Below are 132080 nucleotides of genomic sequence, written 5' to 3' on the forward strand. Positions count from 1 at the left end.
AAGATACATATGGGTGCTATATCCAAATCTGAACAGATTTTGAGAAAATTAAAAGCGACTACTTTTGGGCTTTATCTGATATATGGTACCAAATATCATTCCTGTGAAGAGTATATTACGAATGTAAGGGACTTAAAGAGCAAATTGGATGAAACATATTTATCAAGCTAGAGCTATATCTGAACCGATTTTTACTAAAATGTGTGTACTTGCTTATAGGCTGGTTTCGGTCGGATTTGCCAAAATTCATGCCATTTGGGCTGATATTGGCCATTTGATGCACAATTAACACGAAATCGGATGAAGATATATTTGGGAGGCATATCCAAATCGGAACAGATTTTAATAAAATTAAAATCAACTATTTTTGGGCTTTATCTGATAACTGGTACCAAATATCATTTCTGTGGAGTGCATATTACGAATGTGAGGGATTTAAAGACGAAATCGGATGAAACATATATATGGGAGCTATAGCTATATCTGAACCGATTTTTACTAAAATTGGTGTACTTGCTTCTAAGCTGGTTTCGGTCGGATTTGCCAAAATTGATGCTATTACGGCCATTTGGTGGTCAATAACCCGAAATCGGATGAAGATATATATGGGAGCTATTACCAAATCTGAACCGATTTCGATAAAATTTAAAACAGCTATTCCTGTGCTCCATCTAATACCTGGTACCAAATATCAGGGTTGTGGAGTGAACATTACGAATGTAAGGACTAAAACACTAAATCGGATGAAACATATATATGGTTGCTATATCTGTATCTGAACCGATTTTCACTAAATTTGATATACTTGCTTCTAGGCTGAATTTGGTCCGATGTACTAAAATTCAGTCCATTTGGACTTATATCGGCCATTTGGTGCACAATTAACCCGAAATCGGATGAAGATATATATGGGAGCTATATCCAAATCTGAACCGATTTCGATAAAATTACAAACAGCTATTCCTGTGCTCTATCTAATACCTGGTACCAAATATCACGGTTGTGGAATGAATATTACGAATGTATGGGACTAAAACTCTAAATCGGATGAAAGATATATATGGGAGCTATAGCTTTATCTGAACCGATTTTCTCCAAATTTGATATACTTGCTTCTAGGCCGAACTCGGTTGGGTGTGCCAAAATTCAGGTAATTTGGACTGATAGTGGACATTTGGTGCACATTTAACCCGAAATCGGATGAATATATATATGGGAGCTATAGCTGTTTCTGAACCGATTTTCTCCAAATTTGTTGTATTTGCTTTAAGGCTAATCTCGGTCACATGTGCCAAAATTCGGGCCATTTGGGCTGATATTGGCCATTTGGTGGTCAATTAACCCGAAATCGGATGAAGATATATATGGGAGCTATATCCAAATCTGAACCGATTTCGATAAAATTTAAAACAGCTATTTCTGTGCTCCATCTAATACCTGGTACCAAATATCACGGTTGTGGAGTGCATAGTAGGAATGTGAGGGACTTAAAGATCAAATCGGATGAAAGATATATGGGAGCTATAGCTATATCTGAACCGATTTTCTCCAAATTTGATATACTTGCTTCTAGGCCGAACCCGGTTGGGTGTGCCAAAATTCAGGTAATTTGGACCGATAGTGGACATTTGGTGCTCATTTAACCCGAAATCGGATGAAGATATATATTGGAGCTATATCTAAATTTCATCCGATTCTCACCAATTTCAATAGGGTTCGTCCTTGGGTCAAAAAAATATTGTTTGGAAAATTTCATCTCAATCGGATAATAAATGCGACCTGCATTTTGTTCACAAGAATACATGGACAGACGGACGGACGGACGGACAGACGGACTGACATGCATAAATCGACTCAGAAAGTGATTCAATGAAGGTTCTCAAAAGTAACTATGGGTCTATCTCGTTTCCTTCTCCATGTTACAAACAAATGCACAAAGACATAATACCCTTACCACTATGTGGTGTAGGGTATAAAAATAAATAAATAACAGTCAAAGAGTGTTATTTTCAACGGTGTTTAACTTTTATACTCCACCATGTGAAACTTAGATTATGGCCAAATCGGTTGTCTTAGCAATCATCTAAATTTTGGATAAGCGTTGCGCAGCCCTGACTGGCTGCCATCCCTACCTTTTCATATTTCAAAAATAGATGTGGCCATGATTTTTAAAAATATCAAAAATAGAACACAAATTAAAGCCCATTATGTTGACAATTGCTGTTGAAACCTTCGTTCAGAATATCTATGAAAGAGGAAAATGTTTATATGTTTGTGGACTCAAAAGCCGCTGTACAGAATTTCCTGAAAATTTCCAAGTAGACTACAAAATCGTCTGAAAGTAACATAGGCTATATATTTTTGCAATTCCACTTAGAACTGGAGATATAGCATTAGAATAGGAGGTACCTCCCAAAAATTTAGATTTTTAATGCACATATCTATTGGTCGATAATAATGCAGTCTCCAAATTTGGAATGCATTACGGAATTTGGAACAAAAATAAATTCGTCGAATTATATTGATATCGGTTCATAGTTGGATATATTTGATGCTTTAAACACGCTATATATCTCTAATTGTAACGAACATACATTTGCCAAATTATATCGAAACCGGTCCGGATTTGGATATAGCTCCCATATATATTTTTGATCGATTTCGTATACTTCATACACGAGACCAGATTTGGTACCAACAAAAATTTGAGGTTTGGGTATAGCTCCCACATATATATGTATGTTATGCACCAAACACGATATGTATATCCGATTCCAATGAAATTCAGACTGTGTGGCGAAATGTGGTTACAATAATAAATTTGACAAATTTACAAGAGATCGGTTAAGATTTAGATATATAGGTCCCATTTCACATATTTGAAGCACCAAACACGGTATGAGTCTCCAATTTCAATGAAATATGAAAGGTGTGACGGAATTTGGTGTACAATAAATTTTGTCAAATTATATTGAAATCGATTCAGATTGGGATATGATTTTATTTAGAAGCATTGACCCACGACGCCTTTGCGATGGTAATAGGCTAAAAGAAAAAAAAACACTAAAGAAAGTCCTAAAGTCGGGCGGGGCCGATTTTATGATACCCTACACCACTTTGCTAATTTAGTTGAGCTCCACTTAATAATTAAAAGTTTTTATGGGAGAATTCAATCATACACGCTATGATTATAATTATAATATAAAATTCAAAGGACTAAATATGCCAAAGCATTTGTATCTTTTAAATTCGGACTTGTATTGCCCATTTGGTGCAAAATTAATTTGAAATCAGATAAAGATATATATGGGAACTACATCCAAATCTGAAGCGATCTCGATAAAATTTGGCAAAGATATTTATACCCTACACCACAAGGTGGTCAGGGTATTATGTCTTTGTGCATTTGTTTGTAACAGGCAAAAGGAAACGATATAGACCCATAGTTCCTTTTGATGATCTGCATAGAATCACTTTCTGAGTTGATTTATGCATGTCAGTCCGTCTGTCCGTCCGTCCGTCCGTCCGTCCGTCTGTACATGTATTCTTGTGAACAAAATGCAGGTCGCATTTGTTATCCGATTGAGATGAAACTTTGCAAACAACATTTGTTTGGCCCAAAAACGAACCCTATTGAAATTGGAGATAATCGGTAAAAATTTAGATATAGCTCCCATATATATCTTCGTCCGATTTGCTTTTTATTGTGCACCAAACGTGTAATATCGAATAGTATGAAATTTTGCACATACAACCAAATTAGGCCTGAAGGTAAGTATGCCAAATTTGATCGAAAGCGGTTCAGATATAGCTATAGCTCCCATATATATTGTTCATCCGATTTGTTATTTTTGTCCTTCGCAGCCGTAATATGCACTCTGTAACAACAATATTTGGGGAAATATATCAAATGCAGCTCAGAAATACCTTTGCTAAATTTTATCGAGATCGGTTCAGATTTGGATATAGCTCCCATATATAACTTCGTCCGATTTACCCTTTATTGTGCACCAAAGGTCTAATATTTACCCAAATGGGATGGAATTTGGCACATACGACCGAATTTAGTCTAGAAGGTAGTATGCTAAATTTGGTGAAGATCGGTTCAGATATAGCTATAGCTCCCATATATATTATTTGTTCGATTTGTTGTATTTGTTACCCACAGCCGTATTATGCACTTCGTAACAACGATATTCAGGAAAATATATCAAATACAGCTCAGAAAAATATTTGCCAATTTTTATCGAGATCGGTTCAGATTTAGATATAGCTCCCATATATATTTTTATCCGATTTCAAATTAATTGTGTACCAAATGGGTAATACAAGTCCGAATTTAAGAGGTACAAATGCTTTGGCATATTCAGTCCTTTGAACTTTTAATTATAATTATAATTATAGCGTGTATGTTGAATTCTCCCATTTAAACATTTAATTGCTCATAAAGTCGGCCCCGCCAGACTTTAAGACTTTCTTTACTGGTTATTATTATTGAATGAAAGCAAAAACGTCGGAAATAGCATAAAATTTTAGAACAAGTTTAGATTTATTCGAATTGGTCATCTTTGGACCGCCCGGCCAATGAAACCGACACACGTTGCCCGAACGTTGCTCTGCGGTATTTTGACCCATTCCCGACGAAGCGCTTGCTTGAGGTGATCCACGCTTTGGTATTTTTTAGTGCCAACCTTGCTTTCCAAAATACTCCAGACACAATAGTTCAACTGATTGCTATCCTGAGATTTTGGTGGCCACTGTGCGCTGGAAATGAAGCAAGGAATCTCATTTTGTAACCATTCTTGGGTATCGCGTGCTGAGTTCGATGGGGCTTAGTCCTGTTTGAATGTCCAATGTCTGCTGCCAAAATGTTTGCGTGCCAAAGGCTTTAATATTCTCGCGATAATATTTGTTCTGATGCCACGGTCGATTAATACGAGCGGAGAGCGACCATCGGTTGTTCTGACGGCCCACATCATCACCATGGCCGCCACTTGAGTTCTGGTGGTCTTTGGCAAGTAAGCACGATCATTTTGCGTGTTTACAAACTGCTGGACAACGAATGCTTTCTCATCGGAGAAAACCAAATTCCGCAGTTCACCACTTTAGGCCAAGCGAAGCAACTCTTAAGCTCTTTTGAGTCTATTTTCTTTCTGTTGCGGTGTAATTCTTGCACTTTTTGGAATTTCAATGGGTTTACACAGAGCTCATTTTTCAACATTTGCCGAATAGAATATTGCGATATGTTAAGCTCATAAACCATTTTGTCGGCCACTGCAACGCGGGGTTCGATCAAGTCGCTTCTTTACTTTTCGAACCATTTCTGCAGTAGTTGCTGTTTTCTTGTGCCATCGAAGGAAGTAGATGGTCCTTCGATGGTACGAGACATAAAAGATTTATTCCAATTTAAATGCTGAAGTGCTCTAACGATAGCCACTTGTTGTTTTCCAGCCAAATATAAAGAAATCACACTATCACGCTTGAATTCCATCACGAATAACTTTTTTCCGTAAAATTCTCACGCTTGTAGACAATATAATAAGCTGTCACTAGAATAATTTTAACAGTTGTCGGAGGATTGGCTTAGAAATGACAGCACTGTGAAATTGATTGCAGTTTTTTCCTATCACCCTGTATATAGATTAATTACAAATTTCCATAATAACCTACATTCTAAATTCCAATAGAAATTTCCACATTTCAGGATTCCTTCCCTACCTTTTGTACCAGTATTTAACTTTTAGTAACATACATATAGTACACAAAAGTATAAGTTCAAAACTACCTAAATATCTCAGTCCTACAATGCATTACCAATTTCAGTATTCCTGCTCTATCGGTTCACCAAGTCGAAAGTGTACCAAATTTAGTACATTTCGTGCACATACATATTCCTGTACGTACAAATTTCGAAAATTACCTCCATACCTCAAAATTACACCCCAACAGCAATGTTAATTCCAAATCTCAGGATTCTGGCTTCGTTCCCCCAAATTCAAATTGTACCAATTTTAGTAACGTTTTGTACTGTCCGCTCACATGAGTACACACTTCCGAAACTACCTCCTTACATCGATCTTGTTCCTCAACCTAGATTCTCATTTCAAGTTTTAGCTTTGATGATACGAAATGGTACAAAATTTAGTATATTTTAGAACTTTAGTACACTAATAGTACGAACTTCACCTTGGTGTGGATGGATGATGGATCATACACTACAACAGTGGCGCTAATTCTAAATTTAGGGGTTCTAGCTCTACTGCTAAAATACAAAGGGTACCATATTTAGTTTCTGTTAATACTTTTTGTACCGTTTTAGTAGAATTTCTATAAACCCAGCCCTATTTGATCCCTTCGGACCAAGAACGAAAAATTTCAAGATTCTAGCTTCCGCCGTCTCATCTGTGAGTTGATGAATTTTTAAGACAATATACCTATTAAATCCATATTATCAGATTTAATGACGAGTAGATTGCAATTATTGTAAAAACTTCCAGTATTTTTCCAGGAAAGGATCAATTTCATTTCATAAGGTTTGGTGGGTCCTTATGGAAACCCTGGCAGTTTAACCAGCCGACGAGAAAACCACATTAATTTTTCAATATTTGTAATAATTTTAGATTTAATTTCCCCAAAAATATATATACTCTATATTAACCGTAACCATTAGGGTATAATATCGACATATACCCACTACTTGTAGTAGTTTCGGGTACAAAATTAATTGGTAACCACAGCTCACATTCAGGCAGTGAAAAACGTGGTGAGAGATCTTTAACAACAGAGTCCTTGCCTGCAACATAATCTCTGGATGAAATCTCTTGCATCCTGTTATCTGATATTGAATCAAATGATAGCCACGCTTCCAAGTACTTCTAATCCTAAGCTAACCTCAAGAAGTAAATCTCAAAATCCGTTGCTACTAATTTTCATAAAGACTTCACTACTAGTGTTTTTTTTTTTGTTTTCCTTCAGCAAAGAAAGAAACCACTTTTGCATGCAATTTTAATGTGAGTGTGTGTGTGTGCGCAGCTCGAGTTCCTTGTGGAGCGTGCATAAGTAAGTATGTGGCAGTGGCATGACACATACTTAAACAATTTATAATTTCTCTGGCACTCCGATTCGTTTGCAACGTAAAAACACACACACACTCAACTGCATAAAAAGACGGAGAGGAAAAAAACCCTCAGCTTGAAGTTCAAGTGTTCTTGATGACATCTTTTCTTCTTCGTCTTTTGCTGTTGTTGTAGCTTTTTTCTGAATAATAATAAAACTCTGACATAAACTTGCCAACAGTCATACAGGCATGCATGCACCACGCACGCCGTTGCACGCACACAGACAGCGGCTGCTGTAAACAACATGTGTCGTAGTGTGAGAGTTCATGTATGAGAGCGTAAATTCGTTTTGTGTGTGGCTGTGTGTATGACATGGCATGGAAATGCTGCCGTTGAGGATTTCCGTTTGCAGTTAGTTGTGGTGAGTGCAATGTTGTAGTTGCTGTCGTCGTCGTTGCCGTTTCAGGATGCAAAAACGTTCCTTAGGTTGATTTTGTTGTTAGAACATGCAAAACATGTAAATATCAACCGAAAAACTTTCGTTGTTACCAAACTGATGGTGTTGCTGTTGCTGCGACAGTTGCATTTGCAGCAAATTGCATGCAACGCGACCCGCTGCACTACGTTCCTGATCCTGATGTGTTGTACCAGCCATTATGCCAACTCGCCTTTTTGATGGCATGTTGATGCTGTCGTTGAATTGTTTAAAATGTGCTGACACAAGTGCCTCCCAGTTGTGTGTTTGCCAACGTTGCCCCGAGAAAGATGGCTTGCTGAGTTGCTCGCAATTGATGACAGTTTCTTTTAAATGGAAATTAAGAAGATATGATGGTTAAAACTATCAGTTTATGCTTGTAATTTTTCTTGGATAAATTTTGCAAAAATGGCAAATCCTTAGAATGAATATGAGTTGTCTAAGCAATTATGTCAATGTTATTTGCATGGGAAACAAGTATTAGTTGGTTTGTAGCTACAAACCAAATTGTGTGGTTTCAATTATGTATAAGTACAAAAAGCTGACCAGAATGTTATGGAATGAGTATAAACTTACATTTTTTCCAGACAGTCTTTAAAATTTTTGTGATCTAATTCACGAGTTGTAAGCATAAGTTTTTGCTTTTTTCTCTGGATTTTCTTAAAAAATCCATATTTTTCGGAAATAATTCATACATATTTATACCCTACACCACAAGGTGGTCAGGGTATTATGTCGTTGTGCATTTCTTTGTTACATGGAGAAGGAAGCGAGATAGACCCATAGTTACTTTTGAAGATCTCCATATAATCTCTTTCTTAGTTGATTTATAAATGTCTGTCCGTCTGTCCGCCGTCCGTCTGTCCATGTATTTTTGTGAACAAAATGCAGGTCGCATTTATTATCCGATTGCGATGAAATTTTCCAAACAACATTTGTTTGGCCCAAGGACGAAACCTATTGAAATTGGAGATAATTTGGCCCAAGGACGAACTCTATTGAAATTGGAGATAATCGGTAAAAAATTAGATATAGCTCCCATATATATTTTCGTCCGATTTGCCTTTTATTTTGCACCAAACGTGTAATATCAGCCCAAATTGTATGGGTTCAGATATAGCTATAGCTCCCATACATAATGGGTTCTAGATCTGGTGGTGAAACATTGCATGTATAGATCCACGATTTGTTATAGCCCCATATAGCCGTATTTCTCGATATTCGGTGTTTTGATGATTTTTGACATTTTTATACCCTACACCACATAGTGGTAAGGGTATTATGTCTTTGTGCATTTGTTTGTAACATGGAGAAGGAAACGAGATAGACCCATAGTTACTTTTGAGAACCTTCATAGAATCACTTTCTGAGTCGATTTATGCATGTCAGTCCGTCTGTCCGTCTGTCCGTCCGTCCGTCCGTCCGTCCGTCTGTCCATGTATTCTTGTGAACAAAATGCAGGTCGCATTTATTATCCGATTGAGATGAAATTTTCCAAACAATATTTTTTTGGCCCAAGGACGAACCATATTGAAATTGGTGAGAATCGGATCAAATTTAGATATAGCTCCCATATATATCTTCATCCGATTTCGGGTTAAATGTGCACCAAATATCCACTATCAGTCCAAATTACCTGAATTTTGGCACACCCAACCGAGTTCGGCCTAGAAGCAAGTATATCAAATTTGGAAAAAATCGGTTCAGATATAGCTATAGCTCCCATATATATCTTTCATCCGATTTGATCTTTAAGTCCCTCACATTCCTACTATGCACTCCACAACCGTGATATTTGGTACCAGGTATTAGATGGAGCACAGAAATAACTGTTTTAAATTTTATCGAAATCGGTTCTGATTTGGATATAGCTCCCATATATATCTTCATCCGATTTCGGGTTAATTGACCACCAAATGGCCAATATCAGCCCAAATGGCCCGAATTTTGGCACATGTGACCGAGATTAGCCTTAAAGCAAATACAACAAATTTGGAGAAAATCGGTTCAGAAACAGCTATAGCTCCCATATATATATTCATCCGATTTCGGGTTAAATGTGCACCAAATGTCCACTATTAGTCCAAATTACCTGAATTTTGGCACACCCAACCGAGTTCGGCCTAGAAGCAAGTATATCATATTTGGAGAAAATCGGTTCAGATATAGCTATAGTTCCCATTTATATCTTTCATCCGATTTGGTGTTTAAGCCTCTCACATTCGTAATATGCACTCCACAAGAATGATATTTGGTACCAGATATAAGATATAGCCCACAAAAAGCTGTTTGTAATTTTATCGAAATCGGTTCAGATTTGGATATAGCTCCCATATATATCTTCATCCGATTTCGGGTTAATTGTGCACCAAATGGCCGATATAAGTCCAAATGGACTGAATTTTAGTACATCGGACCAAATTCAGCCTAGAAGCAAGTATATCAAATTTAGTGAAAATCGGTTCAGATATAGATACAGCAACCATATATATGTTTCATCCGATTAAGAGTTTTAGTCCCATACATTCGTAATATTCACTCCACAACCGTGATATTTGGTACCAGGTATTAGATGGAGCACAAGAATAGCTGTTTTAAATTTTATCGAAATCGGTTCAGATTTGGATATAGCTCTCATATATATCTTCATCCGATTTCGGGTTAAATGTGCTCTAAATGGTCAATATCAGCCCAAATCACCAGTCTAGAAGATAATACGTAAAATTTGGAGAAACCTGGTTCAGAGTTAGCTATAGTTCGAAAAAGGCACGATAGAATTAGATAGATTTTGATTTTGTACCAAATATCTCATAGAGCTCTGAAATGCCCTGTATAAACCTTTTTACGAGAGCTCTACTAAATATGCATAGTGGTGTAGGGTATCATATAGTCGGCCCCGCCCGACTTTTGAGCTTTCCTTACTGGTTTCCCTTGAATGTGTCAAAAAGTTTCTATTTGTGGGTCATAATGGGTTCTAATGTTTCCTTTACCCTAAGGTGGAGAGTATTAAAAGTTTGAACCGGTTTGTAACATGAAGAAGGAAGCGAGATAGACCCATAGTTTCTTTTGAGGATCTTCAAAGAATCACTTTCTGAGTCGATGTATGCATGTCAGTCCGTCTGCCCGTCCGTCCATGTATTCTTGTGAACAAAAAGCCGATCGCATTTAAAAAACAATATTTGTTTGGCCCTAGAACGAACTCTACTGAAATTGATGATAATCGGATCAGATTTAGAACAAGTAAAATAGTATCAGTCGGTTTTGCCGACAGATGTGTACCCCCCGCCTTGAGTTATGAACGTGACAGATTTGCACAATATCGACTACTTCTTGTACTTTATATGAGGTATGTGTACCTTTTCGGAAAATGGAAATATTCGTCAGGTAACAGATATAGCGATCCGAAGTATTCCATTTCCACACTTCGTCTAATACAGATAAAATACATCATCCAAGTCTGAATAGAATCGGATGTTAATTTTGCGTTTTATGAGCTTCATGGATACTCAGAATTTTGAACTTTTGTGGGGGAGGTACTAGAAGGTGTGGACCAATATACCCCATCTTCACACCAGATCTTGAGTTAGTAGAAATAATGGGACGTGTGTAATATGAAGAGAACCGGATGTTTATTTCGGATTCCTTGCTCGTTTTGATTATTCAAAACTTAGGTAAATTGTGTGGGAGGTACCAGAACTGATCTCTACCATCTATATAAAAGATCTTGCGTTTATGAAAATATTGATAAGTGCCAATGGCCAATTAATGGAATCGTGTTTAGGTGTTTTAGAAGCTTGATGAATATTCAAAATTTCGACCTTTTGTGTGGGAGGTACTTGATGGAGTGGACCTATATTATCCATTTTTGCACCTGACCTAGAACTGACGTAAATATCAGGATTTGCAAAGTTGGAACAAAATCGGATTATAGATTCGCTTTCTGTGAAGAAAATATATATATATTTTTAGAAAATCTCGATCATTTGTGTGGGAGGTACCAGAAGGAGTGGGCCGATATTGTCCATTTTCACACTTGACCTAGCACTGACGCAAATATTAAGATTTGCAAAGTTGGAGCAAAATCGGATTATCGCTTCTCTTTTTGTGCAAATAATACATTTTTTGAAAATTTCGACCTTTTGTGGGGGAGGTACCAGAAGGAGTGGACCGATATTGCCCATCTCCGAACTTGATCTAAGTGTGACAAAAATATTGCGATGTACCAAGTTTGGACCAAATCGGATACTCCCTTCAAGAGTCATCGTGCGCACCAGCCAGACAGACAGACGGACGGACGGAGGGACGGACGGATATCGCTAGATCGACTCCAAATGTTCTGAAACGGATTTGGTCCAAAGAGACCTAGGGTCTAAAACCATTATTTCGACTAGGCACGTTTTGACCGTATCAAATGATATATACCCTCTGTGGCCATATGGCTGAGGGTATAAATAGGGTTAATTATGCCCCAAATGGCTAATATAAGTTCAAAGGACCAGTATTTTGATACATCCGACCGAATTCAATCTAGAAGAAAATACATCAAATTTGGATGAAATCGGTTCAGATATTGCTATAGCTTCCATATATATGTTTCATCCGATTTGAGGTTTAAAGTCCCTAAGATGCATAATATACATTCCATTACCATGATCTTTGGTATAAGGTATAAAATACACCTCTAATATAAGTGTGTCAAATTTTGTCAAGATCGGTTCAGATTTAGATATATCGCTCACATATATATCCTCAACCGATTTTGATTTAATTGTGCACCAAATACCCAATATCAGTCCAAATTACTTGAATTTTGGCACATCCGACCGAATTATTTCTAGAAGCTAGTACATCAAATTTGGTTAAAATCGGTTCAGATATGGCTATAGCTTCCATACATATGTTTTTATGATTTTTTTATATACCTTCGATATACATCTTCATCCGATTTTACTATTATTGTTCGCCACATATATGAAACATCAGCCTTATTTGGATAGATTTTTTTAATTCTACCGAATTTTTCTTTTAAGTGAAACTCTGTTCGGTATATATATTGCACCAGTAAATTTTTTTAATATAATCATTATCGAAGTCATATCATGCACTCTAGAGAAATGTTATTTTGTACTAAGGTAAAAAAGCCTTCGTCAAATTTGTTGAAAATCGATTCAGATTTGGATATAGTTCCCAAATTGTGACTACTCTAAAGTCATGATATGCATTCAAATAAGGTTCATAGTTGGAATGATCTACTTCACATAAATTCCCAATATAAACTTTTTTGTTACGGGAGCTGTACTAAATACGCATAGTGGTGTAGCATCATATAGTCGGCCCGACCAACTTTTGACCTCCCCTTACTGGTTCAAAAGTGTACTATTATGCCATATATATGGTACAATAAAAGTTAGTCTCATTTATTATAATAACATCTGTAACAAAACATATGCATTTCCGTAGTTTTCTTAATTTAGCACCAACAGCACTTTTTTGAAAATCTTGAGACTGAAAAAGCCTTCTACCTTAAAATGATAAATTTTAAATTCTCCCCACTCATGCTAAATCGCATTAAACATACTTTCTTCTACAATCTTTGATCTCCAATAATACCCCAACCCATAAACCAATTTCTTTTGTTTCCGTTTCCTATTTCGTCTTATTATTTCATTGCCTATGATGAAATTTCCAATCACATTAAATATTTATTTCTGTTATTGATATCTGTGACAAAAATCTTTAAAAAAACACTTTAACATATCGAAATGCTGTTTTTTTTTTCTTTTTTGGTTTGTTTATTTAAAATTTCCATTGTCTTGCGGAGAATGTCCTGCCTTTAAATTGAAAGCATATTTATTGTATGCTGTTGTTGTTTCGTTTATTTTTCTTCTTCTTTTCCATCTATCGTTTGAATGTCAGACCATAACAGGACAGCATAGATTCTATAATTTTGCTGTATGTTTTTTTCGCATTCCTTTTTTTGCTTTCGGTTTCTTGCTTTGAAAGCCCCCTACAGCATTTTCAATAACAGACACAATATTACCAATTTTCTTGTTTTCTCTGCGACAATACCTTCTTCTCCGGCTACAATGTATATCTGTTTTTCTTGTTGTTTTCTTTTTTTTTTTTTTTTCTTTTTTTATTGAAGACAGAAATTTTATTTATTTTTCAAATAAATGAAGATGTCTGTATGAAGCAGAAAAGCCAGTGAGATTTTGTTCATGGATAGAATGACTTGACGAAAGACACATTGAAGCCTATTGTTACAGTGTTGATGAAAATAATAGCAAAATTAATTACAAATTTGACGTAGAGTTCAAATACAGTCAAGGGCAAAACATGCGACGCTTCTCTTTCCCAACATAGGTTACAAGTCTCAACATCCATTAAGAATTCGAAATCGAATTTCGCCAAGAAAAATGATAATATCATTATACCCTACAACACTATGTGTTGGGGGCATTATAAGTTTGATTGGGCCAAAAATTATGTAACATCTCGAAATATTTGTTTCCCACATAGGAAAGTATATTTGGATCTTCCTATCTCGCCGAGTTGAGCCGATCTAGCTATGTATGTCCGTCCGTCCGTCTGTCCATGTTAATTTGTAATCACTCTACAGGTCGCAATTATGGCCCGATCTTCACGAAATTTAGAATGGAGGTGGGGCTAAAGCCAGAATAGAACACTATTGCTTTTGGAGATGATCGCATAATATCTAGGAGTTGAAATGGACCAAAAACTGAAAATTTCCTTATTTTGCAGTTGCTCTACAGATCGCAATCGCAGCGAAAGTTAACATGGGACTAGTGCTTAGCCCAATTTTGATGGTTATCGGGTAATATTTAGTGGGTGAAATATACTATAACATTTGTGTTAAATAAAATTCAAATTTTCCATAAACTGCGAATATTTTTAGTCCCGGCGAAATCAAACACAGACGGAAAGGTCAATTCTGAGCGTTACGTATCGGATATATGTAGCGAAATATATACAATGTGTATATACAAAGGGAGGGGATGTTAGCTAGAATGGTTATATCTCAAGAATGGCTGGACCGATTTTGACAAAGTTTGTCAATTTGGAATGCCATCTTGGCATAAAAGGATAAAATCTAAAAAACTCACATAAAAAGATGCCAATAATGATGTTAATATATATTTTATAATATTTTGTGAATTTTTTTATTTTTCCATATTTTTTTATCGCATGCGATTTTTTCAAGTTGACTTATATATATTATATATAATATTGAAGTATACATTATGTAATATTTTTTCAACTTGCAACACAGGTTGGGATTATTATATACAGATTGCAATCATCGTCTGATCCTCACGAAATTTTTCACAAGAGTAGGGTTAGGCTCAGTAGGGCTAGGCCTATTGTATTCAAAGATGGTGGAATGGACCAAGAACAGAAAAAAATTCCTGATTACACAATTGAAGCCAATCGACACCCCTGAGAAGAGAGTTAAGGACAGGGAAGAATTCTAGCATTTTGGATGACCATTGGATTATATTTAGCTGTAAAATGGACCATAACAACTAACAGCACGATAGAGTGCGTAAATATAGGGCAAATGTCCAAATGTAAATGGACTTCTAATATATTGTGGTGTTGTAGGGTATCACATGGTCGGCCCCGCACGAATATAGCCTTTGCTTACTTGTTTTCACTTAAGTTTATATGTACTTCAATTTCCTATATCAGCGAAAGATTGCACAAAATATTCTAAAATACACAAGCATACACCCTGTCTGAGCAGGGTTTCGGTTTTTGGTACCAGATACAGCCCAGAAATATCTCAGTCAAATTTTGTCGAGATCACACTTTGATATGGCTCAGGATTATTGTGCACCAAATGTATAATATCAGCGCAAATGGACCAAATTTTCGCAGTTCCGATTGAAATTAGCAATTCAAATTTGGTGAAAATCGGTTCAGGTATAGGTATAGATCACATAATTTCATCGAGATCAGTTCGGATTTTTATATAGCTTCGATATACATTTTCATCAGATTTTACGGTTATTGACAAAGAGGTCAGCTGAAAATGTGCACCTTCGGTTGGCCACCAAAACTCAAGCGCCGGCCATGGTGATGGTTTGGCCGCCAAAACCGATGGTCGCTCTCCGCTCGTGTCAATCGACCGTGGCATCAGAATAAATGCCGAATATTATCGAGAAAATGTTCTGGAGGGTGTATTAAAGCCTTGGTCACACAAACATTTTGGCCGCAGACCTTGGTCATTCCAACAGGACTCAGTACCATCGCACTCAGCACACGCCACCCAAGAATGGTTACAAAATGAGGTTCCTCGCTTCATTTCAAGCGCACAATTGCCATCAAAATCTCCGCATACCAATCCATTGGACTATTGTGTCCGGAGTATTTTGGAAAGTAAGGTTGGCACTAAAAAATACCATAGTGTCGATCACCTCAAACAAGCGCTTCGCCGGAAATGGGTTAAAGGACCACAGTTTGAAGGCCATAATTCGTGCCAAAGGTGACCAATTCGAACATATCTAAACTTATTCTATAATTTGATGCTATTTCCGACATTTTTTGCTTTCATTCGATAAAATTTAAAAAAAATTAAAAATTATGGCTTTTGGCTTTGTTGCAGTTTTTTTTATCTCACCCTGTATATCGTTAAAATACCGAATATTTGTAGGTAACTTTTATAGGGTGTAAGATCCTTTAGAATCCGTTTTTAGTGTATAATGAGCCATAAAATAATCTGTCCTGAAATCTCAAAACCCACTTGAGATTTTTGATACCATCCACTTAGAATTTCCTAACTCCTAAATTCGCTAAATTAATCGATATTGCTTATTGTCGCCCGCATAACGGTGAATGTATATCATAAAAATATTTTTCATTCTCATTTTTTGACGTATTTTTACGCGACTTCTTCGATTTTTCCTTTTTTGTGAAGAAACCATTCCGGAAGGGTGTGGATTGTCAAAATCTGGCAAGCCGTCCTTGAGGTATAACCGTATTAACCAACATAACTTTCTTTTATATGCACAGATTAAATTAACTAGAAATGAAAACAAGTAAGCAAAGGCTACAGCCGTGCGGGGCCGACCATGTGATACCCAACAACACTACAATATATTCGAAGCCCCCTTATATCCACATCCATTTTGGAAGATTTCGTTTTTGAAATAATGTCAAAGAGACCCGCCCAGAGGTTACCCTAAGTTTTTTTGACCCGGAGAATTTGGCCAATATTTACGCACTCAGTAGAGTTTTTAAGTAATCAAAAAAATTTCACACAAAAGTTGTGGTCCATTTTACAGTCATCCAAAATGCTAGACTACTTCCCTGTCGTTAACTCTCTTCTGATGCGAAATTCCGTGTCGATTAGTTTTCAATTGTGGCCTATAGAGAAAAAATAATTTTTTTTTTTAGTCCAAAATGTACATCTTAAGAACAATAGGCTTTAATTCTGACCCCAACCCTACCCACATGCAAAATTTCGTCCATTTGCACCTCAAAATGTACATCTTAAGAACAATAGGCTTTAATTCTGACCCCAACCCTACCCCATGCAAAATTTCGTGAGAATCGGACGATAATGGCGATATGCATATAATACCCTCAAAACGTAGTGTTGGGGGGTGTAAAAATTTAAAAAATTTACAATTGAAAATTGTAAGTCAATCTGAAAAAATCGCAAGCGATTAAAAATATAACAAAAATTGAAAAAAATCGTGGTATTTTTTTCCGCGATACTCATAGATATTATTGTTTTCTGGCAAGAGACCATTTATGGGAATTGTGAAAATCGGCCCAGCGAATCTTGATTTAAAGGCAGAATAAATAAGGTAAGATCAATTCTTTTAAATATATATTGTACCTATTTTACAATATATTCGATTTCTTGGCTATTAGCATCACTGTAATGTTCAGAAGTGAGCTTTTAATATATGTGGGATTTGGCTGGGATTGAAAGTATTCGCGGTTTAGTGGAAATTTTCCTATTTTCTTAAATAAAAGTTAGGGTCTATATTACACACTAATTATTGTCCGATGACCGCCCAAATAGGTAGGCTTCTGCCCACTCCTAAATTCTAACCCCGTGTAAATTTTCGCATCGGTTGGTTCATAATTGGGGCCTGTAGAACAACTGCAAAATCATAAAATTTTTCTGTTTTTGGTCCATTTTGAACCCTAAATATCGTGCGATCATCTCCAAAAACAATAGGGTTCTATTTTGACCATAACCCCACCTCCATTTTCAATTTCGTGAGGATCGGTTTATAATTGCGACCTTTAGCTTGATTACAAGCTAAATTCTAACCCCTAAATTCTAACCCCGTGTAAATTTTCGCATCGGTTGGTTCATAATTGGGGCCTGTAGAACAACTGCAAAATCATAAAATTTTTCTGTTTTTGGTCCATTTTGAACCCTAAATATCGTGCGATCATCTCCAAAAACAATAGGGTTCTATTTTGACCATAACCCCACCTCCATTTTCAATTTCGTGAGGATCGGTTTATAATTGCGACCTTTAGCTTGATTACAAATTAACAAGAACAGGCGGACGGACCGATATACATAGCTAAATCGAATCATCTCGGTGAGATAGGAAGATTCATATATACTTTCCTAAGTGGGAAACCAGTATTTCGAGGTATTTCATAATTTTTGGCCCAATCAAACTTATAATACCCCCAAGACATAGTTTTGTAGGGTATAATTCTATTTTACTTTTTATACCCTACACCACAAAGTGGTCAGGGTATTATGTCTTTGTGCATTTGTTTGTAACAGGCAAAAGGAAACGAGATAGACCCATAGTTCCTTTTTGATGATCAGCATAGAATCACATTGTGAGTCGATTTATGCATGTCCGTCCATCCGTCTGTCCATGTATTTTTGTAAACAAAGTACAGTTCGCATTTATTGCCCTATCCAGATAAAATTTTGCACAAATCATTTGCTTGGCCCAAGGACGAACCCTATTGAAATTGGAGATAATCGGTCAAAATTCAGATATAGCTCCCATATATATCTTCCTTCGATTTGCCTTTTATTGTGCACCAAACGTGTAATATCAGTCCGAATAGTATGTAATTTTGCATATACACCCAAATTTGGCCTGAAAATAAGTATGCCAAATTTGATCGAAATCGGTTCAGATATAGCAATAGCTCCCATATATATTGTTCATCCGATTTGTTATTTTTGTCCTCCGTAGCCGTAATATGCACTCTGTAACAACAATATTTTGGGGAAATATATCAAATACATCTCAGAAATACATTTGCTAAATTTTATCGAGATCGGTTCAGATTTGCATATAGCTCCCATACATAAATTCGTCCGATTTACCTTTTATTGTACACCAAACTTCTAATATTAGTCCAAATTGGATAAAATTTGACACTTGAGGCACAATTGAGTCTAGAAGCTGGTATGTCAAATTTGGTGAAGATCGGTTCAGATATAGCTATAGCTCCCATATATACTGTTCATCCGATTTGTCATATTTGTTACCCACAGCCTTAATATGCACTCCGTAACAACGATATTCAGAGAAATATGTCAGCTCAGAAATATCTTTGCCAAATTTTATCGAGATCGGTTCCGATTTCGATATAGCTCCCATATATATGTCTTTCTCCGATTTCAAATTAATTGTGCACCAAATGGGTAATACAAGTCCGAATTTAAAAGATACAAATGCTTCGGCATATTTAGCCCTTTGAACTTTGAATTATAATTATAATCATAGGGTGTATGATTGAATTCTCCCATAAAAACTTTTAATTGTTATGCGCAGCTCCACTAAATTAGCAAAGTGGTGTAGGGTATCATAAAGTCGGCCCCGACCGACTTTAAGACTTTCTTTACTGGTTTACTGATGATTTAACATGTTTCCAATCCAAAATCTTCTTTTATACCTTGCATATTGCAGTATGATATATATATAAATACATATATATATATATATATATATATATATATATATATATATATATATATATATATATATATATATATATATATATATATATATATAAAATTTTAAAATTTGGAATTAAGGTATTGGTCCCATAAAACTCTTATATCTAAGTTGTTTTGGAAAAAAAAAAAACTATACATATGTATTAACTATTTTCACTTGTCAAAAGTTAGTCAAAATAACCCACACAACAGAATAATCTCTCATCGATCAGATTGGCCAAAGTAGTAGTAGTAGTAGTAGTAGTGGTAACACACAACTTGAAGGCATAAGAACTTAATTTTACCAATCAAAGGAATTGAGATTTTCCAAACGATGTTTTCCTTTCAGCCACGACCGCCAACACCATTACACACTACGTGATGTTATTTTGTTCTCGATATTTTTCTCCTTTTTTTCTGGTTATTGCTCTGGGTGGGCAAAGCGTTTTGTCCACAGGGTTTAAGGCCGACAACAATTTTATTTTCTTCTCCTCTTGTCCCCTCTTATTTTTGTTGTTGTTATTTTTTTTTCAAGAGCATACAAACCATATTTTTCTTCATTTCTTTCTATGTCCTTTTTTTCACCACCAATAGATTCCGATGCCGAACAATGGCTGATGACAATGATGATGATAGAGGTTGCTCAAAGGCATTGGTAGTGTGTCCTGATGATGATGATGATGACGTTGTGTGATGAAGATCCTGATGACGTTGACGAATATAACGTACAAGAAAAATAGTAGGAAAAACAACAATGCCAACGACGACTATGTCTGCTACCAGAACAAACAAACGACTTTGGCTAAATTGCTACTGATTGTTAAATGAGAGGGCAAAACGATAATACCACCACCACCACGAACAACAACAACATCAACGGCGACGATGAAAACAAAAGCACCACAGTTTCAGACCTCATGTGAGATGTTAGCAGCAGGGGTGGGAAAATACATATATTTGCGGAACTAACTATCGAGAGGAAGGCGCAAAATACAAAACGGACGTAAGAATGCGACACTACGCCACACGCAGTCATCAACTACCAGTCAGTCACACACTCAGTCGCACCACATCGCCCAGGAGGCGCAAAACCTGGAATTCGTTATGCGGCATATTTGTTAGACGAATTTTACTGTTGTTGTTGTTGCTATTATTGTTTTCGTGTTTTTAGATGTTTTGATATTTTTTGTTTTGTGATATTGGCAAAGAAGTTAACGAATGGTCTGGGGGGTTAATTCCAGCAAATAGCAATAATAATAGCGTTAACCGAAACAAACGCAGATACACACCGACCAACACCAGCAAATCCAACACCAAATCAGAAAATATTGCCTGAAAAGTGGTTGAATCCTCGAAACTAGAAGTTGTGTCTGTCCTTCCTCAGGACTATTTGAAATATTACCATTAGAGGCAATTCCAACAAAACCATCACCAGCAACGACATCAAAATTGCCTCCTACAAGTCTACAGTTGTCACAGCACGACCGGGAATGAGTTATGAAAATGGCATAACAACAGGCAATGAAAGAAGTAGAAAAAAAAACGAATAGAAAAATAAAACATAAAAAAAACAAATCAATCCATATTTTATTCAAAAATTGCTGTCATAATGAATTTGATGGAAATTGTTTGTTGTAACAAAACACAAAACACACCAGCCATGCTGGGGTCAGGGAACTCCCACGGTTTGGTTGACATGTTTCTTGTCTTTGCTTTATTTTGGAAGGGGCGTATCGCTACAAACAAATCATAACAGACGGTAGGTTATAAATGTTTAGAAATTATTCAAGGCACCCGGGTTAATCCTATTTATCCACATCATTTATTATTCGAAATTGTGGGGCTGTGGAATGGGGGAGTTTTATATTTTTTTCGTTGATGTCATGGATTACAAATTAGGGAAAGGCGGAATTAGTTTAGATTTGTATCTATTTTTTTCAAATGTCCTTTGAAGAAAAAACACACCCTTCTATAAAAAATATTTTTATTATAATTAATCATTTTTGGATTTTTCTTGGCCCATTTTCACAGTGATTCGTTTTACTGGCCAAACCCTAACATTTGACATCTTCGATTTCAGAAATGTTCATTCGAAAACACTTTTCGAAAAAAATCAAAATTTTCAAAAATTATGGTAGAAAGTAGCACTACATATAGAAGTCACATGCATCGGCACTTTAAAGGTGAAAATCGTAAAGCAAAACCAGTAAGGAAAATTTACAAGTCGGCCGGAGTCGACTATATGATAACCTACTATGCGTATTTAGTAGAGTTCCTGTAACAAAAAAAGTTATATTGGATCATACCAACTATGAACCTTATTTGAATGCGTATCATGGCTTTAGAGTAGTCACGATTTGAGAACTATATCCAACTCTGAATCGATTTTCCATAATTTAGACGGAGGCTTTTGTACCTCCAGTACCAAATAACATTACTCTATTGTGCATGATATGACTTCGTTAAGGATTATATTAAAAAATATTTATTGGAGCAATGGAAATACCGGACCGAGTTTCACCAAATGAAAAAACTCGATTCAATATAAAAAATCTATCCAATTTGGGCCGATATTACATATATCGTGGACAATAACCGCAAAATCGGATGAAGATGTATATCGAGGGAATATAAGAATCTGAACCAATCTCGATAAAATTTGGCATAGGTATTTTCAAGCTGTTTATGATGTCCGGTATTAAATATCATTGTGGTAGAGAGAATATTACTTATTGAGGGACTTTAAATCCTAATTAGGATGAAGCATATATACGGGAGCTATAGCTATATCTGAACCGATTTTCACCAAATTTGATACACTTCCTTCTAGACTGCATTCGTTCGGATGTTCCAGAATTGAGGTCATTTTAACTGATATTGTCCATTTGCTGCAAAATTAACCCGAATCGGTTTGAACCGATTTTCATTAATTGCTATAGGTTTCGTCCTGGGCCAAACAAACATTGTTTTGAAATTTTCATCTCAATCGGATAATTAATGCGACCTGCATTTTTTTCACAAGAATACATTGACATGCGGACGGACAGACATGCAAAAATCGACTCAGATCCTAAAAAAAATAAATATGGTTCTATACTACTACTATACTGGTTCTAAGACATAATACCCTTACCAATATGTGGTAAAGGGTTAATGATAACAATAACTATGTTTCCTCCTTTTGAACATTTATTGAAATATTCGGATTAATATTACGTGGCATCCGTGCATGTCCCTAAACAAAACTCTATTTTCTTTATTTATGAATATAAAAAATGCATCAATATTGCCAAAAAAGCGAAAATATTTCTTAATTTTACCATACAACAATATGTGTTGGGGGTATTTGATTGGGGCAAAAATTATGTAACACCTCGAAATATCGGTCCCCTATAAAGGGAAGAATATATGGATCTTCCTCTCTCGTTAATATCCATGTTAATATTATCGCAAAATAATTAATTGAGTTGAAATCGACAAAAAGGAAAAATTTCCCAATTTTTCAGCTGCTGCTGCGGAATTATAGACCTAGAGGTTAGGGCTGGCTAGAAGTCAAACATTTTGTTTGGTCATCGGGAAATAGTTTGCGAGTAAAACAGGCATTAAAAATACGAAAATTTTCACTAACCCGCATTAAAATGTGACTTCTGACCGTTACAGTGGTACTGATAGATAAGATCTACCTGCCAAGATGTACCCGATAGCAATTCAGGTCGGGTTATGGTCACAATAGAAACCTATTGTTTTGAAGATATATATTTTAGGGTTCAAATGCACCAACAAATTAAAATTGTCCTGATTTTTGCAGTCGCTCTACGGGTCACAATTAAAAACCAATCGAGACAGAATTTTGTACGAGGAGTGAGTTAAGGATAGGACAGAAATTTAGCATTTTGGATGACTATTGGATTTATTTAGCAGGTAAAATGGACCACTATTCTTATGTGAATTTGATTTGAATTCCAATCAGCACGACAGAGAGGGGTAAATGTAGAGCAAATGCCCCGGCCAAAAACCAAAGGTAAAATTTGTGCAGGACTATATACCATCGTATTAAAAAACTTGAGTAAAATGGGTTTGGACTACGACTATAGCCTTTGCTTACATGTTCGTGAGTAATTTTAATCAAAATTACAACCTTTTGTGGGAGGTATCAGAAGGAGTAGGTAGATATTGAATCGCTACAAAATATTGAGATATACGAAGTGTAATAACAAAATCCCTGACCTGTTTCCTTTGTTATGAGAGTTATAATTACTCAATATTTTTACCCTTTGTGGTGAAGGTACCAGAATGTGTGAGCTGATTTCTTCCATTTCGGACACAAACGGATACTTATTTTGCTATTTTAAATGTAAATTATTATAATTATTATTTTTTTTTTTTTTTGCAAATTATGTGGAGATTATTGGTACCAGATATCAGATACAGCCCAGAAATGCGTCCGCTAAATTTTATCAAGATTGGTTTAGATTTGGATGTACCTCCCATAAATACCTTCCACCGATTTCGAGTTAATTCTGCATCAAATGGCCTCCATCAATGGAGTGTTTTTCGGACGAACGTTTCCATTTGGTGGAACTCGGTTCCGATATATATTTTTAATGTAATCCTTCTCGAAGTGATATCAAATATTGTTTAAATCTCTAAACTTCATATTGAAAGATTTAATTGAAACATTTTGAATTGATTTTAATTAAATAGAATATTTAATTGTGAGCAATTAGGAATTGACAATTGTCTGTAAACAAAGGGCACTTAATTGCCATGAAAACACACTTAAAACAATTGACAATGGTACGAATGGACGACCAATTAAGGCATTTTCGGCATTACATTGGAAAATATTTATTCGTTTCACCTGACTTGAATCAACTCATTTTATAAGTAGCATGTAAAAAATCCATGAACAAAAATTAATCAAAAATTATTTATAACAATGTGTCACTTAAGAATATATTATATATTTCTAAGCATATAAAATACTTAACACTCCATTTAGTTTTTTTTAGTTCACATTTTTATTAAATCAAAACTATTTCATTATGAATTTTCATCTAACTATCTGTCTGCCTATAACATATCATAAAAAATTGTACATTTTTATTTCGTTTATTTACGATGCCAATTTCAGACACTGATAATTTGGCGCCAACAACAAAACCCATAACAATATTCATTCATGTGTAATAAAATCTTTTTTAACATGAATTCATATTTCCCTTCTAACACCAAAGGCACAAGGTATATTGGGAGGATGTTATGTATAGATTTGTAAACAAGGAGATGAAACTATAGAGAGAGAAAGAGGGAGAGCAAGGCACAATACTGGGAAGAGTTTAACACAGTGTTGCCGTTATATTTTCAATTGTTTAGGTGAAAAAGTAAAAAGAAGGTATGACCAAGAGTATGATTATGACCGTACTTAAATCAGACAAGTACGCAAAGACTTCGGCCGTTCGGGACCGATCATTTGATACACTACAACGCTATAATATAAAGGATACAAAATTGGAATTCTTTCATTCCTCCGTCCAAATTTCTAATAACATGTAAAAATTCGGTATCGATTATTTTAATTGTTAATTGTTACCACTCGACTTGTTGGTCCATTTCAACCCCTAAATATTTTGCGATAATCTTCAAACCAATAGGCCTCTATTTGGAACCTAACCAAATCCACATGCAAAACATTGTGAGGATAAGACGATAATTGCAACCTGTATAAGATATCCCCTTCCTATCCCCATGGTGTTGTAGTGCATACAAATTATTACAAAATACATATTTCAATTTTGTAAGTGAAATTGAAAATATTTCATGCGATATAAAATATGATAAAAAATATAACAATTGTAACAAAAAATATTAAATGTTTTATTGGAATATTTATCGTTTTCTGTCGAGAGTCCATTCTGAATTGGAGAGAATTATCAAAATCGGTCTAGCCGTTCTAGCTGAAGGCGTTGTAACTTACATCCCACTTTTCTATTACATATAGATTGCACATATTTTGCTAGAAGTGACCTTAACGTGTACTTGTGATTTCGCTGGTATTCAAAATATTAGACATTTCATATGTTTGTACATAATGGTCATGGTCTCTTTTACCTTTCTTTTTTTTTGGTGCACAAAAGTCATGTTCTATTTTACACTACACATATTATTCGATGATCATCCATAGGCGTCTACCCAGCCTTAAACTGTAGCACCATGCAAAATTCCGAGTAGATTGGTTTTTAACTGTGACATCTACAGGGTTGCCCATATTCGACGGACCTTTGGGCCCATTCCAATCGATGAGGCTTGTCCGCAGGCAACATTCTTTGCGTCAATTGAATTTTGTACGGGAACAAATGCAAATCAATGCGAATAATCCGTTGTAAAGTGGACCGAGCCATGCCCAACTGCTGAGAACGGCGTATTTGGGATGTTCTTGGGGACCTCTCAACACTGGCTCGTACGGCAGCGATATTCTCGTCCGATCGCCTTGATCGACTTTTATATGGCCTCTTCGGATTAGAAAGAGCCTTACCAGTCGAAAATTTTTCGTATAAACGCTTAATGGTGTTCTTAGAAGGCGCACTTCTCACATTTTTTAATGTTTTAAAAGCACATTGAGTTTTCACAATTGACTTCTTCTTTTGAATGTAAATTTCAACTATTTCAGAGCGCTCGCGTGGCGTGTATTGGTTCATGGTAAAAATCTGCTTGGACTGACGCTTCAAACGCGGTATGTCATTAAGCGACGTGACATCTCTGTCAAAGGTTATGACGTTGCCAGATGGGTCCGTCGAATATGGGCAACCCTGTAGAGCAACTGTGTTCAGAGACCGTTAAAGGCAGTTTTAAACCATTGCTACAATTCCATTTAAAGGGAGCTTTAGAGTATGTTTTAAAACACGTAAAAAAACAGTAAATTTGATCGGGCCGAACACCCTGCGCCATTTGGAAAAACTTGGAAATAAAAAAAAAGAATTTTGAGATTTTGTGTTAAAATCTTAAAAATACCGCATATAAGGAGTTGCCGTTATATTGGGGACTATATACATACGTGGGATCTATACGAAATTTGAAACAATTCTGGTGAATAATATCGCTAAAATCATCCATATACAGAATATAGGGAGGTACCGTTAAATAGGGATATACGAACACTTGGACCTGTATAGACAATTTTATGCCACAGGCTGTAGTATCCGTTACGAACTGCAAATACGAGATTTCAAACAATTCCGGTGAATAATGTCACTGAAATCAGCTAAATAAAAAGTAAAGAGTGATGTATTAAGGTTACACAAAGACCTGGACCTGCATAGGAAATATTCTGTCGCAAGCTGTACCTATTAGGAACTTCAAATACGAAGCTTGAAACGATTCCCGTGAATAACAAATCCTCAAACTACCGCATGTATAGGGAGGTACCGATATATGGGAACTATACCTAAACGTGGATCTGTATTTTCAACACCAAAAGTCTTGCAGAACAAATACACAGCTTAGTAAAATATTATCAGTGAAATCAACAGACGGACAGACAGGCGGAAGGACATCGTTAAATCGACATCGAATTTGTGGGGTCTAAAATGTTTATTTCGAGGTGTTACAAGCGTAATGTCAAACTTAATATACTCTCCATACTATTTAGGAGGGTATAAAAAGGAACAGAAAAACTCCGTTGTTGTCTCGATCTTGGGTTAAAAATTTTCCAAAATATTCTTCGTATTTTTATTTTCAATATTGCCGATATTATTTCAATATTGTGGACCTATAACGCACAGATTTCTCCGTAATTGTTCTTTGTGTTCCACAGTGTTATCAATGTGGGTCTAATTTTTGGTACAGGTCTAAAACCTGATTCTAGATTTTGTATTTTTAAATTGATTTGAAAAATTTGAAAATTACCTAAAATCAACATTGTCCAAGAAATCTTAATCCCAAAATTTAAAAAAAAATGTGTAAGAAGGTGAATATGACTCCTATATTTTGGTTTTCTATTTTAACTCTGATTTTTGAAAAAAAAAAAAAAAAAAAAACTTTTACTACTGTCAAAGGATCCGTACTTTTCAGCCTATTTTTTTGGTAGAAAAAGAAAAAGCTGACATTTAACAAACCATTCGAACCAATTTCCAAGAGATAAATGTTTTCGACTACATTTGCATTTACGATGGCAAGCCAAAACATTTAGCCCTTATTTTGATTTATTCTCATTTCCTCTCCATAAAAAACACATACGGAGTGCCAGAGCTTTCACTCTTATACCATATAAATATTTCTGCTGAATATGTTTATACGCCATACCATGTGATTAGTGGTGAGTTAGTTGTTGTGTTGTAAGTTACAGCGGAAAGTTCAACGGCAGTATAACACCCAAATCAATAGGGTGTGTTAAAGGATAAACAAAAAACGGAAAACACATGCGACACACACGCACACAGAGAGTTGTACAGGACACAACAACCTTGAAAATATGTGAGAAAGAGAGAAAATGTTTAGAGAGATTGTGAAAATAATAGAGAACAGGAAATGTCCTGGAATTGCAAAACAATGTAGAGAGTAGTGTAAATTCACAGAGATGAGAGTAAGAGAGCCAGAGAGGAATTAATTTAATTTGGATTTCTGTGTGAATGAACGAACAGTCAACCATGTTGAGGAGAATGAATAATTGTGTGATGTCTTGATTTTATTTAAATATTTAGCTCTTAGATGTGTTGGAGTATAACAGTTTAGCTGGTAATGAGCTGAGGTTGTGTGCAATTTAATTAAACATTTGTCTCATATTAAAATGAGTATAACAGTTTTTCTGCTGCTATTGTGCTGAGGTTTGAGGTTAAACATTCCTAACGAAAGCCCGGAAAAATTTGTGTTAGTGTATAACAGTTTTCCCACATTTGTAACTCTCTCTCTCTCTCACTCTCTTGGATGATTTCTCATCTTCTCTTGCTCTCCATTTACGGAGTTTCTGAACCAAAACCCATACGTTTCGGAGTATCATGTGTTTCCTTAGCATGGCGATTTCTATGCCTTTGAGTTTTGTCATTTGTTTCTTATTGGAAGAGCACACGCACGAAAAAAGAGAGAGCAATGTGAGCACAATTTTTGTGAGCAATGTTTAGTAATTGTAGTAGCAAAAGGAATTTTTTCGGAGACACACCATCAGCAGCAGTAAAAAAATCACTGAATGTGCGGCATGATTTGAAATCTAGTCTATTAGCGCCTTTCATACACAACACACAACGATGTTGTGTCGTGTGCTGCAAAAGTGAAATAGCAAAAAAAAAAATTAAAATATCTACCAAAAAAAGCTAATAAAATTTATTTGTGAATTGAATCGAAATGATTTTTTGGAAGAAATAAAAATTTGGAAAAAGATGAAAAAAATTATGGAAAATAAGTGAAAATAAAGAATGATTCAAAAAGTATAAAAAACGAGAAAAGTGTGTGACAAACAAAAAGTGAACAAAGGATGTTCTATTTACCCAACCTAAATTTAATTAAGGGGTAATAATCAAAAATAAAATAATATATGTAGTTGTGGCTATTTTTCGAAAAAATTGGTTAAATAATTTTTGGAATAATAACAAAAAAAAAGGTCTACGCGTAATGTCTTAATGTTTGGCAAATACCAACCATCTGAGGTCAGGATTGTCACCCCGGCGCCGTATTGTTTTATGTTACAAACATCACCCTCCATAACCCTGCTCCTGCTCATCCTCAACAACATCAGCTTCCATAAACCAATGGTCAATCAACTTGAGGTTTAGTATGGGACTAGTTATGAGGTTCCCTTTTGACTTGTGCCACTTGAAATGGATTATAGTTTGTGTGAGTGTATGCGTGGTATTATTTTAAGGGTATGGCAGAATAGCAACAACAATGAAAACAAAAGAAAACACAATTTTAAGTGCTGTGTTTGTTTTTCTAATTGCAAAACCGGAAAACGTACAAATGCTATTATTTCACTTTCCCGGGGTGGGGTTAAGTGCAGCCATACTCCAACATCTCTAACACGCTGACTGAAACAAATTATGATGGATATTTGATTGACATCAACTCCGACATGTTGTCTGTCAATGATTGTTGCAACTCAATAAAGGAAGGATGATTTACCAAAAAATAAATGTTGGGGGTAAATTTAACAAGCTGTGAATGAAGTGGAAAAATGCATGCAAGCGAGTGGCTGTTTGCGAGATTTTAAATTGTGTGTGTTCGTGTGTTGCCCTCCTTTTAAGTGGTGAACGTTCTTTTTTTCTCCAGCATTTTGTGGATGTGGCACATCACTTCCAGACCATACCACGAACAACCACATAACACAATAATGGTGTTGGTGGTGATGTTTTTTTTTTTTCTGAACGAAATTCCTCTTTATCGCTGAGAAAAAAATGTGCGAAAAAATATTTTGCGTTTGACAGAATTGATGGAATGAAAAATAAAATCGAAAGGAGAAAACTTTCTCAAGGGCATTGAAAAAAAAAAAGAAAAATAAAAAAAGTGAAAAATATAAAGAGAATTTAAGAGTAATGGAAAACGTGCTATTTTATGGCAAAAAATTTATGACAACAAATATGAGATTGGTATGAGAATGTTACAAAAGGAATGAAATATAATAATAATCGAAATTTAAAGAAAACAATAGCGTTAATTTTAACAATAATTACTTAATTACAAAATGCATTGAATACAAATACTGAAAATTACAAAAAAGCAACTATTGAAACGGTCCCATCTGTGTTTCTAACAGTAAATGGATAAAAATGAATAAAGGCGGTTTCTATATAAATTAAAGGATATATTTTTCATCAAAAGACCATATTAACGAACTGCAAATTGGGTGACAATCCTGGCTTAGGTTTGTATTGCAATAATACTTGTATTTGTATTGAAATATTTGATTCATGATACATTGACAACAATACCATTCCATTATAATTGGATTTATTTCACTCCGTTAATTAAGTATTAAATCGGGGAGGTTCTTTGACTGACATTTTTGATCCACAAAGGAAAATATGGATTCGAAGAAACATTGTTTTAGTGACCAACATACTGCAATCTAAGGATTTTGCAAGGATCATCAGACTATGAAACATCTTTAATAAAAATATTTTTTCAAAGGGTTATTAGACGTGGATTCAAAAAAAAAAAAACTATCATATTTTTTCAAAATCATCTTTTTAAGAACCATCAGACCAAATTGAGTGAATGTTTTAAAAATATATTTTCAAGGATTCTAGAATATTAGTACGAAACAAAAACATAATGGAAATTTTTTAAGATGTAATTATACCCTACAACACTATGTGTTGGGGGCATTATAAGTTTGATTGGGCCAACAATTATGTAACACCTCGAAATATTGATTACCACATAGGAAAGTATATATGGATCTTCCTATCTCGCCGAGTTGAGTCGATCTAGCTATGTATGTCCGTCCGTCCGTCTGTACATGTTAATTTGTAATCACTCTACAGGTCGCAATTATGGCCCGATCTTCACGATCGGTGGGGCTAGGGTCAGAATAGAACCCTATTTCTTTTGGAGATGATCGCATAATATTTAGGGGTCGAAATGGACCAAAAACTGAAAAAATGTTGGATTTTCATTTTGAATTAAACATTTGGTAATATTTCTAAAGCTAACAAAACTAAGTAGTTAGGATATCAGGATATCATATACAGATCGCATTTATGGCCCGATCCTAACGAAATTTTGCATGGGGATCAGATGAGGGTCAGAATAGAACCCTACTCTTTTTGGAGATGAGTGCCATATATTTAGAGGTTGAAATGGACCAAAAAAACTTCAAAATTGTCAGCAGGTCGTAATTATTGCCCGATCCTCACGCACATTTGAATGGGGATTACGGGCATTGCAAAAAGCCTAGCAGTTTGGATGGCAATCCAAAAATATTCAATGTGTGAAATAACTCTTGTAGACAAAATACGAAAATGTCCATTCCAGTGACTCTTAGGAGAATTCACCAAAAATAGGAAAGACGCACTTCTGACTATTTCGTTAAGGCTGATTTCGTGGAAGAATATAGTCAAATGTCTGTATCTCATATAGATGCGTTTCAGTCAAAAACCATTAATAAATGTCAATCTTTTGCCACTTCTGAGAGATTATAGATCTTTGGGAAATATTGATTCCAGATCTAGGAAGACCATTTACGTGCAACATCTTCCAATAAATTGGAAATGTGCAAATTAGTTAAAGTTGCTATTATTCGAAAATTAGAGAACGAAACCTGGTGGTTTTCTTTTATTATTTGTTACAATATCTTGTGGAATTCTTTCGAGTAACTCGCCTATATAAACTGTATCGCGTTGTAGGGTATTCAACGGTCGGCCCCGCTCGACTGTAGCCTTTGCTTACTTGTTTTTTTTAATAATATTATTTTAAGAGTCATCAGACCAAGAAACAGGGAATCTCATCTTTAAGGAGCTTAAGACAAAAAAGAAAAAATATGAAAAAAGACAGAAAAACCGGTTAGGTATACCGCGTCGACCGTTTAATACACTTCACCATTTGGAAGGAACTTGAATAATTTCATTGAATTCCGAAAAATTGAGTACCTTTATACGGGGCCTATACGAAGACGAGAACCTGCATAAGTAATTCTTGTCATATTCTGTAGTACTCATTAAGATCTTCAAATAAGAAATTTCAAACAATTCCGGCGAATAAAGTCGCTAAAATCATTAAAATACCAAATAAAGGGAGGTACCGTTATATGGGGTCTAACTAAACATGTGGAAATGCTTAGGCATTCTGCATAGGCTTTTGTACCCATTACAAACTTCGAATGCGAAATTTGAAACAATTCGGCTTAATGATGTCGCTAAAATCATCAAAATACCAAATGTCGAGAGGTAACGTTGTATAGGGGCCATACGAAAACATGCACCGACCTGGACCATTTAGAAACTTAACCTGCCTAATACCTTTCTATCACAATTCGTTCGAAAGATAGCGTCATTACAAGAGTCAGACAGACGGATATTGTTATGTCGTCTTAGAATTTTACGCTGATCCAGAATATACATACTTTGTAGGGTCTATCATAAATATTTCGAGAAGTTTCAAAAGGAAATGGTGAAGGCATATCGGGGGTTTTCTAACCGAGAAATAAAGTTGCATTTGGTTGGTCTTCGATTTGGCTTACACTTCTGCTATGTAAATGATATACCCCATTTTCTCTCCTTTAAAGGTTTTCATGGTAATTATTAAAAGTGAATTTCCTCTTTGAAGTCGGATGGAACATGGAAGCTCTATAGAAATTTGAAAAGAGATGATAAAATCTAACGGGTAGCCTAGGCTACGCAGTTTGTATAATCTGTTTAATTCCAACTCTCATTTGAATGCATATAAAATCTGTACAAATAAATGGATTGATTTTAACCAAATTTAGCCCGGATTAGATCTCTCGTACAAAATAAAGTACTTTCTTGAATTTATCAAAATGGAAACCCATTCATATATGCCCATTCACATAAGTTATACAATACTTAACAAAAAAACTCTGATTATATTAATTACTAACGGCTAAAGATCAATGGATTTTGATAATGAAAAAAAAAAATCTGGAATCAACAAGGAAATTATTGGAATAATATTGGTCAAAGAGTACAAGAAATTTCTTAATAAAATCTTTAAAATTATGGTTTACTGGCCAGAAAGAAGGAAACATGTTTGCCAGGATGAAAAACATAAATTAAAAAATAATATATTTTTAATAATCTCCGACAAAAACATCTCAGTATTTGCTTAACATTTGGCAGTTACAATTAGATTCTGATCTTAAAACCGAATAATCATCATAAGGATGGAACCAATATTTTCCAACAACATACAATCTCTAAAGAAGCATCGGTATTTGACGAAAAAATATGTTCTTATTACCTCAAATACCAAATTCTCTTTTTCGAAAAAAAAAAACAGAAATTTCACATTCTAACAATTTTTCCATGCATATTGAACATTTAATTATCATTTCATTCTTGTAATATTGTCACATAATTCTGTAAAAGTTTTATCTCGGCTCTTGATCGAAACCATGAAGTTATGCAACTCATCGTAACATTTGCCCCATATTTACTTCCTCCCTATTACATTAATGTGCATTAAAAACAATATCCGAAACTTTAGATTCCTCTATACGATTTCCTGTATCACCGATATTTGGTAATTTGTCAACGAAATCGGCAATGAAGAGGTTACATTTGCACTTTTCATGTAATTGTGATTTCGTTAATTTGGTATTTTTTTACAAAAAATTGAGGTAAATTTCATCAGATAAATATTATTCGATGGCCATTCAAAATGCTAGGCTTCAGCGCTTCTTATAATATAACCCCATAAAAAATGCTATATCTATTGGTCCTTAGTTGAGAACTCTAGGGTGACTGTAAAATCTAGACAAATTTTAAGCTTTTGGTAGATTTTAATCCCTAAATATTTTGCGAACATCTTCCAGAACAATTGGCTTCTATTCTGACGCTGACCCCACACCTATGCACAATTCCGTGAAGATGGAAATTATGAACAAATATTGGTAGGCTTCTACCTAGCCCCAAACTCTATTTTGCGACTTGTAACATGGACATACAGACGAATGGACATACATAGGTAGATTGACTCAGCTCGCAGTGTTATGAAGATGTATATATACCTATGTGAAGGACTAATGTTGTTGTAGAGTATAAAATTCCATCTGGTCTGAGCATATATTACATGCAAATGAAACTAAACCCGGAGGAAGTTATGTATGAGAAATTTTTGGCTAATATCGATTCTACACATAAATTTTCAAAATTTTATAATACTGCCAATTCTGTTGTAAAATGGGTATTGGAACATAGAAACGCAGGTGTAACTATTAATGTAGAAACTTTAAAATTTGAACATTATTGAGAGAAGAAAATTCTCGCGCTAACGTTATATTGAGAAAATTGAAATCAAATCGTTATAATTTCAAAATATTAAATGAGATTAAATACGGCTGAAAATATGACAAAAATGCATAAAACTACCGGTGCCATTAATAAGATGAAAACTTTAAAAATGTGTAGAAAATCAGGCTGGGGCTAGAGCAAAGAGTAGACCTTTAAACATTTTTTTTTGCGATTCATAAATATTTTTGCTAATTCTGTTAGAAATTGAGGCAGAAAACTTCAAATACCGAAAATCATGACTAACTTTAATGCAGGATCCATATCAACAATATATAAGAGAGCTTTATTAAAGCCTGAACCGATGTCTACAAAATTTGGCAGAATTGTTCCTAGCTTGAATCAGGTATATTGTACTCAATATCATTGTTAGAGAGCGTGTGTTACGGCTTTAGGAAATAAAATATCAAATCGGATTGGAAATTGAGTCAGAAAACTTCAAAATACCAAAATTCTTAGTTACTTGAATGCTGGATCCATATTAGGAAATATGCCAGCTTCGAATTTTTTTTTTGCAGCAGAATACATACAAAGTTTCAATGAAATACCGTAAGTTAGGATGTAGTATTATATGGCATCTATACTATAAGAGGAAAGAGTCCATTTTCAAAACCAATCATTCTAGACAAACACAGTTCTAAATATAAGAGCTTTATATTTATAAAATACATTCGGACAGATAGTTAATATATTTTATGGTGGAGGTTATATAGAACCGGGTTAGAGTTTGGTAACAGTAACAGTGCTATGTTTTCTGGATTGGACAACATAACACATTTATATGGCAAATTTTCATTATATATATATATATATATATATATCTTCAAAAGTGCCAATGATTTTTTCACAAAATTGTAATCGATTTCGGTCTTCTTCTACCTACTGAAGTGTCTTTTTAAAGGGATATATGTTTTTATAGAGATTTTATTTGAAATGGTTCTAAAATGCAATTATTTTGTTATTAACATTTTTATTTTTTTTTTATTTATTGTTTTTTGTGGTGCTAGAATCTATCTACGAATGGTAAAAACGACGAAAGAGTTCAACGTTTAAAAAACTAATATAAAACAAAATATATGTAAAATTACCTTCCTTCCTCCTCGTTAACAGTTTTGCTATGGATTTCGTATAAAAATTAAAACTAACATTAACAAAATATAACAATATACAAATTCACTTAATGAACCACCCCTCATGTTAGCAGGGTATAATTAAATTATGTAAACATGGCAATTAAACTTCTAGAATAACAATTCTGTTAAAATAATGTGGGAAAAACGCCAAAGCAAATAAGTTAAAAAAATATATATAAAAATAACGTTTATTCCAAATGTTGGTAAACTAAATTGAATGTTTTTGTTGTTAATTAAAAAGTTTCTAAAGGTAAAGAAAAAACACATCATTTGCACACATTGACAAACTTTTTTTGGTTATGAAAAAAAGCATTGGAAAAAATACAAAAAGAGGATGAAAGTAATTTAAATTTTTGTGCAACAATGAAAAAGACCAATCAAGTAGAAATTCAATTAAAAGTGATTAAAACTCATGATTTAATAAATGATTTGCATGAGGTGACTGCATGTGACACTAATGATCATCGAGGTTATTTACTTACATTGAAGTCTAATTAATAAATAACAATTTGAAAATATCAAAAAAAAAATTATCGAAAAGAATGTTAAAATATTTCTTTTGTTATTTTAATATTTATGCCCTACACCACATAGTGGTAAGGATATTATGTTTTGTAGGATCTTTATAGAACCTCTTTTTGAGTCGATTTATGCATGTTATTCGGTCCGTCCATCTGTCCATGTATTTTTGGGAACAAAATGCAGGTCGCATTTATTATCCGATTGAGATGAAATTTTCCAAGCAATAATTGCGTGGACCAAGGACAAACCCTTTTGAAATTGATGAGAATCGCTTCAAATTTAGGTATAGTTCTCATGTATATCTTCAAATGTTTCCGGATCAATTGAACAGTCCATGTATGTACATCAAATTTGGAGAAAATCGGTTCAGATATAGCTCCCATGCATATATTTTACCCGATTGAAGGGTTCAAGACCCTCACATGAGTGATTAACAATCCACAACAATGATATTTTGTACCAGATATCAATCATAGCTCAGAAATAATTGCCTAAAATTTAATCAATATCGGTTCAGATATGGATATAGGTTCTAAATATATTTTTATCCGATATCAGGTTAATTGTGCACCAAATGACTAATATCGGCTCAAATGAACTGAATTTTGGCAATTCCAACTAAATTCAATCTTAGTGAAAATCGGTTCAGATATAGCTATAACTCCCATATATAAATCTGCAACAAAGTCAAACACCATAATTTTTACATTTTCTTAAATTTTATTGAATGAAAGCAAAAAATACCGGAAATAACATCAAATTTTAGAATAAGCTTAGATTTTATCGAATTGGTCACCTTTGGCACGAACTATGGCCTTCAAACGGCCAATGAAACCGTCATACGCTGCCCGAATGTTGCTATGAGGTATTTTGGCTCATTCCCGGCGAAGTGCTTGCTTGAGGTGATCGACAATTTGGCATTTTTTAGGGCGCTTTCCAAAATACTCCAGACACCATAGTCCAACGAATTGGTATCCGGAGATTTTGGTGGCCATTTCGCGCTGGAAATGAAGCGAGGAACCTCATTTTGTAACCATTCTTGGGTGGCGAGTGTTGGGTGCCCAAGGCTTTAATACACCCTCCAGAATATTTTCGCAATAATATTTGGCATTTATTCTGATGCTACGGTCGATTAATACGAGCGGAGAGCGTCCATCGGCTGTTGTGGCGTCCCACACCATCACCATGGCAGCGCTTGAGTACTGGTGGCCAACCGAATGTGCACCACATTTTCAGCTGACCTCTTTGGCAAGTAAACACGATCATTTTGTTTGTTTACAAACTGCTGGACAACGAATGTTTTCTCATCGGAGAAAACTAAATTCGGCACTTCACCACTTTCGGCCAAGCGAAGCAACTCTTTAGCTCTTTTGAGTCTATTTTTTTTTTTTTATACCCTCCACCATACTATGGAGGGTATATTAATTTTGTCATTCCGTTTGTAACTCCTCGAAATACTCACGTCAGACCCAACAAAGTATATATATTCTTTATCAGCGTAAAATTCTAAGACGATTTAGCCATGTCCGTCTGTCTGTCTGTGTGTCTGTCTGTCCGTCTGTCTGTCTGTCTGTCTGTCTGTCTGTCTGTTGTAATCACGCTATCTTTCGAACAAATTGAGATAGAAGGCTAAAATTTTGCACACATGTATATTTTGCCAGTAGGCAGGTTAAGTTCGTAAATGGGTAGGTCCAAGTTTTCATATAGCCCCCATATAACGGTAACTCTCGATATTCGGTATTTTGATGATTTTAGCGACATTATTCACCGGAATTGTTTCAAATTTGGCATTTGAAGTTCGTAATGGAAACTACAGCCTAAGACAGAAAATTATCTGTGCAGGTCCACGTCTTCGTATAGCCCCCATATAACGGTACCCCCCGATATTCGGTATTTTGATGATTTTAGCGACATTATTTAACGGAACCGTTCCAAATTTGGAATTTGAAGTTCGTAATGGATACTACATCCTAAGTCAAAAAATGAGCCATGTAGGTCCACGTCTTCCTATAGCCCCCATATACCGTACCTCCCCCGATATTCGGTATTTTGATGATTTTAGCGATATTATTTAACGGAACCGTTCCAAATTTGGTATTTGAAGTTCGTAATAGATACTGCAGCAGAAAACAGAAAATGTACCATGTAGGTCCACGTCTTCGTATAGGCCCCATATACCGTACCCCCCGATATTCAGTATTTTGATGATTTTAGCGACATTATTTACCGGGATTGTTTTAAATTTCGCATTTGAAGTTCGTAATGGATACTTCAGCCCATGCCAGAAAATTGTCTGTGCAGGTCCACGTCTTCGTATAGCCCCCATATAACGGTACCCCCTATATTCGGTATTTTGATGATTTTAGCTACATTATAAACAATTTTTTCTTCAAGTTTCGCATTTAAATGTTGTAATAACTTATGACAAAAGTTGCCTATGCAGGTATACGTCGTCGTATAGACATTCGGTATTTTTAAGATTTTAACAGAATTTTAAAGGATTTTTTATACCCTCCACCATACTATGGAGGGTATATTAATTTTGTCATTCCGTTTGTAACTCCTCGAAATACTCACGTCAGACCCAACAAAGTATATATATTCTTTATCAGCGTAAAATTCTAAGACGATTTAGCCATGTCCGTCTGTCTGTCTGTGTGTCTGTCTGTCCGTCTGTCTGTCTGTCTGTCTGTCTGTTGTAATCACGCTATCTTTCGAACAAATTGAGATAGAAGGCTAAAATTTTGCACACATGTATATTTTGCCAGTAGGCAGGTTAAGTTCGTAAATGGGTTATGTAGGTCCAAGTTTTCATATAGCCCCCATATAACGGTAACTCTCGATATTCGGTATTTTGATGATTTTAGCGACATTATTCACCGGAATTGTTTCAAATTTGGCATTTGAAGTTCGTAATGGAAACTACAGCCTAAGACAGAAAATTATCTGTGCAGGTCCACGTCTTCGTATAGCCCCCATATAACGGTACCCCCCGATATTCGGTATTTTGATGATTTTAGCGACATTATTTAACGGAACCGTTCCAAATTTGGTATTTGAAGTTCGTAATGGATACTACATCCTAAGTCAAAAAATGAGCCATGTAGGTCCACGTCTTCCTATAGCCCCCATATACCGTACCTCCCCCGATATTCGGTATTTTGATGATTTTAGCGATATTATTTAACGGAACCGTTCCAAATTTGGTATTTGAAGTTCGTAATAGATACTGCAGCAGAAAACAGAAAATGTACCATGTAGGTCCACGTCTTCGTATAGGCCCCATATACCGTACCCCCCGATATTCAGTATTTTGATGATTTTAGCGACATTATTTACCGGGATTGTTTTAAATTTCGCATTTGAAGTTCGTAATGGATACTTCAGCCCATGCCAGAAAATTGTCTGTGCAGGTCCACGTCTTCGTATAGCCCCCATATAACGGTACCCCCTATATTCGGTATTTTGATGATTTTAGCTACATTATAAACAATTTTTTCTTCAAGTTTCGCATTTAAATGTTGTAATAACTTATGACAAAAGTTGCCTATGCAGGTATATTTTAAAGGATTTTTTTTATTTTATTTATTTATTTATTTTATTTTTTTTTTTTGGAAATTGCCAAATTAGTACCAAATGGTGGAGGGTATTAAAAGTTCGGCCCGGCCGAACTTACAGCTTTTTTACTTGTTTTTTCTATTTTCTGTTTGGAATTTCAATGGCTTTACCCTGAGTTTATTTTTCAATATTTGCCAAATGGAATATTGCGATCTGTTCAGCTCACGAGCCATTTTTCGGCCAGTGCGACGCGGGTTTCGATCAAGTCGCTTCTTTACTTTTCCAACCATTTCTTCGGATGTTGCTGTTTTCTTCGGTTAACTTCCTTGACGTCGGGCTACGCTACCAGTATAACTGTAACGAGCGATGGTACGAAACACAAAAGATTTATTCACATTTAAAATCCGAAGTGCTCTAACGATAGCCACCTGTGGTTTTACAGTCAAATATAAAGAAATCACACTATCACGCTTGAATTCCATCAGGAATAACTTTTTTTGTGGAAAATTCTCACCAAAATGCTTTTGTACGCTTGTAAAAAATATAATGAGCTGTCACTTGAGAAATTTTAAAAGCTTTCGGTCGAGCGGATTAGAAATGACAGCAGTCTGAATTTGGTTGCAGTTTTTCATCCGATTTGGGATTTTAAATCCCTCACATGCGTAATATGCACCCCACAGCAATGATTTTTGATACCGGACATCAGATGCAGCTTGAAAATACCTCTGCAAAATTTTACGGATATCGGTTCAGATTTGTATTTACATTTTTTGTGGCCTTTCCTTACTTTCTTAAATATTGAAAAAATAGCTTTTTGATTGAATATAAGTTTATTTTATTTTTTAATTTTTCCACTTCTAAGATGTGAATGAACCCAGTATCTGATGAAATATTAAACTGGAGTGTTTAATACCACTCCAGTTTAATATTCTCCAATTCAAATGCAATCAATTTGTTAGACCTTCGAGTTACAAAAATGTATAATCAATTATCTTAATATTAAAACGAATGATATAATAATTATATTGCCTTTTTAACAAAGGGCAAACTTACTGCTTTTGGCAAATTATCGAAATTAATTGTAAAATTTTACCCAAAACAAAAAGAAAATAAATAAATGAAAAAGCCAACTTGCTATAAATAGATAATCTACCCTTTCACCGTTCAATGAAAAAAAAAAAAAAAATAATAACCCCGCTAACCAATTTGAAATAGAACTACCCACAATGCAGCTGTTTAAATAAAATAATGACGCCAAAAAAGAAAATTAATAAATAAAATAATAAATCGCCAACACACAAATTCAATTTAACAACCATATAAATTTCATTTAATATTCTTTTAGCCAAGGAAGAAATAAAAAAGGAAAAAAACAACACAACAAAACAACATCCATAAATTTCCATGGAAATTATAACGAAATTATTGCAACTCTGATATCAGTGACCAATAACACTAACAGTTCAAACAAAATTTAATTGAAACGACCTACAAAGAAACAAAAAATACAACTAGAAATCAACAAAAATAACAACAGCAACAAACAAACTTGTTCAATTAAAAGTATTTCCAGTCATAACAATAAATTAAAAAGTGAACACGACGACGTTAGCGCCTTACAACTTGGGGTATACAACTCAAACACCCACCCGCCCGCCTCAACTGGAACATCAAACTTTCGTTAACCCCAAAAAAGAAACGAAACAAAACAACACCAAATAATCGGCAATGCAGTAAAAATTCTTTTCAACAAAACAAACATCATCATAAATTTTAACAGCATTTGCATTTTATTTGACCACACAACCTCTCTCCCTCCCTCACACATCACATCGTTGCTTCAATTCCCACGGAAATACATTGCAACCGATACGACGGAGGACATTCATATTTTTTTTGTTTTGTCATAGAAATGGATTAAATTGTGTCAACTTGTTATTTTGTACCACTGCCAAAACAAATAAAGCAAACAGAGAAATAAAAGAACCATTCGAACGAAGCAAATGTTAAATTCTAAAACATCAAACACCAGCAAAGCCAAAACAACAGCAGCAACAACAATATCCAACACACCATTGATGGTGCAGTGAACTGAAGAGGAGTGCCTGCCAGAATTGCTTGCAATCAGTTAACACAATACAAGGTATGTTGCAGCCATTCATTCACTAATGACTTTAACTTTACTGTTGCAGGAAAAAAGTGGTCTCTTGAAAACTAACTAAATCATCATGTTTATTTTGATCTTAATTATACCCTACACCACATAGTGGTAAGGGTATTATGTCTTTGTGCATTTGTTTGTAACATGGAGAAGGAAACGAGATAGACCCATAGTTACTTTTGAGAACCTTCATAGAATCACTTTCTGAGTCGATTTATGCATGTCAGTCCGTCTGTCCGTCCGTCTGTCCATGTATTCTTGTGAACAAAATGCAGGTCGCATTTATTATCCGACAATATGTTTTTGGCCCAAGGACGAACCCTATTGAAATTGGTGAGAATCGGATCAAATTTAGATATAGCTCCCATATATATCTTCATCCGAATTCGGGTTAAATATGCACCAAATGTCCACTATCAGTCCAAATTACCTGAATTTTGGCACACCCAACCGAGTTCGGCCTAGAAGCAAGTATATCAAATTTGGAGAAAATCGGTTCAGATATAGCTATAGCTCCCATATCCCTTCATCCGATTTGATCTTTAAGTCCCTCACATTCCTACTATGCACTCCACAACCGTGATATTTGGTACCAGGTATTAGATGGAGCACAGAAATAGCTGTTTTAAATTTTATCGAAATCGGTTCAGATTTGGATATAGCTCCCATATATATCTTCATCCGATTTCGGGTTAATTGACCACCAAATGGCCAATATCAGCCCAAATGGCCCGAATTTTGGCACATGTGACCGAGATTAGCCTTAAAGCAAATACAACAAATTTGGAGAAAATCGTTTCAGAAACAGCTATAGCTCCCATATATATGTTTTATCCGATTTGGTGTTTAAGCCTCTCACATTCGTAATATGCACTCCACAAGAATGATATTTGGTACCAGATATAAGATACAGACCAGAAATAGCTGTTTGTAATTTTATCGAAATCGGTTTAGATTTGGATATAGCTCCCATATATATCTTCATCCGATTTCGGATTAATTGTGCACCAAATGGCCGATATAAGTCCAAATGGACTGAATTTTAGTACATCGGACCAAATTCAGCCTAGAAGCAAGTATATCAAATTTAGTGAAAATCGGTTCAGATATAGATATAGCAACCATATATATGTTTCATCCGATTTAGTGTTTTAGTCCCATACATTCGTAGTATTCACTCCACAACCGTGATATTTGGTACCAGGTATTAGATGGAGCACAGGAATAGCTGTTTTAAATTTTATCGAAATCGGTTCAGATTTGGATATAGCTCCCATATATATCTTCATCCGATTTCGGGTTAAATGTGCACTAAATAGTCAATATCAGCCCAAATCACCTGAATTTTCGTACATAAGACCGAATTCAGTCTAGAAGCTAATACGTAAAATTTGGAGAAACCCGGTTCAGAGATAGCTATAGTTCGTAAAATGCACGATAGAATTAGATAGATTTTGATTTTGTACCAAATATCTCATAGAGCTCTGAAATGCCCTGTATAAACCATTTTACGAGAGCTCTACTAAATATGCATAGTGGTGTAGGGTATCATGTAGTCGGCCCCGCCCGACTTTTGAGCTTTCCTTACTGGTTTTTTTTTTTAAATAGACAGGGAAAATGTAAAAAAAGAAGAAAATAGGATACCTTACAGCACTATCATTTAAGGTAAAATGTCTGTAGATATAAAAATCTTTGGCCTGGATATTGCAATATTGTATGTTTGTTTGTAATTTATGGACTCGAAAACCGCTAAACTGATTTTCCTGAAAATGTCCATGTATTCTACAACATTGCCTAAAAGTAACATAGGCTATATACATTTTTGAAATTCCACTTGGAACTGGGGATATAGCATCAGAATCGGAGGTACCTCCCAAAAATTTAGATTTTATATGCACATACCTACTGATCGATTACAGATACAATCTCCAAATTTGGAAGGCGTAACGGAATTTGGAACAAAAATAAATTTGCCAAATTATATTGAAATCGGTTCAGATTTGGATATAGCTCCCATATATATTTTCGACCGATTTCGCTTCTTTGGTGCCTTAAACACGATCTTAATGTTCGATTCCAATGAAATTTGGAAGGTGTGACGGAATTTGATCCGAAAATAATTTTGTCAAATTTTATTGAAATCGGTTCAGATTTGGATATAGCTCCCATATATATTTTCGGCCGATTTCAAGCAATTGATGCACCAAACACGATACGTATGCCCAATTTGAATGAAATTTGAAATAAGTAACGGAATTGGGAATAAAAATTAATTTGCCAAATTATATTGAAATCGGTTCAGATTTGGATATTGTTCCCATATATATTTTCGACCGATTTCATGTATTTGATGCATCAATGTATCAATGTGTATATCAAATATCAATGACATTCAGAATGTGTAATTGAATTTGGTCTAACGATTAATTTATCAAATTATATTTAAATCGGTACATATTTGGATATAGCTCTCATATATATTTTCGGCCGATTTCCCATATTTGATGCACCAAATGCGATACGTATGCCCGGTTCCAATGAAATTTGGCTTGAGTGATTATATTTGGTACATAAATAAATTTGCAAAACTGTAATGAAATCGGTAAAGATTTGGATATAACTCCCATATATATTTTCGACCGTTTTCGTCTATTTTATTCCTCAAACAATGTGTTTATATTCGATTTCAATAAAGTTTGGAATGCGTAACGGAATTTAAAACGAACATACATTAGCCAAATTATATTGAAATCGGTTCAGATTTTGGTATAGCTTCCATATATATTTTATGGATGGTTTGGCGGAATTTGGTGTAAAAGTAAATTCTTTTCAAATTATATTGAAATCGGTTCAGTAGGGATATGATTTTATTAAGAAGCATTGATCCACAAAGCCTTTGCAATTGTATAAGGCTAACTGTAAAAAACGACACAACAATTTTATTGAGGAACGGATTATTACGGGGAAGTATGTTGCTTCCTCGAATTCTCTAATTGCAACAGAAATGCCACTCAACTTCAAAAGATTGCAGTTTCCAGCATACTTGCCATTTGCTATAAAATTAAACAATCCCAAGGACAAACCCTTCGTATAAGCGGACTAAATTTGACATGTTCCTTCTTTTCTCATGGTCAGCTTTCCTGGCATATTCACGCATTGGTAGACTGATGTATTTATTTGTGTATGCATAAATGTATTACAACAATTACGTTTTTTGTAGTTTTGAATTTGTCTTTTTTAACCAACAAATGTTCGCATATAAAATTTTCAATTCATATAAAATCAAAAGCGGTCCACTCTTTCTTTTACCACCCCCACAAAAGATGAAAATTTCCACAGCAAATAATTTACCGTATTTAGCAAGAAAGGATCATGATATTTTGTACAAACTTTGTAAATCCCAATATTTTCATCACTGCTACGTCGGGTGCGAAAATTGAGAATATCGACCTGCTCCATCTAGTACCTCCCCCACAAATGGTCTTAATTTGAAATACGAAGTAATACGATTATTTTCGAATTTCACAAACACCAATATTTCTACTAAGACAAGACCTGTTGCGGGGATCGTAGATATCGGTATACTCCTTATGGAGTAGACCCAGAAAATGGTCAAAATATTGAAATAAAACAACAAAACTCTCATGCGCTTCGGCATGAGCTTCTTACTTTATCTACATTTCACACATTCCAATATTTCTTCTGACATACGAATTGGTGTAATGGTGAGAAATATCGGTCCATCTCTACTGGTACCTGCCCCACAAATGGTCACATTTTTCAGTATTTAAATCTCACATTATTTTGCGGAACAAGTTAGTGTTTCTTTTTAAACTTGGTATACGAAATCTATCGGCCCACTCCTTCCAAAACTTAAAATAGCAGATACGTTGCAAAATTTATATCAGGCCTAATCTAAGATTTGAAATGGAAAATATTGGCACACTCCTTCGGAATCACTCCCCATAAAAAGTCAGGACTTTGATCCGCCGACAAAACCGATTGGCAACACTGAATTAATGTGAATTTATTTCCATTAAATTTGAGGAAGGCATTTATCCAACGTATATGACCTCTTGTAGACAATATCATTGGTATAGGGTGCACCTTACGAAAATCAGGAGGCTTCTGAAAAGAACCGCCAGAATTATGACATTTTTACTACCTATATCTTTTCTTCTTTTTAAGTAAAATAATATAAAATCCTAATTCGATAAAAAAATCACGAACAAATGATTTGAAAATTAGTATTTATGAGAGAGACACATTCAGTTTGAGATACTTAAAAAACTTAGCTCATATCTCCCGTTGAACGAATATTGTTGTGTATAAGCTTGAACGACGCGGGGAAATACTGCGACATTATATTAAAATCATGGAAGAGAAGCACCATATGCTCCGTGAGTAGAATAGAAACATTTTCGCATTTGCTGGCTGAAAACCTACTCACACTATTGAAAAGCCGATGCATTTAAGAGAAGTCAATGTTTGGTGCGGATTTTGGGTTCAGATGCATAATTAGATCATTATTCTTTGGGAACGAGCAAGGAGTGTCCACTACGTTATCTGGCTTTTTGTTCAAAAAATTGAATAAGGGGATATTCGCAAAATTTTGTTTCAACGAGGCTTTACTACATTCCACGTAGCTTTAGATACGCTCGAATTAAAAGAAAAAAATTATTATTCTTTTGTTTTGCAATTTAATTACATATCCTTCAAGGTGGGAGAAATTCAGGTTTTTTGTTGAGTGATCTGCTACACTCAATCCACAATTGCTTCGTGTTCGAGTTATCGCTAACTTATTAGCTTAATGTGTCGTTGAAACAAAAAAATTTACATTTTTGTGTCAATATTTGAAAACATTTGTTAAAGACTAAAATATTTTTGCATTCTAACGAAGTCAAACAGAAAATGTTTAATGAGTCTTATTCACAGCTCACAGAATGCCAAGGGTCATGGTGTCCAAAGGTCTTTTGCGCTAGCCATATTTCTCTACAATGTGTGAAGAATCTCAGATTTTCCTAACAAATTTCGTTGTGATTGTGATTCTCAATATAAGACGAGCTACAACAAGAACTCTGATTTTTTCCATTGCTACTATATTACACCTACCTCACATTACACCTTCGTAAAAGAGATTTTCCTTTGGCACAACATATTTCATTCGGTTGCATTCAACCTTAGTTCGTTATGTTCTCATTTATTTTTATTGTCCTTTAGTGTTTTGTTTTTTAATTCAATTCCAGACTACGCCAGCGACAACAACAAAAACACCATTCAACATTCGTTTTCTTTTATTACAATTTTATATTGTGACATATATTTAATTAGATTTATGTTTATATTTGATTGTTGTTTTTGTTGTTGTAGTTGCCGTCTACCAGTTGTTATAGTTTTTGTTTTCGTTTTGCTGTTTTTTTATTTCTCTCTTTGGATTAGTTGTTTGTGATGATATTGTTAGAACCCACTTCAATTACTGTCAACTTTGTGTGTGACCATAATAAATAGACATGTATGTATATAAAATAAAATGGACAAGTGTGTATGTCCGAACGAGTATCCTTTAGCCTGCTCAGGTGATGAGGGTCATTCATTTCGCGCCAGCCTTTAAGAGAATGACGAATTCGTTGTGGAAAAAATGTGAGAGCTTTAACATTTCAGAGTTATGTGTCAAGTTAAATAAAATGCGAGATTAATGGAAAAACAAGGGTTAATATTTAGTAGTAGAACTTGTTTGAAATTACCTAAGATTGAAGGGAAATCTTTTGAATTTTACCATCCGGGTGCCACGATTTTACTACTGATCTGTTAAGTTTGCAGTCTCCCTTTATTCGTAGAAGATGCTTTTGCAATTTGTTCTTTTTGAGATATATGTATTCAGATCAAAATCAAGCCTAGGTACATACGTCAATGTCGAATGTGGGACTGGCGTTTGGTATGGCCACCATGTTAGAGCCAAGTGTTTATATCCTACACCACATAGTGGTATTGGTGTATGTATTTGTGCATTTGTTTGTAACATAGAGAAGAAAGCAGGATAGGTCCATAGTTAATTTTGAGGATCCTGAAAAAACTGCAACGATTCAGACTGCTGCCAATCTTAAGTCACTCGTCCGACTGTTGTTAAAATTATTCCAGTGACAACTCATTATATTGTTTACAAGCGCACAAACACATTTTGTTGAGAATTTTCCAGAAAAAAAGTTATTCGTGATGAAATTCAAGCGTGATAGTGTGATTCCTTAATATTTGGCTAGAAAACCACAAGTGACCATAGTTAGAGCACTCGAACATTGAACTGTGAATAAATCTTTTGTGTCTGGTATCATCGCTCGTTATCGTCGAGGAAGTGGACGGAAGAAAACAGCAATATTAGCCGAAATGGTTCGAAAAGTAAAGAAGCGATTTGCTCGAAACCCGTGACGCAGTAGCCGAAAAATGGCTCGTGAACTGAACATATCGCAGTATTCCATTCGGTAACTATTGGAAAATGAGTGCAAGAGCTTACACCGCAACCGAAGCTAAATAGACTCAAAAGAGCTAAAAAGTTAGTTCGCTTGGCCGAAAGTGGTAAACTGCGAATTTCGTTTTCGTTGTCCAGCAGTTTGTAAACAAACAAAATGATCGAGATTACTTCCCAAAGAGGTCAGCTGAAAATGTGCACCTTCGGTTGGCCACCAGAACTCAAGCGTCGGTCATGGTGATAGTGGGGCCGCTATAACATCCGATTGTCGCTCTCCGCTCGTATTAATCGATCATGCCATCAGAATAAATACCGAATATTATCGCGAAAATATTCTGGAAGGTCTGGCCGTAGACCTTGGACATGCCAACAAGACCTCGCACTCAGCACACGCTACCCAAGAATGGTTACAAAATGAGGTTCTTCGTTTTATTTCCAGCGCACAATGGCCATCAAAATCTTCGGATACCAATCCGTTCGACTATTGTGTCTGAAGTATTTTGGAAAGCAAGGTTGGCACTAAAAATACCAAAGTGTCGATCACCTCAAGCAAGCGCCTCGCCGGGAATGCGCTAAAATACCGCAGAGTAACATTCGGCAGCGTGTGACGGTTTCATTGGCCGTTTGAAGGCCATAATTCGTTCCAAAGGTGACTAATTCGAACAAATCTAAACTTATTCTAAAATTTGATGCTATTTCCGACATTTTTTGCTTTCATTCAACAAAATTTTAAAAAATTTTATCGAGATCGGATCTGATTTGGATATAGCTCCCATATATATATCTTCAACTGTCTTCGGGTTAATTGTGCACCAAATGGCTAATATCAGCCCAATTAAACTGAATTCTAGCAATTCCGACTGAATTTGTCTTAGAAGCAAGTATTTCAAATTTGGTGAAAATCGGTTCAGATATAGTTATATCTCCCGATTTGGGGTTATAAGTCCCTCACGTGCGTAATATGCACTTCACAACAATAATCTTTGGTGCCAGATATCAGATACAGCTCAGAAATAAGTGCCTATTTTTTTTTTCAAGATCGGTTCAGATTTGGATTCTTCTCCCATATATATTTCTTTCCGATTTTTTGTTTTCTTTTTTGTGTACCGAACGGCTAATATCAACCCAAATGGACTGAATTTTGGCACTTCCGACGGAATTCAGCCCTGAAGCAAGTACTTCAAATTTAAGTGAAAATCGGTTCAGATATATCTATAGCTCCTATATATATGTTTAATCCTATTTTGTGTCCCTCACATGCATAATATGGACGCCACAATGATGATATTTGATACCAGACATCAGATACAGCTCAGAAATACTGCTGCCAAATTTTATCTAGATCGGTTCAGATCTCTATATACTTACGATATACATCTTCATCCGATTTTGCTGTTATTGTCCACCGTATATGTCATATCTGCCCAAATTGGATAGATGGTTTCATATTCAACCAAATTTTTTCCATTTGGTGAAACTCGGACCGGTACAACTATTGCTCCATTAATTTTTTTTTTTTTAATATAATAATTATCGAAGTCATTTCTTTCACTATACAGCAATGTTTTTTGGTACTACAGGAACAAAAGCTTTCGTCAAATTTGTTGAAAGTCGATTCAGAGTTGGACATAGTTCCCAAATTGTGACTACTCTAAAGCCATGATACACATTCAAATTCCCAATAAAAACTTTTTTTTTTGCTGCTGTAGGGTATCATATAGTCGTCCCGCCCGACCTTTTTTTTAGGTTCTTTGCACATTTTTCAGTTGTTATAAAATAACTTATTTGTATTTGACAAAAAATTGTAAATATAAAAAAAAATGGTGACATTTAAAAATATGAAATGGGAAGACACATCCATTTCTTGTGCAGTAGAAACATCTATCAACGTTTTCCCAGCTTAATTGGCTCCCTTTCATATTACATTGATTGGACTGGCTGTATTTCAAACAATTTTACAAGGGTATGACACACAATATATCCCGGCAGAACAGAAAGCAGGAATTATTTGTAAACCCTCTTCAAATAGGAAATGGAGAACGAAAAAAATATAAAAAACACAAAAAAAGATTTGTTTACAAATCATGGCCCAGTTATTTATTGTGTACCTCACTCATACTGACACATTTGCTCTTTTAACCCACTTTATCAGAGTTAGCAAACAATCTTTTTTATTCGAGAAAAAATATATATTTTCTTTTATCTGGTCTTTATTTATTTTATCAGCATTATATTTTTTACACTCACACGCACACAGTGCTGCAGTAAAAATTATAAATCAGGGAGCAAACCCTTCATCCCATCTCTTGGATAAATAAATAAATATTGTACAACAACAGTGAGCGTAATGAAAATAGTGCTTAAATGCTTTCGCTGACTATGACTCGGCATAATTGTCAACAATGTATATATTTTTATATTATTTTGCTTTCTGTCCGGATTTAGTTGTGTTTGCCTATGCTAATGCCGCAATAATCCTCTTGTAAAATCTCATTTTTATGTTGTCAATAATATTTTTGAATTAAAATGCGTAGGGAAATCCTACAGAAGCAGCAGTGGCAGCAAAACCATCAACAACAATGACCAACACACACAGCCATTTCGCAGGGATCCAGACATGCCATCCATCGTCGACGGGGGAAAAGATCGCTTAATTAAATAATAGCTGACATTTACAAACCGGATATGCATGTATTTGTGTATTTAACAAAATCTGTTTGTAAATAAATGTAAAGTGTGTTAGTGACATGGAGTTAAATAAAAGGTAAAGGGGAAACCAATACGGCTTGAAGGTGCCCTTCGCCATAAAATGTATAATACATATAATAATAATATTTTTCGGAGACACCATAAAATAAATATGACAAGAATCTGTTGAAATACCGATAGAGTTCGCTCTATAAAATCAGAAATTTGTATTATTAATCCATTATATTTTCGGTATTGACAATTAATTATATCGGTCACCATTTACGCATAGCCCGCACAACGGAATTTCCTGATTCCCGGTATTTTGAAGATATCGCACCCAATTCCCAACCAATTCAGGTATACTGTAAGTGGCTATCTAAAAGTGGCTCATCTGAAACAAATTCAATACCCGAACTTTCAAACTCTGGAAATTTTAATTATACCCATATTGGTCATAAGTCAATTTTTTACATGATGGAATGTATATAAAGACCCACTCTAACATAATGTCTTTTCTGCTGGCTACTATAAGGTCAGTTCACTTCATTTTATAGACTTTTCCATCTTCAAACTTTCCAAAATGTTATTTACCCACCCTATCGGCCTACTATGTCCTTTCCCAGAAAAGGGAAATACATATTGGAAACTTTCCATATTTGAACTTACTTAGGTTGTATTCATGATTCGACAATATTCAACCAAATGTGAAAGTGTCGGTATATTCTACTTCTCTTCAACAAATACTCCTAATATTGAAATGCATAACCCCCTTACTTTTCCAAATTTCGCTGATTTCAAATGTTTTACCAAAAGTTATATATTTAAATATATAAATTCCGAATCCCTTATGAGGTGAATGTACTATACTTGTAGATCGAAATATCGGATATCATAATATTTTTTCAAATTAAGTTCAAGTACATAATGGGAACAAAAAACATTTCTTTAGCTTTCTAAACCTCAAGAAAATTCTTCTATTCCAAAATGATTTACGATTTGGTTCCATATTATAATTTTTGCAAACAACTTCTTGAAGGAGAACCTTGATATTTTTATACCCTCCACCACATATAGTATGGAAGTTATATAAAATTCGTAATTCCGTTTCTAACTCATCGAAATAATAATTTTAGACCTAACAAAGTACATGCATTCTAAATCAGACGATTAAGCCATGTCTGTTTGGCTGTCTGTTGCAATCACGCTAGAGTCGAAACTAATGAATTTGCCCAGATCAGTCTTCTGTCTGCAGTGCAGGTCAAGTTCGAAGATGGGCTTTACCAGGCCACAATATCGTGTAGCTTCCATATAACGGATCCTTTCAATATTCGAAGTATTGACAATTTTAGCCACATTCTATCGGAATATTTTTAAATGAGGTATTTTGAGTTTATAACGGCTTTTTCATAATGTGGCAGCACACTGTCTATACAAGTGTACGTTTTCCCACAGCCCCCATATAAGAGTACTTCCCGTTGTTCGTATTTTGACAATTTTAGCCACATTTTCTAACGGAATTACTTAAATGTCAATATTTTGTGAAGGATATAAAAAGGGCTTTAAAATGTTAAAGTTATATTTAAAAAGTTAATTTTTTGTGACATTTACTGATGTATAAATTTCGGATGTTAGAAGAATCGCAATCGTATTGTTTATAAAATGTTGGCTTTACTCAAGTTTGTTGAATATTTTTTATTATTATTATTATTATTATTATTATTATTATTATTATTATTATTATAATTATTATTATTATTATTATTATTATTATTATTATTATATTATTATATTATTATTATTATTATTATTATTATTACTATTATTATTATTATTAATATTAATTATTATTATTATTATTATTATTATTATTATTATTATTATTATTATTATTATTATTATTATTATTATTATTATTATTATTATTATTATTATTATTATTATTATTATTACTATTATTATTATTATTATTAATATTAATATTATTATTATTATTATATTATTATTGTTATTATTATTATTATTATTATTATTATTATTATTATTATTATTATTATTAATATTATTATTTTTAATATCACTTTTTTTTTTGAGGAAGGTATTATAACTTGTATTTTTTTCAGGAAGTTAGATTTCAAAATCCGAACCAATGGTAGATTCGGATCTAACCCGGATATTGAACGCGGACTTTTGAGTAAAATTGTATGTAAAGAAATTAATGCAAAATAATCTACTTTTGAAACTTTCAAAAAGTTTTTATTAAACTTGCTCATAAAACTCATGATTAGAAGTCTTGATTGTGTACCACCAAATTTTGAGGTATTTCTAGCGGCAGAATATCGACTAAAAATCTAATATATTTGAAGAACAGTTTTAAGATTTTCTAGAAAAAAGTTTTTGAATTTTGAAAATTATTTTTTTTTCAATGGACAATGCAAAAATAGTGAAATTTCCCAGAATATTTATAACTTACACCACAACGTGATCAGGTTACTATGTCTTTGTGAATTTGTTTGTAATACGGAGAAAGAAATGAGACAGATCCATTGTTCCTTGTGATGATCTGCATAGAATCATATTCTGGGTCGATTTATGCATGTCCGTCTGTATGTCGATTACACCGCATTGAAATTAAATATAATTGCTCACCATTTATATATATCTTCGTCATATTTGTATTTTTAGTGCACCAAATCTGCAATATTAAACCAAATAGGATGGAATTGGCTTTATGTAGTTGAGCTTCATGAGGAAATAGAGCAAAATTTAATGAACATTTGTTCTGACATCCGATTCATACGCTTTGTTATCTTAGTCTCCCATAGCCGTAATATACAATTCATAAAAACATGTTTGGAATAATATATCAAATACGGCTCAGAAATGCCTTTGCCAGATTTAATTATATATGTTCTGATTTGGATATAAATTCCATATATACTTTTATCCGATTTCAGGTTTATTGTGCACCAAATGCTTATTTAAACCTGAATTGATGTTGAATAAAATATTTTGTCACGAACTTTGCATGAAATGCCAGCAAACAATGTGGCCTTATGACCAAAAATCGAGGCAAATTTTAAGAATATTTTTGAAATAGTCTTGCTATAAATTATGGATTTTTGTTCATTTATTTTGAGTTTTTTAAGAGTATTTCAAAAACTTTATCACAAAAAATCGCTTTTGAGGACTTCGTTCAAAAATTGGGTAATATTGAGCAACATTAAGGATATAAGAGCAAATTATTTTTCCAAGGACTTTATATAAAGGATTTTTGTTTGTCAAAAAATACATTATCAACCTTTTTTTGCACAAAATCATTAATACAAACCTGTGGAAAATATATTTTATTCTTAAGATTAATTCCAGGATTTTGTTAAGACACTTTTGGAATCTGTACGATTATTTTTTAAAGATTTTATAACCGATACATATTTATACCCTACAACACTATGTGTTGGGTCCGATCTTTACGAAATTTATAAATTATGGTCCGATCTTTACGAAATTTATAATGAAGGTGGGGATAGGGTCAGAATAGAACCCTATTTCTTTTCGACATGATCGCATAATATTTAGGGGTTAAAATGGACCAAAAACTGAAAAAATTCCTGATTTTGCAATTGCTCTACAGGTCGCAATTATTGACCAATCAAAGCGGAAGTTAGCATGGGGCTAGAGCTTAGGGCTGGGCAGAAGCCTTCCAATTTTGATGGTCATCGGGTAATATTTAGTGCGTGAAAAAGGCTATGACATATGTTCTAAATAAAATCCAATTTTCCATTAAACCGCGAATATTTTTAATCCCGGCGAAATCACAAATAGACGAACAGGTCAATTCTGACCGTTACGTAGATGCCGATAGTAAATATATCGGTTATATATAGCGAAATATATACAATGTGTATATACAAAGGAAGGGGATGATAGTTAGAATGCTTATATCTCAAAAGTATAAAATCTAAAAAAAAAAAATCAGAAAAATATGCCAATAAAGATGTTAATATAGATTTTGTAGTATTTTGTGACATTTTTTTATTTTTTTCATATTTTTTATCGCATGCGATTTTTTTAATTTGACTTATAATATTTTGTAATGTTTTTTCACCTTACAACACAGGTTGGGGATATTATATAAGTATTGCAAATATCGTCCGATCCTCACGAAAATTTTCACAAGGGTAGGGTTGGGCTCAGAAGGGCTAAGGGGGTTAGGGGGTTGAAATGGACCAACAACTAAAAATTTTCCTGTTTTCACGGTCATTATAAGTGTCACAAATAGAAACCAACCTGTGAAGAGAGTTAAGGATATGGAAGAATTCTAGCATTTTGGATGACCATTTATCTGTAAAATGGACTACAACCGACGGAGTACATAAATGTTGGGCAAATGTTCCTAGTCAAAATCCTAATTTCAAAAGCGAAATCTTCCAATATGGATTTGGACATAAGCGGGCTTCTAACATATTGTAGTGTTGTAGGGTATAACATAGTCGGCCCCGCACGACTATAGCCTTTTCTTACTTGTTTGATAATATTTTTGAGATTTCCTAGTGCTTTTCCTAGATTATCTAGCATTTGTTAACAAAACTTCATTGATTTTAAGAAGGGATTTTTCAAAGATATGGTGAAAACCTTGTATTTCAATCTTCTTCGGGCAAAAATTGTGGATTTTTTTCTAGGACTTTATGTCGAAAAATCTTGGCTTTTTTTAACTTTCATCCACAAACTTGGGAGTTTGATGAATTCAAAATATTAGCTATTTAATAGCTCAAACAGTTTTCGTTTTAATTTAATGAAAAAAATAACTTGACAAAGCAGGAGAAAATGTTTTTCTTTATAAATAGGAGAAAATTTGATTAAAAAAAATTGTATTCGATATAATCCATATTTCATAAATTTTCATACCCCGTCCTGACGTCGTAGGCTCATTATGATAATTTCATAAAATATTTGTGTGCAAAATTCAAAATATTTGCCTAATCTCATTGTTTGTTTCATTTAACTGCCCACAACTTAATTAACCATATTCCTTGCAACATCAAACTTGCTTATGAAAAGTTCCATGAAGTGAATATCGCTAGTGGCAGTTCCTGGTATCATAAAATGTTGACGGCATGCCACAAGTATTTCAGGCCGAAATAAATCTCTTTATAAGCTAGAAACGAATGGAACTCCACAAGAAAAAAACCATGAAATGTGTACAAAATTATGATGAATGAAAACGGATGTTATTGTCGGCTCAAAAGATATTAATTATGTGGCTTTTTGGTCATGTGCGTATATATTTTAATTATAGAAATTAATACCGGAAGTTGGAAGATACAAACAAAAAGTATATTCAATTATATGTTGCATGGTATATAACAAAAGTTTTCTATGTATTGTTCTCACATATGGTACACAAACGCGACATTGTTTTTTATTGCACTGGTATCTTTATTGTAAATGTTTTGATGTTGTTACTGTTGTTTTTATTAATGTTGTGCTTAAATAATTATATATAACCTCATATTGAAATTTAATTATTCGCCATTTATTATAGGTATATTAGGCACATTAAAATTAATGGCCTCACATGTACATATACATAGATCACGCCATAGCAATTATTCGCGAACATGTGTGTGTGAGTGAAAGTTCGTATATTGAATACGAAAAAATTACCTCAATACCACAACAGAGTTACCGCATGAAAACATAAACTACAACACGTTCTCTCTCATAGCTACCACCAACACCAACAACAACTCACTCTCCAAAATGTCTGTTACATTTTAATGGAAAATGCCAATAGCAAATTTTCCGTTTTACCACATTCCCGTTTATTATTATGAATAGATTTATAAGAGAGGTGACCGGGAGGGGAGGGAGGAATATGTTAATATAATATAGGTAAATATATATTTATTATTGTTTGTGTATGCCTAGAAAGAACTATGTACATTAAAACAGAAAAGAACAATAGCGACAACCTCGAACACCGTTTAAGTGAAAATATCGCAATCAAAATTATCTAAAGGAAAGGGGAAATGACAGCAAAAATAATCGTCAATGAAAAGATTAAAATATATTTTGTTAATAAAGGGTGTTTTTTGTGTTGCTATTATCTTTCGCAAAACTGGTTTAAAATTTAGTAAAGGCTATAGTCGTGCGGGGCAGACCATGTGATACCATACACCTTTAAAATCTTTAAAAAGTCATTCCAAATATGAAGGCTATACAATATATTAATTGGCAATTTATAGATATGATTTTTTCAATGTTACATTTCTCTATTTTAATTAATTTCGTCTTTGAACTAACCTAACTTTATCTTCGGTTTTTAAATTTATTCATCAGCGAAATCAGCATCAATTCAAAGGTCAGTTGAGTAACTTTTATGAATTGTAATATCGGTAAACATTACCATCGTTCTCCACTAATAAACAAACGTTGTTTTTATAAAAACAACAATAAAAGGGATAAGCCTGACCATTTTGCAACAACAAAATACTACGGTATCCCGAACAAACAAGCCACACTGTTCTATATCGAAAATTTTAATTTTTTCACCCTCAAGATGACGTCCATATTACCCGCTAAGTATAACTCGATAATAATCCAAAATGTTAGGCTTCTGCTTAGCCCTAAACTGCAACCTTATTCAAAATTGGATTGGACCTAATTGTACCGTGTAGAGCAACTGCAACATTAGTAAGTGTTATTTATTTGCTAAATTTCAACCCTTAATGGAAAACTTCTTGAGAACTTAGTATATAATACACCCAACACATATTGTTGTAAGGTGTAAAAATATTAAAAAATGTACAATTTATTATTGAAAGCCAAATTTTTATGAAATATAAATTTTTATGCAAAATAAAGAAAAACAGCAGCAAGAATTCATCCACCACCCATCTATTTGGAAGATAATTGGAAAAATTAAAAAAAAAAACAAGTAAAAAAGCTGTAAGTTCGGTCGGGCCGAACTTTGAATACCCTCCACCATTTGGAATAAATTTTGTAATTTCCAAAAAAAAAAATCCGTTAAAAATTCTGTTCAAATCTTAAAAATACTGAATGTAGCTGTATATTAGTATCTATACGAGGACGTGGACCTGCATAGGCAACTTTTGTCATAAGCTTATAATAATTCTAATGCGAAACTTGAAAAAAATTATATTTATAATGTCGCTATAATCATCAATATACCGAATATAAGGAGGTACCATGGGAGTTATAAGACGTGGACCTTCACAGACAATTTTCTGTCATAGGCTGTAGTATCCATTACGAACTTTAAATACCAATTCCGGTGAATAATATCGCTTAAATCATCAAAATACCGCATATCGGGAGGTACCGTTATATGGGGGCTATATGAAGACGTAGACCTTCATGGCCCATTTTTAATACCAAAAGTCCTGCAGACGTAATACACATGTGAGTAGTTTTTTTTTAAATTTACTTCATTTCGTTCGGAAGCTAGAGTGATTTCCACAGACGGACAGACGAGCGAACATTGCTAAATCAACATAGAATTTTATGCTGATCAAGAATATATATACTTTGTGGGGTTTAAATAAACGGGGTTAAAATATAAACGGAATGACAAACTTAATATACCCTCCATACTATGATGGAAGGTATAAAAAAAAGAGTAAGGCAAGGTCAAAAGTCGGGCGGGACTGACTACATGATACCCTACAGCACTATGCGTATTTAGTAGAGCTCGCTTAACAAAAAAGTATACATTGGGAATTTAAATGATGTACATCATACCAACTATGATCCAAATAACATTGCTGTATAGTGCATATATGTATGATATGACTTCGATAAGGACTATATTTAAAAACAAGTAAGCAAAGGCTATCGTCGTGCGGGGCCGACCATGTGATACCCTACAACACTACAATATGTTAGAAGCCCCCTTATGTCCAAATCCATTTTGGAAGATTTCGCGGTGCACTGCCCAGATATTACCCTCAGCACTCTGACCAGGGATATTTGCCCAATATTTACGCGCTCCGTCATGCTGTTAGTTGTTGTGGTCCATTTTACAGCTAAATATAATTCGATGGTCATCCAAAATGTTAGAATTCTTCCCTGTCCTTAACGCTCTTCTCAGGCGTGTCGAATGGCTTCAATTGTGTGATCAGGAATTTTTCTCTGTTTTTGGTTTATGTGAACCCCTAATATTTTGCGCTCATCTCCAAAAGCAGGAGGCCAATCTGTATCTCCAAATGTAGACTCATCTATATGATTTTCTTGTCTACGATATTTGGATATATTCGTCAACGAAATCGGCATAAAAAAGCCAGAAGTTCGCCCTTTGTGTATTTCGGATATCACCTGTAAGTAATGTTGGTATTTTTCAGACAGAAATAGTGGTCCATTCTACCCACTGTCCTAAACTCTAACTTCATGCGAGATTTCGTGTCCTTTGGTTTCTATTTATGACCTTTATAACGGATGCAAAATCAGGAAAATTTGTAGTTGTTGGTCCATTTCAACCCCTAAATATATTGCGCACATCTTTGAAAACAATAGGCCTAGCCCTTCTACCCTCTTCGTGAGGATCGGACAATAAAATATTACAAAATTGAAAAAATCGCATGCGATAAAAAATATGAAAAAAAATAAAAAAATGTCACAAAATACTACAAAATCTATATTAACATCTTTATTGGCATATTTTTCTGCGATTTTTTTAAGTTCTATACTTTTATGCCAAGAGAGCATTCTTAATTGACAAAATTTGTCAAAATCGGTCAAGCCATTCTTGAGATATAAGCATTCTAGCTCATATCCCCTTCCTTTGTATATATACATTGTATATATTTCGCTATATATAACCTATATATTTACTATCGGCATCTACGTAATGGTCAGAATTGACCTGTTCGTCTATTTGTTATTTCGCCGGGATTAAAAATATTCGCGGTTTAATGGAAAATTTGACTCTTATTTAACACAAATGTTGTGGCCTATTTAACCCACTAAATATTACCCGATGACCATCAAAATTGGAAGGCTTCTGCCCAGCCCTAAGCTCTAGCCCCATGTTTTGATTGGTCTATAATTGCGACCTGTAGAGCAACTGCAAAATCAGGATTTTTTTCAGTGTTTGGTCCATTTCGACCCCTAAATATTATGCAATCATCTCCAAAAGAAATAGGATTCTATTCTGACCATAGCCCCACCTCCATTCTAAATTTCGTGAAGATCGGGCCATAATTGCGACCTGTAGATTGATTACAAATTAACATGGACAGACGGACGGACGGACATACATAGCTGGATCGACTCAGCTCGGCGAGATAGGAAGATGCATATATACTTTCCTATGTGGGAAATCAATATTTCGAGGTGTTACATAATTTTTGGCCCAATCAAACTTATAATACCCCAACACATAGTGTTGTAGGGTATAAATATTAATTGGAGCAATAAATATACAGACCGGAGTTTCACCAAATGGTAAAGTTCGATGGAAAATAAAAAAAAAAATCTATTCAAATTGAACTGATATTACATATATGGTGAGCAATAACTCTAAAATCGAATGAAGATGTATATTGAAGGTAAATAAAAATCTGAACCGATCTCGATAAAATTTGGCATATGTACTTTCTAGCAGTACCTGATGCCCGGTTTCAAATAACAAGAATATATATGTTTACAAGAATACATGGATTGACGAACGGACAGACGTACTGACATGCATAAATCGGGTCGGAAAGTGATTCTATGTAGATCCTCAAAAGTAACTATGGGTCTAACTCGTTTCCTTCTCCATGTTACAAACAAACGTACAAAGACATAATACCCTTACCAATATGTGGTGTAGGGTATTATTTGCCATAATATTAAAATGTGTGTTCATTATTTTATGAAAACACATTGATTTTGAACTGAGTGTAGGCTTTAATTTTAATAAAAAACCACTAGTATTAATAAAAATGTATTAGTATTAGGTTTTTAATAAATCTATGGTTATGGAATAAAGTATGAGATTGAACTATTCTAAGAAAAATCCGCGAATATAAAACTAAATATGTCTTTAAAAAGACTCAAATATTGACAAAAAGTCATATCTCAAAATCCGTGCATGCAACGAATTTACCCTGGACTGCGAGCCCTTCAAAATAAATATTGATAATGTTGAAATTATATTGATGAATTGTGAAACATAAAAATATTTTATAACTACTTCTACTTATACATAACTACTTATTTTAATATAAAATATTTTATATTCTCTATTGCAGGTAATTTTAATATTTATGAATGGATATGGATGAATGGATCAGGATGCTATGGATTGTGAAAAGAGTTTGGTGAGAAATTTAATTTCCTTTTACTAAATTTCAACCTTATAATGATGGTATCCATGAGCCCCTTTATGAAAGATTTAAGAAATCTCAAGTAACGATTTAAATTTTTATTTTTTGCTAGCAACTCAATGGATTGTATTTTTTCTTGTGTTTTCAAATGCAATCGAATTTTTTGAAAATTTAAATTTGATGGAAGAAAAGAAGAGATAACCTTTTGCCGGCGAAGGCTAAAAATAAATAAAGCCATTTTCCAATTCAATGCCTTTCAACAGCAGATTTTTTAAAATATTTATTATGACACATCTGGCCTTTAAATTGCATTTTATGAGATCCTTGAAGGCATTTTATTGAAATTGTCTGCCCAGAATATTTAAATATTTTTCGCCGAATTCAAAGCAATTATATGCAAAAATATATTCATTCCCGAAAGCTCAACAGCCCACATATGTTTTATAAATTTTATAAATCTCAACGTTCCAATAATATGCCTTTGGTACTAGGCTTTACAGCCTGAAAACATGCCTCAACCACACCACAAAACCAACCCCAACGAATAACAACTAAACCAAAAAAAAACAAAAACCTAAGACGAAATGTCAGTTGCCTTTGCCAAAGCCTTGCAGCTTGTTTATGTTGTTAGTATAGTTGTCAGAGTCAGACAACCAAAATGAAATTAACACACTTTATGTGTACATAAACAATATATTTAGTAGCTATAAACTGCTCCAACCACTAAGCAGCCAAACAACAATAACAACAACAAGCCAAGGAAGAAATCCAAGCTATCTCACACCTTCATGGCAAGTTTTACTAAATGAATTTCCCACCCCTCCATACTCCAGAGTATTTGATGTATATTTTAATATTACGTACACAAAATACAAACACACACACACATATATGTGTGAGTGTATGTAGTACTCACTCTAGTTGTCTTAAATTACTTGAAACGATCCAACATAAAATTGTCTTAAATTGTGAAGAAAATCGGGTATAACCACTTTTACTGTGGTCCCCAGGGGGAGTAGCCAAGTTTTGGTTGTTGTTGTTGTTTACGGAATGAGAAAGTGAAATTATGCAAACGAAATAATAAGAAACAAATTATAAGATTATATTATTATGTTTACAAACACATGTACATACTTGTGTGTGTTCGTGTACATATGGGAGTTTGGGGGGCGTCAGTACGTGCATGTGTGGTTAATATTTCCATGTACAGACGTGGTTTTACTTTACGCCACAATGAGCTGGAATATGTTTTCTAGGTAATGGTGGAGGTGGGGCGGTGAACGTAGAAAACAACTTCAAGTACGTGTGTCAGATTTTTTCAAAGAGATTATCTTCAGAAAACACATACAAGGGATCAAAAATTCATTGGTATATCTTGTTAATGTCTTCAGAGACGCTGGGATATAAAATGTCGTTGACTTTGGGAACAAAATAAACATTATTTTTGCCATTAAATGAGTGACGTGGTCGTGGTGGGGTAAAATGCTGTTGTGGCGAGATGTAAATGTGAATAAGTTTTTTAACTCTCCCTTTTTCTTTTCATTAATTGGTGAGTTTGTGTATTTATTATGAAGAAGTAAGTATTGGGATTTTATTTTCAATTCATACCTTTTTCGTACGAGTTGAAAAAATTATAACAATTTTACACATTAGTTGTCGATTCGATGTATTGTTATTTGTGTGTCAAAATATTCTTTCGAACGTTATATATGAGTAAGCTTATTTTCTAACTATTCGAAGACAGTCGATCTTATTATACCCTCCACATAGTATGGAGGGTATATTAAGTTTGTCAATCCGTTTGTAACACCTCGAAATACACACTTTAGACCCCACAAAGTATATATATTCCTGATCAGCATAAAATTCTATGTCGATTTAGCGATGTCCGTCCGTCTATCCGTCTGTCCGTCAGTGGAAATCACTCTAGCTTCCGAACAAATTGAAGTAGATTGATAAAATTTTGCTCATATGTATGTTATGTCTGCAGGACTTTTGGTATTGAAAATGGGCCATGTGGGTCCACGCTTTGGTATAGCCCCCATATAACTGTACCTCCCTATATTCTGTATTTTGATGATTGTAGCGACATTATTTACCGGAACTTTTTCAAATTTTGTATCTGAAGTTCGAAATAGATACTACAGCCTAAGACAGAAAATTATCCTTGCAGTTCCACATCTTCGTATAGCCCCCATATAACGGTACCTCCCTATATTCGGTATTTTGATGATTTTAACGTCATTATTCACCGGAATTGTTTGAAATTGCGTATTTAGTGTTCGTAATGGAAACTACAGTTATAAAATTGTCTGCGCAGGTCCAGGTCTTCTTATAAGCCCCATAAATCAGTACCTCCCTATATTCGGTATATTGACGAGTTTATATATTCGGTATTTATACGTATTTGAAGTTCGTAATGGATGCTGCAGCCTATGACAGAAAATTCTCTATACTGGTCCAGGTCTTCGCCAGGTCCGATATAACGGTACCTCCCTATATACAATATTTTGATGATTTTTGGTACATTATTCACCGTTTATTTCAAGTTGCGAAATTGAATATGGCAATGACTTATGACAAACAATGCCGACGAATTGACGTGAACCTACACGTCGTATAGACACCAATATAACGGCTACATTCATTATTTTTGAAATTTTAACAGAATTTTTGAGAATTTCATTTCCAAATTCGTTCCAAATGGTGGAGGGTATTAAAAGTTAGGCCTGGCCGAACTTACTGCTTTTTAACTTGTTATTTGATTAAATGTTTCCCTTTAACAACAAAATATACATAATTGCAGGGGACTACAATTTGATTCCCTAAAACACTATAATTTGCGGTAAAGTTTCTATGGCTTCGACGAGAATGGAGAGATCCCCCTTAGAAACATCCAAATATATACTATATAATACAAGCAAAATTGAAATAATTCCACCTCGTTTCGAATAATCATTAAAGGCCTGGAACCGATATGTTCTAAAAACATACGATCTTTAACAAAATCAATCGCTCTTTCGGAAAGGAGAGAAACTTAAAATTCAAACATGTTTTTCCATCCATATTGAATATTTTATTATACCCTCAGTCATATGGCTAGAGAGGGTATACATCATTTGATACGGCCAAAACGTGCCTCATCAAAATAATGGCACCAAATCCATTTGGAGACGATCTAGCGATATTCGTCCGTCTGTCTGGCTGGTTCACACGACAACTCACGAAGGGAGTATCCAATCTTGGTACATCGTAATATTATTATCAAACTTAGATCGAGTTCGGAGATGAGCAATATCGGCCCACTTCATCAAGTACCTACCCCACAACGGGTTTAAATTTTGAACAAATATAACTCTTATATAATGTGATATAAGAGTCCGATTGTCTTCAAATTACACACATCACAATATTTTTACTAACCAAAGGTCTAATATGAAGATGGAATATAACAGTCCACTCCTTCGGGACCTCCACCAGCACAAAGGCTCAAAGTTTTGAATATACTTGAAGCTCACAAAACGCGAAGTTAACATCCGATTCCATTCAGACTTTGCATACCTCAATATTTCTATTAACAATATATCTGTTGTAAAGGTGGTACAGATCGGACCAATTCGTTTGCTACCTCCCTTACATAGGGTCAAAGTTGTGAATAACCAAAACAATTATTAAATCCGAAATAAGCATCCAGTTCTCTTCATATTTCCCACATCCCTTTATTTCTACTAACACAACATATCCCAGCAAGCAAAACATATCCCGCAAATAACTTAGAAATCACACTTAAGCGATAGAAATCATTGCGTTTGATATCGCTTTCTCATCCCGGAAGGAGTATCTTTCGGGAAGCAATGAACAACCCCCGCGACAGTTTTAAGCACAACATACTTAAGCAATTATTATACCCTACAATCCTATGCGTTGGGAGTATTATAAGTGTGGTTGGGCCATAAATTATGTAACACCTCGAAATATTGGTTTCTTATCTCGCCGTGCTGAGTTGATCTAGCTATGTATGTCCGCCCGTCCGTCTGTCCGTCTGTCCATTTTAAAATTTCGGATCCTAACGAAAACTTTCGCAAGGCCAGGCCTACTGTTTTCAAATATGTCCGCAATATATTTAGGGGTTGAAATGGACCAACAACTAAAAAATGTTTCCGATTTTGCAGCCGTTATAAAGGACACGAAATCTTGCATGAAGTTAGAGTTTAGGACTACGGGTAGAATGGACCACTACTTTTGTATAAAAAATATCAACATTACTTACTGGCGATATCCGAAACACACAAAAGGCGAACTTCTGGCTTTTTATGCTGATTTCGTTGACGAATATCGCCCAATGTCGCAGACAAGCAAATCATATAGATGAGTTTAAATCTGGAGATACAGAAGAACCACTTCTCTTTGGACATGATCGCAAAATATTTAGGGCTTCAAATGGACAAAAAACATAACAATTTATTGATCACAAAATTGAAGCAAATGGACACGCCTGCGAAGATAGTTAAGGACAAGGAAGAGTTTTAGCATTTTGGATGACCATTGGAATATATTTAGCTGTAAAATGGACCACAACAACTAAGAGCATGACGGAGTGTGTAAATATTGGGCAAATGTCCCTGGCCAAATTCTGAGGGCAATAACTGGGCAGTACTCCATGACATTAGTTCAAAAATGAAATCTTCCAAAAGGGATTTGGACATAAGGGGGCTTCTAACATATTGTAGTGTTGTAGGGTATCACATGGTCGGCCCCGCACGACTTTTGCCTTTGCTTACTTGTTTTTTAATATCCTTCTCGATGTGATATCTGGCACCCTATAGCAATGTTCTTTTTTTTTTGGGTTTAAAAATGTCACCGTCAAATTTAGTGAAAATCGATTCAAATTTGGATATGCCTCCCAAATTTGGAACTGCTCTAATGCCAAATGTTGGTAGGAGGTATGACCTACTTCAAATAAATTATTTTGTTACTGTAACTCTACTGAATATGCGTAATGGTGTAGTGTACCATATAGCCTGTTCCGTTCGACTTTTGACTTTTACTTACTTGTTTTCAACCAAAATTGTGGTCCATTTCACCTTCTAAATATTATCCAATGACCTCCAAATGTTATGCTACAGCTCTGTCCTAAACTCTAAGCTCACAGAAAATTCCATGTATATTGGTCCTTAGTTGAGAACTGTGCAATAGGGTTCAATTCTGATCCTAACTCTACTCCCACATAAAATTTCCTTAAGGTCGGACGATGATTGTGACCTGAATCTAATTCCACCATTTTTTATTGTGAAAATCAGCCCAGTCCTTCTTGAGTTATAAGTGGTCTAACTAACTTACCTTTCTTTGATATAAGAAGTAATATATATTTTTCTCTATATACGATATATCAGCATCAATGTAATGGTTGGAAGTGACCTTTCCGTGATTTCGCTGAATAAAAAATATTCGCGGTTTCATGGAAATTTCGTAATATATAAGCTTTTGCTAAGTACTAAACTCTTGCTCTAGAATTTTATTCTGATCAAAAATATATACTTTGTTGGGTCTAAAATGCTTTTATCGAGGAGTAGTATGGTGGGGGTTATAACAAAATAATTGTGTTCTTGCACGAGAATCATATAACTCCTTCTCAAAAAGCAAATTTAATAAAAAATTCACATAGAAGGAAGGGGAAATGTCAAAAAATGTTTTGATTTTTTCCAACGAAATCTCACAAATCCTCACAAAAACTGCCTTTAATCTAGTGGTGCTGTTAACACCGCCTAAAGTCTATTTTATTATTTGTTCTTAAGTGACATTAACTTATCACAACAATGACACTCTTACATACATATGACAGCAGTAAAATGAAATGTAAAAAAATCAAGAACAAAAAAAAAAAAAACAACGAAACCAGGATCTCCCAATATAGACATCTAGACAACAATCTGCGCATAAGGAAAAAAATCTAATATTTAAAGAAACATTTACTGGGAAAACCACAAAAACAAGTACTATAATAATACATATAAAAATATAACAACAACAACAACAATAGCAGCAACAACGAAAACCACAACAATACATTCAAGGAACACTACTGAACATACATTAAAAGCAGCGTAAGGCAACATACCGAGCTGTAAATCTAACACTCATATCGACGTGTGCCTGTCATTCTATTAAACATTTAGACAACGATTTTTACCCCATATGCAAAACAGCTGGATATCACCACACACATACATGTACATGTGTGTATGTATGTGATTGTGAGTGGGAATGTGAGATTTGACTTTTGGTACTGAGAGTTGTTTTGTTGTCGTTGTGTGTGTATGTGATGGTAATATAATACCAAATATAAAACACATAACCGCTACTTTATGGTGCATGTATTTGTGTATGATAACATTTTCATTTATTCGCTCATTGTATAGGTGTGCCATGCATGTGTTGGTGTGTAAGCTGATATACATATAGATGAGTTGTGAAAACAAAATCAACACCAACAATATTGTCCAATGTTCGGGTACATTACCACCACATTCTCACACTCTGCCACCGGGCCACCATTACAACCAGTAAGCCATAATACAGAAAACTTATGTCAGTATGACATCAAGATTCCCCTCACACATTCATATATTGAATTACATATTCAAATATATGTATGTAAGTAGGTATTGGTGGGTGTTTGTAGGTGCCGCCTATCTCAGGTTCCTCCTGATAACTGAAGCTGTTTTTCTGGTTTTCTCCCCTACAAAAATATTTTATTCGTGTATTTGTTGTTGCTGTTTTTGCCGGCGTCGTCGTCGTCGCCAGCGTTGGCTTTATTGTAGCTTTTGTTGTTTTTGTTGTTGAATTACTTAACGTATTTTTCTCAAGTTGTCAGTGAAACCTCATCTGCATAAATATTGAATGTATTTCAGACATATTCATGGGAGCAGTATTAAGGAAAATTGTGTATTTTTAATATGTATGTGTAAGCGGGTGAAATGTAAATGTGTGACACAGTGTGTCGTAACCGACATGTATCACAGGTTGGTAGTGATGGATTATTAGATTTTTATACCATACTATGGAGGGTACATTAACTTTGTCATTACGTTTGTAACTCCTCGAAATACTCATATCAGACCCAACAAAGTTATATATTCTTGATCAGCGTAAAATTATTAGTCGATTTAGCCATGTCCGTCTGTCTGTCTGTCCATCTGTCTATCCGTCTGTCTGTCTGTCTGTCTGTTGTAATCACGCTATTTTTCGAACGAATTGAGATAGGAGACTAAAATTTTGCACACGTGTTTATTTTTCCAGTAGGCAGGTTAAGTTCGTAAATGGGCCATGTAGGTCCACGTTTTCATATAGCCCCCAGATAACGGTATCACCCGATATTCGGTATTTTGATGATTTTAGCGACATTATTCACCGGAATTGTTTCATATATGGTATTTGAGATTCGTAATTGATACTACAGCCTATGATAGAAAATTGTCTGTGCAGGTCTACGTCTTCGTATAGCCCCCAGTACCTCCCAAAATTCGGTATTTTGATGATTTGGTATTTGAAGTTCGTAATGGGAACTACAGTCTGTGACAAAAAATTGCTTATGCAGGCCTAGGTTTTCGTATAGGCCCCATATATCAGTACCTCCCTATTTTCGGTATTTTGACTAGTTTAGGTACAATACCCACCGAAATTGTTTTTGATATCGTATTTGATGTTAGTAATGGATGCTATGGCCTGTGACAGAAAATTGTCTATGCTGGTCCAGGTCTTCGCAGAGCTCCGATGTAACGGTACCTCCCTATACTTTGATAATTTTAGCTACATTATTCACCGTTTATTTCAAGTTTCGAATTTGAATATGGTAATGGCTTATGACAAACAATGCCTATGTAGGTCCACGTCGTATAGACCCCAATATAACGGCTATATTCGGTACTTTTAAAATTTTAACAGAATTTTTTAAGGATTTTATTTTTTGAAAATTTCCAAATTCGTTCAAAATGGTGGATGGTATTCAAAGTTCGGCCCAGCCGAACTTACTGCTTTTTAACTTGTTATATCTATTAATTTTTTCAGCCACGTTAAGTCATCGCCTTTTCTTGCCAAAACGTGTTTATAGCAGTTCTTGATTTGAAACATCGGCATATAACCTCCCTCTCAGTTTCAAGAGAAAAATTTTAAATTTATTCTAATTTGGCGATTGACCTTCTGAAAAGGTTATAGCAGTTCGGGAACCCAAATGGTAAACAAAAACTAAATATTCATTGCAAAAAGTACAAAAAAAAAAAATCAGAGTAGCTGCCATTTCGGGAGATCGAGTAAGTTTTGACAAGAATGAACGAGTTCTCGTTCTCATAGGAGTTAGAAACATTACATGTTGACTCTCGTATATATTTAGGCATACCATCGTTAGGTATATATCGTTATATGATTGGAGAGATAAATTTAATCAATGTACATGTCAGGAGTTCCACTTTTATGAATATAGGATCTCTCGTCAGGAAATGACCTCCATAAAAAATTAGTACATTAAAAATATAAGTGATGGAAAACAAATCCTCCCTGCAAATATCCGCAACCTAGACCTTATTATTGAGGCCAATATTCGCCAATTCGAAAACGATAGTTATAAGTCTTTCTCGAGGAAATTCCAAGACCTATGGCAATGTCATGCGATAGGCCAGTATTGTCTCTCGAAATCCTGTAGTCCCCTAGTAAACGCCACTGGTGCTAGGGTCAGTTCTGACGAAAATAGGGCTGAGATGTTGTCGGACCAGATGCAGAGAATGCTTCGAGCTGTTTTTGGGGAGTTTCGGTCGACGATTCTTTGCGGCGTTAGGACAGCTTGGCGGTGGAGGGGAATGGATACCATTCTACTATCGTGGCACTGCCTATGGCTGCTCTGTGGACAAAATCTCCCTCTGTGAGTAAGTGGGTTTGTCTATTCCAGGAAGGTTGGGTTTTCTCTTTTACGCCGTAAATCCATATTTCCGACGTAGCTGTAAAAAGTACACGAAATTTTGCCCTATCCTTTTTGACGACACTCTTCAATCATTGCCTGAATCAATGATACATTCCATGGCTTGTTTCGGTTTTAGATCTGGTCTTCCCTTGACCCATGCATTAACGGCTTGTAGTAGCTTTGTTGATAAATGATTCGACAGGAAGTACGGAACTACAACCGTCTCCCTGGATATCACCAGGGTTCTTGACTCTGTCTGGCACGATAGAACTTGATATAAATTCCAATCGTTTGGCTTTGGGTGAGCGACTCTCTTGGCAAGGGTTCCCTCCTTTGTTCGATATTATACAACATCTTTTTCTGCGACATTCCGGCTCCTCCCGCTGGCGGTATCCTTCTGACCTATGCCGATGATGATTTTTTACTTTTTCTAGTCCCACCGCTAGGTCTTTTAATAGGTACGCTAACGAGTAACTCGATTATCTCCATCGGCACGGAAATGTTATGCTAAGGCCTTCCTTGGTCGGCTAGGCACAGTATATCCTACTTTAAAAGCAGTTCCCTCGGTCACAGTTGAATCAGGAGGATGAGAATTGTATCGATGTTAGTCTCTTGAGCTACCCCCAGGTGATCAGACCTATCAATGTCTATGCCTTCAGCGTATAATTTAACACTTCGTCTCACCAGATGAAAAGGTTAGGGAAAAGAAAATAGTCCTCTTGTCTGGGCCTCCGCCTTTTCCGTCGAGCATGGTATGTTAAGGTGCATTGAGAATATGAACCAGCTACGAGTTCGGAAGCATTTACCACCAGTTGCCGTAATATGCAATCCATTAAAAGGACATTTGATATCTGTCATAAGACATAACTTAGAAATACTAATGCCAAATTCTGTAGGGATAGTTTCAGATTTGAATGAAGCATTGTCCGAAAATACATCTATGACGGACATAGAGAAAATCTGATAAAATATACAAGTTACATTCGATAAAATTAATTAAAAATTTATATTTAGTTTATATATTTTTTTGTATTTATATTTAGCTATATCTCAGATATTGGACTTATATTTGAACGGAAAATGCATTAGTATAAATGTCAAAAGATTTCTCTTCATGTATTTTCGATTTTATAGCGTAGTTACTTTCTGCATTCGCAGTTTCGCGGTTGCATGGCAATTTTCGTATTTGGCCCATATTCTTTTTATTGCTCTTTCATTCCAAAAATATTATCCGATTTCCATTCAAAATGGTAGGCTACTACCATAAATTCCAACTCCGTGCTAAATTACTCGACGATTGGTAAGCGTTTGCAACATCAGGGATTTAGATTTCGGTCAGCGGAGGGCCAATGAAGTTATTGTAATTTTGCCTGATAGTGACTATTTAAATATTCGCGGTTAAATGGAAGATTTGGAATTTTTACCTTAAAATTGTGGTAAAATGCTTCTGTCCTCCTAATGTAAAATTTTGCGTCTTGTAGTCCATAATTGTGATCTATAGAGAGACTGCAAATAATCAGTCTATGGACCACTTCATACCCTAAATATTTTGTGAACATCTCTAAATCTCCTTTTGCCCGAACCCTAACTCTATTCAAAATTTAGTGAAGATGAGTCATAACTCCGACCTATAGATATATTATAATTTAAAATGGACAGCTAGACCAATCAACCATGTATTGGGTATCGGACTATTTTTGCAAAGTTTTGCAAACAGTTTAGTCTAATCAAGCTTATAATATGCTCAAAAGGTAGCGTTGGCAAGAGTTCAAACTTGATAAGCACAAGTTTCAAATCCACATTCCAATTTATTAGGACAATAAATTATTCTCTATATCCAATTTTTTTTTTTTTTGTAATTTTTAAACACTGTACCGTGTAAAGATTGATGCAACTGACATCCGAAAATCTAAGGGGAAAACGTAATTATAGCGTATTGAGTTACACATTAAAACAAAATGATTGTCAAAAAAAAAAAAAATGATTTCAAAATTAATATAATAAAATACGATTGGGCAATTTTTCTAATGTCATTTAGATTTAGATTGAATCTTGAAATAAGAGGGAAAATTAATCTATCTAAAGGAAGGCTTGCATGAACAAACATTTTTTGTATACACTTGATCTTAGTGCAAGATGTGTGTTCATTCTGAAATCTAACTTCTTATTAAATTTGGCAGAGAAATTTTTACCAGATTTCGTATTCTAAACAATGTTAAAAACCCAATATTTTTTCTAAACACATCAGATAAATTTTGCCCAAATTTATCATGGAATATTTTTCATTGCGAGATACTCAATAGTTTATCGGGAACTGGCAACACCAAATTGAATGCATAGAAGCATTGTGTACCTCTAAATTGCTATGATTCAGCGGATCTATTATACACCACATTATAGATAGTTTTGCTGGAAATAGTCAGTTTGGTAGGGAAATAATGAATAATGTACTTAAAGTGGAGATATGGAAAATTTCACCATCTATTTTATCCACACCTTCTAACGGAATTCGGAATTTTGAGTTTATAATGCATTCTACATCCTGTGCCAGAAAATTCTCTATACAAGTTGAGATAAAACCAGTAAAGAAAGTCCTAAAGTCGGGCGGGGCCCACTTTATGATACCCTATACCACTTTGCTAATTTAGTAGAGCTCGGCATATCAATTGAAAGTTGTTATGGGAGAATTCAACCATACATGCTAGGATTATAATTATAATTTAAAGTTCAATGGACTAAATATGCAGAAGCATTTGTATCTCTTAAATTCGGACTTGTATTGCCCATTTGGTACACAATTAATTTGAATTCGGATAAAGATATATATGGGAGCTATACCCAAATCTGAACCGATCTCGATTAAATTTAGCAAAGGTATCTCTGAGCTGCATTTGATATATTTCCCCAAATATTATTGTTACAGAGTGCATATTACGGCTGCGGAGGACAAAAATAACAAATCGGATGAACAATATATATGGGAGCTATAGCTTTATCTCAACCGATTTCGATCAAATTTGGCCTAATTTGATTGTATGTGCATTTCGGGCTAATATTAAACGTTTGGTGCACAATAAAAGGCAAATCGGACGAAGATATATATGGGAGCTTTATCTAAATTTTTACCGATTATGTCTAATTTCAATAGCGTTCGTCCTTGAGCCAAACAAATGTTGTTTGGAAAATTTCATCTCAATCGGATAATAAATGCGACCTGCATTTTGTTCACAAGAATACGTGGACGGGCGGACGGACAGACGGACTGACATGCATAAATCAACTCAGAAAGTGATTCTATGGAGATCCTCAAAAGTAACTATTCGTCTATCTCGCTTCCTTCTCCATGTTACAAAAGACATAATACCCTGACCACCTTGTGGTGTAGGGTATAACAAATGCACAAAGACATAATACCCTTACCACTATGTGGTGTAGGGTATAAAAACTGCAACAAAGTCAAACGCCATAATTTTTAATTTTTTTTTAAATTCTATTGAATGAAAGCAAAAATGTCGGAAAAAGCATCAAATTTTAGAATAAGTTTAGATTTGTTCGAATTGGTTAAACGGCCAATGAAATCGTCATACGCTGCCCGAATGTTGCTCTGCGCTATTTTGGCCTATTCCCGGCGAAGCGCTGGTTTGAGGTAATCGACACTTTGGTATTTTTTAGCGCCAACCTTGCTTTTCGAAATACTCCAGACACAATAGCCCAACGGATTGGTATCCAGAGATTTTGATGGCCATTGTGCGCTGGAAATGAAGCGAGGAATCTCATTTTGTAACCATTTTTGGGTGGCGCGTGCTGAGTGCGATGGTGCTGAGTCCTGTTGGAATGTCCAAGGTCTGCGGCCAAAATGATTAAGTGCCCGAATATTTTCGCGATAATATTCGGAATTTATTCTGATGCCACGGTTGATTAATACGAGCGAAGAGCGACCATCGGCAGTTATGGCGGCCCACACAATAACCATGGCCGGCGCTTGAGTTCTGGTGGGCAACCGAAGGTAAACATTTTCAGCTAACCTCTTTGCCAAGTAAACACGATCATTTTGTTTCTTTACAAACTGGTGGACAACGAATGTTTTCTCATCGGAGAATACCAGGTTCGGCAATTCACCACTTTCGGCCAAGCGAAGCAACTCTTTAGCTATGCTGAGTCTATTTTCTTTCTGTTGCGGTGTAAGTTTTTGAACTTTTTGCAATTTCAATGGCTTTTCCCGGACTCATTTTTCAATATTTGCCAAATATAATATTGCGATATGTTTAGCTCACGAGCCAATTTTCGGCCACTGCGACGCGGGTTTCGATCAAATCACTTCTTTAATTTTCGAACCATTTCTGCTGATGTTGCTGTTTTCTGCCGTCCACTTCCTTGACCTCGCTACCAGTAACGAGCGATGGTACGAGACACAAAAAAAAATTTATTCACATTTAAATGCTGGAGTGCTCTAACGATAGCCACTTGTGATTTTCCAGCCAAATATAAAGAAATCACACTATCACTCTTCAATTTCATAACGAATAACTTTTTTTCTGGGAAATTCTCACAAAAATGCTTTTGTACGCTTGTAAACAAAATATAATGAACTGTCACTGGAGTACCTTTAACAGTTGTCGGACGAGTGGCTTAAAAATGACAGCAGTCTGAAGTTGGTTGCAGTTTTTTCATCTCACCTCTTACTTTTTTTTGTTTTTATAAAATTGGTTGAAATTTGGATTATATGTTTCTAATGACAGAAGTGATGGATACTGGATTTACCGAAAGTAACCGAAAGTAACCATGTCAACAAATCTCATTTTTTTAATCAATTTCTAATAGTTAATCACAATTTTTTGAACATTCATAACTCAACGAAAGAAACAATAATCTTGAAAGTCAGATAATTTACCTTTGTTCGAAGAATTCACATTTGGATTCATTGTCCAATGTACTCTGGGTTAATGAGGATAGGCATTTGGTTCAACTGTGCGTATGAATACTGCAACGTTTTATTTATATTAAAATAAGCATACGCTGCATGGTCCCAAAAGCAAAAGACATGGATTGAAATAATTTGATGTAATTGCATTGAGTGTGTTGAATGTAAATTTTTTATTGGAATTAAATTCGAAAATTTTCTATATACTTGTTTCTAAATCTTTCTCTAATCGAGCTTAAAATCACATCATTTTTTAAGGTTATTGAAATTTCGCTTGAAAGGTGTTTAATATCAAATGTGAGAATCATGCCCTAGGGATTTCTTCTATTTTATTAAAAGGGTAACAGATAAAAAAAAAATATTTCTGCAAATTATATTGGTATTGGGTATAAGAAATTCGATTTCACTGACAATAACAGGTGTTTACTTGGCTCATGTAAATTTAAAAATTTTAGGACGATTCTTGAATCAATCCAACTACTCTTTTTATACCATTCACCATGAAAAATAGGGTATATCAAATTATTATTTAAATATTTTATGCATCCCAACAATATTATTTCACTAAACTAAAAAAAAACTAAATTTGTGAATAGGTAAGTTTGTTGAAACTGATAACGATAATTTTTATTTGGCATTTTTACTTTTGAATGAGGCAAAATAAACCCAAAACATTAATTTTTAAAATGCCACACATTCGAAATATTTCTTCTCATTATGCAAAATGTTCCCTCTGTGTGTTTTACACATCCTAATTACATAAATAATCTAATTCATACAAACACAAATGTACATATCTGACCTTTCCGTTTCCCCATAATTAACAACATGTTTAATTGCAAGCTATCCTCAAAAATGCTATTAATTAAAAAAAAAACTGAAAAAAAAACTAAAAATTCTTTAGGAAATGGACTAAAGAGAAGTTTAGAAAACAGAAGTAGCATGAAGAGCGAAGAGAAAAAAGCAGAATATTTTCAACTGGGCCACATATCATCAGAGCTTGTTTAGTATTAAGACCCCCCCTCCCTCTCCCACACATGGAAAACGAATGATGATGCTACATTCATTTCTTCAGAATTGTTGTTTTTTTGTTCTCATACTCCTTCCAACCACTAAACTGAAATGGAAAAGTGGAATTGAGAGTGGTTATACTTTGGAACAAATTCATAGGAAAAAAATATAAGCTATGTTGTTGAACACTGGTTTACCGCAATAGACAGAAAAGTTTAAAATATATCATCATCATCATCATCATGTTGTTGCTCTTTCAAAGGCAAATATACCACTGGATATGGATATGGTTATAAAAGGAATTGCAGCCAAAAACAAGAACAGAAAAAAAAAACAACGCAAAAACATATCTAACATGGAAACCATAAAGTCGTTATCTAAAGCATAAACGGTTTTAACTAAGCGTTTGTAGAACATAAACCATATACAAACATGTATGGGGTTGTATGTATGCGTGTGTTGGTATGTATGGGCACACACGTACTTAGCGAGATTATTTATGATCGCACAGCCATTTTCCATTGTTTGTCAAATATTTCATTTTATCACATGATACTTTATGAGCTCATTCAAAGCAGTGAAGTTGTTATGTTTTGCAAAAATAAACGAGGAGGGGTAGTGAAAGTTCGGAGAAAGTGAAAATATTGGGATTTTAGGCTGTCATTTTAATCTGGTAGCCGGTATTTTGTATTATTATTAATGTACTTCACCATGAACTTGAATAACCTTAAATCGGTTAATACATTAAATGCATATAAAAATCTGAGCAGCAACAAGTAAACAAAAAACAACAAAGTAGGACCAAACTTTACATACCTTTCACCATTTTTAAGGATCTTGAATAATTTAAAAATAAGCCGTCGAAAAATACCACTTAAATGAAAAAACCCGTTATATGGGGGATGTACGAGGACATGGACCTACGATTCCAAACTATTAATACGAAATTTGAAACAATTCTTAAAATATTTCAAAAAATGTCGCTAATATTAACAAATTCGAAACAATTCCGGTGAATAATGTTGCTAATATCATCAAAATACCGAATATCGGGGGTACCGTTATATAAGCGCTATACGATCTCGTGGACTTATGTAGAAAATTCTCTTACACGTGGTATACTACTTAGAAGGAACTTCTTGTGTGGAATTTTATAAATTTCATTAAAAAATGTGGCTAAAATTATGAAAATCGAGAATATCGGCATGTACCGTTATATCGGGGGAATTACGATATCGTGGACCTATATAGACAATGCTCTTCCAGGCTGTAAAGTACTAAGAAGGAACTCCTTGTATGGATTTTGAGACAGTTCCATTAAATAATGTTCCTAAAATCATCAAAATACGGAATATCGGGGGGTACCGTTATATGAGGGCCGTACAATATCGTGCACTGATATAGCCTATCTTCGAATTCGACCTGCCTGCAGACAGATCTGTGCAAAATATTAGCTTCCTGTCTTAATTAGTTTTGACTCTAGCGTGATTACAATAGACGGACAGAGGGACTGACGGCAGGGCTATATCGTCTTAGAATTTTACGCTGATCAAGAGTACAAGGTGAGATAAAAAAAAACTGCAACAAAGTCAAACACCATAATTTTTACATTTTTTTTTTAATTTTATTGAATGGAAGCTAAAGATGTCGGAAATTTTATATTAAGTTTAGATTGGATCCAATTGGACACCTTGGCACGAATTATGGCCTTCATACGGCCAATGAAATGGTCACACGCTGCCCGAATGTTGCTCCACATTATTTTGGCCCATTCCCGGCGAAGCGCTTGCTTGAGTTGATCGACACTTTGGTATTTTTTAGTGCCAACCTTGCTTTCCAAAATACCCCAGACACAATAGCCCAACGGATTGGTATCCGGAGTTTTTGGTGGCCATTGTGCGCTGGAATTCATTTTGTGCGCTGGAATTCATTTTGTAACACCATTCTTCGATGGCGCGTCCTGATTGCGATGGTGCTGAGTCCTGTTGGAATGTCCAAGGTCTGCGCCCAAAATGTTTGCGTGCCCAAGGCTTTAATACACCGTCCAGAATATTTTCGAGATAATATTCAGCATTTATTCTAATGCCACGTTCGATTAATACAAGCGGAGAGCGGCCATCGGCTGTTATGGCGGCCCACACCATCACCATGGCCGGCGCTTGAGTTTTGGTGGCCAACCAAATCTGCACATTTTCAGCTGACTTCTTTGGCAAGAAACACGATCATTTTGTGTGTTTACAAACTGCTGGAGCGGCAGTTCACCACTTTCGGCCAAGCGAAGCAACTCTTAAGCTTTTTATACCCTCCAACTTGGAACATGTCTAAATATTCTTCGTAGACCGCATGATGTATATATGTTCATAATCAGCATAAAATTCTAAGCTGATTTAACGATGTCCGTCTGTTAGTCATGGTGGATTCTAGCTCCGGTGGCGAAACATTGCATCTATAGGTCCACGTTTTGTCTCATATAACCTCCCGATATTCAGTATTTTGATGATTTTTGCCACATTTTTTTATGGATTTGTCTAAAAATTGGTATTTGTTGGTCATAATGGGTTCTAGCTCCGGTGGCGAAACATTGCATGTATAAGTCCACGCTTTGGTATAGCCCCCATATAGCGGTACCTCCCGATATTCGGTATTTTGATGATTTTTGTCACATTTTCCCACGAATATGTCCAAAAATTGTTATTTGTGGGTAATAATTGGTTCTAATGTTTCCCTTACCCTAATGTGGAGATCAAGTCGCTTCTTTACTTTTCAAACCATTTCTGCTGATGTTGTTGTTTTCTTCCACGTCCACTTCCTTGACGTCGGGCTACGCTACCAGTATCACTGTAACGAGCAATGGTATGAGACACAAAAGATTAATTCACATTTAAATGCCGGAGTACTCCAACGATAGCCACTTGTGGTTTTCCAGCCAAATATAAAGAAATCAACCTATCACGCTTGAATTCCATTACGAATAACTTTTTTCTGGAAAATTCTCACCAAAATGCTTTTGTACACTTGTAAACAATATAATAAGCTTTCACTGGGAAAATTTTAACAGCTGTCGGACGAGTGGTTTAGAAATGACAGCAGCCTGAATTTGTCTGAAGTTTTGTCATCTCACCCTGTATATACTTTGTTGGGTCTAAAATTATTATTTCGATGAGTTTCAAAGGAATGACGAACTTGAAATAACTCTCTCTCTCTCTCAGTGAAACCTGAATGAAGTTTACCACAGAGGTGGGTCAGTAATGTACTGATATTAAATTCACCACCCTATGTCAGAGAGATATAGAGTCAGTAGAACATGGCCTGTGCAATTTTGTCCAACTTTCAAGATTTTCTCGTTGTAAAATATCAAGGAGTAGGTATATTGAGTGTGATATATATTATTAGGCACCTGGATAAATTTTTTGTCATATAGGAGAAACTGTTCACCAAGTTAATAGATACAGACAGATTGGCCAGAATTCATTAAATGCATTATGTGTGGTCTGTATTTGGTAAAAAAATATATCATTTTATATATAATTATTAAAATGTGAATATGTCATAAAACCTTCCGCTCCCCTTCATGAATCCCGATTTAAGCCCCCTCATATGCATTCAATAATTATGACCAAACAGCATTCAAAAAACCTGACCCTCTTCAAACAGAATGAATTGTGAATTTGCCCCCAAAAAACCATTCAGCAAACATACTTATCCCCAACAACAACAACAATAAGAACAATAACAAAAATAAAGCAACTGGCCATTATAATCATTTGCTCAAACATCACTCTAGAAGACCTTAATTCTGGCAAATATTCTAGAACAATTAAATTCCGAAAATTAATGTGCGTTCAAGTGTTCCTTCCTCCTTTTCTGGCTGTTAATGGAAAGGGTGTCTTCAAAAAAAGCGAAAACGAAAACAAATCCCACTGAAAAAAGTTTAAACATTTGTCTGTGGTTATGCTTTATGTGGCCCCAAATATATGTATGCGCAAAATGTGGTTTAAAATGATGATACACAATGGAATTTTTCATTATTATAACTGGTGGTGGTGGTGGTCTCACTTATATGTGCGTATGAATATGGCGATGGTGATGTTACTTGCTTTTGGTACTGGTACTGGTGCTGCTGCTTCTGATGATGATGAGTGTCGGAACATAAGTGCTACAAACAAACAGCTATGAAATATATGCATGTGTATTCCACTCAAAACGAAAAATATGGATGCCATGCCCTCTGAGTGTACGATAAGGATTGCCCGCTCGCTCACTCTCTCTCTTCTCACACAGAACGACAAAAAGGACGAGGCCAAGGTTTAATTTATCAAACAAAAAGCAAAAAAAAAAGTGAAACGAAAGAGAGCATAGCACACTTGTGCAAAGTTGGAGCCGGATAAAAACCATTATTAATTTAATTTCCCTTAACCCATGTTAATAAATTTTTTTGTTGGTCTCATAACAGGATATAATTTAAATGTAAAATATCTTGAGATGATTTTTATAAATTTACGTTTTCTTGTGAGCGGATGGGAGGGCAGGGACATTCTGGAAATGGAAATATTATGTAAATTTAATTTTTTTATTAATGACAAAATAAGTGGCTGTGGCTTCATTTGGGTTTTCTGTGGCCATCGTCACAGAAAGCAATCAGGAACCGCAGGGGGATTTCCATGGGTTAGAGAATACCACTGAGGATTTTGATTACGTAGAAGGTCAGACAGGTCATTGTTTGTCAGGAGAAGCCATGGATAGGTATGGAAAATCGCATGTTTTTATTATAGAGCTGTTAAAGTCGCCTATTGCTATAATTGAGATTTCGAAGTACTATAGGAGTCCTTAACACGCTAAAGACTCAGTCTTATCACACACCTATGCTCCAAGGCTGACCCCCGCGAAATATTGTGAGATTCTAGCTTCTGCCATATCCTCTGGACGTTGATTCTTAGTCAGTCTGTATATTGGAAATTCTCACTAAAAGGGTACGAAAAGTACTAAAGATGTACAAAAGTGTTTTTGAAAATTCGAACTAAAAAGTTAAGAAAAGTACGAATATGTACCAGTCCTTTGTAATTGATAAAAGGAATGAGCTAGCATTGGAATGAGAAATTTGAGATTCACTGACGGAGCGAAGGATTTTTGAATTTTAAACTTTACGGTTACGAAAAGTTGTAAAATGATCCTAAGCTTTTAAAATGGTACCTTTTGATACCTATTTGAAAATTCGATACTCTGTATGGGAGAAACGGGCTGAACTAGAATTGGAACGAGAGTCACTGACGGAGTACAAGATAGATGGAAATTTCAACTTAGAAGTTACGAAAAGTTTTAAAATTTTACTAAGCTTCTAAAATGAAACTATTTTGTATTTTTGGAAATTCGTGCTAAAAGGGTAGAAAAAGTACAAGTATGTACTAAAATTGGATACTTTGTATTGGACAAACGCTGGACTTGGAATGAGATATTTGGAACAAACGTCACTGTTTCAAAATGGTACTTAACTTCTAAACTTGTATGATTTTGGTATTATGTGCACGGATAGAGCTAAGAACTTGGAATTTGGTAGGAGAATCTAGGCTGGAAAGTAAGTTTGATATATGAAGTTGGTGGTGAAAAGGTGTACTAAATGCGAGCTGTACTAAATGATACTAAGTTTTTTTTGTGAACAGATGAAGCTAATATTGTAAAAATATATTACCTGTTGGCGGTAGGTTTGTGATGAAGAGCTTGTTTTGGAGATGTATACTACAATTGCACGAAAGATAATAAATAGTACTATATTTAGTACAATTAGATATTGGGTGAACAGATAGTACTTGCAGTTTGAGATTTTATATTAGGATCGCTGTTCATGTGTAGCCAGGACATATGCAGGTGGTTTTAGAAATGTGTGCTATAATTGTCCAAAAAATACTAAATGGTACTAGATCTGGTGTTACATGAAGGGATATGGATGGAATGCTCCAAGTTGACATTGAGGTCTCTGTTAGTAACTGTTATTGATATATGGAGGTGGTTTTGGAAATATGTATGTATGTACCATAATTGTTCGAAAATTACTAAGTTGTGCTTAATTGGGTACTGTGTGAAGGGATAGAGCTAGAATCCCGAAATTTTGTATTGAGGTCTGAGTTGCTATCTGGAATTGAGATATGGAGGTGGTTTCAGATATGTGTACTAAAATTGCACGAAAAGTACCTAATGGTACTATATTCAGTATTGGACTAAGGGATAGAGATGAAATTCTGAAATTTTATATTTAGATTACTGATAGTCTCTGTGTTTGAGATTTGGCGATGGATTAGAAACAAAGCCTGTAATGGTACTAAATTTGGTATTGGGTGATAGAATAGGGCTGAAACTCTCAAATTTGAAATTGAGGTCTATATTGGTATCTGGGATTGAGGTGGATGGTGGAGGTGGATGGATGCATTTCCAACGTCCTATACTTGAACTTAAAGTGCTGAATGGTACTAAATTTGTATTGGGGGAAGGAATAGAACTGAAATGCCCAAATGTAATATTGAGGTCCGTTTTGGTATCTGGAACTGATATATGAAGGGGGGTTTGGAAATGCTACCCATAGTTGTTCGAAAGGTTCTAAATTGAAGTAAATTTAGAAGTTGGTTGAGCTGAAACCGCGAAATAATATAATGCGATAACTCTTGGTGGCTAGTATTGAGATATGTTACTAAATTTGTTATTGTGTGAAGGTAAAGACCTGGAATATCGAAATTTGATATTGAGGTCTCTGTTGGTATCCGAAATTGAGATATGGAAGCAGTTTAGGAAATATGCACTAAAATTGCAAGAAAAATACTAAATACTAAATTTAGTATTGGGTGAAGGAATAGAGATTAAATCCTGAAATTTGTTATGGATATTTATGTTGGTGTCTGTGGCTGAGAGAAGGAGCTGTCGTGGAAATTTATACGGCCTAAATCCTGAATTTTGATATTAATAGGGTTGGACAGAAAAAAATATATCTTGAAAATCTGAAAATTTATTACGATGTATGGAAGTTTTAAAAATGTTTGTTAAATTGAACAAATTGTGTTCTTGAGTACTTAAAAGGCCTAACACGAACTATAGGGAAGATGCTAAGACTTTAGGTGGACTTTTCGCTGACGAAGTAGCGGGCACTTCTTGGTGTATATGTTACGTAGTCCATTTAAGTACAAATTCCTTAAGCAACACCTCCTTCCTTAAGCACAAATATTGACCGAAATGCGATATATCAGAATGGTAGCTATAAAAATCAAAAAATTTAGCACCCAATCTTAGATTTATGTACTGTAGGGTACCTGTTAGTACGAATTCCTAAAAGCCGCACCTAATCACCCACTAATGTTTTCCTGTAAAAATTCAAAATCTATGGACATCATTAAAACCTTTCATTTTTATGTAAGCCTCTCAAAACAGATAATTTTCCAATCACATCTGTCCTTTTGTTTTTCAACTTTTCCTTTGCGGAAGGAAGCTATTAAACCCACAAATTTATGGCATGTTATTGTAAACAAATTTATTTCGTAGCCAAGATTGTAAATTGGCAATACCTGTTTGGTAATAATTTTTCAAAATTCTATTGATTGCATTTTTATAGTCCTCACCGTAAATGAAAAATAAAATGCTTGCCTCACGATGATGTGTCATAAAATGTGTTTACCCATCTTTTTCACTTTAATGGGCAAACAAAAGGCTACAACAGCAGCATTGACGACAACAACAACTGCAGCTGTTTATTAAATGTCAGGCTATTGATTTATGGCATATACAGCTGAAAAGGAGAGCGTGAGAGAGGCTGCGTGGTGATGGGACTCCATAGATAAACCTAGTGGACCTTTTTGCGCGAAAGGTGTAAATTTAATGTGATGCGGTTTTCAAGTCAATTCATGACAAGGCATGCCGTGTATGTCACGGCAAGTCATTGATGTGTAAAATGATTCGTTGTTATTAATATTAGCCGCAGTGGTGTTGCAGCTCCACCACCACTGCCACTGCCATGCTTTTCATAGCCAATTGCGGCGGGGGAACTTTTATTGTTAACGACACTCCATAAAGTCATTTATTAAGTTTGTGATAATAAAACAAAGCAAAAACAGAAAAAATGCATGAACAACAACACCATCACTTGGTTCATTTACAACGAACGAACGAACGAAAATTTTCACTATATTATTTTTATTACAAGCATATATTATAATTTTTATTGATGTTGACAGTCTCTGTTCAGAGAGTCGTCTTTCCTCTCTCTATCTCTCTCTCGTCAACGGCCCCCATGAAAATATGGTTTATTGACTTGTATACTCCGAAAGATAGGAAATAAATTATTCTCTATTTTGATGCTATGCAAAATTTTATTGAAAAACAAAATGATTTATGAGCTTGACATAAATATGTTTTCATATACATATACGAGTATATATCTAGAGAAGCGGCAGAAAATATTTAAAATATTTTAGGGACATATTTGCAGGGAATAAGTAAATAATTTTTAATAAGGATTAAAACCATATTGTCATTTCATCATTTGGGTTAATGTGTGTTTTGTGCTAAAGACATTTTTGAAAATACCATCACTATGTTGATTAAGGTCATTTCCATACACGTGCCTCTGACATTGGAAATTAGGAGGAGAAGATAATTAATATTTTGTGATATTTCCATGAAAATTTATCATTCCACATATCTGAGTTATGTCGTGTGATATAACACTAGGCGTGTCAGACAAGTCCCACTACACCAAAAGACTATGGATCAAACAGCCTATCATCCTTTCTTCTAAAGACCCTGGAAATGCCAATAGATCTGAATATAAGAAGGGAGCTAGACTATAAAAGTGGTGAGCAACTCGCGGCAAAACCTATATAAAAGGAACTTCTGTAAAAACAGCCCTTCTTCAGGTGGTCAGTTACATTGGCGAAGAAGAACCATATACTTGCAGACTCTCTTACCAATAAATATTAAACTTATACACAAATACATTAGAGAATAAGAACTATACACAAGAGGAGCCTTCAACAATATTAAACTCAAATCCATGCATAGTGCCTTAGCCAGCCTTATGGTACATGAGACGGTAATAAGGTGGATTGATGCAATGCTTAGTGGCAGAATCGTTAATTCCAGAATTGGGAGGTATCCATTAGAAAATCAGTAACCAGGGGTGCATGATGAGTTTTATCGCCGCTGCTGTAGGGGCCAACCCAACAAAGACAGAGTTTGTAGTGTTCACACATAAGACCAAGCCGGATCAATTCATCCACTAATACCGAATGGAGTGGACATAAAGCTCTCTTCTGATGCCAAATATCTACTTTGGACTGCCAACTATCATGGAACAAAAACGTTGCAAGACGGGTGAAGAAAGACTTTGTCTCTCTCTACTCCTGCAAGAAATCCCAAGAATATCGCTCTAACATTCACTTAATGTTAAAATCTGCGGTATGACTCAGTCTTTCCTATGGAAATCTTGTCTGGTGGAACGCATTAAAATACTAGGCAATTAGCTTGAAACTCTAAAGCGTGCAGCGAGCAGCATCAATACCATTCACAGGTGAATCGACGTTTGAATTGAGAATTGATATACAGATTCTAAGCAGTGATTAATGGAATGGAGTCAACCTATCTGTTAACAGTCTGCCAATACATAGATCATAGATTGAAGGAAGCACGAAAGCCGGAGTCTTCTGTGAGCAACTATGAATGATCTACTCCTACAAGTTAGACGGAAGGTGCGGTACCCAGACCCATTGCAAATATGGGAATTATGTACGGTTTTTTTTTTGTCATAGCCCAAATAAAAAAATAAAGAATTATGTCCACTTCCAAAACGGATATAATTCTCACAGGGAGTATGACTGTTGTAATCAGGCTATTTTTTGAACGAATTGATATAGAAGTCTGAGACACGGCCGTATTTACTGCTTTGAACACATTTGTATCTTGCCAGTATGTAGGTTAAATTCACAACTGTGCCTGGTACGTCCACGTTTTCGTATAGCCCCCATATAAAGGTACCGCCCTATATTCGCAATTTTGATGATTTCCACCGATTCCATGATTTCCACATCCACCGGAATTGTTTAAAAATTCGCATTTGTTCTTACTTATGGATACTACAGTCTGTGACAGAAAATTAACTATGTGGGTCCACGTCTTCGTATAGGCCCCATATAATGGTATCTCCCTATATTAGGTATTGTGAAGATTTTAACGATATTATCTACCGGAATTCTCTCAAATTTCCTATTTGCTATTGTGAGAGACAACTGTTTACGCGAGTCCACGTCTTCTTATATCCCCCATATAACGGTACCTCTCTACACTCGGCATTTTGATATTTTTGCGACATTATTCGCAGTCGTATTTTACACCCTAAACCTTACTATGGTAAGGGTATTATGTTATTGTGTATTTGTTTGTAACATGGAGAAGGAAACGAGATGGACCCATACATAGTAACTTTTGAGGATTTTCATAGAATCACTTTCTGTTGTCGATTTATATCCGATTGAAATGAAATTTTACAAACAATATTTGTTTGGTCAAAGGACGAATCCTATAATTGGTGATAGTCGGATCCGATTTAGATATAGCTCCCATACACCTGTATTTTGGTACATCCCACCGAATTCAGTCTAGAAGCAAATAAGTCAAATTTGGAGGATATCGGTTAAGATATAGCTATGGCCCCATATATATGTTTCCTTCAATTTGGTGCTTTAATATGCACTTCGCAACAATGAACATTGGTACCAGATATCAAATACAGCTCTATAACGAGTGTTTAATATTTTGTCAAAATCGGTTCAGATTTGGATAGAGCTCCCATATATATCTTTATCTGATATCCGATAGATTGTGTACCAAATGGTTAATAACAGTCCAAGTGGATCGAGTTTTGCCACTTCCGACGGAATTCAGCCCAAAAGCAAGCACTTCAAATTATATTGTCATTGCTCCCATTTGGTGTACCTCATATGCGTAATATGCACTCCACATCAATGATATTTGATACCGAACATCAGATAGATCTAATCAGCAAGTAGCTCTGGCAAATTTTATCAAACATCGGTTCAGATGTTAATATACCTTCGCTGTATATATTCATCCGATTTTACGATTATTGTTCACCATATATGCAATATGTAAATAAATAATTTTTTTCGAATTCAACCGGATTTTACCATTCGATGAAACTCGATCCGGTATATTTTTTGCTCTAATAAATATTTGTTAATATAACACTTGTCGAAGTCACATCAAGCACTATATAGCAATATTATTTGGTTCATAGTTGGTATGATCTAAAGAGTGATTTGTTAAGAGCTTCATAACTTTAAAAAAAAAAAAAACGCATAAAATTTGCAAAATCTCATCGGTTCTTTATTTGAAATGTTAGATTGGTCCATGACATTTACTTTTTGAAGATAATTTCATTTAAATGTTGACCGCGGCTGCGTCTTAGGTGGTCCATTCGGAAAGTCCAATTTTGGGCAACTTTTTCGAGCATTTCGGCCGGAATAGCCCGAATTTCTTCGGAAATGTTGTCTTCCAAAGCTGGAATAGTTGCTGGCTTATTTCTGTAGACTTTAGACTTGACGTAGCCCCACAAAAAATAGTCTAAAGGCGTCAAATCGCATGATCTTGGTGGCCAACTTACCGGTCCATTTCTTGAGATGAATTGTTCTCCGAAGTTCTCCCTCAAAATGGCCATAGAATCGCGAGCTGTGTGGCATGTAGCGCCATCTTGTTGAAACCACATGTCAACCAAGTTCAGTTCTTCCATTTTTGGCAACAAAAAGTTTGTTAGCATCGAACGATAGCGATCGCCATTCACCGTAACGTTGCGTCCAACAGCATCTTTGAAAAAATACGGTCCAATGATTCCACCAGCGTACAAACCACACCAAACAGTGCATTTTTTTAATGTCAAATAAAGTAAACTGAGTGCGAAACTTGGTCACAATCGCATTAATTGTTTGCTCACTTGGTCGATTATGTAGACCATAAATCGGACGTAAAGCGCGAAACACATTTCGAACCGAACACTGATTTTGGTAATAAAATTCAATGATTTGCAAGCGTTGCTCGTTAGTAAGTCTATTCATGATGAAATGTCAAAGCATACTGAGCATCTTTCTCTTTGACACCATGTCTGAAATCCCACGTGATCTGTCAAATACTAATGCATGAAAATCCTAACCTCAAAAAAATCACCCTTTACTTCACATACATTCCCAATATGTTAATTTTTTCGTCACAAGAGCATGGTGCTGTAGGGTATCATTTTTTTTTTTTTTTTTTTGAAAACTTCCCAATTCTTACCGATTTGTGCAGGGTATTCAAAGTTCGGCCCGGCCGTACTTACTGCGTTTGTACTTGCTTTTTTTAAATATAGCAAGTATCGGCCGACGCTTTGGCTCCATATTGTGGGTCCATTATATATTTAAGGATTTCGAAAGTCCTAGTGGGATTTTTTAACTTTTTTATTTTTTAATCTTAATAAGTTGAACAAATTCTCGGAGTCCCTTAGAAATTTAGATTTTAAAGGTCCACATTTTTCAATTGAATCCACTGCCTCAGGATTGCCCAATTTATTTGTATTCAACTTAAGTTTTATCAGACAATATATTTCAACTCAACAATTACCTTCAATTTACCAATACAACGAATATCAATAAAGAAAAGAAAATGGCGGAGGGGTATAATTCTGAAAATAGAAATCAATTGTTTCTTTTCTTTTAAATAAAAGCAAAACGCAATTACCGGGTATTTGAACGAAAATCGAAGAGAAGAAAAAATTGAAAACACCGAATCAGCAGCGCCAATTTCCCTACACACCACTCCCACCATTTAACATTTTCTCGAATATGACAGAAACAAAAAAGAAAATATGTATATAAAAATCTACATCTCATCATAACCATTATGACTGCAAAATGATGCCAATCATTGACAATGAACGGCGTATAGGACAGGACGAGAAATGAAAAGGATATATATATATAGGATACTATGATGCTGCATGCAGGAAGGAAACGTATGAAAAATGAACACACAATATCGAATAAAGAAAGTTTCATTTATTTTGTAAAAGACCGAATTGGGTATGGTTCTGGTTTGGTGGAATACCAGAAAATTGGGGCACCACAATCACCATACCAACCAAAACTTCCAGTCAGCCAGCCAGCCAACTAACCAGGCAACAAGAGCGGCATCACAACGAGTGAAAGTGAGAGGAGTTGTAACACATAATGTAACGGGGAATGAAGACGAAGAAGATGAGGAGAAAAACAAAAATTGAAAACCATCAAAGCCAACATTAACATCAATGAATTTGTTGTTGGCATACAGACATAACATGAATGTGGAAGAAATGCAAAGGAAGATAACTAATATTTTAAGCATTTCTATACCCTCAGCCATATGGCTACAGATGGTTTATATCATTTGATACAGTCAAAACGTGCCTAGTCGAAATAACTGTTTAAGACCCTAGGTCTCTTTGGACCAAATCCGTTTCAGGACATTTGGAGTCGATCTAGCGATGTCCGTCCGTCCGTCCGTACGTCCATCTGTCTGTCTGGCTGGCTGGTGCGCACGATAACTTTCGAACGGAGTATCCGATTTGGTCCAAACTTTGTACATCGTTATATTTTTGTCGAACTTAGATCGAGTTTGGAGATGGGCAATATCGGTCCACTCCTTCTGGTACCTCCCCCAAAAGGGGTCGAAATTTTCAAAAAAAAATATATATATATATTTTCTGCACAGAAAGAGAAACGATAATCAGATTTTGCTCCAACTTTGCAAATCCTAATAATTTCATCAGTACTACGTCAGGTGCGAAAATGGACAATATCGTTTCACTCCAGTACGTCCCCCACAAAGGGTCAAAATTTTGAATAATTACAACCCTTATAAAATGTGATGTATGAGTTCTATTGTCTTCAAATTTCACACATCCGCATATTTTTTTTAACCCAAGGTCTGGTGTAAATATGGGCAATATCGGTCCACTCCTTCTGGCACCTCCCTCAAAAAATGTCAAAATTTTCAAAAAATACATTTTTTGCATAGACATAGAGACAATAATCCGATTTTGCTCCAACTTTGCAAATCCTAATAATTTCATCAGTACTACGTCAGGTGCGAAAATAGAAAATATCGGTATACTCCATCAAGTACCTCCCCCACAAAGGGTAAAAATTTTGAATAATTACAACTCTAATAAAATGTGATGTAAAAGTCTGATTGTATTTAAATTTTTACACATCCGAATATTTTTATTAACCCAAGGTCTGGTGCGAATATATCGGTCCACTCCTTCTGGTACCTCACCCACAAAAGGTTGAAATTTTTAACATTTTCTAAAAATTATCACATCTCAAAGCCAAGGAACCAAAGTAGTCCAAAGCTGTCACGTCGCAATTTTATATCATATTTGTTCCGGTCCGATACGAAATGGACAATTCCTACGGAACCTACTCCAACATTTGAATAATCATTACAGAAGTCCATATATCATTAAATAACCGAACGTTAACTGAGGGTATACATCTGTCGGTGAAACCGACTGAAAAAAATTAACTTGTTTAAATTGAAACTAAATTTGCTCACAAAAGATTGTAGCCCATTTCTAATACAGAAAAACCTCCTCCAGTTATATTGTTTTAAGAGAGAAAGCGAGATCTTGAGATACAAACTGATCATCCACATGAATTCCTCGACACCGTACTTAAAGCCCTAAGATGTATTAATAACGTGAGAATAAGAATGATCTCACTAAATAAATATTTTTTTTTTCAGGAAAATAATTCCTAGAATATTTTTTTTTTTATTTCAAAAATGACCACTTATCCCACTCTGCACTGACCTATACACCATCTATGATTCATAAGCCATTTTGTCTACAACGTCGACAGGCTGTTGTAGTTGTTTGCCTTCACAGTATGTGTGACTGTGTGTGTGAGTGCTCAATAAAAATGTTAGGCAAAAACAAAAGTTTATGTGGCAAATTGCTTTATTTTGCGTAATTTCTTGCTACCCCTCAAAGTAAGAGAATAGAGCCTGACAAAGAAAAAACTCCCCTCTTCCCTAAGTCGAAGTGAAAAATATATTGATGATGGTAGAACATTCTAAAGAAAGAAGAATTCAAAATCGAATTGTTATTGCTTACCACGACAATGGCAGAACTAGCAGGACTACTATTCTTTGAAAGAACATTTTTTAGATTTTTTTTTTTTTTTTTTTGAAAAGTATGTAAATGAAATTTTCGACTTTTTGGTTACATCATCTACAGAACAATTGAGGGTAAAGAGTTCAAATGCCTGTCATAGGATACATTAAAGTTGTTCCCAATATCTCTTGAAAAGACAAAGGGGGGACAATGTAAATGAATGGTAAAAGAACATTGGCCGTATTTAATTTGGAATTGACTTCCAAGGCACGTTGTAAGCAGTGAGACAAGAGGGTCTTTATCACAAGCATTGTGGTAGTCAAAGGTATATTGATAGTGGACCAAAAAAAGTTCTAAGGGTTTTATCTTATGACCCCTTTAAGAATATGTGCTCGATGAAAGACAACATGTTTTTATTTATGCTAGTTATGCCGAACATGTGATGGAAATTTTTATGCCCTACAACACTATGTGCTGGCAGAATTTTACATTTGATTGGACCAACAAATTTGTAAAACCTTGAAATATTGGTCAGAGACCCACGGTGTTATGCATCGATCTTCCTATATCTTCGAGCAGAGTCGATTTAGCTATGGGTCTCCTCCCGTTCTGTCCATATTAATTTTTAAGCAGAGTGCAGATCGCAACGATGACTTTTACTTACAAATTTCCGCATGGAGTTAGGTTTAGAAACCAATTATTTTTGGAGATGATATGATATTTGATGATATGATGATATTTAGAGGATCAAAAAGAAATTTTTTCCTGATTTCGCAATCCCCCTACAGGTTACAATTATAAACCAATCGAAGCAGAGTTTTGCATGGGGTAGTATTTAGGATAGAATTCCCATTTGGATGGTCATCGGAAAACATCTGGTGAAATGGACCTTAACTTTTGTGTGAAAAATACCAAAATTTCCATTAAATACACATGAATCTTGATTTTGAAATACTGCCTAGCATTCTCGTAAGAACGACAGAGGGCTCAACTATAGAGTACTAGCGATGCGATTTTTCATATGTAACCCATTTGCCATAAAGAAATGGTTCATACATGAAATAAAATATACTCCTAGTGAAATTAGTTGTCTTAAAGATGTTGGTTGCAGATCAGTGAAAGGATGGATCAAATGAACACATTCGACCCTTAAAGTTTGAGTAATTACAGTATGTATTATCCCCATAAATTAACAATTAGAGAAGGAACTTTGGCTACAGAGGGTACATATCATTCGATAGGTCTCTTTGTACCAAACCCGTTTCAGGACGATTTGTCCGATATGTCAAAACTTGGTACATCGTAATATTATTATCGAATTTAGATTGAGTTTGGAGATGCGCAATATCATCTCACTCCTTCCAGTACCTCCCCCAAGAAAATGTCGAATTTTTTTTAATAAAATATTTTACTGCACAGAAAGAGAAAGGATCATTCGATTTTGCTTCAACTTTGCCAATCTCAACATTTGCATCAGTGCTAGGTCAAATCAATTTGAAACAATTATAACTCTTATAAAATGTGATATAGGTGACCGATTATGTTTAAATTAGACACATGACAATATCTTTCTTAACCCAAGGTCTGCTGAAGATGGAATATATCGACCCTTCCTCCTTCTGGTACCTTGTCCACAAAGGGTCAATATTTTGAATATCCATGAAGCTCATAAAACACGAAATTATCATCCAATTCCATACTGACTTGGCACATCTCAATATTTCTATCAACACAAGATCTGTTATAAAGATGGTAGAGACCGGACCATTTTATCTGCAATATTGCTGAAGGCACTATATACCTGAAAAGCTTGGATTCTGAGGAATATTAATACAAAAGGAGGGGGAAATTGTCCTCTCTATTTTAGTTATTTTGTAGGTCGCACAGTGTTATGAACCAAATTGAAGTGCTTTGACAGTGAAACAACTCTTAAACGGCGCGTGAGGTTTTAAACTAATATAAAAGTATCTGAATTCGAACGTGTTCCACTTTATACTACAAACACCAGTTAGACCATTTGAATAATGCTGCTAAACTTTTCAAAAAAAAAAATGCCAATTTTCAAAACAATAAAATCCGTTATAAATTCTGTTAAAATCTTAAAAATACCGAATGTAGCCGTATCTTAGGGTCTATACGACGACGTGGACCTGCATAGGCAACTTTTGTCATAATTTATTGCAATATTCAAATGCGAAACTTGAAAAATATCTGTTTATAATGTAGCAAAAATCATGAGAATACAGAATATAGGGAGGTACCTTGGGGGGTTATAAAACGTGGACCTGCCTAGACAATTTTCTGGCATAGGCTGTACTATCCATTACGAACTTCAAATACAACATTTGAAACAATTCCGGAAAATAATGTCGCTAAAATCATCAAAATACCGAATATCGGGGTTGAACCGTTATATATATATATATACGAAGACGTTGACCTGCAATGACAATTTTCTGTCATAGGCTGTAGTATTCATTAAAAACTTCAAATAGCAAATTTGAAATAGTTCTGGTAAATAATGTCGCTAAAATCGTCAAAATATCCAAAATCGAGAGATACCGTTATATGGGGCTATATGAAGACGCGAACCCACATGGTCCATTTTCAATACCAAATTTCCTGCAGATGTAATACACATTTTAGTAAATTTTTATCAACTTACTTCATTTCGGACATTGATAAACCGACATAGAATTTTATACTGATCAGGAATATATATACTTTGTGGGATTTAAAATGTATATTTCGAAGCGTTACAAACGGAATGACAAACCTTATATACCCTCCATACTATAGTAGAGGGTATAAAAAATGGTAACCTCTTTATAGAGTTTTATACTTCAAGGATTGTCATCTACCAAAACTTCTTAAATACCAAATCTAAAACCATTTCATGGTTAAATGTAACTAGGATTATCAAAATACTGAATATAGGTAGGGGTCGTTATATGTGCGTGGACCTAAATATTTAATGTTTCGTCACCGGAGCTAGAGCCCATTATGAACTACAAATACCAATTTTTTGACAAGTCCCTAAAAATGTGGCAAAAATCATCAAAATACCGAATATTGGAAGGTATCGTTATATGCGTGCTATACATGGACCTATACATACCCTGCTTCTTCACCCGAGCTAGAACCCATTATGACCCTCAAATACCAATTTTTAGACAAATCCGTGAAAAATGTGGCGAAAATCTGCTGATATATCTCATTTTCAATACGCACACAATACAAATTGTTCTGTCAAATTTTGAAGCTCTATGTCAAATAATGTGGGCTGTATCGTGATTTCAACAGACAGACAGACGGACATCGTTAAGTCGACATAGAATTGTATGCTGATCGTGAATAAATATATACATTATGGAGCCTACGACGAGTTCTACAGAATATTTTGCGTTTCGAAAGAAAAAAGAAGAGAAGATGTCGATACATTTAAAAATTGAAATTTTATCAAACTCGAAGAAAGTCACGCTTCAGGCCCAAATGTTTATAAAACTTTATGGACTTTGATTTCAATTTATAAATATAATGAATTAGGCCCTTCAATTCATTTCCATTGCATTCTCTTGAATATAAAGACCTGAATATGTTAATTAAATGTCAAACACTTAACAAAGAATTTCTTTGCAATAACCCCCACTTGCAAAAGTCTGTGTAATGAAATGGTACCACACGATTTCTTCACAAACGGCCTGTTTATTTCTTAGAAGCACATAATAAACAAGATTTGTATTTATTTTCTTTTTTTTCGGAAAACAACTTTCCTTTGAAATTTTTAACTCTTTGGCTGTGTGCTTCAAAATTTGTTCATTAATTAAATTTGACTTCACAGAAGAAGAAGAAAAAGAAGACATATAAACCGTAAACATACTTTAGATTTTTTTCTCTACCCCCACCCTCTTATTCTGTGAAGAAGGTTAACCTTCTGCAATGGTTTTCTGGTCGATTTCACATACCCAGCCCAGTGAATGAGCTATATGTATGGATGAAGAAAAACGTCTCGTCTTGAGGAAAAAAAAAATAATTTCCACTTTACACAAAATTGCCTCAAAACCTTGATGTTGATATCTCATGAAAAAAATGAAATGTTTGAAAATTATTCAGAAAGAAAAATGGCACAAGATTTTGGGGATGTGAGTGTGTGGGGCGTTTTTTCCACTTTGTGGCATGAGTGTATTATACAAGGAAAGAAGAAAAAACTAAGTTATTAAAGATTGTAAGCCTCTTGCCTTGTTGAAGGTCGAGTACTGTGTAGCAAATTAATTTTAATGATGAAATAGAATGTTAATTGACGAAAAAAACACGTACCCGCAACAGGGCGGTGTTTTTTCACAGTATAGATAATAATTTTGAGGATTTTGTAGGGAAGGAATTTAAAAAAAAAATCAAATAATTACACTTTCGTACTTATATTCAGTTGTTTTTTTAAAACCTACACAACGTGGTCAGAGTAATATGTCTTTGTGCATTTGTTTGTAACATGGAGAAGGAATCGGAATAAACCCATAGCTACTTTTGAGGATCTTCATGGAATCACTTTTTGAGTCTGTTTATGCATGTCCTTCCCTCCGTCTGTCCATGTATTTTTGTGAACAGGATGCATTTATTACTCGATTGAAATAAAATTTTCCAAACAGTATTTGGTAGGCCCAAGGACGAACCCTATTGAAATTGGTGAGAATCGATTCAAATTTCTCCAATATATATTCAACCGATTTCAAGGAAATTGTGCTCTAAATAAACCGTATTTTGGCACATCCGACAGAATTCAGTCTAGTACGTCGATTTTGGTTTGAAAATCGGTTCAGATACAGCCACAACTCCTATACATTTTTTGAATCCGGTTTAGGGTTTTAAGTCCTTCACATGCGTAATATGCACTCCACAAGAAAGATATTTGGTACAGGGAATCAGATACTACTGTTAAATACGAATGCTAAATTTTAGCGAGATCGGTTCACATCAGGATATAGTTCTCATATACAGGGTGACATAAAAAACTGCTAACAAAGTCAAAGGCCATCATTTTTATTATTTTTTTTTAAATTTTATTGAATGTAAAAAATGTCGCAAATAGCATCAAATTTTAGAATAAATTTCGATTTGTTCGAATTGGTCAACTTTGTCACGAATTATGGCCTTCAAACGGCCAGTGAAACCGTCACACGCTGCCTGAATGTTGCTCTGCGGTATTTTGGTCCATTCCCGGTGAAGCGCTTGCTTAAGGTGATCGACACTTTGGTATTTTTTAGTGCCAACCTTGCTTTCCGAAAAACTCCAGACACAATAGTTGAACGGATTGGTATCCCGAGATTTTGGTGGCCATTGTGCGCTGGAAATGAAGAGTGGAACCTTATTTTGCAACCATTCTTGGGTGGCGCGTACTGAGTGCGATGGTGCTGAGTCCTGTTGGAATGTCCAAGGTCTGCGGCCAAAATGTTTGCGTGCCAAAGGCTTTAATACACCCTCCAGAATATTTTGGCCATTATATTCGGAATTTATTCTGATGCCACGGTCGATTAATACGAGCGGAGAGCGACAATCGGCTGTTATGGCGGCCCACACCATCACCATGACAGGCGCTTGACTTCTGGTGGCCAACCGAAGGTGCACATTTTCAGCTGACCTCTTTGGCAAGTAAACACGATCATTTTGTTTGTTTACAAACTGCTGGACAACAAATGTTTTCTAATCGGATAGAACCAAATTCGGCAGTTCACCACTTTCGGCCAAGCGAAGTAACTCTTTAGCTCTTTTGAGGCTATTTTCTTTCCGTAGCGGTGTAAGTTCTTGCAATTTTTGGAATTTCAATGACTTTACCCAGAGCTCATTTTTCAATATTTGCCGAATGGAATATTGCGATATATTCAGCTCACGAGACATTTTTCCGAAACTGCGACGAGGGTTTCGATCAAGTCGCTTCTTTAATTGTCGAAACATATCTGCTGATGTTGCTGTTTTCTTCCGCCCACTTCCTTGGCGTCGGGCTACGCTACCAGTATTACGGTAACGAGCGATGGTACGAGGCACAAAAGACTTATTCACATTTAAATGCTGGAGTGCTCTAATGATAGCCACTTGTGATTTTCCAGGCACATAAAAAAAAATATTTTTTTTTTCTGGAAAATTCTCACCAAAAAGCTTTTGTACGCTTGTAAACAATATAATAAGCCGTCACTGGAACAGCTGTCAGACGGGTGGCTTAGAAATGACAGCAGTCTGAATTTTGTTGCAGTTTTTTCCATCTCACCCTGTATATAACCGATTTCGGGTTAGTTTTGCACCAAATAGCTAAATGACCTGAATCTTGGCCTATATGACCGAATTCAGTCTAGAAGGAAGTACCTCAAATTTCAGAATCGGTTCAGATATAGCTATAACTCCCATATATATGTTTCATTCGAATTGGTATTTAAGTCCCTCACATTGGTAATATGCATTCGAAAACACCGTTATTTTGTACCTTTATCTTTTAGAGCTCGGAAATGCCTTTGACAAATTTTACGGAGATCAGCTAAGATCGTGATATATTTCCCATATATATCCTTAATCCGATTTCTTGTTTATTGTGCAAATAATGACTAATATCAAGTGAATTTCGGCAAGTACGTTTCCATTTGATAGGACTCGGCTCCTACAACACTTTGTGTTGGGGGTATTATTAGTTTGATTGGGCCAAAAACTATGTAACACCACGAAATATTGATTTCCCACATAAGAAAGTAAATATGGATCTTCCTATCTCGACGAGCTGAGTGGATCTAGCTATGTATGTCCGTCCGTCCCTCTGTCCGTCTGTCCATGTTAATTTGTAATCACTCTACAGGTCGCAATTATGGCCCGATCTTCACGATATTTAGAATTTAGATGGGGTTAAGGTCAGAAAAGAACCTTATTTCTTTTGGAGATGATCGCATAATATTTAGGGGTTGCAATGGACCAAAATGTGAAAAATTTCCTGATTTTGCAGTTGCTCTACAGGTCACAATTATAGACCAATCGAAGCGAAAGTCAGCATGGGGCTAGAGCTTTGGGCTGGGCATAAGCCTTCCAATTTTGGTGGCCATCGGGTAATATTTAGTGGGAGAAATAGACAATAACATTTCTGTTAAATAAAAGACAAATTTTATATTAAGCCGCGAATATTTTTAATCCCGGCGAAATCACAAATAGGCGTAGATGCCGATAGTAAAAATCGGATATATATAGCGAAATATATACAATGTATATATACAAAGGAAAAGGGATGTTAGCTAGAATGCTTATATCTCTAGAATGGCTGGAGAGATTTTGACAAATTTGGTAAATTTAGAATGTCCTTTTGGCATAAAATTATAAAATCTACAAAAAATCGCATAAAAAGATGCCAATAATGATGTTAATAATAAACATGCATAGTGGTGTAGGATATCATATAGTCGGCACCGCCCGACTTTTTACATTTCCTGGTTGTTCTTTTTTTGGAAATTGTGTTTATCTCCACTAATTAAATTTCAGGGGTTGTCATTTTGGGATATATGCGAATTTTAATTGTTTTAAGGATATATATTCATATATTCAAATTCGAATACATTCGAATCAAAATTGAACAGATCCTTGACATTTTCGAGAATTCATACTTATTACCTGCAGTGTAGCTTTTATATTTCACCATAAATTCCTTGCTTCCTTAATGTACTAGACATGGATATGTATGCAAGGAACTAGAATACGAAACGTAGAAGGAAAGAGAACCAAAAAATACATAATATCTCCTGAAATTGGATTTTGGAAGGAGATGGTGTTTTTTGTTTCTCGTCTACGCTCCATCAATAGATTTTTTAAGATGCCTTACCGCCCCATCCCTACACAAAGGTGCGATGAGGAAAATTTTTTTCCACATTCTTCTTTTTACGTGTCTTCGTGTTTTAATGATGTTGTAGGCAATTTGCAGGTATTAAATTTTTATTGAAATTAATAAAAATAAAAATTTATTTTGAAATTTCATTTCAAGATGCCGAGGCTCGATAGGCATAAGGCATTTCCGGCGGAGCAGACGTTCGCTTTCGATGATATTTGATATGGAGTTTAATTTGTTGGTGTCGTCATCAATGGAAATTGGGAATTTAGTATCTCTTGATATTAATACATAACCTTGGTAATTCGAATACCACCAAATTGGCCCATTAAAAAAGAAGAAAATCTTAAAATGTTGAAATTTTATGGCAGCATAAATGAATGTTTGGATTTCATGTAGAAGCTATTTTCTTGTTTTTGGAGTGATGTGGTAAAATTATGATAAGAATTTTAAGCCATAAAGTTTTTTATGTATCCTCATGGTTTTATTTTTTTATTTTCGCTCCTGTTATTGTGGCAAGGAGGAGAGAAAAATTGGCCAAAGATTTTTGTGTTACAAATTGGGGGGGTGGGTGTGGAGAGGAAATCAGGAAACTCTATTTGGTTGTTGGTTGTAAAATAAGATAAAAGTAAGAAGTTTTTTATATGGCTTATTTTTTGGTCTATAAAATCATTTATTTAATGGCTTATATGGCTTTAACTTTAGAAGAACTCCGAGGAGACAAATGACAGACATAGACTTATTTTGCTTCTTCAAATTAATATTCATATCTTGAGTCGAGGGCGATTGAGGTTGGATCTCAAATAAAATTTAAATGAATTAAGAATTAACTTAAGATCTTAAAATTTAATTCGACATAATACATATCAGATTCAATTTTGAAATATTGCTATAACTTTGAATTAAAAGATGTGGTACACAAGAAAATTAACGCAATTTGCATGTATATTTATGTGAATATATGAGTTAACCACACTGTTCGACATATATAATTTTTTAATTCTTTCAATAGACCTCGCAAATTACACTAAATAGTGGTCAAGCACCCCCTCCCCAAACCCATTGATTGGATTTTTTAAGATTCTTTCACCAAATTTCCTAAACGCGGTAGCAGTGAGTCTAAATATCTTTCACACGTATTTCAGGATATATACAGGGTGAGACAAAAAAACTGTAACTAAGTCAAACGCCGTAATTTTCATAGTTTTTTTTGTTCTTTTTTTTAATTTTATTGAATGAAAGCAAAAAAGTAAAAAACATTAAGTTCGGCCGGGCCAAACTTTTAATAGCCTCCACCTTAGGGTAAAGGAAACATTAGAAGAAATGTGGAAAAAAACCATTAAAATGCCGAATATCGGGGGGTACCGTTATATGGGGGCTATAATAAATCATGGACCTTCACATATAATGTTTCGCCAAAGGAGCTAGAACCCATTATGATCTACATATACCAATTTTCAGACAAATCCGTGAAAAAATGTGGCAAAAATCATCAAATTACCGAATATTGGGAGGTACCGTTATATGGGGTCTATACCAAAATGTGGAGCTATTATTACAATGACTCGCCACACGAACTGGGACCCATTATGATCTACAACAACCAATTTTCAGAGACATTTTTGAAAAAATGTGTCAAAAAGCATCAAAATACCGAATATTGGGAGGTACCGTTATATGGGGACTATACCAAAACGTGGACCTATAATTGCAATGTTTCGCCACACGAACTAGGACCCATTATGACCCACAAATACCAATTTTTAGACAAATCAGTGAAAAAATGTGGCATAAATCATCAAAATACCTAATATCGAGAGGTACCGTTATATGGGGGCTATACCAAAACGTGGACCTATACATGCAATGTTTTGCCACACGTACAGAGACCCGTTATGACCTACAAATACCAATTTTTGAGACAAATCCGTGAAAAAATGCGGCATAAATCATCAAAATACCGAATATCGGGAGGTACCGTTATATGGGGACTATACCAGAACGTGGACCGATATATCTCTTTTTCAATACCAACCATCCTAGACACAATACAAATTGCTCTGCTAAATTTTGGCGCTCTACGTCAAATGATGTGGGCTGTATCGTGATTTCAACAGACAGACGGACATCGTTAAATCGACTTAGAATTGTATGCTGATTATGAATATATATACTTTATGGGGTCTACGACGAATATTTAAGGATGTTACAAACGGAATGACAAAGTTAATATACGTTCCTTTCCAAGGTGGAGGGTATAAAAATGTCCGAATTAGCATAAAATTTTAAAATAAGTTTAGATTTGTTTGAATTGGTCACCTTCGGCACGAATTATGGCCTTCAAACGGCCAATGAAACAGTCACACGCTGCCGAATGTTGCTCTGCGGTATATTGGCCCATTCCCGGCGAGGCGCTTGCTTGATGTCACGGTCGATAAATACGAGCGGAGAACGACCATCGGCTGTTATGGCGGCCCCACCATCACCATGGCCGGCGCTTGAGTTCTGGTGGCCAACCGTAGGTGCTCATTTTCAGCTGACCTCTTTGGCAAGTAAACACGACCATTTTGTTGGTTTACAAACTGCTGGACAACGAATGTTTTCTCATCGGAGAAAACGAAATTCGGCAGTTCACCACTCTCGGCCAAGTGAAGCATCTCTCTATCTCTTTTGAGTCTATTCTCCTTCTGTTGCGGTGTAAGTTCTGGCACTTTTTGGAATTTTAATGGCTTTACCCAATATTTTTTTATATTTACCGAATGGAATATTGCGAAATGTTTAGCTCACGAGCCATTTTTCGGCCACTGCGCCGCGGGATTCGATCAAGTCGCTCCCTTACTTTTCGAACCATTTCTGCTGATGTTGCTGTTTTCGTTCGTCCACTTCCTTAACGTCGGGCTACGCTATGAGACACAAAAGATTTATTCACATTTAAATGCTAGAGTGCTCTAACCATAGCCACTTGTGGTTTTCACTCAAATATAAAAAAATCACATTATCAAGGTTGGATTCCATCACGAATGTCTTTTTTTCTGGAAAATTCTCACCAAAATGCTTTTGTACGCTTGTAAACAATGTAATGAGCTGTCACTGGAATAATTTTAACAGCTGTCGGACTAGTGGTTTAATGACAGCAGTCTGAAATGGGGTTGCAGTTTTTTCATCTCACCCTGTATAAGTAAAAAAAGCAAAAAATGTAATTTTCACTTTCAATTCAATTTCGAGTGTAATTTTCACAAAAAATGTTATTCTATTCTGAGATTTGTAGTGAAATTTTGTGAGGATAACTTCACCTTTATCATGTCCAAAAATGTATCTAATTTGAATTTTGAGCTGAAAATTTCTCTACATTAATTTGAGAAATTGTTTTACTTTCCGAAAAAGAAAAATCCATTAATATTTCACTCCAGTAACTTAGCACGACACATACAATTGGACAAATATTAAATTAATTTTCAAATCTAATTAATATTAACTGTTTATGCTCCTTCGAACACATGTAGCCCCATCTTGTTAATCGTCAATATATATTCTTGCAATAATTAATGAGTTCCAGAAAAACTTCAGTCGGAATCATTAATCAACATCTCCTATGACCTGCTTTTAGAAAAAGCGGATAATTATTTGCCATGGCGTCGTATTTCCAGAAAGGACCAGCATTTTTAAATGGTAACATTCTCATGCCATTGCAACTTATCTCAAAACACACCTACACACACGCTCGCGCATCTAATGAATTCCAAACTCATTAAAGCAAACACTTAATGGTCTTGCAAATAAGTTGGAAACTTGAAAAAAAACACACACACACACACACATGCACATATTCAACCAAATTAATTTCAACTTTGGAAAAATAACAAAATTTCATTTGATAACCGTGTTATTGGTGAGTAGGGGACGAGTGGAGGAGGGTGGGGGAGTGTGGCTGTGAATACGTGGAGCAATATGTACGATTGTGAAGTACCCTTGACAACAATCCATAATCAAACGTTAAATAATTGCACTTGAAAAAGTCCTTAACAAACGAAGCAACCATTCAAACAACCAGCGAACATTGAAATCTCCCCCTACTAAAAAAAAAGAAACTAGGGGAACACATGTTCTACCACACTCCACCAATATATTTGTTTGTCTGCATGCGGTCCGTTTCTGACGAAAAAAAGTGAACGTTGAAAATCACATATTTGTTCCACACACACACACACGTCATTGTAACGCGAAAGTGATTTTTGACAGAATTGTCTTCATTTGGAAAACATTTTCTTTTCATCAACTCAAAATGATTGGAGTTTAGAGAATTCCACTTGATTTGTAAATGATGACGTTTACTCACTGACATTGTTGCTGACTGAAGTGATCGGAATGAGAAACTGGTAAAGAAAGTCTTAAAGTCGGGCGGGGCCGACTTTATAATAGCCTACACCACTTTGCTAATTTAGTAGAGCTCCGCATAACAATTAAAAGTTTTTATGGGAGAATTCAATCATACACGCTATGATTATAATTATAATTTAAAGTTCAAAGGACTAAACATGCCGAAGCATTTATATCTTTTAAATTCGGATTTGTATTGCCCATTTGGTGCACAATTAATTTGAAATCGGATTAAAATATATATGGGAGCTATATCCTAATCTGAACCGATCTCGATAAAATTTAGCAAAGATATTTCCGAGCTGTATTTGATATATTTCCCTGAATATCGTTGTTACGGAGTGCATATTACGGCTGTGGGTAACAAATATAAGAAATCGGATGAACAGTATATATGGGAGCTATAGCTATATCTGAACCGATCTTCACCAAATTTGACATACTAGCTTCTGGACTCAATTCGGTCGTAAGTGCCACATTTCATCCCATTTGGGCAAATATTAGACGTTTGGTGCCCAATCAAATGTAAATCGGACGAAGTTATATATGGGAGCTACATATCCAAATCTTAACCGATCTCGATAAAATTTAGCAAATGTATTTCTGAGCTGTATTTGATATAATTCCCCAAATATTGTTGTTACAGAGTGCATATTACGTCTGCGGAGGACAAAAATAATAAATCAGATGAACAATATATATGGGAGCTATAGCTATATCTGAACTGATTTCCATCAAATTTGGCATACTTATTTTCAGGATCAATCTGGTCGTACGTGCAAAATTCCGTACTATTTGGACTGATATTACACGTTTGGTGCACAATAAAAGGCAAATCGGACGAAGATATATATGGGAGCTATAGCTAAATTTTGACCGGTTATCTCCAATTTCAATAGGGCTCGTCCTTGGGCCAAACAAATGATTTGTGCAAAATTTCATATGGATAGGGCAATAATTGCGAACTGTACTTTGCTTACAAAAATACATGGACAGGCGGACGGACATGCATAAATCGACTCAGAGTGTGATTCTATGCAGATCATCAAAAGGAACTATGGGTCTATCTCGTTTCCTTTTCCCTGTTACAAACAAATGCACAAAGACATAATACCCTGACCACCTTGTGGTGTAGGGTATAAAAAGCAGCTAAGTTCGATGTTTTAATATCCTCCACCATTTGGAAGGAACTTGAATTTTTTTTAAAAAATTTCCGAAAACTACCACCTAAATAGAAAACCGTTGTATGGGGACCACACGAGGACGTGGACCTGCTCACGAAATTTTTTGTCATAGGCTGTAGTACCCATTACGAACTTCAAATGCGAAATTTGAAACAGTTCCAGTGAATAATGTCGATAAAATCATTAAAATATCGAATATCGGGAGGTGTCGTTATATGAGGGATTTACGAAGACGTGGACCTGCTTACTATTTTTTTTGTCATAGGCTGTAGTACCCTTTACGAATCTGTTCCAGTGAATAATATCGCTAAAATCATTAAAATATCGAATATCGGAAGGTACCGTTATATGAGGGATTGTTCAGGTTCAGGTTACGAATTTGTTTTCTCATAGGCTGTAGTACCCATTGCGAACTTAAAATACCAAATTTGAATCAATTCCGGTGAATAATGTTGCTGAAATCATCAAAATAACTTTTATCGGGAGCTACCGTTATATGGGGACTAGACGAAGACGTGGGTCTGCATACAACAATTTTTGTCATAGGCTGTAGTACCCATTACGAACTTCAAATACCAAATTTGAATTAATTCCGGTGAATGATGTTGCAGAAATCATCAAAATAACGATTAGCTACCGTTATATGGGGACTAACGGGCTGTGGTACCCATTGCGAACTTCAAATACGAAATTTGAAACAGTTCCAGTCAATAATGTCGCTAAAATCATTAAAATATCGAATATCGGGAGGTACCGTTATATGAGGGATATACGAAGAGGTGGACCTGCTAACGATTTTTTTGTCATAGGCTGTAGTACTCTTTACGAACTTCAAATACCAAATTTGAATCAATTCCGGTGAATAATGTCGCTAACCTGCTAAAATCTTGAAAATACCGAATATCGAGAGGTACCGTTATATGGGTGCTATACAAAAACGTGGACCGACATAGCCCATTTGCGAACTTAACCTACTAGTGAACTATGCATGTATGCAAAATTTTAGCCTTCTATCTTAATTCGTTCGAAATATAGCGTGATTATAAGAGACAGACGGACATCGCTAGATTGTCTTAGAAGCTTACGCTGATCGAGAATATATATATACCTTGTAGGGTCTATTATTAATATTTCGAGGAGCTACAAATGGAATGACCAAACTAATTTTCCCTCCATAGAATGGTGGAGGGTATAAAAAAAGTTCTCGGCAGAAATTATGATACTTTAGGTTCCTGGATTCAAAATTCATAAAATTGTGAATTGAGAAACAGATCTATAACGAGGCACCTACGAAGCCAGGGCATGATCCTACGGTTCATATAATTTGATGTTTAAAGATTATGACATGCAAATATTGACCGCTACTGCGCCTCGAATAATCCATCCGCTTAGTCCAATTTTGGCATATTCTTCCCAACATTTCGACCGGTATCTCCTGAACAAATGCTTTAATGTTGTTTTCCAATGCTTTAATTGAAGTGGGCTCGTCTGTATATACATGAGCTTTAACAAAGCCCTACAAAAAGTAGTCTGAAACCAACATCTAGGTGGTAAATTGACCGATCTTGAATGTGTGAATAAAATTTTCACCGAACTCGCCTATCAATTAGCCCATTGTTACATGTGATGTATGACACGTGACACAATCTTTTTGAAACCACATGTCATGCAACTCAAACTGGATAAAAGTTTGATATCATCTCATGGTAGTTCCCAACATTCACTCCTTACATTACGATTGGCAGCATCCAATAATAATCCAATGATGCCACAAGCCAATAAATCGGACGAAAAAATATGGTTTTTCGGTCAAATTTCCAAGGACTCATTCACCAAATATTCTGCGTTGTGTAGGTCGTTTGCCTTAAATTCCTGCACCACCTGTATTTTAAAAGGCTTTAGAGTAACAGAGGTCCGATAGCCGAGTGTTAGCGGTTTAATGTCCAACATTAGCCTCAATAGCCACTTCAGTTGTTCGATTAAACCCGACCATAAAATGTAAGATGCGAGCGATGGTCTTTTTAGTTCGAGCACAATCAAAAATTCTTAAAATTCCCCGATGTTGTGAAGGATATTTTGCCTCAAGAAAAATCACAATCGATTTTATAGATTGTAGCTAAGACCGCCACTTGGAACCCAGTTATAGTTTAAAAATCAAATATGTACGATCTTTAAAACCGGCCCAGTCCCAGCTAGCAAGACATACAGACGGTGGAGCGGACATCACTAGATCAACTTCTAATCTCCTGAAACATAGTCGATCTAGGGATGGACGTCCGTCCGTTCGTCTGTCTGTCTGGCTGGGCGCATGAAAACTCTTGAAAAGAGTTTCCGATTTGGTCCAAATTTAGTACATCGTATTGTTATAATCAAACTTAGATCGAGTTCGGAGATAGACAATATCGGTCCATTCCTTCTGGTACCTCCCCCACAAAAGGTCAGCATTTTCACAGAAAAAAATATTCCCTGTAGAAAGCCAAAGAATCATCCGATTTTGTGCAAACTTTGAAAATCCCAATATATGTAACAGTTCCAGGTCAGGTGAGAAAATCCACTCCAACATGTACCTCTCACACAGAGGGTCAAAATTCGGAAAATTTATAACTCTTATCGATTAACACAAGATGTGGTGTGAAGATATTTGTTTTCAGTATTAGATGAAGTGAAATATTTCGGTTCACTTTATCTGGTATCGTATTATTTGAAAAATCATAAAGTCAAAATATGTTTATATAAACGAACAGTGGCTGAGGGTATACATTTGTCGGCAAAATCGACAGATACTTTTTTTACTCGTTTTTGAGAATGTGCATCAATATTTTTGATATACCAAACAAATAAAAAAAATGTTTGTCCTCGAGGTTGTTGCTTTATACAAGATTTTTGAAGTAAATGTCTCAAATGTTTAATAAATATATATTTATCAATATCAAAAATTATTTTTGTCAGTACTTGAAATTTTAAAAATATTATGGCACATTCCAATGAGTATCCTATATACATTGTTTAATTCCCCCCACTTTTGTGTGTACCCTCAGCATAACATAAACCAGAAGAGAAAATAAACACAGCAAACAAAACAAAAACTTGACTTTGTCGTCATGGCAAGTCATCGACTCTTTTGACATTGAAAAGCTGACTTGATGTACTCAAACATATAGTCAGCCAGCTTTATTTCCATCACGCTCCATGCGGTTCTTTGCTTGCTGCTGCTACGTCACTCTGATGCCTGTTGACGTTTGAAAGATGATGGCGGCTTTGAAGTTTAATTCAGCCACAAGTGGATTAATGGAGGACAGACAGGACAAGGTTGTAGGAGAGTGTTTTTTTGCTGTTTCTATTCGAATAGCAATGTGCTCAATACAAAAATTGTGTTGTATATTGTCTTGTGGACCACACATATATATGTATACAAATTATGTTTATGTTGTGTATATAAGGACAATAAATATGTAGAATAGGCATTTTGATTGTGAAGAAGGTATGCTAAATGTGGGTGGATCTGGCAAAGGAAGATATGATAACAATGATTTATAGAAAATTAATTTGAAGTGTTGTGAATTTTCAATAAATGTTTAGACCCTCCACCATTCATAGTATGGAGGGTATATTAAGTTCGCCATTCCGTTAGTAACTCTTTAAAATCATATATATTTTTTTTACATTTCTAAGACGATTTAGCCCTGTCCGTCAGTCTGCTGTAATCACGCTAAAGTCAAAACCAATTAAGATAGGAAGCAGATTAGTCTTCTATATGCAGGCAGGTCAAATTCGAAGATTCTCGGTCCACGCTATCGTATGGCCCCCATATATTGGTACCCACCGATATTCGGTATTCTGATTATTTTAGGCACATTTTTCAATGGAATTGTCTGAAACTCTACACAAAAAGTTCTTTGGTGGTACTTTACCGCCTGTGAGAGAATTGTCTCTATAGATCTACGATATCGTATGCCCCCCATATAACGGTACCTCCCGATATTCGGTATTTTGAAGATTGTTGCTAAACTTTTCAATGGAATAGTCTAAATATCCACACAAGGAGTTCCTTATGAGAAGTTTGCCACTTGGAAGATAATTGTCCACGATATCGTATATCCCTCATACAATGGTACCACCCGATATTCGGTATTTTGATGATTTTAGTCACATTTTTCAATGGAATTCTCTGAAAATTCACACAAGGAGTTCTTTCTGAGTACTTTACCCCCTTGGATAGAATTGTCTGTATGAGTCCACGATATCGCATACACCTCGATATTCGGTGTTGTAATGATTTTAGCCACATTTTTGACCGGAATTGTTTCAAATTTCGAAATTAACGTTTGAAGCTCGTAATGAATACATCAACCTATGGCGAAAAATTGTCTATGCAGGTACACGTCTTCGTATAGCCTACATATTACAGCGCCAGCCTTTATCCGGTATTTTGATGACATTATTCACCGGAATTGTTTCAAATTTGACGATAGTAGCGACATTATTCTACGGAATTTTTTCAAATTTCCTATTTTCATTTCGGTATAGGTACTACAGCACATGACAAAAAATTACTCATGCAGGTCCACGTCTTCATTTAGCCCTCATATAACGGTTTTCGTTAAAGCGGCATTTCCCGACTGATTTTTTGAAATTATTCAAGATCCGTCAAACTGGTGGATGGTAGTAAAATTTCTGCTCGGCCGAAATTAGCTGTTTTTATACCCTACACCACAAGGTGATCCGTGTATAATATATTTGTGCATTTGTTTGTAACAGGCAAAAGGAAACGAGATAGACCCATAGTTCCTTTTGATGATCTGCATAGAATCTCATTCTGAGTCGATTTATTCATGTCCGTTCGTCCGTCTTTCCGTCCGTCTCTTTGTCCATGTATTTTTGTAAACAAAGTACAAGTCGCAGTTATAACCAGATCCCGATGAAATTTTGCACAAGTCATTTGTTTGAGCCAAGGATGAACAATATAGTAATTTCAGATAATCGGTCAATATTTATATTTTCGTCCAATTTATTTATTAATGTGCACCAAACGTGTTATATCGGCCCAAATAGAATAGCATTTTGCACATACGACCAAATTAAGTCTGAAAATAGATATGCTAAATTCGATCGAAATAGGTTCAGATACATATTGCTCATCCGATTTGTTATTTTTGTCCTCCGCAGCCGTAATATGCACTCTGTAACAACGATATTTGGGATAATCTATCAAATACAGCTCAGAAATACCTTTGCTAAATGTTATCGAGATCGGTTCAGATTTGGATATAGCTCTCATATATCTTCGTCCGATTTTCCTTTTATTGTGCACCAAACGTGTAATATTCGCCCTAATGGCATGGAATTTGGCACTTACAACCAAATTGAGCCTAGAAACAAGTATGTCAAATTTAGTGAAAAGCGGTTCAGATGTAACAATAGCTACCACATATATTGTTCATCCGATTTGTTATATTTGTTCCCCACAGCCGTAATATGCACTCCGTAACCACGATATTCAGGGAAATATATCAAATACAGCTTAGAAATAAAGTTGCCAAATTTTATCGATATCGGTTCAGATTTGGATTTGCAAAGTTTGCTTAAAATTGGATGCAATTTTTTAAAATTATTTTTCCAGAAGGACTCTAAATCTCCTGAAGCGGATTTGTTCCAAAAAGACCTAGGGTCTAAAATTTTTGTTTTGATAAGCCATATGGCTGGGGGTATATCTAATTTAAAGTATTCTGAATTTTCAAAAAATTGTCCAAGTTATTTTTTCATCACTTCTGTCGATTGTATTTTTCATCGTTATTTTAATCCCCTCTTGTTTTGTTCTCAAACAAATACCGCATATCATTTTCGGGATATTCAAATCCTGCTATATTTTCCAATATTTGAGTCATGTAAAGTTACACCCCCTATAGCTATTTGTAGACTCCATTCTGTCGCTCGTATCCTTTCCATCAAATGTTTTACAAAATTATCGAACATTTGTTTATCCTTCCATTATCATTATACTATGAAATCAATTTTCTCTAGGAATTTAAGAGAGCGACGTTATTAAAAAGTAATCAATCAATGTGCTGTTGTCATTTGCAAAGGCAAACAAAAAAATAAAAACATTAATCAATTACAACGGAGCACAAGAAGAACACTCGCGTAAATGTTAGACAAATTTAAGCGATAATTACTAATGAAATATTGATCATAGTTTTTCTGCTCCTCCAACTCTCCTTCCCCTCTCTATCTTTCGTTCTCAGTGTCTTTTCACATTTAATTCCTCGCCTAGATTGCTCAGACTCACACACTCTTCCATCCATGGACTCATTAAAGCAACTACTGTAATAAAACAGCTCTAACAAAAACTACAAATGATATAATGAAGACATTTCTGACATTGGGAACAAGTGAAGCAATAGAAGACGACTAAGGAGAAAAAAAAATAGAGGGAAAACTAAAACGGAAAATGTATCCATTAGATATTTTGTGCAAATTTAATTTGTTTGCTCATTAAGGCTAAACAAACATTAAACGCGTTAAAAATATACGTTAACACTCTATGACGTTGTGTAAGGAGACAGAGACAGGGGTGTGTGGGTGTGGAGGGCGTTTAGCCAATTTGGCCATAGGTTTTACGAGCCATCTAGTCCTGTATGTTGGTATCAAATCTCCTGCAAAAAAAAAGTACCGGCCAAATAGCTCCACTCGAGGATTAAATGTGAAACATGTGAAATATTCTGGTAGAAAATTCACTCATTTTCCCTTTAGCGTTTTCTCTTTGTGTGTGTGTGGAATAAGCCCAGCAATGTTTTAAGTTACGCTTCTAATGTGGAGTAAGTCTACCCAACGTAATTTGCTGCTGCTGGAGTGTGGCTCTGGGTGGATGTATGTGTGTGCGTTGTAGTTATCGTAAAGATATATTGTTTTTATTTTATATGTATGTGTATATGTACATGTGAGATTATATTTTTACAACTAATAGGTCGCTTTACTGCTATTTTGGCCAAATGCCATGACATAATATTGCCTTAAGTAGATCATGTATGTATGTATGTATGAATTTGCATAAATCTATGAGCATGTATTGTACATAAGCTTTGCATGTATATGTAATACAATTTTTGTCAAATTTAAGTATTTAATTTTGTAGTTTTCGATGAAAGACAGTTTATATAAAGAAAACAAGTCCTAAAGTCGGGCGGGGCCGATTTAATGATACCCTACACCAATTTGCTAATTTAGTTGAGCTCCACATAACAATTAAAAGTTTTAATGGAAGAATTCAATCATACATGGAAGCTATAGCTATATCTGAACCGATCTTCACCAAATTTGGTATACTACCTTCTAGACTAAATTCGGTCGTATGTTCCAAATTCCATCCCATTTGGGCAAATATTAGACGTTTGGTGCAGAATAAAAGGTAAATTGGACGAAGTTATATCTGAACCGATTTCGATAAAATTGAGCAAAGGTATTTCTGAGCTGTATTTGATATATTTCCCTGAATATCGTTATTACGGAGTGCATATTACGGCTGCGGGTTACAAAAATAATAAATCGGATGAACAATATATATGGGAACTATAGCTATATCTGAACCGATTTCGATCAAATTTGGCATACTTATTTTCAGGCCTAATTCGGTTGTATGTGCATAAATCCATATTATTCGGGCTAATATTACACGTTTGGTGCATAATAAAATGTAAATCGGACGAAGATATATATGGGAGCTATATCTAAATTTTTACCGATTATCTCCAATTTCAATAGGGTTCGTCCTTGTACCAAAAAAATGTTGTTTGGAAAATTTCATCTCAATCGGATAATAAATGCGACCTGCATTTTGGTCACAAGAATACATGGACAGACGGACGGACGGACGGACATGCATAAATCGACTCAGAATGTGATTCTATGCAGATCATCAAAAGGAACTATGGGTCTATCTCGTTTTCTTTTGCCTGTTACAAACAAATGCACAAAGACATAATACCCTGACCACCTTGTGGTGTAGGGTATAAAAACACAAAAGACGAGCAATGTTAATTGTGCACTAAATGGCCAATATCAGTCCAAATGATCTGATTTTCGGCACATACGACCGAATTCAGTCTAGAAGCAAGTACATCGAATTATGAGAAAATGGGTTGGGATATAGCTGTTTAAGTCCCTCACATTCGTAATGTGCATTTGGCTTCAACCGTAATTGGTACCAGATATCATATACAGCCTAGAAATACCTCTTCCACATTTGACCAAGATCGGCTAAGATTTGGATATAGCTTTTATATATCCTCAACCGATTTCGTGTTAATTGTGCACCAAATGGCCAATATAAGTCCAAAAGCCTTGAAGTAAGGTACATCCGACCGAATTCAGTCTAGAAGTAAGTACATCAAATTTGGTGAAAATCGGTTCAGATATAGCTATAACTCCCATACATATGTTTATATATGGGAGCTGTATCTGAACCGATTTTCATCAAATTTGATGCACTTGTTTCTAGACTGAATTCGGTCAGCCAGGCCGAACTTTGAATACCCTCCACCAATTGGAACGAGTTAGAAAATTTTCAAAAAATAAAATCTATTCAAAGTTCTGTAAAAATCTTAAAAGTACCGAATATCGGGGGTATAGTTATATGGGGGATATACTATATGGTGGACCTTTATGGACAACTCTTTTTCAGAGGGTAGAATACTCACAAGGGACTACTTTTGTGGAATTTCAGACACTTCCATTGAAAAATGTGGCTAAAATCGTCAAAGTACCGAATACCGGGGGGTACCGTTATATGGGGGCTATACGATATTGTAGACCCATATAGATAATTCTCTGCCGAGGTATAAAGTACCCACAAGGAACTCCTTGTGTGGATTTTCAGCCAATTCCGTTGAAAAATATAGGTAAAGTTATCAAAATACCGAATATCGGGGGTACCGTTGTATGGGGGATATGCGATATCGTGGACCTATATAGAATTGTCTATATAGGTCCAGGTGGTAAACTATTCACAAGGAACTACTTGTGTGAATTTTCCGACAATTCCATTGAAAAATGTGGCTAACATCTTCAAAATACCGAATATCGGAGGGTACCGTTATATGGGGGCTAGAGGAGGATCTACAAATATTTGTTCACTTTACAAAGTGATCATAATATTTCCAGTGTTATCCTCCTATTGCCCAAAATTCAATTTCATTAATCCATTGTTAAAAAAAAATTTCTTCCCAAATGTTCTATTATACCATTTTTATATTCTTTAGCAAATTTTTATGGTATCTTTAAATTGGTTTTATCAAAAACCCCTTTTACGACTCTCTACTCTCCCCCATCTTTTTTGTTCCCATTATTCCAATCAATATTCTACAAACTACTTGATAATTCTTAATGCTTCAATTTCCTAGTTTTCATCTTTGCAAAGGAGACACACACACACATAAATATATGTATGCTATGCAGTAAAATAAGTCGTTGTATTTATGGATTCATAACACATCGTTATAATATTTGGGAGAGACTCACACACACACACATTTATACACAAAGTACTTGGTCAACACTGATGGCTTGGCTTGGCTAGCTAGTCATCTAGCTTTTGGCCTGAAATTGACCAATGACTTTGTGTTGGTCTCATGTGTATATTTTATATATGCATGTAAGCGTGTGATTTTCTATTTCCTTACAATTCCAATGACATACAAATTTATATATCTGGAAGAGGATATTCGTGTGCGTGTGTGTGTTTGTTTTTAGAATTTTTTTTTTACTTTATTTTCATTTATAAAACAGACGCCAGTGGCCAAAGCATTTGAAAACAAACTACTACCAAGACTACAAATGTCAATTCATGGAGACAAATGGTTGTTTGGCTGGCTGGATAGCCTTAACAAGAATCTATAACATGACAAGGGCGTCTATAAGTCTACAGTTATTTTATGTCCAAATGAACATTACTTTTTCACAAGTTATTGTATTGCTGAGCAAACCCAGACCATCACTACCACCATCGTCATCTATCTTTCTCTCTTGCTCTGCCTTTTATTGTGGTTCAATAAAAATATGAGAAAAATTTATGCCAATGGTGTAATTTTATATAACTATGTTGAGGATATATATTTTTCATGGGTTTCTTCTTCTTTTTTGCGATTGTGTGAAAAGTTTGGAAATTTTTGAATTCAAAATAAATGAATAACAAGTAAGCAAAGGCTACAGTCGAGCGGGGCCGACCGTTGAATACCCTACAACACTATAATAAACGATACAGTTTATATAGGCGAGATACTCGAAAGAATTCCACAAGATATTGTGACAAATAATAAAAGAAAACCATCAGGTTCCGTTCTCTAATTTTCAAATAATAGCAACTTAAACTAATTTGCTCATTTCAAATTTATTGGTAGATGTTGCACGTAAATGGTCTTCCTAGATCTGGAACCAATATTTCCCGAAGACCTATAATCTCTCAGAAGTGGCAAAAGATTAACATTTATTATTGGTTTTTGATTTTTTTGAGATACAGACATTTGACTATATTCTTCCACGAAATCAGCGTTAACGAAATAGTCAGAAGTGCGTCTTTCCTGTATTTGTGAATTCTCCATAGAGTCACTGGAATGGAGATTTTCGTATTTTGTCTACAAAAGTTGGCAAACTATTTCACACATTGAATATTTTTGGATGGCCATCCAAAACTGCTTGGCTTTTGCAATGTGCGGTAACCCCCATTCAAATGTGCGCGAGGATCGGGCGATAATTACGACCTGCTGACAATGTTGCATTTTTTTGGTCCATTTCAACTCCTAAATATATGGCGATCATCTCCAAAAAGAGTAGGCTTCTATTCTGACCCTCATCTTATCCCCATGCAAAATTTCGTAAGGATCGGGCCATAAATGCGATCTGTATATGATATACTGATATCCTAACTACTTAGTTTTGTTAGCTGTAGAAATTTTACTAAATGTTTAATTCAAAATGAAAATATGCCAAAAATATGACAAAATTGAAAAAATATGAGAAAATTTTACAAAATCAATATTTTCATCTTTATAGAGATATTTTTATGCGATTTTTTAAGACGTTTTTCTTTCCACCCAAGAGGCCATTCTGAATTAATGAGAACTGTCAAAATCAGTTCAGCCGTTCTCGACTTATAAGAGATCTTTCAAGCATATCTTCTTTGATTGACATATACATCGCACCTATTTTGCTATATATCCGGTTTGTTGGATGTTAACATCAAAGTAAAGGTCAGAAGTAACCTTGTGATGGCTTTGTGATTTCGCCGGGATTTAAAATGTTCGCGGTTTAATGAAAAATTTCGAATTTTTTCAATAAAAAGATATGGTCTATTTTACCCGCTAAATATAATCCGATGACCACCCAAATTGGTAGGCTTCTTCCCCGCCCTAAACTCTAGCTACATGCGAAATTCCGCGGCGATTGGTCTATAAATGCGACCTGTATAGCTACTGCAAAATCCGACATTTTTTCAGTATTTGGTCCATTTCAACCCCTAAACATTTGGCGATCATCTCCAAAAGAAATAGGGTTCTATTCTGACCCTAGCCCCACCTCCATACTAAATTTCGTGAAGATCGGGCCATAATTGCGACCTGTAGAGTGATTACAAATTAACATGGACAGACGGACAGACGGACAGACGGACGGACGGACATACATAGCTAGATCGACTCAGCTTGGCGAGCTAGGAAGATCCATATATACTTTCCTATGTGGGAAACCAATATTTCGTGGTGTTACATAATTTTTGGCCCAATCAAACTTATAATACCCCCAACACATAGTGTTGTAGGGTATAAAAATCGTATATTTATCAGACCTATATTGAGCTCTAGAAACCTGTCAATGCCTCACAACTGTATTTGATAGAAGAACGTAACAAATTTTTATATCCATCGGAGGCATCTAAAGCCAATTCTTTTTGGCGATGTTAGCAAAGTATTTAGGGAATTGTTTCTTGATTTTGCAGTCGCTTTACAGATTACAATTATAGACAAATTGAATCATGGTTTGGTAAAATTAAACAGAATATTGGTATAAAACCAAATTGTCAAAGCTCGGTATTATAAAAAATATCTATACATATTGGAGTCGATTAGTAAAATGTGGAGAAGAATATCTTTGTCTTTGACGTCATCCTTCTAAAATGATGATTTGTTGGAAATTTTTGCACAAAATCACACAAGCTACGGCTATAATTCCAAAATGTGTTTATAATATTTATGAATTCCTGGCGTTTAGGTAAAATGTAGACCCTTGACGTCTCCTAGGAACTATAGTAGAATTCTATGACAAACAAATTTATAGAATATTTTGATTTGTTATGGTTCCGTTTAATTTGCAACCAAATATTCTCCGTATTTTTATCTGAAATATTTCCGAAGACACTATATACCTAAAACGCACGGATTTCGAGGAATATTAAACCCTCTATTTAGGTTACTTTTCTATGTAAACTTTCAAAACTCCGATACACGTGTCTTCTTTTTCATACTCTCCACCATACATAGTATGGAGGGTATTAATTTATCGAAACAATTTTAGACCTAACAAAGTAAAAATATTCTTAATCGCCTTAAAATTCTAAGACGATTTAGCCAGGTCCGTCAGTTTTAACCAGGCAAGATTCAAAACGAATTAAGATAGGAAGCTAAAACTTTGTTCAGGTAACTTGTCTGAAGGCATGTCAAGTTCGAAGAAGGGCTATATCGGTCAACGATATCGTATAGCCCCATAAAACGGTACCTTCCGATATTCGGTATTTTGATGATTTTAGCAACATTTCTTAATGGAATTATCTGAAATTCTGCCTAAATATGTCCACAATATTGTGTATATCCCATATAACGGTACCTCACGATTGTTTCTCACCCCATTTACATTTTGTCTTTAAGCGGTATTTTTCTACGGGTTTTTAATATTTTTCAAATTACTCCCAAATAGTGGACGGTATTGGACTTACCTGCTTTTCCACTTGTTAAAACCTCACCCATATAACTTAGATCGAGATCGGAGATTCCTTTTGGTACCTCCCCCACGAAAGGTCAAGATTTTTACAGAAAATAATTAGAATAAATAAAAAAAGTAGTCATCCTATTTTGTTCAAATTGTGAAGATCCCAATAACAGATTAATGCTGGGTCAGGTGCAAAAATGGACATTATCGGCACACTCCATATTTTAACTCTCATTAAATACGAAATAAGCATTCGTTTCTCCTCAAATCACATCTCACATATCCAATGTTTTAGTTAACAAATTACCTGGTATGAAGATTGTAGATATCGATCTATTCCTTCTGGTGCCTACCCCACAACGGATCAAAATTTTGAATAATCGGGAAGCTCATAAAACGCGAAACTAGCATCCGATTATTTTCAAACTCGGCGCATCTCAATATTTCTTTCAACACAAGATCTGCTGTGAATCGATCTACTCCTTCTGGTTTCTTCCCCACAAAAAACGCCAAAACATCTTGAATACCAAAACGCTCGTAAAATGCCAAATAAGCATCCGATACTCTTAAAATTTCACACAACCCAATGTTTTTGCTAACGCAAGATTTGGGTGGAAGATGATAGATATCGGCGCACCCCTTCTGGTGTCTTTCCCACAAATGGTCACAATCTTCAATACCTATATCTCTCATAACATGCGAAACTTGGTATGTCTAAATATTTCTCTCATCTGATGTTAATATGGAATAATCAGCCCACTCGATTCTGGTACGTTCCCCCCAAAATATTAAAATTATTCGTATTATAAAGAACATTTTTGTTCTTTAAATATTGCACATCCCGTTATTTTTATCAGTATTGGATAAAATTAAAGACTTCGATCCATTATATCTGCTACCTAAAGCATATTTTACAATTTCCACAAATTATCACTTTCCCACATAAAGTGAATTAAGTAGTCGATATAGTTTAAATCTGGCACGTTGTTATATTTTTTTTTTTCAAGCTGACTTAGGTGAGACAGAAAAAGGACAATTTTGGCTCACTGCTTCGGAAACACCTCCATAAAGATTCAAGAGCTTGAATAATCATTACGCAAGTAAACATTTATTTTAATAAACCGATGTAGGCCGAGGGTGTACATCTATCGACAATATTGACTGATTGTTTTAAGTTGTTTAACTCTACTTTCATAATCTGCTGGATTTTCCCCGTAATTATTTATTTTATTTTTGTTGCGCAGTGTTATAGAGTCATTATACCCTACAACACTATGTGTTGGGGGTATTACAAGTTTGATTGGGCCAATAATTATGTAACACCTCGAAATATTGGTTTCCCACGTAGGAAAGTATATATGGATCTTCCTATTTCGCCGAGCTGAGACGATCTAGCTATGTATGTCCGTCCGTCCGTCTGTCCATGTTAATTTGTAATCACTCTACAGGTCACAATTATGGCCCGATCTTCACGAAATTTAGAATGGAGGTGGGGGTAGGGCCAGAATAGAACCCAATCTTTTGGAGATGATCGCATAATATTTTGCTCTACAGGTCGCAATTATAGACCAATCGAAGCGGAAGTTAGCATGACGCTATAGCTTAGGGCTCGGCAGAAGCCTTCCAATTTTGATGGTCATCGGATAATAGTAAGTGGGTGAAAAAGGCCATAACATTTGTGTTAAATAAAATCAAAATTTCCATTAAACCGCGAACATTTTTAATCCCGGCTAAATCACAAATAGACGAACAGGTCAATCCTGACCGGTACGTAGATGCCGAAAGTAAATATATTAGATATATATAGCGAAATATGTAAAATATATGTATATATATATATATATATATATATATATATATATATATATATATATATATATATATATATATATATATATATATATATATATATATATATATATATATATATATATATATATATATATATATACAAAGGAAGGGGATGTTAACTAAAATGCTTATATCTCAAGAATGACTGGACAGATTTCAGAATGCCCTCTTGACATAAAAGTATAAAATCTAAAAAAATCGCATTTAAAAATGCCAGTAGTGATGTAAATATAAATTTTGTTGTATTTCATGACATTTTTTATTTTTTCATATTTTTATCGCATGCGATTTTTTCCATTTGACTTAAAATATTGAGCATACATTTTGTAATATTTTTTCACCTTACAACACAGGTTGGGGTTATGATATACAGATTGCAATTCTCGTCCGATCATCACGAAAATTTTCACAAGGGTAGGGTAAGGCTCAGAAGTGCTAGCCCTATTGTTTTCAAAGATGCCCGCAATATATTTAGGGATTGAAATGGACCAAAACTAAAAATGTTCCTCATTTTGCATCCGTTATAAAGGTAACAAATTGAAACCAAAGGACACGAAATCTCGCATGAAGTTAGAGTTTAAGACGGCGGGTAGAATGGACCACTATTTTTGTGTGAAGAAATACCAACATTACTTACTTACACAAAATGCGAACTTCTGGCTTTTTTATGCTGATTTCGTTGACGAATGTAGCCAAATATCGTAGACAAGCAAATCATATAGATGAGTCTAAATTTGGAATATAGAAAACACTATTACTTTTGGAGATGATCGGAAAATATTTAGGGGTTCAAATAAACCAAAAATAGAAAAAAATTTCCTGATGAAACAATTTAATCCAATGAACACGCCTGAGGAGAGAGTTAGGGACAAGGAAGAAGTCTACAACAACTAACAGCACGTAGAAGTGCGTAAATATTGGGCAAATATTCCTGGTCAAAATGCTTAGGGTAATATGTGGGCAGTGCTTCGTGACATAATTTCAAAAGCATAATCTTCCAAAATGGATTTGGACATAAGGGGGCTTATTATATATTGTAGTGTTGTAGGGTATCACTTGTTTTATTTTATATCATGTTGTATAATTCTTTAACCACTCTCTGGTCATTCAGATCCTCATCTTCCAGATATGTATGAATGTAGATTTCCCAAGGGTTTGTCTCGAGAATTTAGTCTCTCATTCTCCTGCCGCACATATTTCACTCTCTTAGTTTTTCCGCTCATGTGTAGACCTGAATACATTTACATTTCGCATTCTGCTATCCTAACCTTTCTATACTCCACTATCTTGTTTTTTCCAAATATGTATGAACATATATTTTTATATCACAAAAATTTAGCATTCTCCAATTTATGAGAGGATGTTGCCTTCATTTCGTCTCTCCTTTCATTTGCCCTTTTCCCCGATTTCTTCTCCATCAAATTTTGTCATACAACTTTGGAGGGAAATATCATAACAAAATTCCTTCAAAAAGTTATTCCTTTACCTTTTTACATAGTTTTGCTGCTTGATGGGAATAAAACATATAACATATTTATATGCGTAGATATATCGACGAAAATATGTCAATAATATTTTTTTTGTTCTTCTCTTCAATTTTCTTTCAGGTATGCTTATAGTGACTAAAAATGGAATGTGTAAGAAGGTGAGTGAGCGTGTGTGCAAAAGTGTCGATAATCCTTTCAAATTTTTTTCATATCCGAAAAAAGAACGGAAATTCACCTGCAGCCAAATATGGATATTTTGTCATCCTAAAAAAAGAAGAATGTATGTATAAAGAAAATTGTCACATATAAAAGCAAATATTTCTAGAACAAATTACCTTGGGTAATTTAAGAAAAATTGGATATATTTTGAAGAAAATACCTACGATGAAAGGTAAGGTTGGTTGTTACGATGGAAAATTGTTGCTGCATGTTTTTTAAGGAATTTAATCAAATATTGATTTTTCCTGGAAGAAAAGAAGTGTGGATAAGAAAAATCTCACAAAAGATATGTATATAAAAAACTAGGAATGAAATGATGCATATATGGAGTGAAAAGTTTCGAGCTTTAGAAGCACGTGTAGGGATAGTTTTATATTGGAGACACTATTTCGAGGATTACTGTCAAATATTGGTAATTTTTATATCCTCAGCCATATGACTAGAGAGGGTATATATAATTTGATACGGTCAAAACTTGCTTAGTCGAAATAACGGTTTTAGACCCTCTTTGGACCACATCCGTTTCAGGACATTTGGAGTCGATCTAGCGATGTCCGTCCGTCTGTCTGTCAAACTAAGATCGAGTTCGAAGATGGACAATTTCGGTCTACTCTTTCTGGTACCTCCCCCACAAAAATTCGAAATTTCAAAAAAAAAAATATTTTCTGCATAGAAACAGAAACGATTATCTGATTTTGCTCCTACTTTGCAAATCCTAATATTTGCGTCAGTGCTATTTCAGGTGCGAAAATGGACAATGTCGGTCTACTCAATCGAGTACCTTGAAAAGTCAAAATTTGGAATAATTACAATTTTTATAAAATGTGGTCTGAGAGTTCGAATGTCTTCAAATTAAACAGATCAAAATATTTTTATTAACCCAAGGTCTTGTGTTAAGATGGAATATATCGGTCCACTCCTTCTGGTACCTCCCCCACAAAGGGTCAACATTTTTAATATAAATGGAGCTCATAAAACGCGAAAATAAAATCTGATATCATTCAGACTTGGCACGTCTCAATATTTTCATCAATTCAAGATCTGCTTTAAAGATGGAAGAGATCTAACCAATTCTTCTGGTACCTCCCCCACATAGGGTTCAAGATTTTGAGAAATCAAACAAAGCATGGCAAATAGAGGGTCAAGAGTTTGAATAATCATAACAGAAGTCAAAATATTTTTAAATAATCGAACATTGGCTGAGGATATACGTCCGTCGGCAGAACCGACTGATACTTTTTAACTTGTTTAAGATCCATCAAGGATCTTAAATATTATTATTATTATTATTATTATTATTATTATTATTATTATTATTATTATTATTATTATTATTATTATTATTATTATTATTATTATTATTATTATTATTATTATTATTATTATTATTATTATTATTATTATTATTATTATTATTATTATTATTATTATTATTATTATTATTATTATTATTATTATTATTATTATTATTATTATTATTATTATTATTATTATTATTATTATTATTATTATTATTATTATTATTATTATTATTATTATTATTATTATTATTATTATTATTATTATTATTATTATTATTATTAATATTATTATTATTATTATTATTATTATTATTATTATTATTATATATTATTGCTATTATTATTGTTATTATTGTTATTTATTTATTAATTTTTTTTGAAGTAACATTTTTAAATAAATAAATAAATAAATAAAAAAAAAAAAATAATAATAATAATAATAATAATAATAATAAATAAACGAATAAAAATAAATTCTTAAAAAAAATTGTTTTGTTATTTGTAAGACCAGACATATAATTAATTTTCTTGATTTTAATTCTCTTTTCTTTAAACTTTAAGTTTATTGTTTAATATTTCACTCAGGAGGGAACAATAAGTATCTTGTGTCGTTTTTGTTTTTTCTTTCTTTCTTCTTTGGGTGTATGTGCCATCAAGGATCTTAAATAAAAAAGAAATATTTAAAAAAATTACTGACTTTAATTTGTCTTCATATTTTTTATAGCACCCCTCCCCTCCAACACTACCCACCACTATTGCTGGTGTTATAACAATTGCCATGGATGGCAAGAAGAGACACAGTTTCCTATAGGAGTTTTATGCATGGATTTTCATATAAATATATATGAGTATATGGTTATCAGCATTTTTGTTGTAGTTTATTCGTTCGTTTGTTTGTTCGGTTCCGCTTTGTGTACATAAAAATAAATGTGTGTAATACCCACCAAGGATATTTGTTTATTCCATAGAGGACAATGTTTTCAAATTTATTTCAATTTAAATGTGTTTGCCTCCATTGCTTTATTTGGCCAACAACAACTATTGTTTTATATGTATATGAATGTGTACGATTTTTTTGGAACTGTTCGACAAACAAGCACAGTGGTGTAGGGTACTAAAACAAACACATTAATACAAAAGAAATATTTAAACTTCGGCACAAGTGCAGATCGTGGGAAGCTCCTCTCCATAGGTATAGTTTACTGAATCTAAAGAAAAACAAGTAAAAAACATAGTGTTCGGCCGGATAAGAATTTTAAATGCCCACCACGATTATGTAAAGATATAATAAGAAGTATCTGCTTTCAAAAAGCAATAAAGTTCCGCCCCATCAACTGATAGCCATACCAAAACGAGAACCTATACAGGTAAATTTCCACTACAGGGTTTTATATTGATTGCAAATTGAAACAATTTTGTGGTAAAATGTGGTACGGTCATTAAAATGCCGAATATCGGTGGGTGCCATTATACGGAAATCGTGAACCAATACGTACGATGTTTTGACACTTGTAGAAGAAACCATTTTGAACTACAATTACCAAATTGTACACAAAGTCGTTAGAAAATATGGATTAAATCTGCTGCCATATGCAGAACCCGTTACTTATTGGTAATTAGGTGGGAAAATTTGGCTAAAATACCGAATATCGGCATCGGTCCAATAATGTAGCCTGAAACGTGCTTCCAAACGACAGACAGGCGGACGTCGTTAAATTGATTTAAAATGTTATGCCGATAATGAATGTACATATTTACAAACAGAATGACAAATTTAATATAACCTTCTTTTTATGGTGGAGGGCCGCTACCATTGTCAGAGCCTAAAATCGGATGGTACGGCTTTATAGAGGCTACATCAAAATGAAAAGACATACCGAATTTATATAGGAACTATAGAAAACCGTGGTCTTATTTCCAATATTTATACCCTACACCACAAAATGGTAAGGGTATTATGTCTTTGTGCATTTGTTTGCAATATGGAGGAGGAAGCGAGATAGACCCATAGTTACTTTTGAGGATTTTCATAGAATCACCTTCTGAGTCGATACATGCATTTCAATCCGTCTATGCATTTTTGTGAACAAAATGCTGGTCGCATTTATTATCCGATTGAGATGAAATTTTCCAAACAATATATCATCAACCGATTTCGGGTTAATTGTGCACCAAACAGCAAATATCAGTCCACAAGATCTGAAGTTCGGCACATCCTACCGCATTCAGTCTAGAGCAAGTACATAAATTTAGAGAAAATCAGATCAGATATAGCAATAGCTCCAATATATATGTTTCATCCGATTTGTGGCTTTAAGTTTATCGATGCATAATATGTGCTCCACATGAATGATATTTGGTACAAGATAACTTATGGAGCTCAAAACCACTTCTGTCAAATTTTTTCAATATCGGTTCAGATTTGGATACTTTATCCGATGTCGGGATTATTTTACACAAAATGGGGAATATTAGCCCAAATCAATTTTTGGAATTCCGACTGAATTCTTTTAGAAACAAGTAGCTATAGCTCCCATATACATGTTTCATCCGATTTGGGGTTTTAAGTCCCTCATATGAGTAATATGAAATCCTAAACAATAATCGTTTGTTCCAGATATCAGATACAGCCCAGAAATAAGTATTTCAAATTTTGTCAAGATTGTTTCAGATTTGAATATGACCCCCATATGTATCTCTATCCGATTTCAGATTAATTGTGCACCAAATGCCTTAAAAGAGTTGATTCGCTTGGCCAAAAGTGGTGAACTGCCGTATTTGGATTACTCCGATGAGAAAAGTGTCGATCACCTCAAGCAAGCGCTTCACCGGGACTGGGCCAAAATACCGCAGAGGAATATTCGGGCAGTGTGTATGTCATTGGCCGTTTGAAGGCCATAATTCGTTCCAAAGGAGACTAGTTCGAACAAATGTAAATTTATACTAAAATTTGATGCTATTTCCGAAATTTTTTTTCTTTCCTTCAATAAAATTAAAAAAAAAAACAAGTAAAAAAGCAAAAAGTTCCGTGCCGAACCTTGAATACCCTCCACCATTTGGAACAAATTAGGAAATATCAAAAAAAAAAAAAAAATTAAATAAAATAAAATCCAAAAATTCTGTTAAATCTTAAAAATACCGAATATCGTAAGGTGCCGATGTATGGGGGGATATACGATATTGTGTACCTATATAGACAAATGTAGGTCTGCGGGTAAAGTACTCACAAAGAACTCCTTGTGTAGAATTTTAGATAATTCCATCAAAAAATGCGGGCTATAATCATCAAAATGCCGAATATCGGGGGGTACCGTTATATGGGGGATATACGATATCGTGGACCTACATAGGCAATTCTTTTTCAGGGGGTAAAGTGCTGACAAAGAACTCCTTGTCTAGAATTTCGGACAGTTCCGTTGAAATATGTGGCTAAAATCATCGAAATACCGGATATCAGGGGTACCGTTATATAGGGGCTATACGATATCGTGGACCCATATAGATAATTATCTTCCAAAGGTTTCTGTTCTCACAAGGAACTCCTTGTGTGCATTTTCAGATAATTCCATAGAAAATTTGGCTAAAATCATCAAAATCCCGTATGTCGCGGGGTACCGTTATATGGGGGATATACGATATTGTGAACCTATATAGACGTTTCCCTTTCAGGGGGTAAAGTGCTCACAAAGAACTCTTTGTGTAGAATTTCAGACAATTCCGTTGAAAAATGTGGCTAAAATCATCAAAATACCGAATATAGGGGGTACCGTTATATGCGGGCTATAAGATATCATGGACCTGTATAGATAATTCTCCTCCAAGGGATAAAGTACTCACAGACAACTCCTTGTGTGAATTTTCATACAATTCCATTGAAAATGTGGCTAAAATCATCAAAATGCCGGATATCGGGGGTAACGTTATATTTTCTGTGGAACGATATAGCCCATCTTCGAACTTTATCTGCCTGCAGACAAAATAGAGATCTGTGCAAAAATTAAGCTTTCTATCCTAATTCGTTTTAACTGTAGCGTTAATACAACAGACGGTCAGACGGACGGACAGGGCTAAATCGTCTTAGAATTTTACGCTTATCAAGAATATATATACTTTGTTGGGTTTAAAACGATTATTTCGATGAGTTACAAATGGAATGAATACTGATTTTTATACCCTACAACACTATATGTTGGGGGTATTATAAGTTTGATTGGGCCAAAAATTATGTAACACCTCGAAATATGCGTTTTCCACATAGGAAAGTATATATGGATCTTCCTATCTCGCCGAGCTGAGTCGATCTATCTATGTATGTCCGTCCGTCCATCTGTCTATGTTAATTTGTAATCACTCTAGGTCGCAATTATGGCCCGATCTTCACAAAATTTAGAATGGATGTGCGGGTTGGGCCAGAATAGAACCCTATTGCTTTTGGAGATGATCGCATAATATTTATGGGTTGAAATGGACCAAATACTGAAAAAATGTCGGATTTTGCAATAGCTATACAGGTCGCAATTTTAGACCAATCGACGGACCAATCGGAATTTCGCATGTAGCTAGAGTCTAGGGCGGGGAAGAAGCCTACCAATTTGGGTGGTCATCGGATAATATTTAGCGGGTAAAATAGATCATATATTTTGTGTCGAAAAAATTCAACATTTTTCATTAAACCGCGAATGTTTTAAATCCCGGCGAAATCACAAAGCCATGTCAAGGTTACTTCTGACCTTTACATTGATGTTAACATCCAACAAATCGGATATATGTGCGATATATATGTCTATCAAAGAAGATATGCTTGAAAGATCTCTTATATGTCGAGAACGGCTGAACTAATTTCGACAGTTCTCATTAATTCAGAATGGCTTTTTGGCAGGAAAGAAAAAACGTCTAAAAAAATCGCATAAAAATATCTCTCTAAAGATGAAAATATTGATTTTGTAATATTTTCTCATATTTTTCAATTTTGTCATATTTTTGGCATATTTTCATTTTTAATTAAACATTTGGTAATATTTCTACATCAGGCAAAACTAAGTAGTTGGGATATCAGGATATCATATACAGATCGTATTTATGGTCCGATCCTTACGAAATTTTGCATTAAGATAAGATGAGGATCAGAATAGATGCCTACTCTTTTTGGAGTTGATCGCTATATATTTAGGGGTTGGGACCAAAAAACTGCAAAATTTTCAGCAGGTCGTAATTATCGCTCGATCCTCACGCACATTTGAATGGGGGTTACCACACATTGCAAAAGCCAAGCAGTTTCGGATGGCCATCCAAAAATATTCAATGTGTGAAATAGTTTGCCAACTTTTGTAGACAAAGTGACTTTTTTGGAGAATTCAAAAATACATTAAAGACGCACTTCTGACTATTTCGTTAACGCCGATTTCGTTGAAGGATATAGTCAAATGTCTGTATCTCATATAGATGCGTTTCAGTCAAAAACCAATAATAAATATTAATCATTTGCCACTTCTAAGAGATTATAGGTCTTTGGGAAATATTGCTTCCAGATCTAGGAAGACCATTTGAGTGCAACATCTACCAATAAATTGGAAATGAGCAAATTAGTTAAAGTTGCTATTATTCGAAAATTAGAGAACGAAACCTAATGGTTTTCTTTTATTATTTGTCACAATATCTTGTGGAATTCTTTCGAGTATCTCGCCTATATAAACTGTATCGTTTATTATAGTGTTGTAGGGTATTCAACGGTCGACCCCGCTCGACTGTAGCCTTTGCTTACTTGTTTTAATATAATTCAAAATCCTCTTCAAAATACATATTAAGTTAATGTAGGGTACCACTTATTCGTCTTTCACTGTTTATATTTATATGTGCCCCCATTAATTTAAATTTATGTATAGTTTTCGAAACCATAGCAACTTTGTAAATTGAATGTGTTTTTGTAAAGTTTTCAATTCTGGTTTGGGAAAAGCCAGACGAACAAAATACCCACATATTCCAAAAAGATACCCTGGAGTTTTGGAGCACACATATATATATATAAATAAATATCTATTTCAATTGTTTTTATTCATTTGTCTGTGAACACGATGAACATTTACATGGAACAATGAATTTATGTTTCGAGTTTTCGTTTCCAGCAAATCCTGTTCGTTTTCTCGTTTTTTTGTGAATTTCCCGAAATGTGAGTAGGCATTAATTGTTTTATGAATAATGAAATATATTTTGATACGAAACTATTCACAAAAATTTCTTGTTATTTGTCGACAAATTGAATTGAAATATGTAACAACAAAGTCATGACCTGCAGGGATGCTGGAGGTGGGTGGTGTAGTGAATTGTATAGACTCGTTCGGTACTTTAATTAAATATTATTTATTTCTGTTAAAAATAAATAACAAAACACTTGGCAATTAACAGAGAATTATAGGCAACATCAAACAATTGAACTTTGTTTTGAAGGCACTTTAGAAATGTTTGCTCTCCGACTTATGTGGAATTAAAATCAATTAGTTTCGTTTTCAATTTGCCAAACAATTGCAGAAAGTTGAGTTTTTGTTTCAAAATTTTTTGATCTGGCATGATTTATATATTTCAAGGTCAATGTGTCAATAACTTTGACACGTGTATTAAGTTTTCTGTTGTTTTTGTTCTTGTTCTCGTTTAACATGACTCATCATCTCAATGTTTTCATCTGCCATTCTGTTATGTTTGACATATCGATTCCATGTAATCTTCGATAACAAATGTGAACGTTTTTCGTCTGTTTGTTTTGTATTCGTCTAAGATATATAAATAAATTGATTTGGGAAGCCTTAACGGATGTGTGATTTAATACAAAAGACAGTTTTGAGAATTTCTTCACTACGATAGGGCTTTTGTTTAAAGAGAAAACACATCAAGGGCATTTTGGTATAGGTTTCAAACTTAAGATTGATCAAATGATGAATGTAGGCAACAACTGAAAAGAAGGGACTTTTTCTTGGACCGAACACGTGGCCTCGTGGGAGGTAATCAGTCTTCTAAGCATGTATTCAATCAATACAATGTTTTTAGAAATTCTGAGAAGTTTGACTCGAAATAGACCAGTACTGAGTAACGTTGTCCAAAACTTTTGAACGTATCATAGTAGAGTGGATAATTTTCTAGTCTAGATGAGTTTGATAAATTTGACATATGTCTACATTAACGAAACCATGGTGATTCGCATTCCAGCCATGGTGGTTTGAAGTGGACATTTGCTTTTCATCATTTTGAATAAAAGCGAGATGAATGTTTTGAAAAATTGCATGTTTATTGATAATGGTGCGCAGACGCGAAATATGGCTGGGTGTTTAGTACAATTTTTTTTTTTAATGAAATCCTGTACGCCAATACATCAAATGTACAATAGCAGTATATGGGGGAAAATGATCTATAATGCCTGAAATAATAAAGTGCAAAGCATTCATATTCGTAACAGGGGCTGGGTGTATTATCAAAAGGATCCTGGAAGGAATGACAAAAGACGGTAGATGACGACTTTATGATACCGAACACCACTTTGAAAATTTAGTACAGATACCAGTAACAATTACCTATTAATGGCGTAGTAAGGCTTCAAAGTGGTTCAAATTTCAAATCGGTTGAAACAAACCTATGAAACTTGTATCCTAATTAATTTTCACTAAACTTGTCTAGGGTAAATTTATATTACCTGTGAGCTCTCGAACCAAATATCGTTGCTATGGAGTGCATATTATGACTTTCAGAATACTAAGCAAAAATGTCGGAAATAGCATTAAATTTTGAAATAATTTTATATTATTTCGAATTGGTCACCTTTGGCACGAATTATGGCCATCAAATGGCCAATGAAACCGTCACACGCTGCCCGAATGTTGCTCTGCGGTATTTTGGCCCATTCCCAGCGAAGCGCTTGTTTGAGGTGGTCGACACTTTGGTAATTTTTAGTGCCAACCTTGCTTACCAAAATACTCCAGACACAATAGTCCAACGGATTGGTGCGCTGGAAATGAAGCGGGGAACCTCATTTTGTACCCATTATTAGGTAGCGGGTGCTGAGTGCGATCGTGCCGAGTCCTTTGGGATTTTCCAAGATCTGCGGCCAAAATGTTTGCGTGCCCAAGGCTTTAATACACCCCTCAGAATATTTTCGCGATAATATTCGGCATTTATTTTGATGCCACGATCGATTAATATGAGCGGAGAGCGACTACCGGCTGTTATGGCGGTCCATACCATCACCATGGCCGGCGCTGTTGGCCAACCAAAGTGGCACATTTTTAGCTGACCTCTTTGGCAAGTAAACACGATCATTTTGTTGGTTTACAAACTGCTAGAGAACGAATGTTTTCTTATCGGAGAAACCCAAATTCGGCAGTTCATCACTTTCGGCCAAGCGAAGCAACTCCTTAGCTCTTTTGAGTCTATTTTTTGTGTTGCGGTGTAAGTTTTTGCACTTTTTGGAATTTCAATGGCATACCCCGAGCTCATTTTTCAATATTCCCCGAATAGAATATTGCTTTATATTCAGCTCACGAGCCATTTTTCGGCCACTGCGACGCTGGTTTCGATCAGGTCACTTCTTTACTTTTCGAACCATTTCTGCTGACGTTCCTTTTTTCTTCCGTCCACTTCCTTGACGTCGGGCTACGCTTCCAGTATCACGGTAACGAGCGAGACACAAAATATTTATTCCATTCAAATGCTGGTGTGCTCTAACGATCACCATTTGTGGTTTTCCAGCCAAATATAAAGAAATCGCATTATCACGCTTAAATTCCATCACGAATAACTTTTTTTCTGGAAAATTCTCACCAAAATGCTATTATACGCTTGTATAAAATATAATGAGCTGTCGCTGGAATAATTGGACGATTGGCTTAGAACCAATTTCAATAGGGTGGGGACAAACAAATATTGTTCGGAAAATTTAATCTCAATCGGATAATAAATGCGACCTGCATTTTGTTTACAAAAATAAATGTACAGACGTCTGACATGCAAAAATCGACTCAGAGAGTAATGTAACTATAATATCCACCACTCTGTGGTGTGGTACAAATAGAAAAGACCTTCATTATTTTTGAAAATTCTGTATATCAGGCGTTACGATTATGTAGGGCTATACTAAAACGTGGACTTTTAGTCGTGTCTCCCAGAGTAGAAGGCGACTTATAGTGTCCCCAACACATGGTGTTGTAAGTATAGTGTAGTATAAGCATAGATGGTCATTGAGAAATTGTGACATATATGAAAAATCGTAAACCTTGGCAAAAAAATAAGAATTTTTGACAGAAAAATGGTGATTGAATATTTGTCATACTTTTTATAATTATTAACGCCCCCAAGAAGATTATTAACCCTTCTTAAAAGACGTTACATATATTGCATAAGCAGCAGTCTTCTGTTTGGTTAGAGGGAGTAAAGTAAGAGTGACAAATAACAAATGCAGTTGCTTTCATTGCAGAATTCTTAAGTTTGGCTATTTTGCAAATTTCGAATC

The 132080-nt window shown here is 34.9% G+C and overlaps 1 long non-coding RNA gene across 1 annotated transcript; it reads left to right on the forward strand.

Moving 5' to 3' along the window:
- The first annotated feature begins 28713 nt into the window (after nt 1-28713).
- LOC109612211 (uncharacterized) lies at nt 28714-121556 on the forward strand. The gene is made up of 3 exons (XR_002194389.2): nt 28714-28993; nt 41002-41799; nt 121191-121556. It is a non-coding gene; the product is annotated as an uncharacterized LOC109612211 (long non-coding RNA).
- Nucleotides 121557-132080: the final 10524 nt, after the last annotated feature.

This window comes from Musca domestica, unplaced genomic scaffold (genome assembly GCF_030504385.1).
Source record: "Musca domestica strain aabys unplaced genomic scaffold, Musca_domestica.polishedcontigs.V.1.1 3, whole genome shotgun sequence".
NCBI lineage: Eukaryota > Metazoa > Arthropoda > Insecta > Diptera > Muscidae > Musca > Musca domestica.